At 35.2% G+C, this 144,179-nt stretch overlaps 4 protein-coding genes across 9 annotated transcripts; 1 reads left to right on the top strand and 3 right to left on the bottom strand.

Moving 5' to 3' along the window:
- Positions 1 to 835: 835 nt before the first annotated feature.
- On the bottom strand, positions 836 to 12,424 carry holn1 (CD2 antigen cytoplasmic tail-binding protein 2 homolog holn1). The gene is made up of 6 exons (XM_071592667.1): positions 12,132 to 12,424; positions 11,854 to 12,020; positions 11,549 to 11,699; positions 10,879 to 11,084; positions 7,389 to 7,545; positions 836 to 2,892 (listed from the first exon to the last, which is right to left on the bottom strand). Exons 1-6 carry the CDS (start codon positions 12,283 to 12,285, stop codon positions 2,693 to 2,695), a joined length of 1,035 nt encoding a protein of 344 aa, XP_071448768.1. The 5' UTR covers positions 12,286 to 12,424; the 3' UTR covers positions 836 to 2,692.
- Positions 12,425 to 17,669: 5,245 nt separating this feature from the next.
- Rilpl (Rab interacting lysosomal protein like) lies at positions 17,670 to 52,843 on the bottom strand. 3 transcript variants are annotated; one of them, XM_071591733.1, is made up of 8 exons: positions 52,149 to 52,843; positions 51,277 to 51,421; positions 48,930 to 49,072; positions 45,530 to 45,733; positions 41,162 to 41,328; positions 40,943 to 41,065; positions 31,635 to 31,699; positions 22,770 to 22,883 (listed from the first exon to the last, which is right to left on the bottom strand). In XM_071591733.1, the coding sequence occupies exons 1-7, from the start codon at positions 52,446 to 52,448 to the stop codon at positions 31,636 to 31,638; spliced, it is 1,146 nt and encodes a 381-aa protein (XP_071447834.1). In that variant the 5' UTR covers positions 52,449 to 52,843; the 3' UTR covers positions 22,770 to 22,883; position 31,635. The 3 variants fall into 3 exon arrangements, with proteins under 3 accessions (XP_071447833.1, XP_071447832.1, XP_071447834.1); XM_071591732.1 differs by lacking the exon at positions 31,635 to 31,699 and having other exon boundaries at positions 17,670 to 22,883; positions 51,307 to 51,421; XM_071591731.1 differs by lacking the exon at positions 31,635 to 31,699 and having other exon boundaries at positions 17,670 to 22,883.
- A 3,603-nt stretch (positions 52,844 to 56,446) lies between these two features.
- LOC139694202 (uncharacterized) lies at positions 56,447 to 80,511 on the bottom strand. 3 transcript variants are annotated; one of them, XM_071592640.1, is made up of 13 exons: positions 78,952 to 80,022; positions 77,296 to 77,430; positions 76,997 to 77,182; positions 76,751 to 76,909; positions 76,476 to 76,646; positions 76,174 to 76,359; positions 68,185 to 68,364; positions 66,578 to 66,754; positions 66,308 to 66,496; positions 66,046 to 66,222; positions 65,769 to 65,925; positions 63,097 to 63,189; positions 56,447 to 56,935 (listed from the first exon to the last, which is right to left on the bottom strand). In XM_071592640.1, the coding sequence occupies exons 1-13, from the start codon at positions 79,783 to 79,785 to the stop codon at positions 56,796 to 56,798; spliced, it is 2,784 nt and encodes a 927-aa protein (XP_071448741.1). In that variant the 5' UTR covers positions 79,786 to 80,022; the 3' UTR covers positions 56,447 to 56,795. The 3 variants fall into 3 exon arrangements, with proteins under 3 accessions (XP_071448741.1, XP_071448740.1, XP_071448742.1); XM_071592639.1 differs by having other exon boundaries at positions 66,578 to 66,757; XM_071592641.1 differs by lacking the exon at positions 78,952 to 80,022 and adding an exon at positions 80,467 to 80,511 and having other exon boundaries at positions 56,449 to 56,935; positions 66,578 to 66,757.
- A 234-nt stretch (positions 80,512 to 80,745) lies between these two features.
- On the top strand, positions 80,746 to 117,158 carry retm (real-time). Of its 2 annotated transcripts, none has more exons than XM_071591899.1 (16): positions 80,746 to 80,931; positions 81,374 to 81,523; positions 83,442 to 83,573; positions 85,480 to 85,739; positions 86,068 to 86,183; positions 91,743 to 91,942; positions 95,036 to 95,225; positions 99,148 to 99,236; positions 102,861 to 102,998; positions 104,774 to 104,894; positions 105,349 to 105,467; positions 106,575 to 106,709; positions 108,033 to 108,180; positions 108,323 to 108,454; positions 111,466 to 111,640; positions 112,879 to 117,158. In XM_071591899.1, the coding sequence occupies exons 1-16, from the start codon at positions 80,869 to 80,871 to the stop codon at positions 113,015 to 113,017; spliced, it is 2,307 nt and encodes a 768-aa protein (XP_071448000.1). In that variant the 5' UTR covers positions 80,746 to 80,868; the 3' UTR covers positions 113,018 to 117,158. The 2 variants fall into 2 exon arrangements, with proteins under 2 accessions (XP_071448000.1, XP_071448001.1); XM_071591900.1 differs by having other exon boundaries at positions 108,323 to 108,448.
- The last annotated feature ends 27,021 nt before the right edge of the window (positions 117,159 to 144,179 follow it).

A 144,179-nucleotide genomic window follows, 5' to 3' on the forward strand; every position in this document is an offset into this window, starting at 1 on the left:
ACAGTGGAATACCAATAATATGTGTGTACATACACAGATACACATACACCACACACATACATATCCAAAACCTCCAATCTGTGCTTATCACATTGCTTCAATGACCATGTTCCAGCAGTGTACAAAACCATTCTCCATAATAATGTTTCAACGAGCCTTTTCTTAACATCCTTACTCGATATCCCAGTCCTCAATCCCTCCAACCTATTAAATCCTCTTTTCTTGACAAAATTCTTCTTAGATCCCTACTAATTTCACTATTTAGGTCCACAACACTGCCAAGATACACAAATGCATAGTTGCATCTGCTCTAATTTTCCCAGCTCATACAACGCACCTTGATTTTTCAGGTAAGAATTTACGAAAGATATTTGGGTGGCAGAAAAGGATCAAAATATTTTAATGTTATAACAATACAAAGAAAATGGTAATGCTAAATTGAAAAATTAGAAGCTATATCAACATTTCTTCAGTATAGTGCAAGGAATTCATCACTGCTGCTAAATCATTTCCACAGCTCTTTCAATTTCCTCACACAAAGTCATCTTCACTTCCATAAATCACATTGCTAATGCCACAATTTTAAAGAGACATTACGACAGTCACAATTCTAACTTTCAGACTGGAAATTTTCAACTACAATAATTGACGAATCGATGGCTGTTTTATTCTTTCCATCAGTGTGACATCAAGAGTTGGTGCCTTATAACCTATCTTTCATATCAAGTAGCAGTTTTTATAATAATGTAATTTTTATGTAACGTTTCGGTTCAAAATTAATAATAATGAAATTCTGAACATCACTATCTGTTATGTTGACCAAATTATTAACATAACAACTAAAATCATATTGCTTCACATAAGTTCATTGTAAGAATTTTTATTTTATGAAATAAATTCAGTGGGATGGAGCTTGGCTGAATAAAGTTATTAAGTAGGCATTATTAACATATACTAAATATACTATAGAGACTAGATGATCAACAAAAACTTTTACTAAAATTTTCCTACATAGGTTTAAATGTGTGAACAGTAAAGCCCAGTTGGTCTAGGTCATACATTTGTGCATATTATGATTTCTGATTTATTATTATGTGTAAGTTAACAGTTTCTACACAGAGAAAACTCCAATGTTCATAACATCATCAAATGCATAAATATTTAGGCACATTAATATACTATTTGTACATGGAATACAATAAAAGTGGGATTAATCTTGGGAAGAGAAACTGTCCATTTAAATTAAATACTTTCACTCAGGAAGTTGATCCAAAAAGGTAGCGCACTAGATTCCAAAATAGCTCTCGTAAAACCTTGCTTCAAAGAGTACATATATGTATAAATACATCCATTGTGATCCATGTTACAACTATGGACCATCAATTAATCCAAAATGTAATCAAATGACAAATATTAATATAAACCAAACAATTTCAGATATCACTAGCAATGAGAGTTCAAGTGTTCCAGCTCCTTTGCATCTAAATATCAAACCCCTGAAAACCCATTGCACAACATTCACGTCCAAGGTGGAGCCCATAGCACTGGGATATTCCATCATTTATGAAGCACAAAGAACCATATACTCTTTAATTACCAATATTTAAGTTGAAACTAATAGACAAAACTTAATATTTCATAGATAAAGTTGATATACAAAGAAAATACTGGCTGAATTGGAATGCTATGCAAAGGAATTTCATCCAGTTACATGAAGATATTACTTTTTGCTACCTAATTGCTTTTATACCAAATCAAAAAATGCATAGGCCATCAAATGATGGTGATTAATTGCCTGAAAATCTTTTAAATAAACAGCGGTTGAATATCACCTCCATCTTGCCAAATCTAATCCTAATTAGTAATACCATCCTCCTACCTCCTTCCAGCATTTCCTATAGCATGATCATGGTTCTCTTCCTCTTCAGTAATTTCATTCATCTTCCTATTACCAAATCTCAAAATTATGCACCAGCCTAATTCTAGTCGGCCCAAACTTCTTCCACGTAGAGCACATTTCACCATAAGCCTGAGTGGTCCCATTCCAACATAATTGTCCCAATTTAGATTTTGATTGAATTTGTAAAAGATAGCATCTGAATCTGCAACACCTAATGCTTACAACAATAAGAACAAATCTCATTCCCATAGGTCATGAATTAGCATCCAATATCTTGTAAATTAATTGTAGTCATCTATTAAAACTCACCTCCTAATCTCCTTAGGGAAGACCAATAATGCATCATTCTAGGTCATTCTTCAATATTCACACTTCTTTACCAAAATGCATAATTTCTTAATCATTATATTCATCTATTGGGAGTAATTATTCAGCCAAGGAACGATTCCAATTATTATTATGAATTTTCTTCATCCCCGGGCCACTTTAAGTGAAATTCCAAGATGAACAAACATTTTTTCCAAATGATTTTCTCTTCACTGGGATACAAAATTTCCATGTAAAAATAAAATTCATTACGTATTCAAGAAAACTATTTGAAGGTAGGCACTTGAACTGAAAATAAGATCCATTTTGCACATGTTGCTCAGTCATCCGTATGTTTTGAGAGGTCAAGTGATATATGTACATGTAAGATTGGCCAAAGATATTGATTCACCTTGCAGAAAAATCAACAATGGTCACTGTAGAGTAGATAAATATGAACAAATGGCCTTCAAGGAGTCTTGCACTTCAAAGATATAATTCAAAATCTACACGGCAGGAGGAATAAAATGGGCCTTCCTGTCCACACTTGCGGACCCAAACTTCTCCACTGCTTGAATCACGTTTGAAGTGTCCACTATCAACCCACTTCTGCATCTGTTCGGTAGTGTGAGGTCCATGCACTTCATCAGCATTTTTATCCCATTTGAATTCCCAGGCCAGCTCAACTGAAAACAGCAACATGAAAATTAATTATTCATTAAACACTAAAAGAATTACAACAATACCTACAGAGCCTTAATTTCCTATCCTGAATTATTTATACGTCAACTTTAAACAAAGAATATGTTGAAATGAATGAAAGAGTAACATTTTTATATTTCCAAATTTAGTAAGTTTTTTCTGGATTTTTACTTCTGGAACCTCTTAACAGCTGTACTTGCATAAAATCAAATCACTTGTAAACTAAAACTTAATTTTGTACTTTTTTAAAGTACAAATGTCAATTATAACAATCTTTCTAACTTGAATAAAAAAATTCTGCACTGCAAAAGCGATGGTTAAGTTTTTATTTTCCTATAATTATACTAAAGCATCATCTAACAACGTAAATTTTAACAGAGAAAGATCAAAGTACAGGTTCTGAATGTAAAATATCCAGGACTCCAAAAAACAATAGCCCATTCAGCAGTATTAATGAATTTGAAAAACAGATATATGTATGCAACATTGTAAAAACCATTGGCACACATGTTAGAGTCTATATCATTATTTACATATTTTAATACTTACTTCCATTGTTTTGTCATCATTGTAGCTATGAGGGTAATCCCAGAAGTAGCCACCCAACAAAAACAAAAACATTTTAGAAAAAATGTATTTATTTTTCCACGTAACCTCCTTCCAGCTCTACACACTTTTCCCAGCGATGTTCAATTAGTTCGATACTCTTTTCATAATAAAAACGGTCTCGCTCCTCAAAATAGCCATTGACTGCCCACATCACTCCTTCATGGTTGGAAAATCTTTGACCACCGAGCCATTTTTTCAAGTTTACGAACAGAAATAATTCAAGGGGGCTAAATCTGGCAAATAGGCTGCATGAGGTCGCAATTCAAACTTGAATTCATGAATTTTGGACATTGCAATAATGGATTTGTGAACTGGTGCAAGGTTTTGATGAAACAACACTTTCATCTAAGCCAAATGTGGCCAATTTTGCTTGATTTCTTCGCTCGAACATTGCAATAAGTTCACATAATACTCGCCGTTGATGGTTTTTCCTTTTTCAATAGTCAATGAAGACAGTAGTCAATGAAAATTATCCCACGCACATCCCAAAAAACCAACGCCATGACCTTGCCTGCGGATGAAACCGTCATCGCCTTCTTTGGAGGCGGTTCTCCCTTTTGAATCCACTGCTTTGATTGTTCTTTTGCCTGGGGCGTGAAGCAATGGACCCATGTATCATCCATGGTTATGAAATGGTGCAAAAATTCTGCTTTGTTGCTGTGAAACTTTGCTAAACACTCAATTAAAGCATCTTCACAACACTGGTTTTGCCCCAGTGTGAGCAAACGTGGATCCCATCTGGCACACAGCTTTCTCATGCCCAAATTTTCAGTTAATATGCGATGTACCGCACTTTTTGAAATGCCTACTATGTCTGCTAGCTCACAAACTTTTGGTCAACAATCATCCATGTCACTTTGTGGATTTTCTCCACTGTTTCTAGAGTCGTCACACCTCATTTGGTCAAGCAATGCGATGCTCATCTTGACAGCTCATACGGACTCATTTAAACTTAGCTACCCAATATTTTACCATTGTAAAAGAAGGAGCAGACTCACCCAGACTAGAATCCAGTTCAGCTTTTATATTAGTTGGGCTGAGGCCTTTCATATAAAAGTATTGTATCACAAAAGATGGTCAATTTTATCCATTTTCACAAATTCACTGAAAACGTTCACTATTGATGGCTGCCAAAGAAATACTAAACAACGTAGCCTCTACAACCTTGAAACATATACTTTCTAGATTGCATACTTTCCAATACAGTGATCTTTTTCAAACAACTACAGCCATCTCCAGGCCAGGCCGGGTACTTCTAGGACAACCGGCATCTTCCCTGCTTCAACAGTACTGGTAAATAATGGATTATAACAGGATATTTGGTTTATTGTTGAATTTATAAGTAATGTTAATAATAATGTGTTCAGCCAACTGATTTTGCACAAAGTGCGTAGGAATAGCCAAAATGAAGTTTAAATGTTATTGAATTTATTCCACGCCTTCCTGAAACCTAAATATTCACTGGCACTACAAAAATCATTTACGTTCCAACTAATCTGCACAAGAGCAATTAAAAAAAACAAAAACAATTACAACTCAATGGATGACAAAGTATTAGTGCATTATGATACATCATATTTTACTGCATTATGTAAACAAACATAAAACATTTGAATGTTATTACTAAGATCTTACAACATTAAAAATGTCGTTTCAGATGAATCGAAAACATTCCTCAATGAAAAATCAACAAGTACTACCTTGATCAAAAATTTCCCGGAATTTATTCAGAAAATTAAAAATACAAGTTTATTCATCTAAATCTATATTGTCCCCTTCAAAGTAATCCCCATCGACTGCAACACACTTATGCCAGCGCTTGATCCAATCCTCGAAACATTTTTTATATTCGGTTTTCGGTATGTCCATCAGTGCTTCCTGCGATTTTTCCATTACTTCCTCTCGGCTGCTAAAACGCGTTCCCCGTAATGGTTTTTTAACTCGATTGAACAGAAAGAAGTCACAGGGAGCCAAATCAGGTGAATTCGGTGGCTGTTGGATGGTATTTGTTGCATTTTTCGTCAAAAAATTACGAATAATGATAGCACTGTGCGACGGTGCGTTATCATGGTGCAAAATCCACGAGTTTTCTGCCCACATTTCTGGTCTCTTTCGGCGAATTGCTTCACGCAAACGTCTCATAACGCCCAAATAATACTCTTTGTTTACTGTCTGGCCTTCTGGCAAAAATTCATGATGCACTACACCGTTGTAATCCATGAAAACCGTCAGCATTGCCTTCTTTTTTGACTGAAAACGACGTGGTTTTTTTGGTCTCGGCTCATTTGGTGAACGCCATTCACTTGCCTGATGTCTGGATTGCGTGTCGTACTCATAAACCCACGTCTCGTCTCCAGTAATGATCCTTTTGATGAATGTGGGATCGGATTCAGCCTCGCAAATCATGTCTTTTGCGACGTCAACACGGTCTCTTTTTTGCATGAAATTGAGGTACTTTGCTGCTACACGACGGAAACCCAAATCATTAACCACAATGTCTTGGGCGGATCCATAGGCAATGTTCAAGTCCTCCGCTATTTCTCTGATGGTTAATTTGCGGTTATTGACCAACATTTCTTTTACTTTATCAATTTTTTCACCGACTTTCGATGTTGATGGTCTGCCACTGCGTTCATCATCTTCGATTGACTCACGACCACTTCTGAACCGCTCGTGCCACTGGTAAACGACCGTTCTTTTTAGAGAATCGTTGCCGAAACACTTTTCCAACATTTCCAACGTCCGTGCGCCACTAAATCCGTTTTTTACGCAAAATTTAATACAAGTTCGTTGTTGCAAATTTAAATCCATTTCAGAAATTTTAAAAAATCGCCAACACATACAGAGATAGATGTACTCTTGGCTACGTAACTTTTGCAAATGTCAAGTTATGACACTAAGATTTAAAGGGAATATCAACAACAGATGTACCAATTTAACAAAAAAAACAGAACTCAAATCGGAACGATGGGAGCGCCACACGGTGGTTATTCCGGGAACTTTTTGATCAAGGTAGTATGTCCACATTAACATATCTCAGATTAATAATGTAAACACAAGCTTGGGATCTGGATTCTCCTTGGCTGGAGTTGTTATTAGAATGATTGGGACTAAACCCTCCAACACTTATAGGCTCAACTTGACTTGATGCCAAGTTCCCTAAACTCCATACCGCTATAAATGCACTTTTAGCTCCATATGCTTTCTCTCTGCCGTAATTCCATCCAAAGTGCCTTATCTTCCCCTCCCTTGACCTCACCCACAAAACATTCTCCCCTCCATATCAGTCTTCAATTTCCCATCAAAGTTAGATATCTTCAGCATCCACTTTTCCTGTGTTCTTCAAATTTCTCTCCACAGCAATCCCTTTGCCTACTGTGACTAGCGCTTCCTTACTTGCTTTCCCTTTCATCCACTTATTTTTTTTTTCTTATCCACATTCACATTTTAAAATCCCAACATAAACTCATCCTCTTGCCTCTCCAACCAAGTCTAGGAGCCATACAACTCCATGGCCCATATCAAATTTCTCATTTACCTTTCTTTACATCTTTACTCATAGTCCTAGTCATCAACTCCCTCTACTTGAATAGGGTTTTTTACTGGATGGAATATTTCTATTGATGTCCATACTACTATGTCCATTTTCATCTAAAACTAAATAAGTAAAATATTCCACCTGCTCACCATCCAACTTTAAACTTTGTCTTTTTATTTCCTCCTAGCTCTCCCGTATTCCACCTTTTTCATTGATTAGATCATGGTAAACATTAAAAAGACATGCATTAATTTATAACCCTAGTACCCATGACTGCACATAACATTTACTTTGAACATTAAAAATGCTGCCCAGTCATAGAAGTTGTGTTACCTGGGTTATCCTTTGGAGTTGAGCTGTCATTTGTACTGCTAGTTTCTGCTTTCCCCCCTGAGTTTGCCAAACGAGCCTTCTCCTTTTCATCAAAATCATCAGCATACATATCAAGAGGGTCTGAAACGACTGCTGGCTTTTCCTGACTCCGATCAATCTATGAAAATAATTGGGAAAAATCATTGTTCAAGTAAAACATGTAAATTTTTTAAATCTGCATCATTAATTAATTACAAGGGCGATTCGAAAAGTAAGGTCTCCTATTTTTTTCATGAAATATCAAATTTATTCTCAACTTTGTGTACATCGCAGGAAAGGCTGAGCATTTAGCTATTTTTCTACATAGTTGCCTTGACGATCTGCACTTTTGCCTTGACGATCAATCACTTTTTGCATCCTTGTAACCAGCTTTTGAATACCGGTGTCCTACCTATCTCCCACCACGTCACGAAGCCAACTGACGACTGCTTCTGGTACTTCCTCTTCTGACTTGAATTTCTGTCCTCCAAGGGGTTTTTGAGAGCGGGAAACAAGTGGTAGTCGCTGGGGGCAACATCCGGGCTGTAAGGAGAGTGGTCCATGATATCCCAGCCGAATTCATTGAGTAGGGTGGTCGTTTGATGTGATACGTGCAAGTTGGTGTGGACGTGCATCGTCATGATGCAAACACACTCCTTTGGTGAGACACCATGTTGTAACAGAGGACCTCTGACACAATATTCTGCATGGAGAAGTAGCCACTCTCCTCATTAAGGCCTTCCTTTATCTCATGAAGGGTAATTCTCCGGTTATTGCACACCATCTCGTCAATTGGAGCCACCATTGATTCAGGCAAACTCGGCCGCCCTGACCGCTGCTCATCGTGGACGTTTTTCCGGCCATCAAAAAACTCCCTGCACCACTCCCGCACGTTTTTGATGCCCATTAACTTCTCACCGTACACTTCCACTAAATGGCAATGAATTTATATCGGAGAAGCAGTCGTCAGTTGGCTTTGCAATGTGGCAGGAGAAAGAAACGACGCCGGTTTTAAAAAGCTGCTTACAAGGATGCAAAAAGTGATTGATTGTCAAGGCGACAACATAGAAAAATAGCTAAATGCTCAACCTTTCCAACAATGTACGCAAAGTTGAGAATAAATTTGATTTTTCATGAAAAACAATAGGAGACCTTACTTTTCGAATCACCCTCGTACAAGGATAATCATTAACAAAACTTTTCAAATGTAATTTGAAATTTTTCTCAAATCAGCATCAACCGTAGAAAACAAGTTAGTTAAGCACTTTTCCATTAATACTATGCATCAAATGAATATGTATAACTATTGATGTACTTAAGTAGGCATTTCCTATCTACAAGGAAACGTTTCTCAAAACCACAAGTCTAAATATAAGTTCTCTGAAAGAATTTCTAAAGCCAATATCAAATATTCTAGCTCATTCTGTCTAAAAAAACACACATAAAGGCTGGGACATACATTTCAGTTCTATCAGAAGGTTTTGCACAAATAAACTACAAATACTATTAGTTTCGAAAAAGAGGTTCCAAATACAATTCACTGCTTTTGCGACACATTTGGATCACTTTTCCACACCCTTGCACTTAACTGATGGACTATGAACAACCCACTTTTCAACTACCATTTGGTTAACTTCAACAAATATAACCATATGTAGCATCAATGCTTCTCTGATGAGATGTCATTTGAGCCTAATAAAATGCAACACGTGGTGAATAGGAGATGAAATGATCCATCCATTTGCATTCTGACCTTTATCGATACGTGGGTAATACCCAAGTAGGTAATGCGCACTCACATATGTTCCAAGGATAGAAAAAAAGAACAGTCAAAGCAATACACAAAATTTTTTTCAGAATATATGTATGTGCATGAGTAAATACTAAATTGAAAAATAAAATCACAAAGAAAGTAAATTTAAATATTACCGGAAACAATAGAATTGGGATATGAATGCTTAAAAAATCAATCAAAAAATAAAATTTGGAAAAGACATGAAATCTGCTCTCAAAATGAAGAAACTGCAAACAAATCTTAAAATATAACAAGAATTTTAAACTTAAAAATATTTCACAACACATAATGGAATTATAGTCGTAAGAGCAAATATTGAATTATGTTGAATAATCATTGGAGTACTAAAAATAGCGATATATAGAAATCAAAGATTCAGTGCTGGGAAAAAATCTTTAAAAATAATGAAGAAATGAACTGATTTTAACTATATCCATACATTCCCATCAAAGGTGTTTTAAGTTAAAAAATTACTGCCGCTCAACAAGCAACTGAAGAGCATCTGCCTAAAATGTTTAAGGCCAACAGTTCATTTGGACATAATTCATTATTTTTCTTTTAAGAAAGGCCTGTCAATGAAGAATCCAACCATTATTCTTTCCAATGCACAGTAGTAATGCTAGTATGGCACCACTGTACTCAGAAAAAGGAGACAGCTTCGTTTGCATACTTGAATTCTTTTCTCCACCTTTGGGTAAGCCAATCACTGCCTGCAGGCTGCCAAGTGAGGTGCTGTCATACGTGTTCATCACTTCTTGATTTCCAACCTAACATCACTACTGTGCACAGAAGGCTGAATCTATTTTTGACAGACAATGTGTACAAGTATATATAGCTAACGGAAAAAAGATTCCGCCTACCTCTCTTCCCCAGCAGGAGAATAATAAAAAACACCATCTTTTCAACTCCTTTCCCCAGAATGGTGTACTTCCAATCCACTCCTACATTCATCATTAAAACCACAAACAAAGCCCTCAAAGGTCAACTATGTGGTTTAAACTGGTCTGAGATCAGTGGGATAAATAGTGCTAGCACTTCCACATGTGACCAAGGGACCACAAGGAATGGCTGAAGCTGAGGTCGTATTTTGCTCACATAAGGCTATCTCCTTCTAAATTCTTCTTGGAACCAACCAATTAGCTACCTGCTTCTACATACAAAATTAAAAATGGTGGCAAATGAACAGAGGCCAGTTTTAGGAGGATGATCAAAAGCCAACAAATGGGTGAAATGATGGCTAGTCCTGGAAAGGTTTTCTTTGTGGCCACCTTGTAATTACACTTGATCTCAATTTGGCTATATGGAGGTGACAGGTAGGGCTGAGAACCCCTGATGTGAGAAATGGATGGCCCAATAAGGTGATCTGGGATTTATCTCGTTTAAGCCTCTACTGACTTGTCCTCTATCCAATTTTTTTCTCCCCTCATGTACCTCAGTGTTAAGAGCTTTAAAGTTGTCAATACATTTTGCTTTTTAACCCCTGATCTGGTGTGTCACCAGATAATGGCATTACCATAAAAGGTCCATTGAGAAAATTACAAATTCTAATTATCCATGAGAAAGAGATTTATCCCTTTCATTTCCCATGAAAAAGAACTAACAGCATAGAATGAGATTATAGGTTACAGTAAAATACTTTTTAAAATACCATAAGAATTCATTAATAGCCACACTAACCTTAGCCTTTATAAACTCGAAACTTTCTTGATAAACGTCCATGTTTCCAGTTTCCGTCAGAAGTTCATCAGCCAACTCCGTCAATTTTATAACGTTCTCCCTTCCCGAGCTATCCGGTGATTCGCCAGTTGATTTTCCCGAGCCACCAGTTTTATTCCCACGTTTGCACCACCTCTGAGATGCAGATCCACTTTTGCCATGCCCGCCTAAAATTCAGAATGGCTTTATGAAACTCAATTACTCTGGTGAATTAATGTGTTTCAGATTTCAGCCGACTGTATCTGGCCGGGATGAAATCCCGAAAAATAATTTTTTTTTGTTTCAAAACAATTCCGCGGAGGTTTTCACAATTAATTGTAACGGTCTGAGTTGCATACTAGCTTACAGAATTCCACTGGAGTACTGAACATTATGTTAACAGTGGCGTTCTCAGATTCATAAATTTTCATTTCAAAGTCAATCGTAATACCAGTGAACCGAATCGGAAAAATTAGATATTGATAACCGTTAAAAATTAATCAATCAAATGTTTAGCTCCGGGAGCAAACTCACATTCCCAAAACAACGAAGACAAAGATTAAGAAGATTAGAGAAAGTAAGATACATACTAATAATTGCACAAAAGTCGCAGACATGCGAGCACACACATGAAAGATAATAACATTCCTACCATGCCTTCTCAACGACTGCGCAACAGTTTCTCCCGGCTTCATATACTCAATCATTTTCTTGTAAACAGATATATGGTCGAACGGCACGCTGCTACTGTCATCACCATCTGATTCTTTCATAGATTCACTTTGTTTACTCGTTTGTTTAACCTGAAAATGTGATTCCATTGAAAGAACCTTTTTAGTGGATTGAGTTTTTAGCCTCAATGATTTAGTGCGGATACCAATTGCAATTTCTTTGATTTTTTTGCTCTATTATCCGAAGTCATTACTTCGAAACTTATTCTACCACTACATACGTTACCTTCACCCAATCAATATTATCAAGCCAATTATCTCTAATTAGTTTTGCTTCCTTTTTCCAGTGATAATTTCCATCGGTATCAAAATGGCCTTCTTCCATTTCTTCCTTCATATTAAATGGTGTAATACGGACATTGCCATCAAAGTCAGCCGTTGCATCTTCTTGTCCTACGGAAGTTAGATACAAGAATAGGTATACATATAAATGTGAAACATCACTTTTAATGCATAATAACAACGAATGCCATATACTATCACGGAAAACCCCTAACCTTTTACCTTCTATTTCATCCTCCGGCAGAATGTCATAGTTTTTTTCATTACCATCATCTTCCTCATCGGAGTCCAGCGAGTTTAATTTCACGCCAGTTTTCGCAACTTTAGTCTCAGCCCAATCATCTTCTAGCTCTTCCTCGAGTTTCCTCTTAGACATCGTGTAAGTTGATTAAAAAGATCGTATGTAAAATATTATACATATACCCTTTAATTATATCCCACAATTATTTCTTTGCGAGTGTTATATCTTGTAAAAACGATAATTCAAACTAAATAATATTGCCTTCGTACGAATGATTTACACTGCAACCACTTTTGTTATCGTCGCTCATTTGTTTGGGACACCGCGAAAAATTAAGTGAAATCATCCAATCATAATCAAGGGCGGGAAATAACGTTTGTAATTTATTTATATCTTAGTTAATTAGACGTTTTAAAATGTTTTATCACATGGCATTCGACATAAATAATATATTCATAGAAATTTTAGTTCACTCATTACAATTTATTCCCTCATTCACTTACCAAGTTAATTATTTTCTTCTAATTAAAATATGCCAACTTGCTCAAAATTAGAATTTTAAGGTTATTTCCTCATTATAGGGGCGTGGTAGAGCGTTGGACTACTGACCGGAGGGCCCGGGTCCATTGCTTAGTTCACTTCAAGACCAGAGAAGGTCACCCTTTGCTTTATCCAGGCCATGTAATTTTTCGGGTACCAGATCTTGACTTCTCACAAATTCAAGTACATAATTTGCATTGAACTCCAGAAAGCAATGTATATATCCTCCCTTTTTTAGTCAAACTGAAAAATAAGGTAAGGCTACCAATTGAAGGACTTAATAGAGAACTACGGTTGGACCAATGAGTTTTTGAAGCTGATTTTAAGAATGTTTTTGCTCAACTGGGGACATGGAAGTCCAGGAGGTAGTGAATGGGGTGATTGATTTGATTCTTTAAATGCCTCTGGGTACCCTTAGCTTCACCCGAGCTGCATGTTTTTCCAGGTACCAGATCTTGCTGGGAAACCATATGCAGCACAGGGAAAATAACTGTCCCCCCTACCCTGATGAGGGAACTTCACACTATTCAGCTTAGTATTAGGTGAGATCCATCCTCACAGACCAAACCAACCTTCTGGTGGATAACCGAGGTGGTTCCTTGGTTACCCAAACAGAGCATCTCTCATAATGACTGTATTAGCAATATCATCGTTAGGGGCCTCCTCATTCAATAGTTATACAATAAATGTTATCTCATGTATTGCTAGCTTACCATACGCATAGTGTGACTGCAATAAGAATGTCTTAGGTGCATGGGGGCCTCCGTATATTCTATGCTCTCCCAGTTTGTCTTAAAAATATCCGAAGAATTGCCAATTGGGACCGACACCGATGAAAAAATAATTTTTAAAATGATCCAACAAAATATTAAGACTACCTTCATTTGAGTAATTTTCACTTAGTTAGTTTTTACATATATATCATTCCTATGATCTTATGTTCAGTAAGTAATTACCTTATGGTATGCAGTAACTCTATTATGTTCGCTCAAGCTACTCTTGGAAATCCAATTAATTTTTTGGTACAATTTTAAAAATTATCTAGTTGATAATATTTATTCCAAACTCATCTCCATTATAAAAAATATTTTTGGCACATATATATAAATTAATGAAAAGGATATCGCCATTTATCAAAAACTGATACCAGAAATTAGGATATGTTCAGTGCATAATCTTCTTTCTTTTTATTAAACAAATATTTCCTTTCCCTAATTTAATTTTTCAGTATGCATCTCTTTAAAAATGTCAAAATGGAGTTTTAAAAAAAGTATAGATATGCATAAAAGTGTGCTGAGAAGACACGAATTTCACCAGAAACTTGATGCTTCTGAAAAAGTTCAGCAAGACAATTGAGGACACACTAAAAACAATTTTCAAGCTGTAAGACTATCAGTACATTTTTGCCTTAATCATATTTTACAATAACATAAATTTAAAATGGCATATTTTTGACAAGGATAATAATGCATCGGCATTATTGCAGTTCATCTCACATATACCAACTATGAACACCTACCTTGAATGAGATTGGAGCATAAAAACTAAGTTCATCTAATGTTACTCCCATAAACCATTCTACACATCAAGTGTAGCCATATCTTCAGCACTTTTATATCTTCTCAAATATTGCTGGAAAATTAAACCACCAAAATCATATAACAGACAACATTTTTTAATTGCAGATTTTGAAAAAATACAAAGGCACAATTAAGTTTTATAAGGTTTTTTTAACACAAGCTGATTTGAAGAAAACATGTTGGTTTTGGAATAATTGTTGTTGCTTTTTGGTTTGGTCCCTTCATAACATGAGCCCAGATTCTATTGAAATAGATGTATATGATGGTGACTATATTTTTGATGTGGTAGCTTATTGAGTGGTGTGTTCAGCTATAGAGAGGAAGGCTCCTAGTTCAAGCCTGGGTGATACCAATTGACATCCTCAGCTAAATCCAAACTGTAATTTTCAGGGAAGCAGATCTTTATGAAAAACTATAGGAGGTACAGCCAAGGAAAGTAACTGTTCTCCCTAACCTGTTTTTTTAATGTCAAAAATAACAGAACTAAGGTAGTAGTTAGTGAGTTCTTCCCTAACATATTTTTCCAACCTTTACTGGTGGCTACTGTAGTCTGCTAGTCTCATCATATAGTGACAAAATGTCACTTTTGATGAATGGTGGGCCATATGCCTGGTATTAAATTTTCAGTAGGAATAAAGATTATCAACACAAATAAAGCATGTTGAGAAATTTGCCGGGAAAAATATATATGCCTCAATTGTGAATTTAACCTCTAAACCATCACTTAAGACATTCAGTATTATTAAACCAAATATAAGAGATTAAAAATATTTCTCAGCAGCCTGGTTGAGTAACTTTTCAACAAAATTAAACTATTTTCAGATTTAAACTTTCTATTGCACATATTGATGAGAAAGTCTTGAAAAAATAGATTATATGGCTGAAGTATTTTATCTCAAAATAAACTTATTCATCAGCTTTAAGTGATGTGTTAGCATTGAATTTCTGAAAAGAACAAGCACAAAATCTGTTGGTGCCAAGTACAAGGTCCATACAAAAAAAGGAGAGATTTATTTGATTAAGATTTCTACAAGCGAACTACTCGATGGATAACAATCAGCAAGGTGTCACCTTATAGCATCATCAGTGAGAAGTAAAGCACATCCTTCTTTGTGGCCCTATCTTGACTTGTCTCTGCACAACCGCGATTCTTGTTTGAGCTTGCACACACTTGCCGTACAACTTCTTGTGCCGATGAGAATGAAGGTATTAGAGAAGTAGTGCGGAATTGAATTTTGTTTTAATTTTGGGAAAAGTGCAACTGAAACTTCTGCAATGATTCAAGAGGCATTCAGCCATGAATCTATGAGTCAGGCACAATGTTTTCATCGGTACCAATCAATTCCAGTCTGGACAAACCTCGACTGATGAAGAACCAAGAAGTGGACGACCATTGATGTCAACAAACGATGCCCACATTAACAGTGCAAATGATTTATTGTAAACCGTAGGTTGTCAGAGAGATTGCCAATGAAGTTGACATTAGTGTTGGATTATGTTCCACAATTTTGATAGAAATTTTGGGCATGGAGTGCATTACAATTTGTGCCACAAGTGTTAACAGATGAACAGAGGCAAAAACATCTTGACATTAGCCTGTAACAGCTTGATCATACAAATGACAACTGAAACTTCTTAAAAACAATCATCACAGGGGACAAAACCTGGGTTCATGATTATGATATATAAACCAAAGCCGTCTTCACAGTGGAAGGAGGCCATCTTCCCCATGGCCCAAAAAAGCTCAATATTGTGATTAAACATGAAAGTGATGCCGATCGTTTCCTTCGATTGGGAAGGGATTATTTATTAGGATTAGAATATGTCCCAAAATGACCAACAGTGAATAGGCAGCACTATATAAATGTTATGAGATGGTTAAGACACACCTTGTTGCAGAAGAGACCACAAATGTGGAAAAGAAAGTCTTAGTGCTTCCATCACAATGCACTGGTGCACACATTATTGATTGCTACAGAGTTTTTGGCCAAAAACAGCACACCAGTGCTACCCCAGCCACCCTACTCTCTGGATCTTGCTCCAGCTGACCTTTCCTATATCCTAAGTTGAAACCCACCTTGAAATGATGTCGAATTGAAATTACTGAAGACATCCAACAAAATTGCACTGTAGACTATCCTAAAGGCTATCCTAAAAGAAGCATTTCAGGTGGCATTCAAAAAATGGAAAAAATATTCGGAGAATTGCATTGGCATCTGTATTTTGAAGGAGATAAGCATGATTAAAGGGTAACTAATAAAATCAAGTATTCAAATTCAAACAGTCTCATCTTTTTTTGAGCAGACCTTGTACATACTAGAAAAGACAAAGTAGGAAAACAAAATTAAAGTTAATTGTAAGGACAAAATTAATAAGTTAACTTGTAAGGACTGTAGTGCTATATACATAGGCCAAACAGGGAGATCATTAAAAACATGGGTGGCAGAGCATAAACCCTGTTTTAGAAATTGTGACCTCAAGTAATCTCGCTTTGCCAAGCATCTATGGAGAGAAAATCATGGGAGTGATTTCAACCTGAAACTCATACACCAGATGGACAAAGGAATGAGGATGGACAAGTGGGAGGGGCTAGAAAACAGAAAGAATTTAAAAATGGGTCATTTGGTTAACGATTTATTATTTGAATACTTCTCCCCAATCCTGTAAGTATCCCTTTCCTTCACGGAAAGACCCTGATGCTTAACACGCCTCTCCCCCTTCCCATCTATGCCGAATGCAACCCCACTTTTTTCCCCTCCCATCTCTCACCCAACCCCCCTCTCCCTCATGAATGGTATATAAATGGACCGCAACTTGATTTATTTGTACCTGATGATGACACCTAAGTGTTGAAACTAGCCATATGAAAATAAGGAATGGTCGAAATATACAGTGTTCTTCATTTAATGAACATGGCCTTCCACAAAGTTGAGCCTGAAAAAATTTAATACATCTAAGACAATCTTCTGATCTGCCAAGAACTTCTCGACAGTGCCCCACCAGACTTCTTCCTCTTCTCCCGCCTCAAATCCCTACTAAAAGGGGGTCACCATGGCTCGGTGGAAGCATTACAACAGGATGTGATGCCGGAGCTTAGCAGCATTCCAGGCACCGACTTCTAGAAGGCATACGAAGCGTGGAAAACCCACTGGAAGCGGTGTGTGAACACACAAGGGTGCTACTTCAAAGATTTTTGAGTGAATCTATCAACTCTGGCAATAAATATTTTTTAATCGGTTCAGCCCAACTACTTTTGGGACAGACCTTGTATATCCAGCATATGAACAACAGTTCATATTACCTCAGTATATGAAATGCAGTACATTCAATGGTATTCATTTAATGCTGAGGTCATTGAAAAATCATTCCTCTACTTGAAGGAGTTCAATTTATTTCAATAGCATATAAATTTATTAGGCAACATTATCAAATTTTAGTGTGACAATGTATTATTCCCCAAAATCAATCTTAGGATACATCATACTATAAATAATATAGCATAGGTAACCATTTAAGTGAATGTTATCATTGGTCATCGTGCAAAAAAACAACACTTGAGCCACTTTAATGGATTATTTTGCAACATAGTTTAGCTTTCCCACTGGGCAATTTGAAATAAAACCCTAAGATATTGAATATGCACATACAAAAATACACATATGTACACAATATTGTCAGTTAAACAAGGATCTCATCAACACCTTAACTTCTTTTGGAAATGGAAATTTCCCTGAAATCAAGCATATTATCCAGTATAATCAACTAAATTTTCCTGATTGCATCCACCCAATTTTCTGAAAAACCATCAGTGATTATTTAAAGTCTTTTCTGAGTTGAAAATCCTATTTTTTGATGAAGTGATGCTTTTCAGGGAGGTACAGTTCAAGAATGCTGATTATTAAAAAAGAAAATATCAGACCAAATTTTCAACATAACCTATTATATTAAAATAAGAACATAACGAGAAAAATCAATTGAATGGCATGTGGCTTCGCAGATGTGATAAATGCGGCATTGAGTTTACCTAATATTTTCAAATTCCAGCAAAATTAAAATTATATATTAAGGTTAAAGATTATACCAATTACAACTGCCCTTACCATGAAATTTTTTCATGTTAGATTGATGGTGAGTATTACAGGATTGTTAGACACTCCATTTATAGTCAACGAAATTTTCAGCAATTCAGAAACTGCAGTCCTTCACAAATCTTACTCAAGTCACTTCCAAGTGGTGGGAATATTTTATATCATTGTGGATTAAATACCCACCGATAAAAATTGGAAGGAAAAGAAAAATATTTAAAAATTACATTTTGTCTCCATGGAGCGTCATAGCACTGCATTTCAGACACCCACAGTTTGAAGCCACACCATAACAAAGAAAAACTGTTCAATAAACAGTGATCATATTTTTAAACAATTTAGTTTGCAAAAATTAGTTTGTTATAATGTTAGCTTAATCCATTAAGTATATGTTGTACAACTTTCAATGATTTGGCTCCAGTATTATAGTAGATGCAGCCAGTGCTAATAGAAACCTGTTCTCTTTACCTAAGGTAATTCCATTGTTACCTTGCATTAGTAGATCATTGAAATTTTGCTATCACCTAAAAAAAACCATGTAATGCTATCAGAGGCTAATGGAGAGTCTGTTCTTCCCAATTGGTTAGATATATGGTTTCGAATGTTTACAGATGGGAAACAATCAATTTCCAAGGAAGGTGGATGCGGAGTTACAATCACTGCTCTTATGGAAGTAAATAAACAACACTGCTGCCATTGTGAGAAAAGATTGTTAAATAATGTTAATAGAACTATAGAAATATCGAGAATTACATTTGATGAATCCACGGAACCGATAAAAAAATCACATTTATCTCAAATAATGTGAAGTGTGTTCTTCGTACTCATAGTTCAAACCTAATCCCATGAGACAGAAATTTTCTTGCTCTCCAAAGCAAAGAATCATCTTGGAAAGTGTTTTTCATGATCAAAATCAGGCATAGGCAAACTGAAAATGTTTCAACTAGCAATGGCTTCAACTGATGCAATAATTAAGTCAAACCAATGATGCTTGTACTACATATGTGTACATTATGCATTACACTAACAATATAGCACAAAACACATTTTTGCATAGTACTCTCAAGATATGTTGTTACTTAAATCTGATTTTTGAGACAATTTTTTGGGGCAGGCATCAGACAAATAAAGTAAAATAAGGGCATATCAAGGAAGACGTGATCTTTGAGTTTTCTGCTGACTATGATAGTATACAGGGTACGATAGTTAAATCCGGACAAATGAAACTTTTCATTTGAAAACATATGTATTAAAAAAAATAACAATGAAAATGAAAATCCTTTTACATACAAGCAGTGGTATCTGTCAAGAGCAACATTACCCCATGTAATACCCTTCAGCTGCAATGACTGCAGCCAATCTTGTCCTGCATCAATCACATGCACTCTTTAAAACAGTGCGATCCATATTTGCGAATGATGCTACGATAACATTGCATAGAGATGCGACATTAGGGTGCCTCGTCTTATCTTATCTTAACTCTTTCGACTACGCTGCAAACGTAACTGTCGAGGGGGTTCAAGTCCGGGCTATTCGGGGGCCACAACTCCTTGGACCAGAACATGTCAGTGTTATCTGAGAGCCAGTTTTGGACTAAATGACACACAGGAGCAAGTGCACCCTTCTATTGAAAGGCATATTGACTCCCCGAGGCCACAGTACCCATCCACAGTTTCACGAAATTCTTCAAAATTGGCAAAATTCCTCTGAAATCAGCACCTGAGCATTTCCTTGAATGAGGTTTCCTCGCCGGGTTAGCGAAACCTTCTCCAGACTTTTCCGAAGCATTATACTCCGCCATAATATTGCAAACAGTTGATCTGGGGTACCCGAGGAATCAAACCACATATTTCACTGGGCGAATACCCAGCGCGAACACTTACGATAATAGTGGCTCTTCAATTGTATTCCGCACTTGTATGTAACATGCCGACCATTCTGAGGTCATGACTGTTTACTAGATGCCTATAGATTTCACGACCGCCAATCGCGATCTCCAGTAGAACTACGATATGGCAGGAAATTCAAATTGAAATTTGTCTGGAGATAACCGCCGCACTCTGTAAAAGGTGACCTACGAATAATCATAGGGTGAAACCTGGAAAGGGTTAAAAAGCTAAGCACTGGTACTGTATTATCAATGCTTAACGTTTAAATGCTAGGCCCTGGTACTAAACTATAAGGTGAACTAATCTGATTTTTCTAAATTGTAAATTTTAATGACTTTTTAAGGTAAATCATTGAAATCACAGTTTAAAAAATATATATACACATAATGTAATTCAAAATTGAGATAATTTATGGCCACCAGATTCCATGTAAATTCAGGTTACATAACTAGATCCAAGAATAATATCCTAGTCCCCTGTTTGCATGAATTCCTTTTCTCAGCTTCCTCATCAAAAAGATGTAATTATTTTATTACAGAAAATAGTTTAATTTTGAAAAATTCCTTACCCTAAGTAGTACATTCATATATATTATATAACATGTTTAAAAATATATTGTGAACAGCAAAAATATTTGTCATTACCAATATGAAATGTGAATTGGAAAATATCTTAACTTAATAATCTCAAGTGTTTCTCACTCCAACAGATCTACATGCCCTGGGTATTGTAAGAGATGATGGGTAAATTGTAAATTATTCACAGGCATGTTACCAAAAAATGCAGTATAGAATTCAAATTTACGATAAGTCTAACTACCAACTTGCTACAAAATTCTTGAAAGTACAATCCCATTAAGTAAATCATTTATATTTAGAGTAAATCATATAGATTATGGCAATCTAAGAGCTTAACGGGGATTCAATACCTTAAACAATTTACAAAATAGTTCCTCTCATAATCAGATTACAAGTCCTTTGGAAACTCTCTCAAGGCATGATTTTGGATAAAAATGCAGTAGTTCTTACTAAATATTTTCAATTCTTGAAAAGTATGCATTCTGCAACATGGATAGCCCATATTTTCATAACAGATCTATGTGTACACTAATACTATGCATATACATATGTAGGTAAGGAATTTGAGAAATTACCACTTACAAAAAAATGTACTAGGGGGATCCAGTACATGAATATACATTATTAATGGAGAGTATATCCAAATACTAAGGGTGACCTATGGTGCTTATTACTGGCCATGCAGTCACTAGTGGATGGGATTGATAAGATAAAAGAGTTGTATTTAACATAGGCATAAAGCAATGTATTTCGATTAAAATTACAGAGGCTATCACAGATTTTCCACTTCTCACTTTACAAAAGTTTGAAACAATTGGAGGCATACCTACCAACGAATTTTAACATCATCCACATTCCAAACAATTACAAATAAAATGACAAGAGGATTGCCTTAAAAGAGAGCTAAAAAAATAATATATAAAAATCTAAAAAAATTTACATTTATACTGGAACGTATTCATAAATATATAAGTATAATAATAATTTGAAGCAAAATAGGGCACATACAGAATATACATTTGGCACATTTTGCTTGCTCTGAAATACTAATTAAATACCAATGATAACTAAATATATACACATTCAAGTAGTCATCAACACTCAAGGATAAAAGATTTTTCAGAAAAGCTACTTTCTGGGAAGCTAATTATTACAAGAATGTAAAAATTTACTTAACACTACTTGAAAGTTCCAACAACAAATAGGTTTCCGATAATTTTTATTTAAACCTGAGCTATTTGAAATTTCTATATACATACATATATAGAAAAGAAAAAGTATACTTCCTCCTGGTTTGAAATAAAATAAAACAATTTACATACTAAAATGAAGACAAGAAGACCTCTCTAAACGTATCCTGGGACAATGATTACAGAGGTGGAAGACCAACAGCTAGGCCAATGATGACAAGCACAATGAAAGATTTAGAAAGCCATTAATTAGCACAATAATAAATTATTCTGCATCTACAAGAACCCTCAATACTTCAAAATGGTCTTCTTTTAATTATTAGAATAATTTTTCAACTGCACATAAAAGGCCACACACAACTATGACATGGGCCACAGACTATCACATTAAACTGAACAAATAAGCTACCAAATACTTAACTGTTCAGGAAATTGACACACGAACTACAAATTTCTCACGCTCAGGGTGCCATGGTTGGAACACACAGAATAAAGTTTATTGCTCAATTAAAAACAACAGGCTATGTTATTTTACAACAACACTCACCATGGCAAACAAAAGAGAGGCAATGCAGAATGTACCAGGATGCCTACTTAACACAGTACCAGTACAGGGTAAGTCACATCATTAGGTCCACATTTCCGATGCTGTCTATGAAGAAGGTGAAGAGCGGAGAAGCGCTGACGGAATGCTGTGCAGGAGCAGTTGCAGTGAGTGAGATCCATTCATTGTCACAATTACACCGTATTCTCCTCTGGTAAACTGCTGCCGCCTGAGAGGGCCAACTTGGAGAGTGAGGAGAGACTTCTCTTAGGGCTGCTGCCTCCACCCAAGAATGTGACACCATTCTCGCCCAACAGCTTGCGAAAACTGCGACACGAGAGGGTATAAAAGGGGGGAGGGGGTATTTTGGTGAGAGGAGGAGGAAAGAAAAGAACCGGGAAGGGTAGGAGGAGAAAGAAAGAGAGACAGATAGAAAGAGAGATAGATGGGAGAGGTGAGTGTGCCATGCAGAAGGGAGCACAGAGGGGTGAACATTAGGGTGCAGCATACACCCCATACCACCGTTTAGCATTAAATGGCCAAAGAACTTCCTCTAAAATTTTACACATGCATTAATCAACATGCTCAAATTAGCCACGCCAACACAAGAGGTTAGGCAAACAACCTGACCACATCATATTTGCCAATAAAATTGACTGTTGAGTGTTGGGGGTAGATGTTCAAAAAAGTAAACATCCACATAGTAATTAATTTCTACTTTAACTTGTGGATAAGATTGAAGCCTTCATCATGGATGCAAGTACCACTTAAAAAGTCAATATCAGTATCACTCAAAAGTGAGGTACTTCCGGAGATAATTACACCATTTAGGAATAATAAAAATTAACAATTCCATTAAAAACATTTGTCTAAATAAATGAGGAAAAAATTGAGCATCCATCAGTGCATAACATTAGAAACCCCAACAAAATATTGGAATGTACATGATCAATTTTAAGTCTTTGTATGTACTGTTGTTCTATTTACATCCCCATATGTGTATATGACTAGTTTTTCCACAAAGATTGTCATACAAATACATGCAGAACAAGCCATATGACGATTAAGACTTTAATAAAGCACAAAGATTTTAAAATGTTGCAGTTGTAAACACTAAAAATAATTGTATAAATGATAACCATAAAAGTTTTCTCAAAGGAATCTACTTTGTTTCAATGGTTTTATTTAATGCCTCACGTTTACTGCTCTAGAGCTGATGTAGAATTTCATATAGTTATAATTCCTGTCAATGGATTCAACTAAGTGACTGAAATCCTCACAGTTTCTCAATTAGTAAGAGGAATCTTGGATAATATTTCAGAGTTATTGATATCTGAGTGAATATTATAAGCATTTTATTCTATAGCGCATACAGGTATGCAAACAATAGCTACTATGCTTGCCAAAGAGTTTTATCTTGCCTTCTAAAATATGTAGGTATGTATTCTAAAATATGTATTCTAATAATACTGACATTTATATGGTCCACATATCAGTGGAAATTAATATTTCTGTTGATTGGCAGATAAGAAGGAAGCCACAATTTTCTTAATTTTACTAGCAATTTTAGATATTGGTATCAGTAAGGTACCAGTAGTCACAAGCAGCAGTTGGAGTAAAGGTGAGATCGGCAACACTGGGACAATTGACTCATTGCTCAAGATAAACCTTTGGATTGCTCATGTTTACTTTCCTCTGCCATTTGGCCTAGACAAAGTCTAGACTTCAGAATTAGACAACAGGATTAGGATGGACTGAATTTTACTACCTTGTGCAGAGAATATTTCCCTCTCGTATGAACAGGAAAAGGATGTACTTTGAGATGGATAACACTCGTCATCCATGGAGATTTTTATCTATATCTAGTAAGTTTGACAAGTAAATTTTTCATTTAGACTGAGATTAATCCAAGAAAATAAATTTTTCAGTAGAAAAAGGCCAATAAATTCCAAAGTTATACATATTTATCGCACATTTGAAAAATTCAGGTCAATGAGTGTCAATCTCCTTCTTTTACATTTACCCAGGCATCAATATTCATCAAAATGAACATACATATGAACATATAAAACTACCCTATTATGATAGTACACCCTAAAATCAATTCAAACTGTGGACTGGAATTATTTTAAAGCTATGAGTAAAATTGTGGTTTTTTGCTTGGCGATGAGTAATCCTGAGGGAGGCCATTTACGGCTGCCTCTCCCCTTGATTAATCCACGAGAAAGACATACTAGATTATCAAGTTTACTTCTCTTACAAATAATGATGTGAATTAACCTCTTTAACTACCATATATACACTGTCTACATCCTTTATTAAGCAGCCATGCGTAGATTAAATCATGGCTCATGGTTGTTACATTTTCTTAACAAGTTTGCTGTTGCATTGTGATAAGGTCATTGCAAGTGACTGACAAAGAGCCTTGGTATGTAAGGCAAGGTAATCTAGAATTTTAACATTCCTTACTAGTTAAATGTACCATAAGTAAAGACAATTGGCATAATATGCTGTTGTATTTCATTTCAGCTTGCAGACATGCACCATAAGCTCACGAGATTCAAAGCATTGAATATTTATCAAGTTTAAAACCAGAATTAAATTTTGATTTTTACATTACATATTCAATGTTTTTCAACTTACTAACCAATCTATTAAAAAAAGATGAATTTTTCAGTTGCCAGGTAAAAACAACTAAAATTAAATTTCGTTTTTGAAAATACAGGAGTCATATGTGAGGCAGACTATATTAACTATTTGTTTCCAAACCCAATTATGCATTAAATCCAAAAAGACATTGTTCAAATAAATTTTCCTAACATCATACATCATTATCGTGTCATAAAGCCTAAACAGCTATTGCTGATTTGGAGATTGAACTTGATGTTCTTAATACTTACTTTGTTATTAATTTACATAACATGCAGTCAAAGCAACAATTAAAGCAAAACAATAGTTACTACAATAACTATATCTGTACACTATGTGCCACAATTGCAAGAAACAATTAGCAATAGGTATGAGACAATTTATTCTGCATACATCACAACACATATGTACATGAGGAATTGTTTATTTTAACTATAAATTCTGTGAAGTCTATGGCATGAGCAGTAGGAATGATTTCGCGGTGCAATTAATGTTCTTCACAGTTAATGAAAAATCTGAAAACCTCTATACTTAGTAAAGTCTGTAAGCTGGAACCAAAATATCCAAGAGTGAGGACAAGCTTCAACTTGAAAATTTAGTACTAAGTCATTGGCAACACATGGGTTCATGGTAGCTTGAATAGGATTTGTGTCCTCTGAATGGCTGGAGAGGCATGTGGTATATCAGGGAAAGCCAAAAACATAGTCCTTCAAAACTTGAAGACTTTTCTCAGGGCATTTGTCATCCTTTTCTCAACCTATGATGCCCTCCTAAGGTCTAAAAGTTTGCCCAAACTATTGTAATGCTGGTATAGTGATATGATTGGCATAGTATTAGATCCCAAAAGTATTTAGTTCTAGTCTCACTTTCATCCATTTACATTCATCAATACTTTGAAACACTATTATGAATTGACACAGAATCTCAACAACTGTAATTGATCTACCAACATTTATTGGCATTGGAACTTTCCCTGAAAGAATGTATTAAAGAGTATGAAACATGATAAGGTGATGCACAGATGCCAAACATCTATGAGTTGCAAAGAAGCATATAAATGCCATATTCTTCAAAAAATGTGCGTGGGTTTTTCATTCTTTGCATTTAATTACTTTTTATCCAGTTGCACTACACATAATTCTTCTTCAGCCATTCAGGGAAAGAAACTGAAAGATACACCACCACAACCACAGTTTCAACCAATATGATACAAGTTTCTACTTTTTCCCAGATTGCAAAACATTGTTACCTGCCTGAATACTTCTGTTATGTAAAGCATATGTACATATTTAGAATCATGAAATTTGTTATCACCAAAATTATAGAGCAATAAATTATTGACATGAAAAGGAATGTATTATTATAAGTCTTGACTACTAAATAATAACAATTTTTTGTGTAGTACATGACGAATAAATTGATAATGAAGGTAAATCAATAGATAACATTAAAAGATACTCAATAGAAAGAGTATAGGTGTTAATTTAAAATGTATAACCAAGTGAATGTGTGTTGTGATTAAACAAAAATAAATTAATGATGTTTACAGATGAAGAACTAAATAAGACAGCATGTCAAAAGAGTAATTGAGGTTCAAGAGAGGCAAATGAGTGCATGTGACTGTACATTACGTTTTTCACGGTAATTTAAGCTAAGTAAAGGATTTTACTTAATTTTCTTACTATACAAAAAGTTAACTAAAGAGAAAAGGATATCTGAAAAAGGTGTGGCTGCTATACTATACACGACAAGTCATAACTTCAAATATTTGAAAAACAACCTAAATTACTAACACAGAGAGAAAATTTGATTTCAATGCATCTTTTTGCTGAGAGTTTCAGAATATTATGTCAACAGTAACAATTATGCAAAAGTACACTTTGAAAAGATAAAAACATTCTTTATGCCAATACTCACTCAACTGATACCAATAATTATGTAAAAAAATCAATATTTAGGCAAATGTAGCTATACTGCTGCAATGTAATCGTAATGTCACTGCCAAGTGAAAGAAACAAAATCCCCTGTCATACACCTTTTTGGTGGATCGCGGGGTATTTATGTAGATGTACTGTCATAATGTAACTGCAATATCACAATGTAAATACAAAACAAATTTGCCACGAGAGAGTAGCATACCCATTAATCCATACGTGAAAAATGACAGTGAAACCATTGGAAGGTAATCACTTGTGTGACTGCCATCACTTACATAATATATTCAATCAGTTAGCGTGCAATAAAAATCATTTTCATCCATAAGAATAGCACACAAAATTACAATTTTTAAATGTAATAGCCTAATTGTGAGAGGTATGGAAATTCCATAAATACAATCTCTCGTAAATTAGTTTTTGCACGGATCTGTATCATGTAGAGGTATCTACAGAAAATGGAGCATACAAGTACTGAGGCCTAGCAATATGAGAAAGAGTAGACCAAACACGCAAAGTCAGCAGCCAAAAAAGTACTCTACAACTAAGATCAATGATTTGTTTACAAGAATTTACTTGTAGTCCATACATTAAATGCACATGTCGAATAAATGTTTGGATATTTCATTCACAAATTATCACTGATTTCTATCATTATGGGAGCTAGATTGTACCTACTTCTCAGTTTCAGACAACATTTTCTAATTTATAAATAATTTTTACTTTCATGTTGTCCCATTTGCCCAATCCATGACTCCTAGTCACCTACCCAACCCCTCCAATTACTATCACAAGGGGAGGACCAAGTCCTTGGATGATAGATTTCATGGACACACTGAATACAAAAATAATCCCTTCTTGGGTGTAGATGGCCAAAATATTACATAGTGATTATTCTCAAATGCTACAAAAATTGTCTACCCTATGCCACCATGGTAGCTTTCTTGGGTATAAGCCCTGAGGTCACCAGGTCAATCCCAATTTGTGACCAAATTTTTCAGCGTTATGTTTTCATTTTTGCTAATTTTGTCATGATTTTTTTCATTTGAATCAATTTGCAAAACTCTCCTCCCCACAGTTACTTGTGCTTTTTACTTCTCTATTCAGTGAAAAGCCTAAAGCAAACCAGTCATAGTAAAGCATTAGCTGGAATACCTATGCAGACAACTGATTCTGTAAGAACTCATGAATTTTAATCATACCCCTTTGGCTGGTGATATTATGTTGGCAGTATAATAATACAGTTGTATTTTGAAGATGCAAAACAAATATGCTCTACTTTGTGGAGCCAGGAACATTACCACTCCATCAACGGCTCAATTCATTTCAATGGGGTGACATGACTAATCAGTAATCTGCACAACTTTTGCTACATTTAAACAAGATCATTTCAAACCATATTGGCTGCCTACACCCACAAGAGAACCTTGACTATCAAATTCCAAGGTAATCGATTGTCCACGAGCCTGGTCCTCTCCTTGTAAGACAACCACTGCATGACTCAGTTTATATCAAATGATTACAATTACTAAAGCAGCTAAATATATTGATACAAAAATATTTTAATTCTAACATTGACATATGGAAATCGATTCAGTTAAATTATTGTACATTCCTCCTAAAGCATATCAAGTTTGTCTTTAGACTGAGTACACTGCAGTTTGTTTCTCATAATATACCACAAACTTCATTTCCCTGACAAACAGAACCCTACATGTGAATAATATAGGTCTAACTCATTAGTTATAATGATTTATAGCATGCACAGACTAACACTTTGCTGGTCAAGCAGTGCTCTTGGCTAGGCTTACGTGGATCTTCCCGAGTTTGAGATACGGCACTAACAACCTCTTGCTCAATTGCTTCTCTACCAAGCATAATGTCTCTGATCACATCCTTGACAATCAGTCATGAAAGAACACTTTCATGGTATTTGCCCACTTCTATGGATGGTCTTCACTCATTCCCCAATGATTACATGTTGGTAGTTAATATGCTAATGCTATGGCTTTATATTCTTTTTATTATGATGCTGAAGCTATTCTGGAGAAAAAATATGATAATGATGGAAACATCAAGTGGAAAATGAAAGCCAAGGCACCAAAAAACAAAATGACTGATGTAAATAAAATTATCATGGAACATTTGGACCACATAGTGTGATAATGAGTTCAAAATGGTTGTTTCTAATACATGTAGTACTGTAAACTTTTTTCTGTACAATTGTGCCTGAGCAGTGAGTATGACAGGACCATCAGAACCTCTGTCTGCCATGAAACCGATGATGCTATGGGGCACAACCTGAACAGCCAACAAGTACATAACTGTCTATGTAAACTAACTGCTGTTCTCTGAAAAACTCATTTGACTTGACAGGGCATTTCATCATAAGATGCATTTCTTATGTATATTAACATTTTTTTATTGGCAACAATATTAAAGAACTAGGGTGGCATGAGTCCTGATAAGTCATTATAAGGCAGTGATCACTAGTCTCTTGTGAAAGAAGATGAGGCAGTAAGCTTTCTGTGTTCTGTCTGACCGTAATGAGTTGGATACTTTGAAAATAAAAAGAATTTAGCCTGGGAAATGGAATATATGCAACTAATTTGAGAACATCACGACTAGCTTTCACTAACTGAACACTGAATTATTAAAAATTTACAAAAATGTAAGCAAAGGCATGCATGTATATAAAAATGCCTATTAATCTTATAATCTTCATTCTCAGTTTAGACGTGCCACTGATTTTCCAGGATAATGTCAACTCAATTCTGGTCACTCACATATTCACAAACACCATATAATACTATAGTTTTTGTCCAATGTTAAAACTATTAGAAGTCAAGAGAAACTTGCCATAAATATTATAGAAATAATAATACTTCAAGAATATAGATGGCACAAAGAAGATAAATGATTAAGCACAAAGATTTAACCTAGCAATTAGAAGAATTATCCACTACTTTTTTTAACAAATCATGGAACAAAGTTCGAAAATGAGTGTTGTCTACAAGAAGCTATTGATGAGATATTAAGAAGAATATGTAAAAATATACTCTGCATTTGTGTTAGTAAGCAAAATATTGTGAGTCTAGAATGCCAAAAAAAACTCACTGTAAAATCATTTCTAATGAAATGGATTTAAAGTAGAACACAAAATCTCCCATGCATTGGGACAATAGCCATGACCAAAAGTTTACGCATCCTAAACACTAAATAACCAAAGCAGGTTAATTCATTCTGACAATTCAATTGGTGCATAGGGGCAAGGTTTTGGCAAAAGATGCTTGAAGTTTTAAGCATGAAGAGAAAACTATATTGCAACAACTTCAGAGGGTAAAAATCATTCGCCTTGACTGGGATTCGAACCCATATCCCTCAATATCCAGTCGAGTGCTTTAGCCACTTAAGCTACCGAGGCGTCCTCTTAAACTCTGAAATTTAATGGCGGATGACTCAGTTAAAAGTTACTGTTGCGGCATCTCCCGCAGTTTCTTTGGAATTTAGAAAACTATACTTTTTCTGAGTAACTCTGTTTTCCGTGGTTAATGAATTTCATGTTACTGCTCCTATTACTCTCTTAAAATATTGAGTATGAATTTTTGTTTTAGTTCTCTAATTTTCAGTCATACTTGTACCTTGAATCAAATCTTACTATCAACAGTAGGGAGGTGAATATTTCTGGACGACCAGAAGAAATAAAATGATTGCGAAAGATCTTGTCCATTTATTCTGATCTTTTTTCAGCTGCTGAGTAGCAAATTATTTTTGAATGAAGTTGCTACTGGTTACTATGAAATTGAAATGGTATTTAAATAGTTTCTTCCCAATTAATAATACTAAAACCAATTACATTTAATTTTTTCAAAGATGGCATTTTAATACAATCATGTGTGAATTATATTCTCACAAAACAGAAACAAAATAAAATGCCCTCTCTGCTTAAATGGTGATCAGAATATTCGAAGTAGAAATAACTGATACTGAACTCCTCTGAATATTATTTTATCATGACATACATTTTACAACGAGAGACAAATCACTTAATCAGGGGTATTTATAAGATTTAATTATCATTTGTGAGCGGAAATCTATTTTACACCTATTTTCATTCATTTCCTATCCACTTCCTATGTATGTAATTCATCCATTTACTTAGAACTTCAAGGCTATAACTAAACCCATAATGAAAGATTAAAATTAATATTTTTTTGCAATCTGCTGCATTTTTACTTCCAATGATAATGGATAATTGAATTTCATTTTTAATACCTATCACTTCATCTGATTTCGAAGGATAAATCTGAAAAATGGCAACATTCTGCAGTATTTCAACACATTTTCATCAGCTTGAAAACTACAAGCATCTTTTTCTTTCAAAAAGTGACACGGGCAAATGTATTATGTATCAGCAGGCACATGAGGGCAGATGATGAAGCCACACTGATACCAAAGAGCCCACAAGAGGCATGCACAAGGATATATTTCAAACCTTAGTTGGCATTCTGCTCTGAAGAACTGAGCAAGGTTTGTGACAGTGTTGTTAGATAAGAAAATCTGTGAAAAAAGTGAGAGAGGGAATGGGGAAAAAATTAAAAAAATCTACTACAAAACCTTCCAATAAATGGCAAACCATAGCCACTACTAATGCACCCCCTCTAGCCTATGAATTAAACAGCAAATTCCCTGAATAACATATCCCAAAAGTCAAACCAAAACATATATACATTACAAAATATCCAGAATAACATATTGAGATGATTCCATCCAGAAAAATGAAAAAGGTCAGGAGAAATCGAAAAAAATGTCATTTAAAACTAACAGGAACAAAATAAAGACAATAACATTTATTGCCGTGTGAATACAAGAATAAAACTTGAGTAGTTACTTAAAAAAAAAACAAACCCATTCAAAATTAATGAACCACAAAACATTAAATTAACAAAAACTAAATTTAAATACTGCACAATTCATAATATAAAACAATAATTGTCACAAGCATTATGCCAGGACCTAAAAAGTATGACAATGGATATGCTCTTATTTATTCATGTAATTAGGGGAGCATTCCAATGAAAAAATATCGTTTGATAAATATTGATTCGCTTAAATAATTTACACAGTTCTCTATTTCTTTAGGTGAAGAAATAATTAATTAATATCAGCCCTAGAACCTGATGATGGGAGTTAGTTTTGTCACTGAAAAAGGGATAGATACACTGGTGGCTAAGGCCAATTCACACAACTCATAAATCAACAAAAAAATCATAAAATATTTTTTCAAACAACATATCAATAAACAAATAGAGATTCCTGGGCTAGATTTTTGGAACTACGGCAGCATTTCTTTTCGAAGTAATAATTTTTAACTCGCATGGTATTTCTATTATACTTGTCCCTTTGATTACCAAATTCACAGGGCAGAGGGTAGCACCCACGATGTCACTAAATTCTGACAGGATTAAATTTCTTGAGTCGGTATTTTCAATTTACCATTGGGTATTTATGTACTCAATTTTCTCAAGCAGGAAACATCATAAGCTCTAATTTCAAGACTTCCATTCTTAATGATTTTATAACAATTAAATTTAAGTTCCAATTTAGAAGGTCTACCCGTCAAAATAGTAAATTATCATAACAAAAAAGTAAAACATAAAAACCAAATCAATGTGTTTGGCAATACTTCATTTCCCTAGTGATGAAGTAATATGCACTACCACACCACATGCTTATAATTAATAAAAGACAAGTTCCCGTTTTATCTTCTCCTGTCTCATAAACAAAATGGACTGATTGAGTGATTTGGCTGCACAATGACTTATTGGAGACTTTATAACTACCAATCATGAAATGCTTTGAGTATGAGTGGATAGTGGGGTCAGATAATAAGGGACTTTTACAATAATAACCAGATACATTTTTATATAAGCTGACTAAAGCACAAGTATGATATGCACTTCTCATCCCAAAATCTACATAAAATCTCTTGAAATGAAAATGAGTAAAATATAAGAAAAGGAGAGGCATATTATGGAATTAAAAATGCTAATAAATGAATTTATTGAGACAAAATTTTAAGACAAATGCAAGTAGTAACCCAACCTCATGTCGGTACATATATATAGAAGTTTAATATTTGCTATTAATATAGTATGTTGAATCATTATATCATAAATGACCCTAATTAAGTTATTGGGCAGTAAATTGAAGTAAGGCTTTCACCAAGCTGAAAAAGCAATAAATTTCTCAGGTAATGAATGGCATATGGTACAATCTGTATCCTGAAAATGGCTGTAGACGAGTTTTTTAACGACTGTATTAGTCAGGAAATTATTATGCACAGTGTTTATGGTGGCATGTTGGTAAGGTATGTTTAATTTACATGATGATGCCCAAACAAAAAACAGATGCTTGCCCCTCAAGGATATATCTAGCAGTATGCAAAATTGTTCTTACCCTAGTAAATCACAAATTGAAAAGGAAATGATTTCTTGATCAACAAACTGAATCAGTTAATTTTTTCCAATTAAGTATATTTTATTTTAGTTAATAATTGACAACTTGTGATAACATTAGATTCAGTGAAGAGCAGGAGTAAATACAAAAAAGGTTATTTAAATTGCACAGTACTAAACATGTCCTTATTCTCTTTCAAAAATAAAATTATGTTTATCAAAAAATACAGGCCTTTGTCAGAAATGAAAATTGCACAATAATTCTTCTGAGTTGTACATAATGAAGTATTTTTGGGTAACTTCTGATGCATACATAATTTCCTATTGTAATCTATTACATATATTTGGATGCTTATGCTAATCAGATTTTGTTTATATCTATTAGTAGTACTAACTAAAGTGAAATGATAGCAATAACAACTGGGTCTAAAGGTATAAAAAATCCACTAATATTCAATCATCACTTTAAATAAAGGTTCTGACATTTGAAAAACCTAGTGTCAATGATATATGTAATCTGTAGGAGCAAACATGAGACAATTGGTGCTGAAATTTCTTTTGAAGTAGGGAGACTTTATTTTTAAAGTTGATAGTGATATTAGTGGAACAACAAGGGTATAAAAATGTGCTCGTGGGCGCACAATAGAGAGCAAAAGTACAACCATACAAAGGCATTATTATAAGATTATACATGAAAACTCTGCAATTTATACTACATTTTTCCGAAGTCTTCATAGAATTAAACAAATTCCAAACTCCTACATATTCTTTTTTGCAGATGAAAGGGATAAAAGTAAAATCCACCACCAAACCACCCAACATGAGGATATATTACACATGTGAAACAACATTTTAAGGCAGAATTCATTGGAGTAATATTTTTATTAACTAGCTATTTAATTAATATTTATTTGAGACCCTACATAGTGCAGAGAGATGACCTAATAATGGGATTATGGCATCAAGATTAATTAAAAATTTTTGGTATGGCCACTGCAGGGTAGCTCACCAAGATGGCTAACTATCAGGCCACCTGACCATTTTCTTCTGTAAGCTGAGCCCTTATTTTTCATAACTGCTTCCTAATAATGGCGATAATTTTCATCATATTCTTTTGCAATTAAATGGTACTTCAAATCACATATTTCAAACGAACGATACCCTCATCCCATTTGTAATGAAATTTAGAGGTTGCTACAGCGGAATATTCTCGGGGTTTCCACTGATTTGAATCACAACTTTCTCCCAAACACGCATATGAAAATATAAAAAGAATGGATATGAATTTAATTTATAGCAATTTTTCATTCAATATTCATGCAAGGGTCTTCATAAAGAGCCTGCTACTTTTTTAAATTACTTTATAAATGTTAAACTGCTTATGGGCTCCATTACCACCTCACAATGTCTCATAAATGGTATTTGCAATTTCACTGAATTATCTCAATTTGCTTTAATTGTCTCATATACAGAATGCAACAGAAGACTTTACCTAAAAAATATAATACTATGTTTTTTTACAAACCTCTAGGTTAATTTTTACTATAAGCACATGTTTTTAAGTGCCTATACAGTGAATATTATTTATCAGTCATTGCCAGAGTTTGCACAATCACTGAAGTACCATGTTTTAAATTAGGTAATATCTTCCAAGTATTTGTAATTACAAATCTTCCTGAAAACCCTTGTAATCATGCATCACACACTACCACGTAAGAAATAATACGCAAACACTAAAAACATTGCCAATTTTAGCTGCTGGAAGAATTCAGCATTTAAGAATAGTTCAAGGTATGCATCCTGTTGTTCAATTTCAGTTAGCAAATCTCCTTTGGCATAATTTAAAATGCTAAAACTTTGACTGATTGGCATTAAAATTGACGATAGCGAAACTTCATACACCACTAGATAAATCCCATGAGATATGACATCTGAAATTATGAACCATGAATGAACACACGAGCACCAAATGAAATAGGTGGGAAAATATATCTGTTTATTTTGTATAGAAATTAATTCCTTACCTTGGGGAGATGGCCAGTTAATGAACACAAATTGTATCAGATCGCTTCAAGGCTATTTCAAAATTGAATTTTCCACCACCTTCCCTCACCCACTCACCCAATTTTTAAAATGCTATGGAGAAATCCAAAACAATTTATTATGTCATATTATAAGTACAAAATTGTACAGAGATAAAATGCATCAAGCAAGTTCTGAGGAGTAGATGTAAAGGTTGCCATATATGTAGCACTGTAAACTTTCCCTTGGCACCTGTTTTTCTTGGTATTTTATACATGCAATAATCTAATTCCTGACAATTTTCCTCACTTCCTATTGATTTTTTCCCACCAACACAAGGTATTAGGGTTTTCTCACTTTTTATACATAATCACGACCTCGATTGGTACACATTCTTCAATGATACTTGGATAACTATCGAAATCAAAACCCTATGAATTTGAAAACTTAACATCATATTCCTGTTTGAAATTCTGAAACTTTAGGTATGGTCATAGAGGCATAATATGTAAAGCCTTTAAAATATATAAGTTGAGCACCTTGAATGTACATGCCATAATTGAATCAATGGCAACTGGTGGTGCAAACTTGACAAAAGTGGACTGATTTGCGGATGAGGAAATACTGAGGCTCTGAATTAATTTACATGACCAAATTTCCTAATCAGACATTACGTCTATGCATGAAGGCAGAAATGATCACTGAGTGAGCTTATGTAGAAGAAATTGAGTGAGCTTATGTAGAAGAAATGGATGAGAATGTGATTACCTAACACTTCAGCAGCTGAAAATATTCTTTAAATGTGTAAAGAACAACAGAAATAATGGAAAAATTAATGTCAGATATACTTAATTCCCAGGCAAGCAGGACTTTATGCTGATGTAATGGGAGGTTAAGATATTCTTTAACTACATATGTTCCAATATACAACAAAAACCATAATAATCAGGGGTCCCATTTTTCACTTGCAGCCTCAATCATTATCGATGTTCTACAGTAGGTTTGAAGATACTTATTATGTAAGCAAAACCACAGGGGGAGGGCAATATCACAGGTAAATTCCATTACATTTTAGCTTTCAAAAATGTATGATTCTAAAAAAAATGAGTAAAAGTAAATTCAAATTATTTCCTCTCTAAGGAACAGACAGCATAGAAAAATTAGAATGAATGCTAATATAAGATAAATCAAAGTTTCAAACAAAATAAAAATTTAGATTTGGATTACAACTTTAGAGCAGTTCTGGTAACCCTCGTGCTAAATAAGAAAATAATGTCAATTCAATGAAAATGCTGGATATGCAATAACAGTAACTTAATTGCTCACACTGTAAACCTCCATGGATTTGAAAGGATTTACACAGTAAGTTTCTAAAGATTTTAAAGAATCTCTTCACTAATCCGTAAAAATTCACAGGAATGCTGACCCCTCAGTAGCTGGCCTGAATAAAGCAATTGGCCAGAAATGGATGGATCTGGTTTGAATCCTAGTTGAGGCAAATTATTTTTGCACAGTGAAATTTCTAGCATTTTTGCGAGGAAAAGTAAAAGAGTTTTATTTATTTGTTTCAAAGGTAATTTTTGTAAATGATAATGCACCCAAAACTCCTTCAGAATCAATTATTTTTCTTCACCAATTCTGAGTTCACAACTAAAATATAATTACTGGAGCAACATAATAGCTCAAAACCATCAGATATAGGATTCTAAGGATTCTGCTCTAAGTGCTGGTGAAATATCATGAAGCAAGGCAACTATTTCCTACCAAGCATTATTATTCCTAAATTGAAACTAACATCAGATTATAAGCATCATAACTCTCAGCACAGGAATGGTTTGCTGTTTCAAATTATCCTAACTGGTGTTATTGATTATTATTCTAGCATATTCACCAACTAACTAAAGTAAAGTATATATGTACAAAAAAAGGCTGATATGAGGTATATGCACCTTGATCTACCACATATACTTCCCTTTGTACAAATTATTATTAATTAATTATCTTGCACAAATTTGCACTTAATCTAAAATTTTTACAAAACTGCAGATACGTAGGTACCAATTCGGAAATTATACGGACAGCTCAAAATGAGAGACTGTTTAGGAAGCAATTTTTTCATAGCATTAAGAGTAGTAACACCAAACTAAATGTTCACACACTAACAGACAAGGATGAAATGGAATGAATGTAACAAAATATTTTTAACCAAGCCTAACTTCACATGGGGGAAGTATCTATAAAGCAAATACATGGCAATTAAAGTGAATATTAATAATTTTATCCTAAAAATGGAAAGAAATTAATATTACTAGACATGGAACCACCAGTAGAAATGCGGTGAAGATAAAATGCCCAATTTACTAACTGCCATGCAACTCAACAGTCGCATTCGGTGATAATGAGATGCTTTATGCAAAAGAAAATTCATTCACAGTCACCTTTGGAAAGAACTAATTGTATAAATACATTTAACTCTTAGTGACTGTGCCATGTATATAGTAGCAACCTAACAAACATATTACATAAAACTATTTTAAGGGGATCAATTGCCACTCTTCTGCTGCAGAACTACTGTAGCTCTGATGAAGGCTGTCACAGGTTTGATCTGCTGAAAGTGCCTTAAGCTCTTCAAAGGAAAGTTTATCAACAGTTATCACTTTTTAATTTTTTTTAAATTTAAAATGTTTAGTGGACAATTACATATTTATATACTTAAGAGAGCTATCTTGGAAATGATAACTATTATTATTAGTGCTTTTTATAGATAAAAAATAGCAATAATAATGTTACTGATAATTACAACATCTCCAACGCAAAATGTGATGAGTTCATGGAAACTGGAACAGCTGCTGGCTTTGACTAACTAGTAGTAGTAGTTTTGAGGGGAGGCGACCGACAGCTGAGGTCATTTGCGCCATAGGGGATGGATAGGAAAGGATGAAGGGTGGAGAGAAACCCGGCGTCGGCATTAGCCTACTCTTTACGAAAGGCGCCAAGGGGTCCGCAGCTTAACGTCCCATCCGACGGACGGCGTACTCACTCAAAGTGCCCTCCACAAAGCACCTCAAGCAGGGATCGAGATACCTCTGAAAAATATTCAACACCGCCGGGATTTGAACCCGGGCCCTCTGGGTGGGAAGCCAGTACGCTAGCCCCCGCACCATCTCGATCCCCCTTTGACTAACTATTTACAGTGAGGTTAGATAGGTGAATGCACATAGGCTATCGGTGAGAGTTACAGATGACTGGGCAGAAGTCTATCAAATGCTTCTGGGAAATAAAGCAGGCATGACACATCAATTGATCCAAGCTCCTTATGCTCTTCTGATTACACAAGATTAATGAAAGAATGAATCAAAACTAAAAGTATAGCCTATGATTTAATTTCAAAACTTTTGAGCTTGTTGAGTTGGTGTTTTACATGTGGATTTTTTCATGAATAATTTTGATTCCAAATTTTGACCTTCATATATTGAGCCAGCCTTTTTCATGTTTGCAAGGATAAAACAACTACTCAGTAACTAGAACTAGGTTTTCCATCAAGGTAGCTATTTTTACTGTTTACGTTAACCTAATCTATGCACCATTCAATTATGAACTGAATTTATCCATAGAGAATGGTAATTTCTATTCTTGATAAAAAAAATGGGTCGAAGAAATGCACATAACTTATTTTTGTGAATAACTACACAGATATTCAAAAACATTTCTTTTTAGCCAATTGCAAAACCGGATTGTACAGCCAAAATTCTAGATAATAACAACTTAGCAGCTACAATTTGTTGGGACAATGTAAATTTTACTGAGCCATGAATTCATGCTGACAAAAATTTCTGAAATAGTATTTCAGAGTAACTAAGGCCTATTTCAGTCAGAAGAATCTCCTTATTTTACATGATTTCTCACATACACAATTTGCACTGAAGCCATATAAGCAATGTATGCCGTATCCCCTAGTCAGTCAAACTGAAAAAGGTGATGCTACCAATTAAGGGCTCAATATTAAACTATCAACCCCTAACAGTTTTTTAAGCTGATTTCAAAACTAATTTTACCGCTATACTGGGGACATGGCAGTCCATGGGAGAGAGCACTGAGCTACTGACTGGAGAGGCTGAGTTTCATTCTGTGTGATGCCTCTGGGCAATGTCAGCTTTACCAAAGCTGTTCGATTTTTCCATTGCCAGACCTTCCTAGGAAACCATAGCCAGCTCAGGGAAAGGAACTGGATCCCTCCTTAACGTGTGATTTTCAATTACCATTGGGCTTAGTACTAGGTGAGCTCTACACTGGCCCATCAAACCAACCTTTGTCTTGATAACTGAAGATTGTAGTGCTGGATCTTATCATTTAATTCCAAAGCAATAAGATGTATTTCTACAAGGTGATGGATAAGATTGTACATTTAATGAAGCCTACCAATATTAAAAATAGCAGAGAAATTCATCACCATAAAACCATAAAAAAGTTCTTCTTAAAGGAAACCTAATTTAACAAATATCAGATAAATTTTAATGATGAAATGGCAGTAAACGGTCAAAGTATTTCAAAAATAAATGCTCCACGAGAAGAAATTCTGCACTAAGATTGTAATCACTTCTGCATTTTAATCAAGAGTATGATACAAATTAGCTACCTTTTGAAAGCTTTCAAAGATAAACTAGGCGAAAATCACCACAAAATACAAGTTTCTCTTTGGGGTGACATAGGACGGGCATTACAAAAACTGATCAATATTCCCAGATGGAATTACTATATACTAATCAGTTGTACAAATAATAAAATTCTTGTGTTATTCTGAACTGTAAAATCATAGATCTGAAGAGTATACATTAGCGGCAAAATGGAATTCATATTGAGTTTCTGTTGATTCTCAGTGTCAATGGTTTGTGTGTCTCCATGCATTGTCTTGGTGTAACAGATTAGGAAAGCCAAAATAAAATTATTCTAATTTAATAAGAACTATAAAAACAGAAGTTAAATGAAATATTTAAAAATGTGTGATTAAAAATCTGTTGTGAATACTCATGGCATATAACTCTGAAAATAAATAATGGGGAGTAGAAAATTTAATTAATAAAACAACACTTCAATGTCAAACATTCAGAAGAAACTATGCACATAAAATTTTTTATATCATTTCCAATGAAGCCTAATGATTATACACCTCAAAATATGATCTAGATTTCTGTCTGCCTAAATTCTGGAGAAAATGTTGCTTGTTAGGTACACATAATGAGAAAGTAATTCTTATTCATTTACTATCATCCTCTATTTATTTTTTATTCATTTATTTCATCCTCTAACACTACTAATAACTCACAATTTACGAATTCCAGAATCTGACTTCTTCCAAGGAGCATCATCTGGCTCAAATGGTAGAGGACCTTGAACTGGGGCGTCTTCCTCTGCCTTGTCGTCTGCCTTATCTTCTGAAGTTTCCTCTCTGACACGAAATTGAAAAAATTGACAAAATGAAAAAACAACTGTGTATGAGCCTCAACTTGTCTGCCTATGAGAGGGTTACAAAGTTACAACTTACTCAGGTTTTGGCTTTGGGCGATATGTTTCCAACTCATCTTCCAAGTCACTTACTCGAGCTTTAAGCTCATTGCGCTCATGCAATATTTCCTTCAGCTCAGCTGTGGTAAACCTGGGCCTCTCGGGATCATCCGGATGGTACCTCTCCACATATGAGGGCTGTTGGTCCTAAAAGTATTTTTAAACTCTTGCAAAATCATTTCACACACAGTGGAACCCAAGAGAGGCATAATTATTAAGGATTCATACCAAAAGTAATAGTTTAACCAAAAGAATGCAAGTTTAATTTTATTACCTCCTAATATAAAGTGACACCATGAATTTTTTAGGAGAGCAGGAAAAAAATATTTCATATTGTAGTAGGCAAATAAATGATGATGTAAGTGTATTTTCATGTTTAATATCTCTTATGTACTTTAAGTGCCTCATATGTATAAGAAGTACTACAGACATCAAGCAAAGAATAGCCCAAGCTAAGAGAGCATTCACAATGCAAAGACAACTGATGTGTTCAAAGGAGATGGAACTACAGATGAGGGAACAATACGTGAAAAAATTCGTGTGCAGCATGGCACTCTATGGACCAGAAGCATGGAGCATTGGAAAAGTAGACCAGAAAAGACCAGAGGCCTTTAAAACCTGGTGCTGGAGGAAGATGCTTAAGATAAAATGGATGGATAAAATAAGAAATGAAGAAGCATACAGAAGAATAGACGAAGAACAGACCTTATTGAACACCATAGAGAAAAGAAGAACCAGATCAATTGGCCACACCCAGAGGCACAACTCGTATCATTGAAGGAAAAATAGAGGGAAAAATCTGAAAAGGAAGGCTAAGGGACATATACATGGGACAAATAAAGAAGGAAGTACATTGCAAAAAATACAAGGAAGTAAGCCAATTAGTACCAGATAGGGTAAGATGGAGGGCTGCAGTCTGGTTGAATCTTATGATAGAATGACCAATGATGATCTCATATAATTAAAATAAAAGATATAATTTAAACATAACTTGAAAATGTAAGAGGGTGCAGTAAACATTAAATGAAAAAGTCCTCTCACAGGAAATTTTTAAGTACAACATCCCTCATAAAAATAAGAGACCTATATTAAATTTAGATGAAACTGGATACTATAAATACAGGTACACCGTGTTATGTTTTTTACCACCAAAAATACAAACTATCCATTGATACATTCCAATCTCATTGAATCCTAAAAGAAAGAACAAAGATGAGTTACTTATTCATTGTTGCCTTCAATGCAATACATTATGAGGACCTACTCGTACGAGATCACAATCACTATTTAAAGACTAACTGCCTACTTACTTAGTAAGCCTGAGGAAACAGCAACATAATGTGAGAAATGGTGTTCCTAGTGACTGCTTGGAGAATAATATTCTATGGTGCTAATTTAAAGTGTGAATATTTAACTACCTAGCAAGTTTCCTATACACTAGTCTACTTCTTACAGAAGCTCTTGCTTCAGCAAAATTGCTAGATTTTTTTATGTTTTCTGGCCCCAGTGGTGGCGGGGTAACGTCCTTGTCTGCAACCCAGAGGTTGTGGGTTCGATTCCCACCTAGGTGGTTTTTCCTCCACCTAGGGCTTGGGTGTAAGTAATTGTCAAATTGTTACATCAATGTTCAAAGTCCGATGTAAAGGTCGAAGTGCTGTTTTGGACTAATGCAAAATAAAAATTTTTAAAAATAAATAAATTTCATTTTGACTTTTTCAAAGCAATATGAATCAATATCAATGTGCTGACTAACATGAGTCAACTGCCATAGTGTACCTTAATTCATTTTTTTATAAATACTCATGTTGGAGAAACAAAATCACAACATTCTGTATAGCTCACATCATTACATTGTCATAGAAATTCTCTTAAGATCAGTTGTGATTTTTGTACAAATTATCAGAAAATTTAATGTCAAAAATAAGTTTGAATGAACACATAGGGATAGCAAAAATATAAATACTTACAGTTACATATGGGCATAGTTACATATGTGCAGTTAAATCTAGGAAAAAAATCAATAAAAAGTGGCTCATATATCTGTGAGGTAGTTGGATTTCATTACAATTCTGGGTTCAGAAACATTAATATGAATTTCCTCAAAATTATATTTATCTATATAAAGACCAGCCCATACTATAAAAAAATTAGCTAAACTTGAACATAATGCAAATTTTGGGTAAGTGAATTTGAGTGTTCACTGTACATAACAGCCAATTATATGCAACAGTAGTCCAGAAGTTCAGGAATTACAGCAGAGAAATTAATTGATCAACCACTAATTACCCCAACAGGCTTTAGACTAGTTCCCTGGCACATAATTTGCTGCCATTTCCATAAAACTCTGATCGCTTTCCATCCTTGATCTGCTGGTCTTTCTCGCAAAATCTGATTCATGCTGAGAATTTGAATAAAATAATTATCCCACCCATCTATTTCTATATTCTGAAATATTATAATCGGCATTTCCACTGAACTCTGACAAATGCTCTCCATAATTCACTATGCATACAAAGGTATCTGGACTGTGTTCAATGGGCTTATTTTGTTAACTTGCCCTGTAGTTTCTTCACATATCTTCTCAATCCTAAATCTAAAACTTATTTCAAACTGAATAACCGCTCAGGTGGTCCAATTTTCTTTTGATAACCTATAATGTTACCATAGCCACATGGTCTGCATAGTTCGCATAAATCCTATTTTTGGGATGGATTAAAAAATTGAGTGTGCAACATCTACTGACTCAATCCCCATAAATTATATAAATGAGTCAAGATACTCCATTTTTTCTAACCTTAATATACTTCTGCAGGTATGTCATACACTTCAACTGCCTTTTTCACCTTCAATCTAAATATTTTTTCTACCTCAATTCCTAGCTATCTTGAACCTTAGTCATCTCAACCTTTAATCAACCCCAGTTTATATCCAACTACATTGGCCTATTAATGTCAAAAATTTTTCCTATGTACTGCTTTGAGTGCCTTTCTTTTTCTCATTTTCTTCAATTAATAAATTTATATATATATAAACAAAGTGGGTCGTGGTAGTCCAGGGGGTAGAGCGTAGGACTACTGATCGGAGGGTCCCGGGTTCGATTCCAGGGCAAGTCTCTGGGTGCTTACAGCTCCACCCAAGCTATGTGATTTTTCAGGTACTAAATCTTCCTGGGAAACCATAACGGGCACAGGGAAAGGAACTGGCCCCCCTACCCTGATGTGTGAATTTCAAACACCGTATAGGGCTTAATACTGGGTGAACTCTACTATCACCTACTAAACCAACCTTCGGGTTGATTACTGTGTTCATGGTTTATGGTTATATAAACAAAGTTAGTCTCCACCAAACTTGTACAAACATTTGAATGTTACCCAGGAGAAATATGAGATATATATACAAACAAAGTATTTAAAATATTGAAAAATATTAAAAATCTTATAAGGTTTACACTGGAAACAGGACTTAGTTCTGCTGACAGTTCAAGGCCCACTTTAATCATGTCATCATGGAATTTGGGTGCTACATGAGGTTACGTATCAGCCACTCAGGGTGTACCCTAACCAAATGGTACCTTAACCAATTAATTACAAGACACCCATCCCCCAGTGGCCAATTTCCCCACTTGGCACTAAGATATCTCATGAATGTTGATGAAAGGATTAGATATCAAGTCGGAGTACCATTTAGCACGATAAAATAAACTGAGATACAAAACTTCAATGTTGAATAGAATAATAGATAAAAAAAAGACAATTTCATGTGTAACTTAACTTTTTGCAGTCTATCTGATCCGCCATTTTGCATAATCATTTATTTATATACCTAAATCCCAATTGGTTAGACTTACTGATAACCAGCAAAACTACATATGAAGTCGAGTTCACATCAATAAAAGTAAAGACAATAGTTTGAGCCAAACTCAGATTTTGATGTGTGGCATCATCTTCAGGATTAACATAAATTGTTTCCAAGATAGTACTAAAGACTACATTTCACTTTGGAAGAAGGGAAATTTGGAATTTTTTTCTCCTGGCATCTTCTGATAGTGATGTTTCAGAGAAATCCTGATATCCACTCTTTCAATCTAAAACACCACTAAAAAATTTGTATGAAATCACATCTTTATATTGCCTTAACATTTTAACATATATTATCAAATTAAACTGAGTTTCCTTCAATGATGGTGATTTTTCACTTCATTGAAATGCTAAATGTATCAAGTGCTTCCTTAGGATGACAATATTTCAATGTACTTGAACCCACCTGTAAGTTTATGCCATACATAATTCTTATTTCAGCCAATAACAAAATCAATATCTGTGCAATTACCACAAAAATGACAACTCACCAATGACTCTGAGAGATCTTCATTTTCCTTCTGGGCTATGCCAAGACGTTGCCGAAGCCTTCCAATCTCCCTCTGTTGATCTTGCAGCTGCGCCAAGAAGTCGGCTCTCTCATCTACTAGACCCCTTACTTGTGCCTGTGCCCCATGGTGCTTGCGCCTCAACTCTCTACCAACCATGCTCAACCTCTCTACTTGCTCCTGAATCTGCAGGCAATTGTGCCAAGAGTGAATAACATGGTTCTTAACATGGCCATTTAAAAAACCTTCAATCTTTTTAACACATCATTACCAGGGGAATAAGATTTTCCAAACAAATTTAATGATTAATAATTGACCAATGAACTAATCAAATCAGACACTTTGTCCTTATAGTTCTTCATTCTTAGTCATCTAATTACTGGCTTAACCATGAAAATATGAATTTTGAAGAAAAGTTATTGCAATACAATGGCTTCAATTATTCATTGAGAAAATTACTTCTGCAATAAAAATGAACAAAACTGCAAAAACACACTTTTACTCCCACAATCTAAATTTGTTCAGTAACATTTCCAGTGATGATTGTCATATCTGCATGCATATGAGTTTGATCTCAGTTTCTGTCTCATAAATAATAGAAATAGCCCATCGATAAATAATGTTGGATGCAGCATGTCAAGTGCACACTCGTTTTGCATTCTTCTGTGTCAGCAGGATGAACAAGCAAGTGTAGCATGAAACTATTGTTCTCATGCCTCCAAAGCATCCCATTTCAACACAGCTTTTTTCTACATTTTTTTTAATTCTGCAATTGCCTCCTTAATAAGCAACATGTATGTATCATGGGTTATGGTGGCCTTGAAATCTACATAATGCAAAAACATTTATTCCATATCGGTCTCATATTAAGTGTTCATATGTGCTCAATGTGATGTATGTACGCAGTGAATTGATTCTACACCATGCAAAATGTTTACACATCTAGATGTTTGGTACACTGAAATGAGATTATCTGGCAGTAATCAGCATTAATCCTCTTTTGACAGTGGAACAGGCACCTCTATCTACAGATGGTACAGGAAATTGAAGCTCAATTATGCAAATGTTCTACCCTGGAATTCAGCATGCATGCAAGTTTAGCAGATGCCAATTAACTTTAGTAAATGAATCTGTTTGTTTTAATTCATTTAAAGCTTTATTGATTTATTCAAAAATCAACGACAACAAAGCTTCACTCCACCCATATAACAAAGCTTAATCTAAACTCGGGACTATAACAGGTCCATACATATTCAATGATAGATTTAAAAATATTATTCCCCATGCCTGAAAACTCAAATTTCCAGTTTACTCAAGTCATGGGCCCATTACCCATAATTTCTTAGTTCTTCTTCCTTCATTGTTTTGGTGAATTGTAAATTTTCATGCATTTCTTCCTTATGCTTATGGTAGACCAACATCATGGTGAATGTAAGCATGTTTTAATTGATGGAGTTAAAAACAGCCTGACAAACTATGGGCAAGTCCTTGAGTTAACCAATAATGTGAAGCAAGCCTTAATCAGAACTTCTATAAAGTGCCCACCCTTCTTAACATTCAGTTTCTTTGCTGGTCCAACAGTGATTTCCATATAATCTATGAATATAATACCCCTACTCAACAACTGCATGCTTCATGGGATTTTACTCTCTTTGGTAATGGAAAAGGCTTTCAATATTTTTTCTGAACTTCTTAGACCAAGACCATTTCACAAGGGGCATATCCTTAGCAAATATTTAGCATATTTTTATGACAGCAAGTTATTTAAAATTCCCATCAGGGCTTTGACATCAGAGATATTGAAACAGTATTTCTATTATTTTCATAATTCAAATTTGAAAACATGGGCATGATATTTTGAAGGAATGGCAAGATGACCTGAACCATTGAATGATGATGACAAGATCATGGCAAAAATTATAAGGAAATCAATTTTGCAAATTTTGAGTGGTCTCATTGCAGTTTAAAAATTTCTCATAATTTAAGATTTAATTTAATTATGAGGGATAATTATCTTTTCCATGCTTCCAATTTTGTAAAAGGCATACTTTGTCAGCCTTCCTCTAATTGTGCAGCGACTTTGGCAATGAAAGTGACATACTGAGCTGTGACTGGATGGAGTGATTTCTGCTAATTATCAAAAACCACAAACAACATGTTTTCAATACAGAAAATTTGTTAACTCTTCTCCCATACTTTGCCATTTCTATCCATGACACAAAAAGCGGGAGTGGATTGGCAGAAAACTGACAGAAGAAGGTTTTATTCTAAGTTTTTGTTTCAGTGCTTATGGAGAAAAAGAGGTACCTCATGTGATTGGAAAATCTCTTCGGCTGAAGTGTTTCAAAGTTGATAAGACAATGTGGGAGTGCCTTGACATGCAAATAAGAAGGCATGAATGACTTCTACATTTATTCAATTGCAATTGTAGTTATTTGAAACCATCTATCCAATCACGTCTCCCTCCACCAAATGGCTACATCTGTTAACAACCATTTTTCAGTGGAACCTTTGGCAGTCGATTGATACAGGTTTCAGAATAGGACATTGCACACTTTTTACAAATTGTGAATGCTATATCTCTAGTGTACATCCTATGTCTAAAGAAAATAAAGGGATGTATTGTTTTTGCCATAAGAATAGCAATTTTTTGGGACCTATCATGGCAACAGAGAAAAATCCTTGAAGTCAACAAATTGCATAGTTACAATTGTGATATGGTGAACCTCAAACCATAATGACTAAATTATAACAATTTTCCACTAGACATTAATTTATTACACAAGACAGTTTCAACAAGCCAAATCATTTTCAAGTTTGAACCTGAAGATGGTGTAGTGCAGATAGAGAGAGATGTAGAACCTGCACATAATGAACCATCATGACCTGAAAATTAAGCACTATATCGAAACTGGTTGTGTAATAAATCAATATTTAGCAGCCAAGTGTTTTCATTCAGTCATCATTACCAGACAAGTTGCCATAATGATATTAGTAACAACTATAAGTTTGTCACTAGTCTATGTAATCCTCAAATGAGTTCTTTAATCAGGAGCAAATATAAATAATTTTGTCACAGAATTATAAACAAAACATTTGTCACAACATGAATAAATTGAAGTTTTGACTCAATTTCAACCAGAAAAAAAGCCATTTATTTATTTAAAACCGAATAAAATCTAACTTTCCAAAATTGGGAAGGAGTCAATGTGTAAGCCCCATGGCCCAAAATATCCAATTTGAAAATGAATTTCCAAACAATAATAAGATGGTATATTCTAAGCCACAAACTACAATCTAAAATACTTCAATAAAACAGAAACTCATTCATTGAATATCAGGAACATATTCGAATCCTACCACTGAAAAGAGTAGTACTTACAGCTTCAAGTTCAGAATTCTTGGCCAGTATCTCATTATCTCTTGCACGTATGGCCTCTCTCTGCCTCTCTACCGTCTGGCGAAGACGGCATAACATCTCCCAATCACTGGATGCACCTCCTCCTTCAACACCATCCCCACCACCTGAGTATAGGTAGTATTAAAAAATAGATCAGAGAAAAATACAAAGGCATCAACTTCTAACACTTAATAACTTCCTAATAAGAAAGCAACCATTCTATATCACGTGAACTGCTTGCATAAAAAATTCAACATTGAATGAAAAGTATATACATTAAGGGCATCTGGAATATGATCTCTTGCCCCAACTGAACATTGAAATATCCTATACCTTAATCAAGTCTATCTCAAAAGACTCAATTTCGAATGGAGCCATTCTCAAATCATGTTGTCAGAATGGATAACAAGATGTCTGAGAACCTTTTCTGCACGAAAGGGCTTAAAATGACTCTTAATATGATAACAGAGCAAGAAGTTTTTCTGCCCACTCAAATAAACTTCTTTCACTCAAAAGCCTAAGCATGCATTATAACAATATTTGAGCTGAAGGTTTAAAAATAAAAGAGCCAGAAGGGCACTCAAGGTTGCGAAGCATCTACATTTAAAAAAATGAGGGCCAAATAATAAAATCACTAGTGCCTTAATAACTGGAGTGAAAGGAAGTGAGAAAACTCAAATCTTCCCTTCTGTCTTGGGCACTCATAGTACCCTACAGAAATCTGGAGATCATCAAAAAAATATGCCGCTAATGATTTCTAAATAGCTTTTGACAAAGCCCAGGTAATATTCCAATGATATGTCTTATATATCACTTGAGGATAGCATTGCATTAGGCAAACAAGAATGATGAGAAGTAAACTTCGTATATATTAGTTTTTTTTATATTTAGGGTCACAGACGTAAATTGTCAGTTGAATTAGAACAGCAGCGAAGGAGTTAAATCTACAAATTAATTTTGTCCCCCACATACTGGTCAAGGGATAACTAAAAGAGCATCACACATTTACCATAACTCTACTAATCATACTAACTTATAAATATCTCCGACCACCACAAAAACATTCCAAATTGATTTATGCCAAGGAATCATGCATTGCACTAGTCTGGTAAGATTTAAAATTGCCTATCTTTGGAGGATTTAGGGAAATTATGTAGATACACGTCACCAAAATTTTTTAAGCTCTCTGTGCATCAGGCAAATTTATTAAAAAATATTTCAAAAAATTATATTGGAAAGTGAACTATTTAATTACAATCTATGGCAGAGCCTTTTTGCATTTTTGGATACTTTTAATTCTGAGCCACAACTTGCATGAGGAACTGGGGCTTCTCTTTTCATCATCCTTCACCAAAATTTATTTGGAATCTTAAGCAAATTCTACTGATTTTTGAGCACTGACTCTCCAAATATGCAAGTTAGTTTGAATATTTCTACCCCTTAACAATATTCCTATCTATAGATATCAGTTACTAGCTGTATAAAATTTCAGGAATCAAGTATCATCTATATTGGGAACTCTTTTCATCGAAACCTGAAATGTGGGCAGTTCAATGGTAGGACTTCTGCGCGATTAGAATACATTTTCATAGGATCCTCACATATACCATGCAAAACATGAAAATTTACCAGACAATCATTCACCATCTGGTTAGGTTTATGGTTTAACTCCAGAACCTTTAATCATTCAGTAAGAGCAGACTGTGAAAAGGCTAGTTTTGTATTGAGATTTTAGTTTTGACATATTTTTGTTCTTTGCATTAAAACTTTTTTTTACAATTGACTAATTTTTTTCTCAATTCCCATGGTAATTACTATTCTTGATCTGTGATACTGATCACTTAACTCAAACAGTGGAATCAAGTTCAATAAAATCATTTACAGAAAAGCCCCCAAGCTTTCATTAACCTTCCATTCAATAATTGGATTTATGATCATTTACAGAAGTGCTAAAAAAATGGCCATGTCTTATGAATAAATAATTTCCAAAAGAATTGCAAAGGTATTCAGGCACTCTAGAGCAGCGACACGAGCATTATTTTCTCACTGCTCACTGGCTACTTAACTGCCACTTTCAGTATGATTATTGACCGCTCGTCATTCCTAACAAACCAAAATATCAGCTAAATTTCCTCACTACTACATTCCATGACTAAATTCCTAATTTCCCCAAGCTTTGTATGGTTTTTTTGAGCTGTGGTTACCTAATCAATCAGTTTAATCCTCTTTGTAGACTAAAGCTGCTGCTCATGCTAAATACTTAAGTATTTAGGCACCACAGAAAATAACTTTCGATTATAAAAAAATAATGAGCAGTGAATACACACACCTCCTGGACCAGAACCATCACCCGCCATACCATTCTTTTCTGCAAGGATAGAAGAAAGACGTCGATTTTCATCTTGAAGACGAGATACCATGGCCAGTAGATCCCTTGATTCTTGCCTCCAGTGCTCTTCTATCTGCTCCAGTTCCTGCTCAAAAAAATTGGCCACTTCATTGTTGGATAATCAAGCATAATTCATTTTTTTAAAACATAATGGTTCCCACTCCCTAGCACTTTCCTCACGTAGACAGCAGTAGTATCGAATAATCAAAAAAACAAAAACTTTTTCTTTAACAAGGGAACTTAGGATAGAGTGGATACCATAGGGCTATCGAAACTCTATTATGATAGCACGATGAAGCTGAATTAAGATGTTATATTTGCTATAACAATTGAACGCCCATCCTGCAATTTTGGATGCACCCTTCGTTCTAGAAGTTAGATTTAAGCTAATAAGTCAATCGGAATAAATAAATTCCATAATTAAAACAGCTGTTTTTAAGTGACAAGGTATATTTATACCATAAAGTTACAGCAATTAACACACCAAAATCTGAAATCAAGGGCAGGAACACCTAGTAAAATATGCTAATTGCAAATTCAATTGTGTTTCATGTTATGAAATTTAATTGGAACAACAAATTAATCAATCTATAAATTCAACTATGATGAGGCTAACTTCAACCCATTTCAGACAACGATAAAATCGAATAATTAGGCTAATAAGGCCTAAATCATGAGTAAAAAGAGCTATAATCTAGTTCTCATGAGTAAATGATTTGGTATCTTTATATTTAAACTATGGTCGGTACTCATTTCTTAAGATATAACATAGCATATTGCTATGACTACATAATAACAATGCCACCGCCCACCTTTTCGAATCTCAGCCGCCCTTCAGCTTTCTCAATCTTGTCATGTTCCAGGTGAGAGATTCTCGCACGAAGTTCTTGAACAGTAGTATTTTCCCTGTCATTCTTGGTAGCCAGTCTTTCCAAATGCTCAAGGGCGTTGATTACTTTCGGCATGAGACTTGTGACGGCCTCTGTTCCATGGGTATCGATGATTTTTTCGAATTCTTTACCAATCTCTGAGGCTATGTCATAAACATCCACGACTGATACATCCTGATCACATTCTTCCATTTCAGAATAGTAATCCAATTGGAACGGCATTAAGAATTCGTAAAAAAATCCCCTTAATGACTTCCTATACACCAGCAGCACGTACGAATGAGTCAGGGCAGAATGGCAGATAGAGTTATTCAAGAAGCCAGGACCACCTACGTTCTTCCCAGACCTATGAACATATTTACCAATGTTTACTCCCACAATTTAGACGCAACAACCGATGGCGAAGATTGTCAATAAATTCATTCAATCAATTACACTGGTAAAAGAGAAACGCCCATAGACTGTATTATATGCTTATTACATCAGTATAAACGCATTCCAATATTTGACGTATCTTAAATCACTATTGCCCAATAATTTCCCTAATGTTTCAGTCTTTCACAACATTCTTGAGATAGTAGGCTTTCCCTATGAACTTGTCATCAGCTCTGGTTCTAGCGTTGGTGCTGCCAAGTGTGGGTATAATGATAACTATTTTCGCTACAAGAAGCGGTAACCCCTCCCATTTCGTTAATTCTAGATTCCATTCCTTCGTAAAATATGATTAATGACGCGTATCTATTACCCTTGCATAGCTTTAAAACCATATTCATTTAGAATATTAATTTAAAATTAAGTTCAAATCACTATTGTCCATCTAAAATGCAATAAATTATATTTATAAATTACTAAACATTGTTGAAAAGAAGGCACCTTATGCTTGCATATCAGTACCACAAAAAACCGATGCATAATAAATTAACGGCGGCTATGCACTTACGCCAATAAAATGGTTCTCTTGGTTACAAAAAGTAGTATCTTATAGACAATATATTTAGTTGGTAGTTGTGTCCATCGATAACCTACCTTAACCGGTTGATCCCTATAAAAAATAATGATGGGATGTAACTGAACAGCAGTGTGTGAAAAGATGTAGGTACTTTTAGGAACCTTACCTTTTAAGGAAATAATTATTATCCAAAGACCATATATGGTCTAAATGTAGGTGTAGAATTCTCCTGGGAAAGATACGAACATAATAAAATATTAGACTAGTTACACAACTTAATCATTGTCCATCAACAGTAAAATTTCTTGCTTCATCAAGAAATATTTCACTTTTATCATTTATGTATTCTGTGGATGATTTAGATTTTGGAAGGGAGTAATACATTTTTGTTTCCACTGAAGTGCTGTTGCACCAGATCTTGATCCAAGTGACATGTATATTGTTGTTATTTACTGTACCATACCTACCAACTTATTCCATATATAAAGAAGTTCCTTTTCCATTGCATAAAGTAATTAAGTTCCAAACATAGCCACAAATTGTAATCTCTTCAAGTGAGAGGAATAATCATTGATAATAATCAATGATTCATAGTGACGTCAAAAACCATGTAAGAAAGAGCATTGGCTGCTCAGCTGCCTTTGGCAAGGCAATTGTTTATGTAATCCTGAATTAGACAATTCAGGATACTATCTATATTAATTGTATTCTAGTTCATGACCAACAGCTGAACAAATGAGTGTATCAATCACGTTGACTGTTCAAGAGCAAGAGAGGTCACCAAGCAAACAACCTCTATAACAGCCATCAGCAACCAATCGTGTTTTGCAATAGCTACAGCAAATTATTCACAATTGCCCAGGGGCCGGCACTCATGAGTGACACTCATGGAGCGCATATGTTGTGGTTGTCTATTGCTTTGGTGCCTCTACCGATTCATTAGCTACTCATTTCCAGCACCCTGTTGTGGAATTCTGTCGGGTTGATGAACTTGGAAGTGTCGGAAAGAAAGGAATATTGGAAGTGTCCATGAATTGACAGTCAATAATTTTAGGTCACCAGATATATTCTACTCTCATGTTGAAAATATATTATAATATGTAATATCATAATTTTTATGCAATGCATGTAATTCAACAAAGTCTATTTTTCATCAGCTGAATATGCAAATGATAAAAATGTTTTAAAATGACAAAAATTATCTCAGTGTTTTATGCAAATTATTAATTAATTCCCCCAAATACTTTGTGATACTTAATTTCAATGGTTTATCCTGTAAAATGGAATATTAATCAAATTATCATAGTAATCCCTCGCAGCCATGTTTATTAGTACTAGGTATCATGTAATACCAACAAGGATAGGAATAAATATATGTGATTAGTGAGGTCAAGTGGGAAAATTCCTTGTGCTAAAAGGATATCCAGTGGAGGGCATTCTGTATGATTAAATGAAGCACAAAGACTTCCAAACCAATACTGTCACACATCAAGTCATCTCAATCTTATGCAATACAATTAAAAACACCCGAACAAGCTTGAGACCATCACTTATTCAGACCTAGACTATGCTTTTCAATATAGCCCTTGACCTTAATGGGCACTCTAGATTGGGGCACTCAATTAGTGCCCATTCAAGTTATACTTGAGTAGGCCACACACACAGCTGATTAGATGCAAGGGAGAGCTGTGTTCAAGTCGAACAGAGTGCTTCCAAACCAGCAGTCAATACCATAGGGGCTAAAGCCTAGTGAAGCCAAGAGAGGAAAAACCTTGGGAGAGGATAGCTGAACCTGCGTTTTTTCTAAAACAGCCAAACCCAGTGCTAAACATATCAACATATCAAAAGGGGAAATCCTTCCACAGCCACATTGAAGACAGCAGAAAACAGCACAACAGAGGACCAAAACTGTTATCATAGGGATGTGGAATTTTAGCATGCTGAAGACAGAAAACATTGATCAGAAGATGAAGAGAGCAAATATAGATCTTTAAGGACTATGTGAGTTTAGATGAACAAATATTAACTGTGATCATTAAAATGACAGAAATAGACTATTATAAAACAGAGGGTAAAAAGCCAGTGACAAGGAAGTGGTAGAAATAAACAAGTATAAAACATAAAGCATTTAAATGATAGAATATGATTAATAGCGTTATGAGCTAAAAAATGAACTTGAGTCATATTTAGGCCGGAACGTCGCTAGGAACAAGTAAGCCTAGGGAGGAAGATGTTAAAGTGCACACAATTAACTAGAGTAAGTGTTAGGGGATGTTCCTGGAAGGAAACATTTAATAGTGATGGGAGATAGGAAGTGGTGGGCATCGGAAATGATGGGAGCAGACACCGTTTATAAACAAGAAATTACTATTGGGAGAAAATAGTTGGGCAGGAGAAATGGTTTAATAAAAAACAAAGTTATGGTTTAACCCGGTTTAAACAAAAAAGAAATACGGGCACATCTGGAAAATAATTTAGGTTTTAAGTTAGATTATACAGAAGCAACAGGGGAAAATATATTCACACTAGGACTTACAGGTATCCTACCAATTGTAGCTGTACTTGACGGTTCATAAAAACCATTATGCAAAATCATGAACTTTTAAAGTAATTCCACACCAACTTAGCTTTTAAATTCCTTATTTCAGCTCATCTTTAGATTTCCATTAATGCGCAATCGCCTAATCTTCTCCGTCTTCCACATTTACCTAACATTATCCCATTGATTTAACCCTTCAAAATTCTAGATCCAAGTACCTTCTCCATTCAGTTCTTCTACCTTCTTTGACTTTTCACAACAGCTCATTCACCTCATATGTATACCTTCCTCAATTCAGATCACTTATTTCCACCATGTCTAAATTCCTCTTATTAAATCCTATTTTCTTTAAAGGCTAGGTTGTGGAGTAATATAATGTCAGACTCCATTTAATAACCTTATCTCAAAATTACATCTAGTTTCCTATCCAAATCACTGCCTAAACACAAACTGTTCCAACTCCTATCATTTTATGACTTATTGATGTTGTAATTTTTGAGAATCATATTATTTATTTACCTTCTAAACATAAAGGCGCCATTTTTAATTCTGCTGGTTAAAGTGGCTAGATAGATTTGCCCCATTGACAACTAGCTCCATTGCAACATTTTTCATTTCTTATACTTTTTAACTAGAGGTTTAATAAAGGAAGTCCATTGAACAAACATTTTATTACATCCAATCATATGACAAAATGTGAAAACTTTTCACATGGCAAAATTTACAATATTCTTCTTGAACTCTTCATTTAAAAAAAATACCAGTTGACTAATAAAAGGTTTATTTTGACCTATGTTAAATTTTACAATGAGTACAATTTTTTAAAAAACTGCTATACTTATATATATATATATGGACTGCCAATCCTTAAAAATTTGTACTTTGTTTTATGGCATATATCTTTCTTGAATAATGGCATTGATGTCATCTTTATATGGTTATAAAAATGAAATGACACTTAAAAATGACTTGAGAAAGTGAAATATGTTTTAAAAAAATGCTTATCAAAAGTCAAACGGTATCATCTTGCACATTTGACTCATAACTTAATAAATGCTGGGTGAGAAATAAAAAAAATGAGCTAGTCTGATTCACTACTGACAATATCTTTAATTCTAGAGAAGCGCTTTTTGAAGTCCACAGCTGTATCCTCAGGGTCCTTCTTAAATACTGTTGGCTCATGACTGTGTTGACTTGCTCCTCTTCTTGATCGCGTTCCACCTAGGATAAAAAACTGCACTTAAATCTTGAACATTCATAGGAATAATAATGTACACGAACTATGAAAATGTATGAAGAAATATTTACCTATTTTATGAGTCCATTACAAAATATATTATATACATACTGAAAACATAAAATTCAACTGACTTTTAGTGCTCCCATATTTCTAATTATACACGTAACAAATTATACAAAGTTTATGTTCAATAATTGAGGAATAGAATATTGTAAAAATTAAAATATATTAACCCGATTCATTAATAATTGTTCAACAAAAAACGGATGATGGTTACAGAGCTTAAGGAGCAACTGTTCCAATATGGTGATTGTTGCTATTGAATGGAAAGTGCAACCAATATCACCTACTTATAATTATCCAAATAGAATATGAATGCACTGGTAATACATAAAGTAAGTAAGAGAGAATTTGAAATAAGAGAGTAATAGGGTCAGAATACTCTTAATTCCCCATTAGCATTGATGTAAATATTGAGAAGTAATAAGTAACGACTAGGTAAGGAACAAATTGAAAAGATAGAAAAGATGAAAAACAGAGACTGCAAAGGATATGATAGGTAAAAAAGAACATTACCAAAAGTATTCATACCAAGGCAAACAATTTAAGATACCAAAAGAAAAATAATATTATCATGGACATCATGAAATGGCGCATAAAGATGCATTTGCCAGTACTACCACATTTCCATCGCCATCCTAGTTTTCTTTTTCCTGCTGCTCCTATTATCAGTCTCACATTTGCAGTATAATAGACTCCCTGTATAACACTCAACAAATCACTAACTTTCTTAGGCCTATGATATTACTACTAGTAATAGTGCTTGCTTCCTATAAAGTCACATATCAATGCTACCTTGACAGTGTTATGAATTATGAATAGGAAATAATTCACATAAAAAGTAGTCAGTTGTAATTTGAAATAGCAATGGCAGTGAATTTACCAGAAAGAACTATCAGCAGAGCCAGAAGCTTTGGTAAATAGTTCTACTCTTTCAAATATAAATAAGACAGCAAGGTTTAATTTCAGCATCTACCTGTAGGAAAGGCTTGATTTAATGCCTTGAAAACACTTCTATTTCCACTGAAAGTCAGCTACATAAACCATGGGCACAGCCATTTGTCTTTTATTCTCAGAGAGAGCATTCATATTTTAAACTCAACATCATTTTTATATCTAATACCAGTCCTGATAAAAAATTGGGCTAACTCAGTACTTAAACAGAATGAGGAATCAGACTGGTACTCCTACATGGAACAGATGCTGGCTGGCAAAAACTAGCCCCAAAAAACTACAGCATGCCAATTAAATTCATGTTTTGATAGATTAGCAGAGTTAGTAGACAGGATAGAATACATATTTCAATATACTTATTAGGAAAAGCCTTAATACTGCCCCATAACGAAGAAAGTCAACAAAAGTAGGCTTCATGCTGATATGGCCACATGCTGAGATGAAAGGATAATTACGTTGGTAACAGAGTACATACTTAGTGCTTGAGAAGAAAGTTGACAAATTAAAGGAAGGCCATGAATAAACCTGGATAGATTGTGAAATATATGATATGAGAAAAGGTGGAATAAATGAAGAAATGGCCAAAGAAAGGAATGAATGTACACAGAAAATACCATAATAAAACAAGAAAATAATGTCTCCACATGGCAGATACCTCTTTACACAAACTAAGCTTAGTTTGAGAGCTTAATTCTATTCACGTGGGCTCTGTTTGGCAATTCGTTCTTTGGTAAATACTTTGATTCTTTTGGTACTCCCCAAAATATTACTATGGGAGAATGAGTGACTCTTTCCGACGAGTACGGGCATTTGCAGTTGCTTCATACCATACTCATGACATGATCTAAAAATTAAAAGACATAAGAAAGATGCACAATTTTAAGAGATAGTTTTGATGATAATGTAAAATCAGTGTTTTGGTGTGTACTTTCAGCGTAAAAATCAATTAAGATTTTAGTTATCTTAAACAGATTAGGCTTCCTAATGTTTTCAGTCCAATTTTCTCTTCTTCCATGTATCAAAGAGTTTATACGAGGTTTGTCTGGAAACTATCTAGCCATGCAATATTTTGATAAAAACAGCCTATCTAGAACAATGAGGATTTAATCCCCTTCGAGGTACCCCCCTTAGGACCTCACACACCCAGTCTCCCTTCCACTTTTCAAAACAATCAGCAAAGTCCTTTTTTGGAATGATCATCAGCTGCCTCATCGTATTCTCCCTTTTTCCATCAATCAACTGACCTCGTATGTTTCAGGTAGGCTATTTTTCTCAAAATATCGCATATATGGATCCTTTATGGACAGACCTCATACACCATATTTTCACGTACATCGTCCACTTATATACCTATTTATCATATTCTATATTTTGCTTCCCCGAGGTTAAACTTGAGCAATGTGATCATATTTAATTTTAAATTTAATTACTCTGAATCCAACTTTTCATGAAATAATAATAAAGACTCAATTTATACAATTTTCCTCAAATAATGAGTTCAGTAGTTCTCCCATTTTTCAAAGTACATGCCAGCAAATTTTCAATCATATTTCTAGAAATAAATTATCCAAGTTCCTGTCTCCCTATTATATAATAATGTGTATGTGAAAAATTGTGATATCCACAAATATTCTACAAGGCAGAATGAGCAGCTGCACGTTTTATATGTGTGTACAAAAAATGCAGGTGCTGGCCCAAATTTTATGGGCCTTCAACTTTATCATTAACTCCCAGCTGAGATTAAGGCCCATATAAGTGTGGCTGCATTTAAAGTCAATCTACTTATATATTCTATTGTTTCAGGCTTCACTTCGTGGAAGTAATTGATATCCATTGTTGAAATAGAAAGAAAGACTCGTACTTTTCCACAGATTTTATTATACGGCACGACGCGTTTCACCGACTTGCGGCATCATCAGGTACAAATTTGCAAAACAGACAGAGCAAGCATATATAACCACTCTGTCCTGAGGGTATATATGCTTGCTCTGTCTGTTTTGCAAATTTGTACCTGATGATGCCGCAAGTCGGTGAAACGCGTCGTGCCATATAATAAAATCTGTGGAAAAGTACGAGTCTTTCTTTCTATTTCAACAATGGATATCAATTACTTCCACGAAGTGAAGCCTGAAACAATAGAATATATTCGCAAAGCTAGTATGGCATTACAGGCAAAACTTTACTTAAAACTTTCGGTGAAATACAGCAGTGCATCTCTGAATATTCTCTTCAATAGCAGTTGCCTCAAAAACGGAGTGTTCCCAGCGTACGTCCAGGTTCGTGCCACTTCGTCGTCCACAACGGCCATCAGAGCGATACGCAAGGCGAAAATCCAGTGGTTAAGGGAGGAACTGAAACTGTGGTATGCAAGAAGGGATTCCTTTGCACATTATTTGTTCTGTCTGCACGTAGAACTTTGCTCTAAGTTACATTTTGCGGAATGGATTACATTTGTGGATGGTGTAAAAGAACTAGTGAGTAAAATCTCTTCTCGCAAATATGTAACCCAGGGGAAAAAACTGAGTAACCTTATTAATAGTCCACCTCAAAATTACCAGTGCACTACTAAAGAAAACAGTCCCCGCACAGTATCGAAATTTGTTCCGGCCGCAAGAGTTGTCAACCTTAGTCATCATACGTTCACTGAGGAGGAGAGTAATATCTTAAAGAAAGGGTTGAAGTTTGCTCCCTCTAAGAAAGTTTCCGAAGCCGACATTAAAAATCTAGCCGCAGATTGCGAGGTTGCCCTTCGGAACCAATCTCTGGCTACCAAACACCAAGTTGCTGAAATCATCATGTCCTCATTGAAGGAAGCAGTGCCAACAATAACCCGCTTTTCCAGCCTTCAGCAACATACGTCCACCCTCCGACGCCTGAAGAAGACTATTGGCAAGGAAGAACTCATCATCCAGAAAGCTGACAAGGGATCTAGTGTCGTAGTGTTGGATAAACGAGTGTATGTGGAAAAGTGCCTTGAGTTCATCAACAACAATCCTATTACTCCGTTATCCAAAGACCCAACCGCGAGTTTCCAAAGTGAAGTGAAACGTGCCATGTTCAAGTGTAAGTTTTTAAATGCTAGGGAAAAATTTAGTTTAATCCAAATGAACCCCTCCGCCCCCAGGTTGTACGGACTCCCCAAATTACACAAAAAAGCCATACCTCTTCGGCCTGTCATCTCAGCTGTGTCCGCCCCTTCACACCTTCTGGCACGAAAATTAGACGCTTTGCTCCGAGATCTCACAGGTTTTAAACCTAAATATGGAGTTAAAAACTCTATAGAGCTAGCCCGAAAATTGAAAGATATTGATGTCCCGGAAAAAGCGAGGCTAGTCTCCTTCGACATTAGCAATTTATTTACTTGCGTACCAATATCGGAAACTTTGCTTAGGGTGGAAGAACTACTCAAGGATTCCACCATTGCTCAAAATATCTCAGACGAATTGGTCCCCCTCATCAAAATGACAGTTAACCAGAATTATTTTAGTTTCAACCACACCCTTTACAGCCAAACGGATGGGTTAGCTATGGGTTCCCCACTGTCCCCCTTCCTAGCCGAAGTCTTCCTCAATTCTGTAGAAGAACATCTTTTTAATGCTGACAATCAGCATAACAAAAACGTGGGCTATTGGTTTCGCTACGTGGACGATATACTATGCCTATGGACCGGAACCAACCGACAGTTAGACTCCTTCCTTAATTTCCTAAACACTCTTCATCGGAATATCTCCTTCTCCATGGAAAAAGACGTCAACGGCACCATCAAGTTCCTCGACTTGACAATCACAATTAGGGATAATAGACACGAATTTGCAATTTATAGGAAACCCACATATACAGACCATATAATTTCTAATGATTCCGCACACCACTTTTCTCACAAACACGCAGCCCTCCACTCCATGATCCACCGCCTCCTACACATCCCCCTTTCCCCCAAAAACTTCAAAATTGAACTCGTGAATATCACTAATATAGCTACCAACAATGGTTTCAACCCCAAACTAGTTGACACATTACTACGGAAAAAACAAAAAGCAATGGCCATAAAAAGCATTTTCGTATCTCAGCCCGCAGTATCTAAAGATTTTAAGTCGTGCTCGATCCCGTTTCTGGGAGATCTTTCATATAGGATTTCCAACTGCCTACCCACCTCACTCAAAGCAGCCTTCTACCCACCCATAACCCTCTCCAAACTTCTAGCCAATGGAAAAGACACCCAGGATAGCCTTCTCAAATCAGGCATTTATAAACTGAAATGCGAGGATTGCAACAGCGTTTATGTCGGTCAGACCGGCAGGAATATCAAGTTACAAGTCAAGGAACACGCTAGGTGTCACAAAAATCAGAATAACAACTCTCTCTTCGCCAAGCATTTACTAGAATTCAACCACAGCAGTGACTTTGTCCCAGAGATATTACACACACTCCCAAAACGATTAAAAATGGACGCTCTCGAGCAATTAGAGATTAGAAGGCACTTGGTGAACCCCAACACGACACTTTGTAATGAGCAATTATTCCCATACCCCTCCCCACTCCTCTCCGAGAAATTAGCCTGGAAATGGTCAAAACAATCCATCAACGCACCTGCGAGCCCCCACCCCCCTCAAATCCTTCCAACCCCCCCCCCACCCCCACTCTGTCCTGAGGGTATATATGCTTGCTCTGTCTGTTTTGCAAATTTGTACCTGATGATGCCGCAAGTCGGTGAAACGCGTCGTGCCGTATAATAAAATCTGTGGAAAAGTACGAGTCTTTCTTTCTATTTCAACTATGGATATCAATCTACTTAGGTTCTTAAAATTAAAAATGTTTTATTCAATTGCTGAATTTCTTGATAATGCCTGATATGTCTTGTATCCACAAATGTATTTTGTCACTTTCCCCTGACGTGTCTTATATCAAGTGTAACATTTGTAGCTACTTGATCGCTGGACAAATAAAATGTATTATTATTATTATATAACCATGACTCTAAATTATCATTTTTTATGGAACCATTAGTGGTTGCTTAATTTAGGTTTCACTGTGCCAGGAAAATAATTCTCAATGTATTTATTGGTTGATTATGATATCTTAGGAGACATCCAGAACGAATGAAGCAGAAAAAAATTGAATTACTCACCGCCAATAATATTTCCCAGATCTAGTTCAGCTATTTCACGCTGAGTTTCAAGCTTTGCCTTTAGCTTTTTGCATTTCTCAATTGTTGGTCGGCCTGTCGATAAATATGAAAACAATGATGGATCAATAAAATGATGACATGACAAAAATTAAACTATTAAAATAGTAAAAACTGTCTTGAATAGTGTCACTGGTCAATGTGACTGACTGCATTTTATTTTTAAAGCCTTCTTTTAGCCCAAATGTTTGAAATCATCTGAAAATGAAATACAATTAGTACATGTACATGTAATTGACATGCATATAATTAAAAAATATGAGGCATATGTATCTACAAAGATATCAGAATCCAATCATAGGATACTGGTAACACATAATGAAACAACTTTCTGCATTCAAAAAGCATAGAATACCAAGGTTTTTCTATTGATCATAAATTCTAATGCTTTAATGAGCAAGAATAAATGAGAAAAAAATACTACCTCTGACCTATTTCATATTGTCAACTCCTGGACCTGGACATATATTAGAGCACATGAGTCCAAATGATAATTCACAAAATGAACAGCAGCCCTTGAAAAGTATCTTAATTTGTTGAGTACCTCCACACAATAAACTAATTAAATTTAATATACATTTGAACCCTATATTAGTTTTGCTGAGTTTGTGAGAGAGACAAATTATCCTCTCAGTAATCAAAGAGCCACAAGGTATTTGAACCTGAGATACAACATTAGCTTCATGGTTTCCAGCATATTCTTTGTGATGCAATCAAAATACATACAAATATGCTGTACAGTATTCTTATGTAGTTATCATTATTGTGTCATTCAGATTCATTGAGAGCTTTCTTTCCACAAAAAATGTTCAAATGCAAGTAATCATAAAATATTCAAGATAAGTTAAGAGTTTATCTCTTTGCAATTAAAGAACCATCGTTTATTTGATCCTGAGATATATTGCAGTTTCTTGTTTTCCTCACCTTTGGTAAAAAAAATTGAAACTAAGCTTAAGTTTGACCTGGGAATTGAAATTTAATTGGTGTCTTATATGTAATGCGAAACAATACAACAATTTCAGAGCATAAAAATCATTTGCCTTGATCGGGATCCCAGTCAAAGCAATTTATTTTTACACTGAAATGGTAACAATGTACAGCACACTTAGCGGATGATTCCATTTGAAGTTACTCTCAAGGCTTATACCGCAGTTTCTTAGAATTTACCTAATGCAATCTTCAATTCCACAACAGTAAAGATGACTCAAGAGACTGACCAAGATGCAGATTTAGATTATAATAGTGAACACCAAATGGCATGTTTTCAGAAAGACAAGACCTTTTTTTTATTTGATGATATTCTCATGAATCACGTACCATAACTTCAACATTAATTCAGTTATTTAAAAGTGAATATTAGTAGAAACACTGCAAAAAAATAATGAAACCTAATTCTCAACTCAGCCAGACTTATGTTTTGATAACACAGAAAAATAGACACATGCACCAAATAGAATAGCATTGGTATCCTGCAGAAAAAAGAATATTAAATACCTTACAGCTACAGGACAATTTATCTTTCACGTCATGAAAACGTATGAGAGGTTACAAATTTTTTTAAATGGCTTTTGCTTTTAAAGTTTAATTACAATAAGAAATGAACATGGGAAGAGTTGAATATTGCACTAATTTTTCATGATTTTAACCCCAAAGTTGTCTAGTTGAGTGTCTAGTTCCTTGCATGTTAATTAGCCTAGGGACATCTGGAGTCTGTTTCTCAAAACTAGAAGTCAATTAAAATTTCTTGTAGCTTGCTCATGCATCAACTTCTACTGATATCAATGTTTAATGGTACTGATTATATCTACTTTTCTCAGTGAATCTAAATGAGGATGTTTAAGTTTTTTTAATTACTGTTTTTAGGAGATAATTTGTACTCGGAAGGTACAAAAGAACAGATAGTGTCACGGATATGTTAAATGTACTGAAATGGGAGAGTTTGAAAAATAGAAGAAAAAGGAGTAGGTTAGGCGCGATGTATAGAATTGTTAAAAAGGACGAAGCGTGGGAAGATTTATGGCAAGGGATAGAAAAGCCTAACTTTAAGGGAAAAAACGACCATAGCCACAAAATAAAAATAAGGACTCAAAAAACCAATAAGAAAAAATACTCTTTTTTAAATAGAACTATTATTGATTGGAACCAGCTACCTGGAGGTTTGTTTGAGCCCTTTCCATCCAATTTTAGAAGTTTTAAGTTGAAATGTAAAGTAGCCACTGGGTAATACACTTCATTGTAGTTTTGAAAATATTGTTTGTATGTGATGTGGACGGCATTTTGTATGTGATGTGGAAGTTTTGTTTGTATGTGATGGGGAAGTGTCATTTTATGTAAAAATATTTTGTCTCTTATCTGTTTTTATGTGTTCGTATGTAATTTTCGTTGTTAGTAGTTATCTTTGACCTAACCTGACCGTTGCCACCAGGAAATTTGTCTAATTGCAACATAACTGTGTAAATAAATAAATAAATTTGTCTTTCGTATTGAGGAACAAGCCTCAGGTGGAAGCTTATCACTGGATAGCTAGGAGCAATAAACTCCTTTATGTCCAGGATTAAGTGAATAAGATTTGTATTGACCTTTGTCAACTCTTATACATGTACTACCATAGTTACCATTGAGTCCCTTCTCTTCCAATAGATCTTGCATTTTCTTCACTTTCTGAGTGACAGACTTACAGCCCAGCCAAAAATTGTTGTAGTTATTTATTCTAATACCAGCCAATAGCAGAAATTTCTTCATCCTATTAATCTTATTCTCTCCTGGACTTGTCTATTTTATAAGCAAAGTAAAAGAGGCAATGTTAGCATAGGTTTTTACTGTTTGGCAACATTATTTGTAATCAGTGACAATGACAGAATTTTTTATAACATATTTGATAATTTTTTTTACTTTTTTCATCTTGGGATCAGCTGTTGCATCCTTTGACCTCGATCCACTGTCATCATCATCATCATCATCATCATCACTCCCTGAAGATGAACTGCTACTTCCCTTCTTATCAGGCTTTTTACTTATGCTTTTAGAATTTTTGTCAGCGTTGGCAGAAGTTTTATTACCTTTATCACCCTTTCAAAGACATTATTATACATTTTTATATAATTTCTTATCATAATATGAATACACAAAAATGCACACACTGGTAAAAACTTACCACTTTGTTTTTTTTCCCATCTGACCTTTTCTTCCTTTCATCAAAGTTACCACTCTCATCTTCATCACTGGTCACTTGCTCAGACTTAACCTTCCTTTCTGAATGTGAACTTGATTTCTTCTTTTTGTTTGAGCTCAGGGATGAATCTTTGGAATTTCCACTCGCAACAGACTTATTGGATTTCTCATCCTTTCAGAAATATAATTGGAAAATTTATTGGCAGGTTTGATAACACAAGACAATTACATTAAAGACAAAAGTGAAGCTTACCTTTCTATTTTTCAATTGCTTTGACTTTTTCCTTCCCTCTTCAGAACTATTACTCTCATTATCTCTGTCATCTACCTCATCATCACTTCCTGATGAAGATATGGTTTCTTTTTTCACTGGCTTCTTATTTATATCTTGAGTACTTGTTTTAACATTAGCTGCTTTTGTTTGTCCAGTCTTCTACAAAAAAAATTATCAAACTGATAACATCCATTCGATCCTTGGCCCACCAAGTATCATGGCAATTACCAATTGCCAAAAGCATATGACACCCTTACCACAGCAGTAAACATTTGGCTGAAGCCATTTTATTAGTTATCAGCATGAGCATAGAAACTCAGCAGCAGATGACATAAACAATGAGTTTATGGAAAGGTAGAACATAATTTTACAACTATGGTGTGTGCATATTGGCTATAATTTAATGCACAATTTTTGAGCATAGGGGAAATCTGTACTTTAAACTAAATAATCCTATCCTGCAAAGGAGTCTCTGTGAATGCCCAAAAAACCATGCCAGAACATGGAATCCTTTTACTATAGCTGATTGGAAACCAGTAATGAATAAGTGGAAACATGTTACATACATAGAAATATATGATGCAATAATTTCAAACAGGTAAAAGGAGTTCCCCCCAGAGACTATGATTTAAATAACCTAAGCATTTAGTGGGACATAATATTACTCCTTATGGTACAAGATGATGAAAACTTAAAAAATAATGTGAAATTTTGGCAACTGTCACCATTAGACAGCACATGACCTCTAACCACCTTTAATCACTGTGATAACCCAACATATTAACAGTAATAAAAAAAGGTAGTTATGTCCCCACACCCTGTATAATCATTCTTCCCACACTCTGCGTTACTTTCTAAAACCCTGTGAAGATTTCCCCAACATCACACACATTGTCTGCCATGCAATTGTTAATTTAAATTGTCATTTAACTGCCAATAAGTACCAAGGGATCTAGTTTGTGCTCAAGTATTCTGCTGTTATGTAAATCAGTCCTAGATAACCAGATGATGAAGAGACCATCTTTGTGTAATCTAATTCAAGCAGGACAGGTAAAAACACTCAAGGTGGTACGTACTGAAAACCTCTGCAAATGGAAAAATGATCATATCTTTCTAAAGTGTCTCAAGTTACTCTTAATGCATTCGCTGATTTTCACAGCCCTTAAAATATGCTGTGTTTAATTACTTAACAATACATCCCCTATCTTAAACTCTTGATTTCCCATTTGTTATAATAACTACACATGCCATTATATGAACAAAAATTATGCACAAAAACATGATATACTCATGAAAATAATATTTGTAAACATACCCTGTTTCAAACCAGAGGAGGCAAAATATCAATTTCCTATTTATGCAGTATTAATACAAACATTCAACGTGAGAGTTTAGTTTAATGAATAATAGTCAAAAAATGATATAGGTACACTAAATGTGCATGCAAATATTTATTACAGAATAATTCCTCAGACCTAAATAGCTGACCATAGTTTACACATCAAAATGGTAGCCACTGGGACCATTGGGTTAAAAACCCTTACTCTACATGCAAGGAAACTTTACCAGTAAATTATATAGCCTACCATTTTACTTTTTGGTTTACTCTTTTTCCCATCAGAATCACTATCTGATCCGCTCTCATTGCTGCTTTCTTCAGATTTAACATCACTTTCTGATAAACTCATACTTTCCTTTTTAATAATATCCTTCTTTTCTTTGAGGTTTTTGTGAGAATTTGATGGAGCTTTTTTGGAACTGCTACCCTGCAAGAAACAATAAATTCCAATACAAGGCGCTCATATTTTTTGCAATTGCAATACAATTCAATTTTTAAGGTCACCCATTTTTTTCAGGACTAGGAGTACATAGAAATACATGATTAAGCTAAAAATATGTGGGCACTTTTCATGAACGTAAAGATAAATGGATGAACTGAACATTTCACAGAGATGGCATAGCTGCCGTTACAGTGTGACATGTTTTTAATACTTAAAATAGCATCGTTAGGATTCAAGAGCAGTATGTCAACATTCTGGTGTACATTGGCTGGCAGAAAAGAGTTATGAGGCTTTGAATATACCTTGCATTAGTATTAGTTATTAGACTATAGTTTTGCATTAGAAATACGTTAACTACGACTAACACATTGCTTCAACACATCTGAAGAAAGAGGCACACTTGGAAAATACTGGGAGGTTTAGAGAGATTTCAAACAGCTGGTATGAAAAGGAAGTAGTATCTGGTGGAAATTGATGACACTGAGTAAGGATAAGGGGATGAGTAAAATAGAAGAAATGGAAATCTCAAAAAGGAATGAAGAAAGCAGCAAATAAAACAATAGCAACATATAAATGGGAACAAGTTAATAGTAAGTCGTGGATTACAGAAGATAAGATTAGGAAGATGCATTAAGAAGAAAATGGAAGAATGTAAAGATAGAATATAGGAGAAGAAAGAACAAAGACCTACACAATCAACGAGAGGCAAGTAAATAACAGTGGGAAAGAAACAGGGCGGAAAGAGGAGTCCAAGGACATGGAAAATGTAAAAAGACAGCAAAATCGGCTAGCTGTATAGAAAGGTGAAAGAAATGTCAGGAGGTATGAATGAAAATCCTATTTACACTACCACATATGCCATGGGCAAATTATTAATGAAGAATAGGTTCTGACAAAATGGATAGATTTTACAGAGGAACTATACGACAAAGATAATAGGCCAGAGAGTATTGACATAGAAAGGGAAATTGAAATTTATAGGGACCTAGGGACTAGGAATCTTTGCCTATAGATTGAGAAAAACACGTTAAAGGGAATGAAATAAAAGAAGACTGGTATTAAATAGCATCCCTACAGAACGTATTATTTAACACAAATCTTTACATCAAATTATTCATTAATATGGCATTTATTATAGTCAGCACACACATTCATCAACAATGCATGATTCAACATTTGGTCATCAAATTTTGCAAAAGATATGAGTAGTTCAGAAGACTGAAGCAATGCATTCCTTATCACTCTCCCGGAGTGCAAAAGTTTGGAGGCTTGGAAATGCATGGCACATAACAGGTAAGATTGTTCTAAATTCCAGGGCATAGCCTCAAGAAATTCGCCCAGCATTCAAAATAATCTGCTGATCTGGCAAAGAAGAAGGGATTGAGGGAAGAATGAGCGGGTCAACAGTGCTGAAGAGAGATGAACTTGAAAACCACTAGTTCAGTGACCTCAAGGAATATGCTGCATGGCAATGCAGCACTTTCAAAGAGTACAAATCTTTTGCCTAGACTGGGATTCAAACCCGGAACTCTCGATGTCCGGCTGAGTGTTTTAGCCAGTTAATCTATCAAGGCATCCTCTTCCACTGACAAGGAGAATGATTTTTACATTCTGAAATTGTTGCATTGTAACATATATTAACGGATGACTCATTCAAAAATTACTGTTGTGGCATCTCCCATAGATTCTTGGAATGCTGCATGGTTTTTAAATTATTTTTATACATGGATACAAATGTATGTTGCATTACATGAATGAAAAATTCCAACTTGTTGCCATCTAATCGCAGGGTGGTACAATGCGTCTGCATGTGGTAGGACAAATGAGCCACCAACAAGGACAGGACTCCCTTCATCTGAGGCACAAGCATCGGGAGTTCATCTTGTAAAGCTTGAGCAACTTCATGCAATCGTGCAAGACTGTGAGAGTGATGTCTATTTTTTGGGATGTCACAGAGAAAATATAATCAGCACCAACATAAGCAGATGCGTAGATATACATAACCTTTACATGTTTATAGAATGAGTACAATGGGATGGAAATACATACCAAAACAATAGCATCTAGACCCAACTACTACCATGCAACTTAATGAATGACCCTCTTTCTTGCACACAAAAAAAGAATCAGGGCTTTTCTTAAAGACAATTCCTTTTCACATACCGACAATTAGGTAAATTACAGCATTGTGCACCTCTGCCAGTACCTAGGCAATACGAAGTACCTTCATAGATGAACTTGCCTATTTTCTTAGGCTAACAAGATGCTGCAAATGACCACCAATGACTCAGTAGAGTTTTTCCAGCATGACTGAATCAATACAGAATCTCTCTTAATGGGATTCCATTATATGAAACTTAAATAAAATTTTTGAGCATACCTGCATCTCATTACCTAGCTCACGCTACCTTTTTCACTGTATCTAGTGTGAAGAATTTTGCAATTGATATTTTGATGCACCCATAATTGAGGCAACACAACTAGTCTTCATCATAGGTCATAATCCTAAAATTGATTTGATGCAGCCATCCACTCTACTCTTCATGCTTCTTCCCTTTGACAACAGTGAGCCCCTGTTCCAATGTTTCACGCAGGGTCTTCCCTTGGCAGTTATTTTCTGAATCATCTATAATATTAAGCTTCTAAAAACCTATACAGGGGTAAGAATTGTCTTTTTGGGAGAATGTTTAAATAATGATTAAGAGAATGTTTCTTTGAAAATGCATGCAGTAGAAAACAATTGGTAACCTATTTCAGGTAGAGCCTGGTTAAGAGAAATACCAGTTGACTGGAATAGGGTACAAATGCCAAAATAGGCAAAGAAAGTTGAAAAGTGTTGGCATTGGCTTCCATGATGAGTTGCTGCAAGGCTTTCAATGTGCCACTGCATTGGTTGCCTTCAGATGACGACAGTTTTGTCAGCCCCAGAGGACATCTTTATGTCGATGCATTAGTAATCACCTGAAGACAACCAATACTGCCGTACACCGAAAGTCTTCCACTGATTCAAAGTCGAAATGGCTGAAAATGAATATGCATCCTTTTTTAAAAAACATGAAGGGTCGTTCACTAATAAACCAAGAGTTCAGAAAGGAAACAAAGGGAAACACAGGGTAAAAGACGATGCTAAACCAAGAGCAATGAAATATAGGTATCTACTATTTGCTTACAAACCCAATTATAGAATTAGAAATAGATTTGATGGTAAAACAAAAGATTTTAATTAAATTCGACTACCCCCATAGTCCAAACACCTAAAGGAACTGATAGAGTTGGAGTATGTGGAGATTTTAAAGTAACAGTAAACACAAATTTAGTGATTCCTCAATATCTATAGGGGATCGAGATGGTGCGGGGGCTAATGTACTGGCTTCCCACCCAGAGGGCCTGGGTTCAAATCCTGGCGGTGTTGAATATTTTTTAGAGGTATCTCGATCCCTACTTGAGGTGCTTTGTGGAGGGCACTTTAAGTGAGTACGTCGTCCGACGGAGGGGACGTTAAGCTGTGGACCCCTTGGTGGCTTTCGTAAAGAGTAGGCTAATGCCGATGCCAGGTTTCTCTCCACCCTTCATCCTATCCTGTCCATCCCCTATTACGCAAATGTCCTCAGCTGTCGGTTGCCTCCCCTAAATCCCTAAATACTACTACTCAATATCTTTCACCTTGAATAAAGGACCTTTTTGCTCGACCCAGGTTTCACATCACTTCGTGTCATTTTTAGGTGAAAATTACATGCATGTTGGTAAATATACATTCTTGTTGATGAGAAGAGGAGGGGAGGTTTGAGGAAAAGAGGGTTTTTTGGAGGGTGAGAAGTGGAGACATTGGCTAAGTAAGTGAAAGAGCCAAAAGGGTGGTTCACAGGAGCCGAGTGAGGGAAAAGTAAAGCACTGCATACGATTATCTACATTGTGGCAATGCATGATCACTGAAACCTCGCGCCACCTCACAAAACCGCCACTATATCACCACCTGTCTTGACACAATGTTGATGGTCGAGTGATCTAAGAGTATGATTAAATTGTAGCTTGCGACATAAGATAACTGATGATGCTGCTCATGGGCCAAAACCACGACAAACATTCATGCACAGCTCACGCATTCAGTGAAAATGAAACACTATTAACACTTGCTCTTCCTTCAATCCTTGCTTTCACAGCGGGAGGGTGGTCTTTGCAGGTCCAAGGGCTGGGATGAGAGGTAGGAATGGGGAAGAAGAGGGGGACTTGGAATCTTCAATTATCTACACTGGAACCAGTAGGTTCCTCCTTCCCCATACCCACCTCTCACCCCAGCTCTTGGAACCACAAAGACCAACCACCCGCTGAGAAAGCAAGGATTGAAGGAAGAACGAGTGTAAAGTGTTTATGTATAATATTCAGTTGTGGCAGCACTGAACAGAGAAAAAGTCAACAATGAATGTATGTAAGCCAGACATAATGGCCGAATGTAATAACTCCTTTTAGTGACAATAAAAGTACACGTGTCCAAATACAACACTCCCACTTGCTTTTCATTTAATGCTGTCTTCATCAGTCCACTGTCCCAAAATGTGGCTCATAAAATTATACTTTTCAAGAGGTTTTCATTTAAATTCTTTCTTCTCCTTAATGGACATGTTCTGTAGTAATATGGCCAGGCCATTTAATATTCATCATTCATCAAAATCAGTGGCTATGTAGCTGCAGATTTTTTCTGTCGAACTAACAAGAAAAATGGTGGAGTAGGCATCCTTGTTAGAGAATCACTAGGAACTGAAGACCTTAGCCTATCCTATAAAAGTCTGAATGCAGAGTGTGACTTCGAATGCTCTGTATGTAAGATCAACACCAACAGTGGTCCAGTGTGTATTGTTACTGTGTACAGATCGCCAACTGGCTGTTTTACTTCTTTTCTGCACAAACTTGAATGTCTGATAGATATTATTCACAAAAACTCACCTAACGTTAACCTCGCCATTACTGGTGACTTTAACTGTGACTTTTTAACTAACTCAAAGAACAAGAGTGATTTACTTAATTTATTTATGTCCTATAATCTCCAGGTGATCAATAAGGAAGCAACTCGGGTAACTAACCACTCAGCATCCCTATTGGATGTAATTGCTACCAACATCAACTGTGCCAAATCAGAAGTGATTCTGTCGGATATTTCAGACCACTACCCCATACTAACAAGCCTAGAAATAGGCCTCTCTTTTCCATGTTATACAGTTACTCGCCGCTCCTTCTCAGAGATGAATAATATTAATTTCTCACAAATGTTAGATACAGAAACCTGGGATGCAGTTTTTTCTGCAAAAACTGTAGAAACCAAGTTTGATGCATTCTACAGCAAATTTCTATTTTACTTTGATATAGCCTATCCTAATCTGCAAATTAAAGTCAAGCCAAAGCCGATGCGTAAAAAATGGATCACTGATGAAATTCGTCTGATGTCGATTCATCTTAAAGAAATGGCTGTGGTCTGTAAATCCTCGATGTGCAAGGAAACTGTAGTTCAATTTAAAATCTTGAAAAAATTATACCGCAAAATGCTTAATGATGCTAAAAAGTCGTGTAACAACTATAGACTTGATCAGGCAGAAAATAAGACTAAGGCCATATGGGAAATAATTAATGAAGCCAAGGGAGCAGGAAAACAAAGAGTCAAACTCAATATCAATGACCCCAAAGGCCATCCTATCTCCAACTACAGCATCCTAGCAAATAGTTTCAATGAATTTTTCTCCAAAACAAGTGCCCCCCTAAATCCAGCTCACCCATTGGAGCCAAGCTTTACCAGCTCTTGCAAATCCTTATTTCTTTACCCCTGCACAGACATAGAATTGAAAAATATTTTTCAGAATCTACGAAATAAATTTAGTTCAGGATTGGATGAGATTCCCAGCCCAGTTCTTAAACGCTCATTTCATCTGATCAGGACACCTCTATTACATATTATAAATGAATCCCTGCTGCAAGGAATATTCCCACCTCCTTTGAAAGTTGCAAAAGTTATCCCGCTCTATAAAAAGAAAAGTAGCCCCCACGAAATGAATTCTTATCGCCCAATATCTCTCCTAAATCAGTTTAGCAAAATATTTGAGAAAGTGTTTCTCAATCACCTCATCCCATATGTTGAATCTGAGAAGATTCTGTCAAAATTTCAGCATGGTTTTCGGCAGAATAGGTCCACCAAATCTGCTACTTATCAGGCAATTGATAATATATTGACAGCTCTTGATTGCAAGTTAGAATCTGTAGGAATGTTCTTTGATTTTTCTGACGCATTTGGCTCAGTAAATCACAATTTACTATTGCAAAAAATGCATAAATATGGCATTAGGGGCAATGCACATGACTGGTTAGTCTCATATCTTCAGGGCCGTCAGCAGCACGTGATTTTGCTCAATGATGGAAAAAAATTCATCTCTCCTGGTAAAGTTGTATGCCAAGGTGTCCCACAGGGTTCAGTTCTGGGTCCTATCCTGTTTCTCCTCTACATTAATGACTTACCTGAGAATATAAGAACCAACGAAAGGGATGATCTACTCCTATTTGCAGACGATACCAGTATCATACTCACTGCCTCTACAGTCCAAAGTTTAACAAACAATGCTAAACAAACCGTTCAACATCTGAACTCATGGTGTAGCAGGAATCAGCTGAATTTAAATGTGGAAAAGTCCCAACTACTTTACTTTGCTAATGAAAACAAAAACATGGCCACTTTTGCAATTGAATCAAGTGGAATACTAATTCCCCAAGCGCCCCATGCAAAATTCCTAGGAATAGTTCTAGACGGGCGGTTGTCCTGGTGGGAGCATATATGTCACCTGGGCAAAAAACTGAATACCATTTGCTTCCTTATTAGAAGCATCAGGTTTACCGTAACAATGGATGTCCTCATGTCAATATATTATGCAAATATCTACTCCTGTATAGTATATAGTATCCTTTTCTGGGGTTCTTCTCCGCTTGCAGACACAATATTTAAAATTCAAAAGCGAGCCGTACGGCTAATTGTCAAAGCAGAGCATAATGCTCCTTGTCGTCCATTATTCCATAAATTGAACATTCTACCTTTGCCATGTATTTATATCTATGTATTACTGGTGTACACCTTTGTAAACCTTTCAATGTATGACACAAATTGTGGTATTCACCACTGTGGGACCAGGTCTAAAAATGATCTGCACCGAACTTACGTAAGAACTAGAACCACCGCACTAGGCCCTAAATCTATGGGTCTCCTTATGTTTAATAAGCTAAACGAGGACCTGAAATCCAGCACAAACATTTATCTATTTAAAAGAAAATTGAGAGCTTTTCTTCAAAGGAATTTGTTCTATTCTATTAGGAATTTCATGGAACATGAAACTTAGAATAGGCATATGTATTTACATTGTGTATTATTGTATATATTGACGTGTCCTATACTATGTGTACAATTTTTTTTGTATGATGCAGTCTCTGGACAAATAAAAATTATTATTATTATTATTATTATCATTCTCCAGCAATATCTCAGGGTCATTGTTTATTTTTTACTAATTAATGCTAATGTTGTTTCCTATATACATTAACTTTATAAAATGTTAATGTACTTCTAACATTCATGTGGAATGAAAAAATCTTACTAAAAAGGAATTTGTTCCGATAATGCTGAAGTGACAACAAAAGACATTGTTAAATGCAGCAATTTTACCATAAAATGTCTAAAACATAATGCTATTATGCAAAGAATGGTAACTTGCTGCCGATACTGGCCCTTTGTAATGTTCCAAAATAATGGCTCAATAAAATGCTTACCATTTTACTATTTGATTTCCTGGATTTCAATTTTTCATTTGCACTAAAATCCATATCTTCTTCACTGACTACTTCCTCTGATTCATCATCACTTTCTGATGAGCTTCCCTCGTTTTTGACTTGCTTATTTCGGCCTTTTTCAGGTTTCTTACCTGACTTAACAGGTGGACTTCGGGTTTCCTTGCCCTTAATAAATCATTAAAAATACAGATTCAACTATAAAATTAGTCTTAGGATATAAAATTCAGCTAAAGTTTTTGATTAACTAATCTGATGTTGATCATGATACCAAAAGAACTTACCTTTTTATTTTTTGAATTTGTGTACTTGTTTCTTTCATTTGTGTTAAAGTTGCTTTCTTTCTCCGAATCTTCATCACTTCCTGATAAAACTGAATCTGTCTTTTTTACAGATTTCTTGCCACTATTCGGAGTGCTTTCTCCAGACCCTACCTTTTTTAATTCCTTGACTTTCTAAAAATAAAAATGTTTACGCTCATTCACCAATATCAAACCCGAAGACAGTTTGCACATTTCAATAAGGTGAACCATCAATTATTGCGTTTAACATCTCTTACCTTTTCCTTGTTTTCATTAGAACTGCTATCTGCAGCTTCACTATTGTCATCTTCCTCCGATTTGTCATCACACCCAGATGAATTTGATTCAGTGTTTTTCTCAGATTTCATGTTGGTACTTTTCTTTGAATTAACTGCCTTTTTACTGGATTTTTCATCCTTTTTAAAAAAATAATTCCAACCAATGAATGTTGATTCAACTCTACATTATGCGCAAATATTTCAAACTTCCATCGCATAACTTACAGTTATTTTTGATTCTTTTGACTTTTTCTTTGGGCTGTCGGAACATTCACTTTTATCAACATCACCCTCACTTTCAGTTTTGTCATCTATTTCTGAAGATGTATCCGCATGTTTATTTTTCATTGATGCCTCACTCTTAACTCCAGTTTTGGGCATTTTAGCAGGTACTTTCTTTTCTTTAAGGGCCTGAAACAAGTAAAAAATTCATAAAATGTTAGAGGATAGTCAACCAGACACAATTATTGATTTTTTTGATGCTCTAAGGTGAATACCAATATATGATTAGGGTCTGAAGTTACCTTATTTTTTTTGGTCTTGGTCTTCTCATCTGTGCTATTACTTTCATTCAGACTCTCATCACTTTCTGATGACTCTGAGACCTTCTTGCCCCCTAACTTCTTTCCTTTCTTTTGTGAGCTTCTATCCATTGAATCCTAGGGAGATTTACCAAACCAATATTCACAAGGGCATCAGGTTTTTGAAAATTCATATTTTCAGCAAAAATTAAACACTAATATTTCCACTTCAAGTTTTGAATAACAGTTATAAATACACAGAGCATAATATTATTTAAGTTGATTACTGAAATTTTAATTCCTGATTTAACAGATACTGCCTCCTCCACATCCTTAAAACCAATGCAAACAACAGATCCAGTTTAAACTTCAGTGTTCAGCACAACAAATTATATCCAATAAATAAATAATAGCACTGAGTATACAGGCATTCTATTATCAGTCATCCTGCCCTGGCAACAATGAAAGTGTCATGTGAAACATGTCATGAAAAGGACATTGATAAAATCTCTGAAAAACAATGCTTATATAATTGCCATAACTTATTTTAACGAATTTTGATAATGTTCATATTGACGGAAGTTGATAATTTGATTCATATTCCATTTCTTCTGATAATTGTTCTTATGCTAACAATAAATATGGAGCATAAAGCCTCGTGGGTAATGGGTAGCTTCTGGGCAGAGGGTCCTGTGTTCAAATCCCCAGTGATGGGATAACTTATCTAAAAATCTAAGCTGCATAGTTATCTGGATACCAGAACTTGCTAGGAAAGCCACCAATAGAAAAGACACTGAACTCATGAATTTCATATGCCATATTAATTAGATTAAGGTGATTTTATCAAAAGCATACATAGGAATAATTTCTATGCTAATACTATTAGCTTGAAATCGTGAGGCATATGATGATTTGATTTAGCTTGTTAGGATTGATTGAACTTGCCATTATTTGAGCATCTTTGGCTATTTAAGGTGGGAGATAAATTTTTCCCTGGGATATACCAGGAAAAAAGACAATCTGAGTCTTTCTTGCAGCTCTGATAGGAATCACCCACAGAAGATTCCATGAGGCCTAGGAATTCTTAGATAATGCCAATATGTGTGACAGAGTAGCCGTTATAGCCCTTATGCTTTTCAGAAAGAGAACTAATAATACAAAGATACAAATATCCAGACACGGGTGGCCGTTGTAAAATATGAAGTACTCAATGAGGTGAACTGGGGCAGATTAATTCCAAGCTTGAAACCCCTGGAAGTTTTTATGGTAAAAAAATGTGATATAGTGACATCACTTATTGAAAATAGTGACTAAGCAGTGACATTTTCACCTCTACAAATATTTGTGGATAACTTCCATGTTGATGTTTAGGATAGGTACGAAAATTATTGCAGTTATAGCAATGCAAGGGATTTATCGCGTACATTATTCAACCACTGGCCAGAGAGCCCCACGTTTAAATTTTAGTAATCCTCATTTCAACTTCCATTTAAGCTTAAACGTACAACAGTCAAGGGGTATTAAGAAACTGATCATATGTTTTTCGGGACGTCGCCACAAACCTACTAATAAAGTATCTCACCATAATTCGGCCTTCCATTTACGATTATTTTTCAGTCAAAAATTAAGGTTTGCAATAAAAAAAGAAAACATTATCACCTTTCCAACATCAGTAGAAGCTTTTCTCTTTGATTCAGGAACCATATCCTTTCTTCGTTTATTCGAGGCCCTTTCATTTTCTGATGAGGAACTTACAGATGCTTTCGTTTTATCATATTTGCAGCTACCACCATCACTGGAGGAGTCAGTGTCTGATTGCCTCTCTTTTTTTATGGCCAACTTTGCTGGCGATTTCGTTGCCGAAGGTGAACTTCCCTCTGCTTTGGATACAATCTTTCTCAGAGGAACATCGTCATCTGAATCACTGTCACTGGATGATGCCGGAGGACTCTTAACTTTAATTAAAGTAGGTTTCTTTCTGTCTTTCACTTTAAGGCTGCCGAGGGGAATATTTTCGCGCTCCGAGTCCGAATTCGAAGATGCCTCTTTCTTAATTTGAATGCCTCCCTTTTTCTCCTTGATACGGGATTCCTCTGGTGCAGATTTCTCGGCAGGTATGTTTCCCGATTTTTCGGAAGTGTCTGAGCCAGATTCATGAGAGGAAATATCAGAGTTTTTTACAGCCACATCTTTTGCCTTCGATGGAGCACCTGCCACTTCTTCATTTTCTTCGCTTTCGTAGAGTACTTTTTCTACGTCTTCTTGCTTAACTCTTTGATTATCTTTCTGGAATTCAGAAGAAGAATCATTCTCTTCGCCGTCAGACCCACTTGAACTTCGACTAGGTTTTGCTCTTTTCCTTTCATGAACACGGGAGACTTTCAAGCGTCTTTTGTCACTCTTACTGTCTTTAAAATCTTCTTCACTACTCTTCTCAGAGGAGGCAGAGATAGATCCTCCTTCAGATTCACTTCTTGATCGTTTGTGGCTCATTGTGTTCCGTTTTCAAGTTACGCACTCAACTGCATATTCGATGCGTGATAAGGTACGATAACTAAAGTAACACTAAAGAAGTTTAAGATTTCCCGTAATCACATCCAACGAACATTAAGGATTAGAACTGGGGCTGGCAAGAGAACATACAAACAACCACACCGCGTAATAAACCATTCACAATACGTTCTTACAATATCTCACAAAACCGAACAAATTACTCGGCATCTTGGCGCGAATTCGCCCTGTAAGATGCAATGTATTTTGGAAAGGGGCGCCACTTGCTATTCAACTAATGCGCACTTCGGTTCACAGAGAATTGTATCGTTTTTGAGAAAATACATTCCGCGAACATAATCTATGATCTGTTTTAATGCAGGTATTTTATGGATTGTATTCGATTAATTACGTTGTTCATAATGTTACTCAACTAAATTCCCGTGGTAATGTTTAAAAGAGGAACGTCCATAACGAACAAACTGACAGCTTGTCTCGCGGGACGATAATAATAATGATTTCCTTCTTTATAACGTTTTAAATCAATTCACGTGAATCAAAAGAAGCCATTCTTAAGTTTAAAAATTTTAACTTAGGCTCGAGGAGAGAAATCGTTCGGTAATCTCCGAAAGTGAATGTATAGCTTTAGCTATTCAAATTTTTACCTTTACAATTATTATTCACCTTTCAAAAATTCACTCATCGTAATTCTGCTTCCGGAGACTTCAGCTTGTTCCAAAAAAAATTTCCCAAAATAAAGAAAAAAGCAGTTTCCCCTCTGTTGATACAATGACGCTGTCTGGAGAATTCTGACTTTCATTCAAATATACATAGCTCTATTTTTGCCGATGATTAGAAAACCTGCTCATGAAGTTGATATAAAAATTATCATAGTTTTTCGTCAGACCCAGTGAGGACAGAACCTTACGCTTCATGGTCATACCTTTACACCAATGTTTTCACTTAAATTTAGCGGGTTTCACTTGATGTTCCGCAGAAACGCCATGTTTGTCAAAATTTTGCAGTAATCGCCGTAATGTCTGTTACTTGTGGGATCACTGCCAGCTGACGAAAGTAAACATAAACATGGTACAGGAATATCAATCCCCTGTGAGGGTATACAAATACCCCTTCGAGTTGGTGATGGCTGTAAGTTTTTGTATTAGAGTTAATTTTATTACGAAGTTTTTTGAAAAAGTGGTAGGTGTCCTTACTTGATTGCGTTAGTGGCTCGTAGAAGCTGGATATTAAAAATAAGACCTTGTATTTTTATTTCTACACGATTGTAAAAAATTCTTGTCTATAAAATTATGTTGTATTCGGATTTCCTACCATGACCTAGTAGAAATATCAATGTCGATTTCAAGGTTTCGCTACTAAGGTAAAATTAATAACCTTGATCATTTCTGTCATGATTTCATAGCCATATATTTTTTATACCCCATAAATACAATGGCTGTATCTGGAAATTATTTTTCACTGAAGTGTTGTGACTAAAGTAAGAAGGGGCAGTATTTGTCCTTAAACTACAACACTCGATCCTCATTTCATGTCAAGAATGGTGTATTTAATGTTGGTGGTAATATTTCAGGCTTATCTGCGGAGGTTTCCAACCTGTTCACTCATTCCAGTGTTTGTGGGAAGTGAAATTCTCGCAGATTGCACATCTAATGATGGAGCTGAAACAGTAACTGAACGTCGTTGCAAGCTAAACGTTGAGGCTCCATATTTGTTGAAAAAAGTAGGTACCAGGTTTCATTTGTATTGGTAATGGCGGCTATCAACCCATGCAATAAAGATGCTGTCAGTGCCTCGTATAAGCAATGTATAAAGTCTTAAAGAAAAAGTTGGGTGTATGAAATATCAATATATTTGTAAAAAAAATTGCTTTTGGCTAATCAGTTAGGCAGACATCTCATTCATAAGATGCCCTCTTAGGATATGTCAATGGTGCTCAATATATTATTGTTTAATGTATCCAATGCTATTCTTTTATACTTATCTAATTTTTGCTAGGTGCCACCAATAATTCTCTCTGTCCTTGAACTAGCAAGTTACCACTTTTTTGAGTCATTGTTGTCAATATTGACTGTTATCAACCTAAAATTTACAAAAAGGTAAAATTCACTCAGCAGATATGAGGCACTCATATAACCCATCATTGTAAAAATTTTGGTTTTCCAAAATGAAAATATTATATTAGTTGGGTTTAACTGGGTGTGTCCATGTGCATCGACTAAATTTGAAACCATGATCGGGTTAGCATAAGAAAAGTGATCTACTCACTGGGCACCTCTCTGTGTCTGCCATATAATAATTTCATTTTCTCGGCATAGTTACAAGTTTGCCACCTGTAATAATAGGTAATTGAGTTATTTCCCCTTTTTCTCACAAGGCCTCTAAATTAAATTTCCAAAAGAGGTATCGGAAAGTGAGAAATGTTTTTATATGTTCCTGATCCATTCTTTGGGAAATGCATGATACCCCCAAGGTCATTAAAAAGTCAGTTTAATTAATTTAATAAAAAGCTGCATTAAGGCACCAAACTATGTTCCAAATTGTGTTCCTATCCTTGTGCAATCATCAAGGAATGCCAGAAGGGTTTTGAATCTGCAATTGGATTGTGTTGAATCAGTCAATGTGGTATAAAGTGTGGGACTGCATATCAAGGTCTTAAGGTTCAAGGCTGACATTTTCAGGATGTGGGCCTATTGGCTGTTAACTGGCGAGCCTGTAAACTTAACCTGGGGGAGAAGCCAGAGTATAAATTTGTTTTTTCTTGAAGATCTTCTGTAAAAATATAGAAAGGTTTTTAATTTTTGAATTGTGCTAAAATATAACGTGCAGAATGCAGGCATGAAATCTCTGTACTCACAGTGGGAATATCTAGGTTAACAAGTATATTCATGGTTTGAAAAATGTTGTGCTTGGCTAATCAGTCAGTTAGACATCTCATTCATAAGATACCCTCCTAGGTTTTACCAATGGTTCTCAAAATAAGTGTAATTATTTTTGTTTGTATACTTATCTAATTTTTATATGGTGCTACTGAAAATTCTCTCTACTCTTGAACAAGCAGGTTATCATTTTTTCCAGCCATGATTGTCAGCAATAAAAAATAAACTTTTTTATGAAAATATAAGAAAATTCTCAATTTCTAAATACTACTCAATGAAAACTACTACCTCTTGTAATATTAATTTATTTCATCTGCATAATAATTCTGTATACCATTGTGGGAATCACTCTGGCATACCATTTTTGTTCATGAAAGGCATGAGCATGTTTATACATGTGTTTTCTTGACGGAGATAATCAATGAAGCAGTAGATTTTGTCATGGATAAATTTGGAAGTTTAAAAATTGTGGAAGCGACACTTCAAATTTATTTTAAGCTGAAACCTGTGAAAATATATTAATAATAGAAACTTCTGTAAAGTGAAATTTTCTATGAAAATATATTTTTTGTACAATTTAGCCTACCTGAAATGCTGCAATTTTCATAAAAATGTTCACATGTGTATTCCAATTTTAAGACAACGAATTGGAAATTGATTTGTTTTACCTAAATAAATACATATGTACCCATTTAATACATGTTGCATGAGAGTTTTCAATATTGTTAATTATTAATGTGTATTTATTTTATCTTGCAACAGATGATAGGTGTGGACTTTGTGTATTTTATCCAGAAAAATGTGCTTGACCGCCGGAAACGTGCCCTTAATATAGAAGCGTGGAATGAATCTTTTTCTTCTCGTGTTCATGTGCTTGAAAAGTGTCACTATTTTGTAAGTATGGTTTTCCTTAATTTTTGCTTAGCTTTGTTTCCAATGAACTGGTGAAAGGCCCAAATATGTCCATGGAATGATAACAAAATGATTGATGAATATAATTCATGCTTGGCATAAATTACATTGTAGATATGTGTTTCAAATGCATAGTGATTTTGGCTTTGATTTGTTATTGATTATTTTTATTAATCACTTTTTCGTTAGCTAAATAAATGTCAAATACCTTTTCTTTTAAAGTGTTGGAAAAAATCTTGTGCTATCTTGATATCTATTATGAGTTTGTTGGAACTTTAAAAATCTGTTTTTCAAAACTTTAAATGGTATATGTATCATGTTAAAATTTTAATATTCATAATTGGCAGTAGTTATGGAGTCAAGTCTCCAACCCCGCACTGGGAGTTCTTAGAATAAGAAAAAGTTGCTTGGGGAGAGATCAGGTGGCAAAATTCCAAAGCCATATCACTTTGATTGCCAGTTACAATTGCAGGTCATACAGTGTTTGCCTCTGAAAAAAGTCAGTAGTTGTTGAACATAGCGTGCTGACACCTTTGGCATGTGCAGTTCTTCTTGAATAGTTTTTCACACTCTGCCAATACTAAGAATCATCTCATTCATGATCATTTGGATCTCATTTCTCATTTGGTTGCTCTATGGTCTTGTAGAATCACTTCCTTCACTGTGGCAGCATCTTCCATGAGTGATCTTTCACTTCTTGGATTGTCTGTGGGGGACATGTGGCCAGTTTGATCGAAAAATTACTTAAAAATGATACCCCCACGTATATAAGATATGGGTAAAAGATTACCTTAGGCATTCTTAAGTACATAATTTTATGATTTCTGTGTAATTATCAAGTTTTGCTTATAAATATATGCAAGTACATTGAGAACAATGGTTTCATGCATGCAACTACTATTATTATAATTACTTGGTTAGAACTAAAAGTTGTGATGCAAGCTTATGCTAATTTAATTGCTCAATTAATATTTAAATGGTAATTGTCAAATATGCTGAAAATTATACTAAGTTTGCTATGGGAGGAATTTTTTTTCTTATACAATTTATACTTTTTGTTGAGATACAAGTTTGAAATACCTTGACTTTCTAAAAAGTTTTAATTTTTCAAAATGCAAAGTTGTCAGTGATACATTTTACATTTAACGTTTTATGCTGAACATTTTTGTACTATCCGTACCGTCTCGCCATTTCCCTCCCATTAGCCTTGAGAATTCCACATTCTCATTTAAGGTGAACAAAGCTTTAATATGAAACTACATAGCTTTAGTATGCAACAAATAAGTCACTATCTACCTACAGTGCTTAATTTTAATTGGTATCAAATGAGGAATATGAATCCATATCAGCAATTCTTTGTCAATATTCATCCTTTTCGATTCATTTGGTTTTTCCTGGCTTCCTTGGTTTAGCTTTCTGAGGAAAATACATTCTGCTATTCACTTGATGATTGTTCTGTGTTCTTGTAAAACTATAATTCCACCCTTATAAATGGCTGAAAAATGGGAAAAATGTACTTTTTCATCCCTCAAAAACACGAATTAATCATAAGAAATGAATAAGGAAATTGTATATATATCTGTTTATATCAAGACCATATTTTCTGCATAGTTACATGTCCTATACACCTGTCATATATTCTCAATACTGAACACTGTATCTACTGGACAAATAAATATTATTAATATTTTGGTTATTTGTGTTTTTCAATTATCCGTGCTTGATCATGGATCCATTAGCATGATAATTGAGAGTTAATTGTACATCGTTGTAAATGCCCTCATTTGTATTTTAATAGTTATCTTGCATTATTTCAATGGTTGTACATCATTTTTGTGTAAGAGTATGCCCACCAAGGAAGTCTCAAAATCTACCTTCCTATTTGCAGGTTCACCCTGAAAATTCTGATTGGACGTGTTTTGAGCAGTCTGCTATACTTGATGTAAAGTCTTTCTTTGGTTTGGAAAGTACCATTGAAAAGTTGGCGATGAAGCAGTATTCCCAGAACATAGCTAAAGGCAAAGAGATTATTGAACATTTCATAGCTGAGTTGAAGAAAGAGGGAATTACTTCAATGCCTCTTTGGTCGGAAGGGGCCACTAATGAGAAAGAGGGGGAGTCGTTGAGTGAGCTATCACCATCATCCAGGTATGTCTTATAATGCCGAACATTATGTTAGAATTGCGGAATGATTCCTATTATTTAAAGTAATGCCAGAGATAAATATTGAAAACATCTGAGCTGAGATTCCAGTCCTACTCAACTTGGCAAAGCACAATCATTACTAGTTCTAACCTACCCATAGTAAAAGTGCCTACCCAAGGTGTGCCAATTTATCGCACAGCCTGTGTAGCCCCCTACAACTATGTAGGCAACTCCTCTTGAATCATTGCTTTTAAGTGTTTGAAAAATTTAAGAATTACATAATTTGTGTTGATTTTGAATGTCTAATGATTAATATACATTGTTTTAAAAGGGATGATGTGGTCACTGTGTTCGAATATGATGAGACTACAATATCCTCGCCAGCTTTAACGTCACCTACCCATTCTTCGCCACAGCTTTCACCAACCTCTAAGTTCTTGGATTGTGGTGAGTATATGCACTAAGATAGCAGACTTTCACTGAGACAAAATTCTTCATACTTGAACAAGAGATTTTTTTTCAATCTTCTAAAAATTTTATGGTCTATGTTTTGTATTCTCTCAGTTTTCTTAATTTACTACCATAGGCATTAAGTAAAGGTCAGTGGTATCAACATTTAACCTTTTGTAAACAAATGGGGCCCTCAAAAGTTGACCAGTTTGATGCTCGGATAACTTGAATTGAGACCAAACAAATTGAGGAAATTCCAGTTTGAAGTTTGAATAAAATTTCAAAATTTGGTTTGCAAATGTGACGGTCTGAGTCATATAAAGAAAATTTAGATTTTCGCCCCCGAGGAATCACATCCCAACATATTGATATGGCATTGGGCAAAATTGGAATGGGAAGCCTATTGTACAAATTAACCTCTTGGTTAAAACAAATATTTTGTCAAATGTAATATGCACCAAAATTAAGTCTGTTAATGCCCAATGCTTTTGTGAGGTTTTTGTTTTTTCATTTCTCTTTTAATGAAACTCATTTATAATGGCACCCAAAAAGTTTCCAGTCATGAGAAAAGCCATAGAAGAAGATGGTGATGGTGTTGCTGAAAAAGGAACTTTTCATTAAATGGTAGTGGTATATGTGTATTGGACCTGGTTTTTAAATATGAGATGGTGATGTTAACCATGTTTACTGTACTGAGCAGATCAAAAGAACGAGGGAGCTATAAAAATAGCTGATGTGGTGAATGGGATAAAAACCCTTATTTAGTAAAAGAGTGTCAGTAAAAAGGCATGTGGGAATGCTGCCAGCAAGATTTCTCTAGCACTCTTGATAAGCCACTTTGGATGATAAGAACATTTTAGGATTGGTTTAAGTGCAACAATAACTGCATGTGTATGCAATTGTGCAAACCCCATTGATTCTGTGTGCCAGCCACAGATTGAATTAGCTGGCAACCAGATTTTGAGTGGTGCTAAGAAGTAATGAAATTGAAAACGAAGGATGAAGGCATTCCATATATTCAATTACCTTGCCTGTATCATTGCCAAACTATTTTAATTTATGATTATATGATGTAGATATTGCTGGAAATTTCAAGTTATGATCAATATATATTTGTTAACAGTTCATAGTTACTGCTCACGTAATGAAATGAATTTTGTGCATATGAAAGCTCTGTATTTTTTGCTTTTAGTCATAAAATGGAGAACTTAATAACTGTGCACTGAGACTGTTACCACATAGTGTTTTTACTTACACATATTTCTTAATTAATTATTACATCATGGTATCATTTTATTTTTGGTCCATTGCGGGAGATATTTCTACCTGGAATCAATATTTTAGCTATATTAGCATAGAATTTTATGAGGAAAATTTTAGCTAGAGCAAGTGACAGCTTTAGTTTTTTTTATTGTATCATGGCGGCCAGTAATATCGTACGAGCCTGTAGTGGCTGTAATAATTCCTTGAATCTAGGCGAAAAGTTTATTACTTGTGAACTCTGTCCACTTCTTTTTCATTATAAATGCTCCGGCTTAGACGAGATAGCATGTAAAGCGCTAGCAAGCTGCCGGGATATTTTCTGGAGATGTTTTTCATGCCGTACTAACAAGTTCTCGATCGCTAAGATGGCGGCCGACCTAGAAGCTATCAAGCACGACGTAAACAACCTTAAAAGTGTCCGTGAATTGACTCAGGTCAAACAGAAGGAAAACCCTTTGTTCGCAAATGTTGTGAAAGCAGCTGTGGAACCAGTTCAACCAAAAATTCTTACTCCCAAGTACGAGAAACCAGTCACGCGTCAATCTAAGACTGCGATCTCTAAAGAAGGAGCCCCAGAGCAAATATGTACCGTTTCCGAGAAATGTGATACATTCACTGCTGCCACTTTGAGCAAATCTGCCCAAAGTGCCCGCAATGTCGAATTGTGTGACTCCTCTGAACCTGAATCTGTTATGACTCTTAAACCTCGTCATCCTCTTAATGCATCTGATGATGGATTCATCCCTGCGACCAATAAACGAAGACGCCGTACTCCTCTGGCGATAGGATCGTCGGAGAAGATGTGCTCCCTCGCAGGTATTCCACGACGATCGCATCTTCATGTATGGAATCTCAACTCCAGCACAACTGTGGAAGCTATTCAGGAATATGTTCGAGAGGAAATTCCTGATCTGGATACTTCATCGGTCATGGAAGTTGTCAAGCTCGAAGTGACCCGCGGCAACCATGCCTCCTTCCGCATTTCAGTGAATAGTGAGCTACGGGAAACCCTCATAAAGCCTTCATTTTGGCCCAAATATGTGCACGTCGGAAATTATTCTTTTTGGAAGACACGCCCGACAACATCGACAGGGTAGCGAAGTACCTCAAGGTCCTGCACATTAACATTCAATGTCTTAGTAACAAGTTGCTGGATCTTGAGGTCCTGATGAGTGAATATAAACCTCATGTCCTTTGTATTAATGAACACTGGTTGAAATTAAGTGATTTGAAATTTTTAAATCTACCTGGATATTCCATCGCCGATGTATTTTGCCGTTCAAAGCATAGAAATGGAGGTGTATTGGTTCTAGTTTCACAGTGTGTGCGCCTTTTCCCAACCTGTTTCTCACAGGATTTTCTCAATGAAGAGTTGTCCTTCGAGTCCTGTGTCATGGGTCTCAGTGTAAATAATGTCGCATATCATTTATTATCTATCTATCGTTCTCCCTCGAGTGATTTTAGTGTATTTCTTAACAAACTTGCCAAACTATTAGAGCTAATTCATGATGCTATACCAAAACCTAATTTAATTATAACTGGGGACTTTAATTGTGATTTCGCAAGTAATTCCAAAGCCAAACAGGAATTCTTAGATATCCTTACCTCTTTCAACATTTGTGTTACTAATACCGAACCCACTAAGGTAAACGGCCTTTCCTCTACTATTATAAACAATATCTTAACAAACATTGATTTGGGAAAAGTAAATACTGAAGTAATCAAATCCCACATATCAGATCACTATCCTCTTCTATGCAAGATTTTAATTTCTTCTCCTAGTCACTGCAAAAAAATTTATAAAAGGCAGTTTACAGAGCAAAACTTTATTATCTTCAATTATATGTTGAAGTCCCATGATTGGTCTGATTTATACCAACTCAGATCCTACAATGACTCATTTGAGTATTTTTATTCTTCATATCAATATTACTTTGACATTTGTTTTCCATTGGTCTCCCACAAAACTAGAAACTTGTCCTTAAATACTAGAAACCATTGGGTCACCGATGAAATACGATGCCTCTCGAAAAAAATGAAGGAGTTAGCTATCTCTTATAAAAATAAATGTAACTCGATAGACTGCTTGGAGTATAGAACACTGAAAAAAACGTACCGTCAAAAGTTACAACTGGCTAAAAAAACATTTAACAACTGTAGAATTCTCAATGCCGATAACAAATCTAAAGAAATTTGGAAGATTATAAAGGAAGCTAAGTGTTCTATCAATAATCATCATGATTTCAAATTACAGGACTCCACCGGTAATGTTATTTCTGATTACTCTCAAATGGCATCCAACTTAAATGACTTCTACTTGTCCCACCAGACTACTACAAATACTCCAATTCCTGTTAATTATCCTCTAATCCCAAGCCTGTCTAATTCATTGTACCTGCTTCCTTGTACTGAACTGGAACTGATGAACATCATTAAAAAATTCCCTAACAAAAGTAGTCCTGGTACAGATGGTATCCCAGGGATTGTGATAAAAAAATCAATTAATTCTATCAAGGAACAGATACTCTTCCTAATTAATAAATCCCTACAACTTGGTGTTTTTCCTGATGCCATTAAAATTGCCAAAGTTGTACCACTTTATAAAGGGAAAGGTAGTGAGCAGGATATGAATTCTTACCGTCCAATATCTTTATTAAACCAGATAGGGAAACTATTTGAAAAGGTCTTCCATAATCGACTTACATCATTTCTTGAATCTTTTAATCTCTTGTCTGGCTCACAGAATGGTTTTAGGAAATGCAGATCTACATCTACAGCTACCTATCACCTCGTAAACCTAATACTTTCAAATCTTGATAATAGAATTGAAACCTTGGGACTATTCTTCGATTTTTCCAAGGCTTTTGACCTAGTTAATCATCAGTTACTCTTGTCCAAATTAGGACACTATGGCATCAGAGGTATCCCTTATAACTGGATCAAATCTTACCTCAGCGCAAGGCACCAACAGGTTATTTTGTCAAAGAACGGTACTAATTTTACTTCTAGTAAAGAAGTTACATTAGGTGTACCCCAAGGCTCAGTCTTGGGCCCTATCCTATTTTTACTTTACATTAATGACTTACCAAAAGTTCTGCAGTCAGTTCCAGGAGCCGAGCCAATTTTATATGCTGATGACACTAACGTAATTGTATCAGCACCATCGTTAAACAACTTGACCTTGACAGCAGCTAGAGTTTCCGAACTTCTTTGTGAATGGTGTTCACAAAATTCTCTGAAACTCAACCCTGACAAGTCTGGACTCATATACTTCTCTAATAAAAATAAAGCCCCTGCTTCATTGGCCATTGACCTAGGGGGAACGTGTATACCTCAAATTTCTAGATCCAAGTTTTTGGGAGTTGTTATAAATAAAAATTTATCATGGGATGAACACATATGCAATCTTCGTAGCAGGTTAAATTCCATTTGCTTTCTTATTAGAAGTATTAGGAAATCTGTAAGCCTTGATATCTTACTTTCAATTTATTACGGAGAATTTTATTCTTTAATTATCTATAGTATTCTGTTCTGGGGTTCTTCCCCTCATTCTGATTCAATTTTTAAAGCTCAAAAATGTTTAATACGATTAATATGCAATGCTCCCTACAATACACCTTGTCTTTCCTTCTTCAAAAGGTTAAATATTCTGACTGTTCCATGTATTTACATTTATGTCGTATGCATTTTCGCTAAAAGTAATATATCCAATTATATGACAAATGACAACGTTCATTGCCACCAAACCAGAGCCTGCAGAGACCTGCATCAAACTTATTGCAGGACTTTAAATACATCCCTGGGGCCTAAATCAATGGGCCTCCTTGCACTGAACAGGCTCCCTTACGATTTTAAGTACGTAAAGGATCCAGTCCTGTTCAAAAAGAAATTAATATCATTTTTAAGGAAAGAACAGTTTTATTCTGTTATGGAATTCATGGAGAAAAAATAACCATACTGAATATGGAATATATTTTATGCAAAAAATTTATTATTGTGTCATGCTTTTCTGAATTTCATCATTGTTTAACATCTATATGTACATATGACGTGTCCTATACACTTATCTGATGTATCTATTACACTGTGTCAGTGTCTTCTGGGCAAATAAAGATTATTATTATTATTATTATTTATTCTGATTCCTCCCTAATCTATTGAATTCATTTATTTGGTTAATTCTAGTTGGAAATTTCTCCCTTGTGTGTTTGCAACCATAATTGAACATTTTACTACAACTTAATTACTATTTATCAAAGTTTCAATTATTTCATGTATATTTCTTTTTTTTAGAAGTGACACATGAGTATAAGGAATCTTGTGTTGTGGTTTCAAGAAATTGCGCTGGGTCAACTCTGAATAATCATGGTCATGCATCTTGCTTGGGCTTGGAATCTGACTACATCAAACGGTGTCTTGGCAACCTGACTCCACTACAAGAGTCGAGACTTATTCAGTTGAGAGCGTCCGTTGTTCATTTTTGCCATGGAAAGGTATGTTATTGTACAGTGAAGAAGCTATGAATGTCATCAATGTTTCCTTAAAAATATAAGATATTAAATTAAATCTCTCTATAGTGCACTGTATATTTTTTAAGTGTTGTAGGAACTCGTTAGTTATATTTATTATCCCTGAATATTATTCTTTTGATTACGCTCTTCTTACTTTGAGAGTAAATATTAACCAACTTTTCTTTTTGCCTTAATTATAGCTAAATCTTCATATTACTCAACTCACCAGATATTACTTCCAAAACTCACATTTATGAAGTATCTCTTGATTGTGAAGATGTTTCCAATCCTTTGATCTCTTCGTTCTCAATAACTCGTCACCCTCCAATTACTTACACGTAATAATCTGCAATAATCTGAAATTTACTTCCCTTATTTCTATTGTTTAATGGACAGTACTTCATGAGTGATCATGAAATAGGGATCCAAGCTTTCTCATGCGATAACTAATATGTATAGGTGTAAGTAAATTAGGTCATAAATTTCACTATGTAGAATATTTTTGCCTTTTCAATGAGCCTTTGCATTAAATTGTGGGTGGTGAATGAAGGTCATTGTCATCAAGACGTACTGGAATGAAGTGTTTATAACATGTCAACAAACTTTGGACCCATGAGGTGCTATTCTCAAAAAGAGCTTAAAAATCACAAACTCTTCAAATGCAAAATATAATCAATGATAAAACCTATTATACTTGTGTATGTATGCATTCAAGTTCATCACTTATGATGAGGCAATGAATACTTAAATTGATTGGCTGTCAATTGAGAGTGAAAGAAAAGTGGAGATTCCAAATACTGTTTATGATAATAAAATCCCCAGCTCCTCTTGAAGCCAGATCTCCCATCGCAGACACACTTCCCCAAAGTGATGTACAAGATCTGTACAAAAAAAATGAGACTGGTCTTTCTATGCGGAAACTGCTTGATGGATCGCAATCAGTGAGGTGTCGCCTAATAGCGGCATCTGTGAGAAATAAAATACCACCTGGATCGTGACCAAATCTAAAGTTGTCTCCGCATTACAGCGATTCTTATCTGAGCTTGCCCATGTTTGCTGTACAAATCCTTGTGTAGTTGAGAATGAAGGGGCTACAGAAGCAGCACTTGTGCATTGACTTTTGTTTTAATCTCAGGGAAAGTGCAAACGAAACTTTTGCAATGACTCAAGAGACATTTGGCAATGAATCTATGAGTTGGGCACAGTGTTTTTGTTGGCACATACCCCTTCCAGTCTGGACAAACCTTGGCCGTGCAAGATCCAAGAAATAGATGGCCATCGACAGCAATAAACGACGCCCACGACAACAGTGTGAATTATTTAGTGCGTGCAAACCATAAGTCAAATGGCAGGGAGATTGCCAATGAAGTTGACAATAGTGTTAGATTATGTTTCACCATTTTGGCAGAAATTTAGGGTGTATTGGGGAAAACAAGTCTTGGTGCTTTCATCATAACAATGCACTGGTGCACACATCATTGATTGTTACCGAGTTTTTGGCCAGAAACAGCACACTGGCGATCCCTCAGTCACATTAATCTCGGGATCTTGCTCCAGTAGAATTTTCCTATTTCGTAAGCTTAAATACATCTTGAAAGGATGCCAATTTGAAACTATTGAAGACATCCAACAAAATTGTACTCCAGGCTTGAAGGCTATTTTGAAAGAAGAGGTCCAGGCAGCATTCAAAAGCTCTAAAAAATGGTTGGGAGCATTGTATTGGCAGCCAAGGGTTATATTTTGAAGGCGATAAGCATGGTTAAAGGGTAGCTAATAAAATTAAGTATTCGTTCAAACTCATCTTTTTTTTTACAGGCCTTGTATTCTATTTAGAGGTCATAAGTTTAAGATGATTTTGGTGACAGGAACTTGGGTAAATTTTGAGATAGTGGTTATTTGTAATAAGCATTCATTTTGCCTGTAACTATTGAAGTTTTAAGTGCAAAATATGTAGGTATTAAACCAGGATAAGGGAATATAATGAAGAAATTTTACTTTAATTAAATGAAGAATACAATGTATCTTTCCACTGTCCTTTATTTCTTTATTTACGTACAACTGGTTTCAATGCTCAAGCATCATCATCAGGTACAAATCAAACAAGTCGCAGTCCATTTATATACCATTCATGAGGGAGAGGAGGGGTGGGTGAGAGGGTGATATATAAATGGACTGCGACTTGTTTAATTTGTACCTGATGATGACGCTTGAGCGTTGAAACCGGCTGTACGTAAATAAAGGACATTGGAAAGATATATTGTATTCTTCATTTCATTAAAATGAATTTCCACAAGGTTGAGCCGGGAACAATTGAAAATTTTACTTTGCTAAATTTGAACATAAACTCATTTTTATCTGTTGAAAATGTGTCTATTCATTGATTTAAAGTTTTTAATTTTTTTGCAAATACATTTATAATATTATAGTGCATGAAAGTAGCATGAATGTAAGGAACTCATTTTTATTGCTAATATTTTAACTTGAGCAAATTTGAAAAGTACATGTAATTGCAGACAAAGCTCCAGCTTTGATGTTCACATGAAGTAGTATGCTTTTACATACTGCTGATTCAACAGAGTGGTCCTTCCTCTGAATGCTAGAAAAAGTGAGTTACCTGCAGCTGAAGGTGTACTTGATATCTGTCTGATGTACTTCAGCCATGTTAATTTCTGATGTACTTGAGCCATTTAAATGAAAACAGTCAATCAACTCAGGGCAAAAATAATACTTTGTTGCAATTGATCCTCAGTCCTAAAACACTGGCTGCAAACTAATAAATGACAGGCCAATTTCTTTAATTTGTTGAAGTAGGAGTATAAACCATGGTTTTATGTATTCTTTGTCATAATTTATATAATCTGTGTAATTTAAAACTTTCCTGTTATTATAATCTTGCTGTTGGTTTTATGATTGTTAAATGGGGTAGTTGAGTAATTTTTACCTAAGTTCACATCTACATTCATTCTTGGATCATGGCTATTATGCAAGAATAGACTTTTACTGGCAATATCTATAAAACCTTGCAAATCTTAAGTACTGCTCCTGCCATTATCACTGTAATAATTTTTTTCTCAGGTACCCAGTGATGCTGTATTGTTGAGATTTTTACGTGCCAGGGATTTTAATGTGGAGAGGGCTTTGGAAATGGTTTCATCATCATTAGCATGGAGGAGAAAGGTGAATGCGGATGCCATTTTATCTACATATATAGAACCCAAAGCTGTTAAAGAATTTTTCCCCGGTGGATGGCATCATTCAGATAAAGGTAAATGTTATGATTTTCCTGGATTTCTAATAAATGCATTTACACATTTATTCATACAAAAACCCACTAATCAGTGAAAAGATATTCTTGCAATTAATGGACGTATAAAAATATTTTGGCAAAAAATGGATATATATTGGAACCTTGCATGACGAGGAAAATATTGATCCTAAAAATGACTCACTTAACATAAAGGAAAAATCCATAAGAGAATAAAAATAACAGAAATGAAAAGTAAAATCATTGAAAATCAGGAACAAGGTGTGAGCATGGCTGATCTAGTATGCACATCAACAATTGGTCGACATCAACAATTGGCCTTTTTTTCAAGGACGTGGACAAGATTTAAGGGATATGCTGCAAGTAGAGTGACAAGGGTATCTACACAATGGTTACGTATTCTCAATGATGTTGAAAGGTTACTTCTCATATGCATAAACGAAAAGCAATTGCAAGGTGACACCATTAACGAGAATATAATTTGTGAGAAGGGGAAATGATCTTCTTTGAGAGCATTTATGGCCCAATTGTGGTGTCCTTTGAGAGAGGATTACACTTTTGGAACTAGGAAATAGTCTGCTGCTGCCAAATTAGGACTGTAAGGGGGTTGGGGATTTGTCATGTTGTGTTGCAGGTCTTCGCAAACAGACTCGACTCTGCTCTTGATTGTCTGTCAAGACCTTCAGGATGAGTTAACTGCAAATCTTTTACATCGCCAAATTTTCAGTGATAATGGTGTACACTGATATCTTGTCATTGCCAGCACAATCTGAAATCATGTGCACACTTAATGGACGGTCTGAATTCAGCCCTTCACACACATGTCTGGAAAAAATTGTTACCGATACTTTTTATACAAATCTTGTATGAGGGACTGAGTCTTCTTCGCATCACTCAGCCTTAAATCTAAAGGTAATGTTTATTATGTAAGGAAAAGGAATTGTGGGCTAGGAAAAGGTGGGAGAGAATCAGAAGAAACTGTGCTGGGAATATGTCGAGTGAGGCATTTGGATTGAAAGTGGCAGAGAGATAAGAGACCCTCAGAGTTAGGGATTGAGGTGTAAAGGGATGCAAATAGGGTAACTGTCTATTGTAGCCATGGTAATTTGGGTGTTGTGAGGGAGAGAGATTGAGCGGAGGATGGGGAAATGGTGTCTTGAACATAGGGCGGTGTAGAGTGGAGCAGTGGTCGGAGGTAGTGGTCAACAAAGGCAGAGATTCTCTCTGTTGGCATGTTGCAGGAAGAAACAAGTGATCAGCCTGGGATGTTGGTTTTATGTATCTTTGGCAGGGTATAAAAGCGAGGAGTACATGGATGAGGTGGGGTGAAAATGTAAAATGAAGTGACACATGGGTTGGTTATAATTTTCAGTGATATGACCGCCTTATTCAGCAGAAGGAAAGAGAAGACTGAGGTGAGATGGAGGCAGATGGAAGAGGATGTGGATGAGTGGGAAAGGGAAGGATTTGATTGGGCTGTTAAAAGAGGGGAAGGAGAAGGAAAAAAGGTGTGGAGAAAAAAAGGCTTAGTGTATAACATTGAGTCAGTATGCTTCTAGAAGTGTAAGCTTTCTCTTGAACCATGGCCCATCAGAAAATTTTTCACCCATGGACATTTCCACTCTTACATTACCCTACCCCGGTACCCCTCACTTTTACATCTTTCACAGCATTTTTAAAACAAATGTTCTTGTTCTTCCCATTGTCTCCTGCTGTAACTCACCTACTGAGTAAATCTCCATATTTGTAAATCACTACCTTGAACAAGGAGTCTATTATTGCCTCCCTTCCTGTATCAGAGATACTTAACATTTCCTGGAACTCCTGAACCTAACCTTTGTACACCTCCATAACACATGCAGAAAGTCTCTCCTACCTCAACCATTTCCTGTCAGAGCAATTGATCCCACAAGTCCCTTGCACATAACTTCTCATTCATCTTTTCTATCTCCTCCTTTCTCACAATTCCTCACCAGAGGGCCCAATTCATGTCTGGGTGATGCTTCTGGGCACCCTCAGCTTCACCTAAGCTGTGTGGTTTTTTGGGTCCCAGACCTTCCTGGGAAATCATAAACAACATAAGGAAAGGGACTGACCCCCTTATGTGATATGTGAATTTCAAGAACCATTGGGCTTAGTAATAGGTGAGCTCTGCCCTCACTCACCTAAACATGCCTGCACATATGTACATGCATTGCAAACATGCATAAATATATTTTTCCCATCCGTTTCCTTTGATCAATATCAATCTTTGCATAACTCTTTATGATTTAGTGTGTATAATGAATGTATGGGCGATGAATGTACGTATTCTGCAAGTTTGATAGAACTGTAAGCTCTTAAAACCAAAAAAAATTCCTTCTATTAATATTTCACAAGAAGCATTTAAAGAAGCTTCAAAATATTGGTAAAATTTTATCTAGTGCTGGTGTATTAGGAGGCTGATACGAGTGAAATGTAAATTTAATCCCACAGTTCTATTCCAAGCTATTGCATCATCAGAGCTTCTTGAACCACTTTTTGGTGAATAGGGTTGTGTCCTACATCACCTTAAAGTTTAAGCACTGGTGGATAGATGACAAAGCCTTGGAAAACCAAGGAAAGAGAAGGGTAAGGATTGCTTTTGAGTCCTGAAGGCTTTGATGCTTTATTGAATGAGACACGAAACTATTATGCATTCATGCACAGTTAATCACACCAATAAAGAGAACAATTGTATTTAAATATTTTATTTGTGTTCTAAAATCTAATATTTAAATATATTTTTTATAATTCATGCAGTCCTGGGAATTATTCTGACCACAATATACCTCATATGGGTCAGTTACTAAACTGGAGATTTCAAGCATTTTATTGCATGCAGCACAGAACTTACAATTGTAGTCTTTGACTTATTTGATACACCTAATTTTACATTATACACTTGATACAAAAAAAGTGTCAATTCAGAACTAGAGGGCACAGTGTGAAGCACAATCCATTTGGTGAATTGGCAATTGCTTTTTCCTGTCATTGCATCTAAAATATACTTTGTAAGCTACATTTAAGAGAAAAGTTTTGGATTTACCTTTTGAAATAATATCATTCTAGCCATTTTTGGGTGTGAATGTGATTTCATTTCGTAGAAGTGAGGAAAAATTTCCAAAGGCATTTTAGTGCACATTCTGGTTTTTGCTGTGCATTTATCGAGTGTATGCATGGCATGAAGAGAAAAATGATTAATTTTCTCATGCTGATAAAATACTTATACCCTACCATTTGCCAATGTACCTAAATTAAGGTATCATTTGTAATCCATTACTCATGAGGCTATCACAGATTAAGTAATTAACGCTAAACCTTTGTTGATAATTATGTTAAATCTCATATGTGATTTTTTGATGCTATGTGCATGCCCCCTTGATTCACATAAATTCTTAGGACAAATACTCTGATTTATGCTGACTTCATTCCTGTCATTATTTTTTGGAATGCAAATTTGCTATACATCAAGTGAGACATATTGGTACAATCAAATTATCAGATTTCACTATGGCAACTGTTAGCACCATATGTATTTATTTAAAGCGGCACATTTTATTAATATTAATTAAAAGTGAAGTCATATTAATGAAATGCGACTTCACATTAATTAAATGTCAAGTATAAGCTTATCCAATAATCAACAGTTTAGAGCAACGTCATCAGTCATGTTGCATGAATTCATCAAGATTTTCTGCTGTCAAATGCGTGATTCATTCTTTTTGGTCATATCTCTAATGTGAGCCATAGTTTCTTTAAATATTCTCTCAGAAAAATGAGTTCAAAGAAAGTCATATCCTATTGAGAAAATTGGTCATTTGTGAGTATTGAACAGAAATCCCTTACTTTGATAGAGAATACTTTTAATGAATCTGTTCCATAATCAATTTTTTTCGATCAGAGGGACGTCCACTGTATTTGCTCCGGCTGGGTCAAATGGATGTGAAAGGACTAATACGAGCAATTGGAGAAAATGGTTTGTTTAGTCTTGTAAGTATCATCCACTGTAATATCCTAAGGCTCTTTTAAAATAACTTTATGACTTGCTAATTTTTTGGATGCATTACAGTTCAATTTTAAATCAAAGTAAGAGTATGCTCTAAGTATTGGTATGCATAACACTATTGTAAATTGCTCACAACATCAGAGATACAGGTGGAAATAAAGTAATAGAAAATGAAAGCATGAGGAACTGGTGGAATCAGTGTATCTAAGAATTTTGTCAAGGACCAGAACCTCTAAAACATGCCATGATGAAAGATGACAGCTAGCTGAGTGATAACAATTGCTGCTCAGATATGAATCCAAGAGAGTAGAGTCCAGAATAGACCAAATTGTAGGGCAAATAATGAAAGAATCCAAAAGCGAATCCAGATAAAACTGATTTGGAATAATCAAAAATGGCCATTTAAAATGCTAGGTTGACAAAGGACTTTGATGAGTATGTAATGATTGCAATACCAAAGAAATAAAAGCCCTAGAGATGTGCAGAACATGGAACAAAGAGGGCAGAGTCTTATGTATTTGATACTGGTACAAATAGTAATTCAGAGAACCAAGAGGAAAATTGGAGACAATCTGTTAAATAACAATTTTAATTCAATAAAAAGAGAAGGTTTAGGTATATATCCCAAGGATTACTGTTATTAGAAATTCTTTGTGTCAACTTGTCTTTCGGTATGCATACCAGAAATAGAAGAAGGCCTCCAAGAATATTATGTGAGACTACATTTCAAAATTACTGGAAACAGTATGGTTTACAACAAGGCAAAAATAATCTACCAATTGTACAATGTTAGACTCAATATTCAGCATGAAAGACAGGAAGAAACTAGAAGCAAAAATAAATAAAGACGTTTGACAAGGATGTTACCTTTCACCAATACCGTTCAACATATATTCAGTAGAGGCTATAAAAGAAACACAAAGAATGGGTATACTCTTTTGTAACAATTTCTTGTGAAAACACTTTTCACATGACAGATTTAACCGAAAAGACCTGTGGAAAAAATTTTAAGAAATAAATAATTACTTTTTAGTTGCATTACTTTCTGTCTACTTCCGCAAAGTTACAATTTGTAGAAAAGTCTGTTCTTACACGTGTTGTCAGATTCATCTAACATATATGGCTAACCAAAAAAAAATGCTATACAAACCTTTTTAATATGTATGCACACTGTTCCAGACCTTTTTCTCTCCTGGCCATGTATTCCGCTACAAACTACACAATTCTTTTCTTTTTTACCTGGAAGTTGCTCCAGTCTGGCATTTGATATACCTATACGTGGAGATATGTAACACTCCATCTCCCCAAGGCATTCCATCTCAAGAGACTCAATGATGCTTATAGTGTATTGATTTCTTGTCATCATTGTCATTGGACTATTTTCTTCACAAATAATGAAAGAAAAAATAAAAACGTTCATATTTCCTTGAAATCATGCTTGATTCAACTGCACACGCGTAAGGGAAAAACGGCAATGAAACTCAAAGCCAAAAGAGAATGGTGTTCTTTGCATACTATCTTTCCATTTCAAGGCAGTAAAAGTAGCAAGCCCTATCATAAAGAGAAACACTTATAATGTCATTTCATTACAAAGAGCCTAAATGATTACCTAGGATGGAAGGTAAGGGAAAGCAATAGGTTTGCATAGTACGAGGTTAAGGTGAAAATTTATCGGCCTGACACAGAGATGGCATTCCAATTAGCAAAAATTTATGATTCTGCCTGGGTGCATGTATCATAAGTTCAGGAGACTGGTTTCAACTTGTTCCTTCAAGTAGTTGGTTTACGCTTATTGTTGCAGTAGATGTCTTTAGTGTTTTTCATTAAAATGGAAAAACTCGAATTTCGGTCATAAATTCTTCGTTTTGGATGGATTAACCTCGAAGGATATTCATCTGAAGTTGACAAAAGTGACAGGTACTCTGCTCCTTCAATGTCAACCGTTAATAAGTGGGCAGCTGAATTTAAACATTGTCGTACATCCTACAAAGATGACCCACATGAAGGACAGCCAAAAACCGCAACAACACCGGAAACCATTGAGAAGGTGCACAATATCGTTTTGGATGATAGGCAAGTAAAGATGAGTGAGATAGCTAAGGCCGTGGAGATATCAGAAGGAAGGGTGCGAAACATCTTGCCCATAGATTTATGGACCCAAAAGCTCTGCACAAGGTGGGTGCTGCATTTATTGAATGACATTCAAAAGCAAATGTGCAAGCAATTTTTGCAACAATGTTTGAACCAATTCAAGAGAGAACCAACTGATTTTGTGCGGTAATTTGTCACCATAGATGAGACATGGGTCCACCAACACATCCCAGGAATGAAACAGCTGGCGAAGCAGTGGGTGGAAGCCAGTGGTTCAGTGCCAAAGAAAGTGAAGTCGATCGCATCTGCCAGAAAGATCATAGCGAGTGTGTTTTGGGATGCGAAAAGGATTTTGCTGATTGATTACCTTGAGAAAGGCAGAACAATTACAGGCGAATATTACTCCAACGTTCTTGACCAACTGGATGCCAAAATTCACGAGAAGAGGCCTGGCTTGAAGAATCATCTTTCACCAGGACATAGTTCCAACTCACAAAGGTGTGTTGGCGATGGGAAAACTATGGGATTTGGGATTTGATTTGCTCGACAATATCCCCCCTATTCTCCTGATTTAAAACCCTTGGACTTCCATCTGTTCCCAAGCTTGAAAAAATTTGATTCTGGGAAGCGCTTCGTGTCCAATGGAGTAGTTGAGAGGTCCGTAGATGGATATTTTCACAGCCTTCCAGACTCTAACCTCGGGGGAGGAATACTGATGCTGGAGAAATGCTGGACCAAGTGTGTTGAAGTCAAGGGAGATTTTGTAGAAAAATGAAATCATTTTTTAACTGACATTGCACTCTTTCATTGTCAGGCTGACAGCTTTTCACCTTACCTTTGTAATGCTTTCACTAGCACCGTATCGCCCAAGTCTTAGCAGTTTTTATCAAGACTATTCATTATAAAGCATTCAAAAGTGTGCAGAGTTGAATAGATTCATCCATCAGTAGGATTTCAGAATGAAAAGACCACTCAGCAAAAGAAACGAGCAGACCAGCTCATATAGAATGAGCTTCCCTGCATGTAAACAATTCAATAAAAAATACAGTAATATTTATACCATACAAGAAGAATTTAAAATAGAAAATGAAAATTTTAAAAAAGATTATGCAAAGTATAGATGTCATAGTTATGATAGAAACAGTACCTAAGTTGCAATGAAATTTCAATAAATTATAACAATTTAAACAATAGCTTACGTTTGAGCCAATATATCAGCCGGCTGCATTTTTCGCCTGAGATGCAAAAGCTAATATATTGGCCCACCACACTAAGAGGATTCAGACCAAAAAGTTTCAATGAAATTCCCATTTTTCTATTTATCTACCAACAAATGTATCATCTGTGGTGAAGTTTATTTTAAGATTTGTTCAGAGAAAATGACTGGATATGTCATCAAAGTTGACATCTCCTTGTTGGATGCTGATGTTATTAATAGAAAATATTTCTTGCACTTAATAAGCATGCTTAGGTTAATTATTATAAGCCACACCAACTAAGTGAAATAATTTTTACAGACTCTTCATATATGTGAAGAAGGATTACGTCTTACTGAGAAAGCAACTTTATCACTGGGTCGACCTGTTTCAACTTGGGCATTATTGGTGGACCTAGATGGGCTTAACATGAGGCATCTCTGGAGACCTGGTGTCAGGGTGAGTGCTCCCATTTCATCATGATGCTCCATTCCTCATCCGTGGACTTTCAATTGCAACTTTAATGGGTTTCCATTTTAGATTACATGTTTGTTTCAAAGTAAGTAGTGAATAAATGAAAATAATAAAAATGTAATTCATTTTTCCCAGTAATGGCATAGGTAAGTATTTAGTAGTGAGTAAGGCACAAGGTATTTCAAACATTTTAAGACGTAATAACAAAGGGAAAGAAATTATTCAGCTTATATGCAATAATTAATGCATTCATGCCACCAAATGAATGGTCAAATCATGATTTTGCCTTAAATTCTCACCTTTTAGAAACTTACCATAACTTTACTCTTTTAAAATAGTACTGCTGTTTATAGAATCTTAATACTCCAAACTGTAATTTAATGCCATCATTGCAGACATTTGAAAAAGGGGCCAAAGCCCTAATTCAAGTGAATTTGAAAATTTCTATCATAACACTGTTAATTCTTATGTTATTTTAAGTTAAATTAAGCAATTTTTGTAGCCTTATTAGGTCACAGGTACAAAATTAAATTTTATTCATGGTGGAAAATATGCTGTGGCCAGCTTTGGCTGTGTAGAAGGGAAGGTGTAAAATATATATACACTCCTAGAGCCTATGAATTACATAAAACCCCTTTAACAATGTGTTTTAAGTCTATTAATGTTTCTTAAAATTTTCTGACACCAAATTATTCAATAACCTAGCACATCCTCTGATTTTGGGCAACCTTGATAGTATATGATTTCCTTCGGCCTTCCTGAAATTTTAACTTGAACCTCACCACTGTATGTATTATCCACAAAAAATTACACTTTTAAATATTTTATAACTTAGTGAATCAGTACTAAAATGAAATATATGTTTCCAAATGCTTAATCATATGAATGTTGTCTGATTCCTTTCAAAACCGACAAACCATATTACGGGAATGAAATTATAGTTCATTGTTGTAACATGCTGTTGTTACCAAGATGCAGTAGATAGGCAACTCGCACAACTTGGATTTATAATATGTGCATTGATTTTGTGAAAGGATCTAATTTTAATAATTCAAATTAGTTTAAGTATATCAGATATTTGACTAGGAGACAGCTGGCTATTTACAACTTTTCTTATGAAGTTATATTCTTTATTATCTATTATGCCTCATTTTATGAAAGTATTAACACAAATTCATACAAAATGATGAGTTTTAATCTGAAAAATGTACTGTCTAGATTCTTTAGCCAGAGTTATTAACTTTAACCTTGGAGATATGAGAGTTAAAATTTAAAGCATCAATATTTCTCTACATGATATGAGGGTAAGTCAATAAATCAGTAACAAACTTCAGTAAGACACATGCAGGAGCTGTTGTGTATATTTTATTGGGTATGCTGAAACATTCACTGTACAGTCCGGACTTAGTCCTCCAATGATTTTCATCTTTTCGAGCCCCTAAAAATTCATTTGGATGGCCGATATTTTGAAAATGATGATGCTGTAGTCCAAGAAGTTACTTGTTGGCTGTGACGGCAAACAAAAGACTTCTTTACTGCTAGCTATCAAGGACTTGTGAAGAGATGGGATAAGTGTCTGAATGTACCGGATGAATACCTAGAAAAGTGAAATAAATTTGAGGAAGTTACTTTGATTATTATAGCCTATATCCAGTTTAGTCAATTATTTATTGACGTATCCTTGTATATTTGATTTTGTTTCTAGTTGTAATTAAGGTTCTGAACTTGTAAATATATAGTCGAATTCTTTACATTCATAGGCTCTCCTTCGTATAATTGAGGTTGTTGAAAGTAACTACCCAGAAACCCTGGGAAGGCTACTCTTTGTGCGAGCTCCTCGTGTCTTTCCAATAATATGGACAGTTGTAGGAACCTTCATTCGTAAGTACCTTTTCTTTTGAGTATTATGTGAAATTGTTTCCAAGTGTTACATTTATGCATTAAACATTAGTTCAATCTGGGATTATAAGATTCTAACAAGTTTCAATAAATTGCACTATACTCTGTTTAATCTATCAAAACGCCAAAAAATTACAGGATGTATTATTTGCCATTATATTTTTCACAGTCAGTTGTAATTAAATGTTCAAAAATGCAAATTTAAGCTTTTAATCTTATCTGAAGTGCTAATCAGTGTGGTAGTAGTGTAATCTTAGATGACTGCAATGGTTGATGAAACCGAAACATGAAAGAAACCATGCAGCAGGGCAATGCTATCGATTGTGTATCCACGAAACACAATGTGCCTATCAAATCTTCTTTAGCTGACTTCAATGAGTTAGATTTTGAAAATGTTGGTAAATAAGAATTGGTGTTTTTTATTTTGAATCCACAGATGAAGCCACCCGGGCTAAATTTTTAATTTATGGCGGTAATGATTACCAGGCTGTTGGTGGACTTGTTGACTACATTCCAGAAAAATATGTTCCTGACTTCCTTGGAGGTCCTTGCCGTGTATGTAATATATTCCACATTTGAATGTGATGATTTATCCAATTAATTGATTATATTTATTTAATGAATATTGAAAAATGGTTAAACCATGAGATTATGTAATGAAAATTGTTTCATATGATGAGGAAATGCTGGTTAAATTTCTGACCTTGTCGTAGTAGGGACCTTAAAAATATATTTGATAAAGTCCCATGTTTCAATTTTAAAATGATACTAAAGTTTCATCAACTTCTGGCATTTGCTGTTGATTCCATTCTGTATTTCTGAAAAAAATTGCAAACTTCATTAATTTACATTTTTACATTTGGCAATGAACAGAGAATGAAATAAATTTTGGCATTACCCTTTGACAAAAGAATTTGGATGTAATTTAGAAATGAAACAAAAGAGATATTGTCTGTAGAACACCTTTATGACTGAATGTAAGGAGGAGTCTTTTTTTTTACTGAAAACTAATCTTAATCACTTGTATCATGGTACTGGATGTAATGCAAATGAGTAACAACTGCCCATACTCAGTTTGAGAACTTAGCTTGTTACTAGGAGTGTCTCTCTGACATATGTTAACTGCAATATCTAACAATTTAGAGGGGTCACATCACTGGTGCAGTTAAAAAAACTATTATTTATTGGAAAACTGCAGGATGATGTTGTAAGTCGTTATGCCACATTGCTAATAGAATATATGTATAAAATAGGATGAAGTATAGCAATAGTTTAATGGTGAAAAATTGTAACAAAAAGAAGAATGTGATATGACTTGCGGAAGGCCATAATGTTTCTTAGTATAAAAGCAAGTCTTCCCTTCTTTAATCCCAGCCACTTCTCCCTGTTAGTTCCACATAAGATAAGCTGAAAATTTGGCATTCTTTACATCTTAGCAACATTCATTCTTTCATTATTCTTCATAAAAAACAGCTGATTATTCATTTCTGTTAATTTTCTGTTGGTGAGTTGCTTCTTTCTTTTTTGCTGATTGGGAATATGTAATAATTTACCCTATTTACCTTTAATTTTTCTAAAAATTTTTCCTTGTGATGGGTAAGAATGACTTGTAATTTGTATTTCAATGTCCACTTGAATTAAAATACTTTTTTTCTTGATCAGACAAAGGTACCTGAGGGTGGTTCAGTGCCGAAGTGGCTGCAGGATGAATCTGAGGAAGGGAGGAAAGGGCAAATAGGGAGTGGAACATCTGAGGAGGATGGGATGTACACCTCTGTCCAATTATCTGATGGAGAGGTAAGACTCCAGCATTATGTTATAATTTGGTAGTTCACTAAATAAGGTAGGTTTTGGATGGACACACTGAACGTGGCTACATTTCATAGCTTAAACTAACGAGACACGACCTGACTCTCCACTCTATAGTAAACCCTTATTCAATTCTGTAAAAATTCCACCTCCCTTCATACCATCCAATAGGGCCATCCTTTTCCTTCTCCTAACTCACTTGTTTCATATTCTTTATTAGTCATCAATATTATGTCACCAATCAAATTGCTCTTCATCCACATTTCCTGCCTTTTTGGATTTCTCTCAAGAACTCTCTCTCTCCTACCCCTGCATGCCCAGTACTTCTTCCTTTGTTTTTCTTCCCATCCATTTAACCTTTTCCATCCTTCTGTGCACCCACATTTCAAAAGCCTCCAATTTATGCCTGTCATCTTTTTTTAATGAGTCTCTAAGCTATGAAAAACCATAATCTTTGCCAAAGTTTTAATGACCTTTTTTTAACATTCTTGCTCAGTGTTCCTATCATCCATTCCCCTCTCCGTGTGTAGGTTCTTTGCAGTTCCTCTTCTGATGTCTGTGCTGTTTTGACTATCTTGGTCCAAAACATTTCTAAAATGGGTAAAATGTTCGGCCTGCTCTAGTTTTTTCCCTCCTATTTTAACGTTTAAATTATCTTTCCTCTTCCTTGAAAATCTCTTAACATTTGTCTTGTTTAACTTGATTCTCATTCCATATCTATCATGCTGATTTTCTAATGTGCTCAGCAGTGATTGTAACCAGTATTATCTTCTCAGAAAATTTTAACAAGATGCCCATTGGAGTAAAGTGAGAGAGTATTGTTATTTCTTATTGTATGTGTAATCTTCTTCCTCATATCTAGACAGTTTTGGTACAATTTTTCTTTCACATTCTTGGCTAAAATTTTATTCATGCAGTGAAACCTTGAATTCACATATCCCAAATTTGCATAATTTATTATGATCCTGACTAGTGCGCATTTAAATCAATTAATTAGGAACCTCATATTTACATTCCTGAATCCAGTATTTTTTTAAGATCTCATCGCCCCATACCATCGATGGTGTAATTTTCTTCATATTTTTTCTTAGTTTACATTCATAACCCTTTGAAGAAATGTTTTAAGTATTTATTTTGAGATCATTATAAGTATCTTAGAATGTTGAATTTTTAATTTGGCTCTTCCTCATTTTTGGTTAAAATTCTCATTGATCACTTTTAAAATACTGCTCATGGATCTTGGAAGTACCTAATTTTTTCGTAAATATTGATATATTATGCTAATTGAGCTGTATGTTGTTTATCTTGCAGGCACATGAGGTTACAATAATGTCTGAGGAATTGGGCACTGTTCTTACGTGGGATTTTGATGTGATGCACAGTGATATTGTTTTCTCAGTCAAGCGACATAAGAAGCATCCCAAAGATGGTGAATCCTGGGAATCAGTTGTACATTCAGGTTAGTTCATGAAAATTATCATGCCTTTTTTCTTCATTGAAATTTATTAAGTAAACTAGTTGGAATTTGTAGATTCAACTTTGAGTTTATAGAGAATAATGTCATTAATAACTGTTAATTTGCTTCAAAATTGTGTTTGCAGAGGAAGAATTCCGGCAGTTGTGTAAAGAAGGGGAATCGGTTCAAGGCTCACATGTTACAAGGGCAGATGGCAGATGGGAATATGTATTGTGCTGGAAGGAAGCCACTGAAGGGCAGAAGCCACAGGGTAAAGGTAATTAACTTTTTTGAGGAGTCATAAATTAAAAACCGCAGTGTATGTGTCACAGATAAATTATCAAAGTACATAGTTTTTGTAAAACATTGCAAGAGTCACGCACAGATATGCACAGTATTTTATTATTAAACATATGTTTCTAAGTAAAATATTATTTATTCTCTGAGATGTGGCCTTTCCTTGTGACATTTTGAGAATTCATTCGAAGGGATCTGCTGGCTTCCGTGATAACTGCTAGTATTGGCCTCCTGTGGGAGGAGGTGTGAATGAATCTCCCAGCCCCCAACCCTTTGCCCTAACTTGTTTTTATTAAGTGATTGCATAGCGCCGTGACTGGCCAACAAATTCAACTTTTCTTCCCGTAATCCTATGGAGCTAAGGGAACACTTGTTTCCCAGGTATCTCCAGTGAGAGCCATGTAGGCAGCAGGAGGGGTTTAAATTAATTTTTTCCCTTCATTCCTTTTTCTTCTTCCATTCTTAATAATGTAGCCTTTGGGATATCTCCGGGGGGAGCCAAATAAGTCAAAAAAGGAGGAAAAGTTTGAGGACTGATGCAAGGAACCCTTAGCAAATTATTCGAATTGAATTTGGCACTGATGAGAAATGTTGAGGAGGGGGAGGAGGTTTGTGGAGGGCTTTTCTGTTTCTCTTTCAATCCTGTCTGCTCATTTATTAATTGAAAAAAGTATTTGTTCTGCACAGCAAATGCTTTTTTCTTTGATTTCCCCCAGTTTGTGCACAAATGCTTCGTTAGTGTCAAAAAGTACATATGGCTTTACCACAAGATATTTGAACATCACAGAACAAGTATACTCTTAGTGTTGTAGAGATTTTAAGATATTTTGTTTTACTCATATGTATAGGCTTTTGTAATTTTATTGAAATTAACAAAATTTACATTTTTTAATGGTCACATTGTGATTTACTCTAAATTATCATTCATTGATCACTTTGTTTTGATGGACTTCATGTTTGTACTCTTAATGGTTAATCATGTTTTTTCTCTTCTGAGTTTTCTCATTTATTTCCTTTTCCAATACATCTGAGACTTATCTTCATATACTATATTGAAATAACTCAAAATTTCCAATTGGAAAAATTTTCACTGACTCACCATATGCCAAATAATTGTCATGCTTTCCTTTTTCTATGTATTTTGAAATTCATTTTTAATTCCTTATTTTGATTCTTCTACTTACTTTATTTTTTCTCTTCCTTGTTACATTCTTGGGTTCATAAACTTTTTTAAAATCCTTTATTCCAGCAATAAGTTCAGTGGAATTTTTTTATCATCAATGAGCAGTAACAGTTCCTTTATCATAGTAATTATATGTATTAAAGTTTCTAACACATATAACCTCCAACTCTGTGCCTTTAAGTCAGCATACATACAAAGGTGAATTAAAATGTGAATGGCCAGGTGCTCATAAGCGCCAAGATAATCACCATTTTATCAATTATTGTGTGAATGTTTTATTGTTAAAGGGAGGTTTGATGTTTGCTTTATGAATACTGTAAGACTTCATTTTTGTTTTAAGAAATTATGATTTCCTACTATTTACAACACTATTTTGGATCCTATCATTCTTCCTAGCATTCCAATGTTAGTAAAACCCAATATTCACCTCAATAATTTTCAATTTTCCATGTATTTACATAATTTCCTGTGAGATATCCAAAACTTTACACTTACGTGAAAGCTCCAATGAAGCTTGTGATTTTTTGGGTACCAGATCTTCCTGGGAAACAATAACCAGCACAAGGGAAGGAACTGGCATCCTACCCTGATGAGGGAATTTCAAGCACCATACTTAAGGCTTAGTACTGGGTGAACTCTATCATCACCTACCCAACAACCTTTGAGTTGATTACTATGTTTCTGTTTTTTTTTATTTAGATACGTGCATACTTAGACACACACACACAAACAAATATGAGAATCCTTTATTCTAGAATCACTTTCCCCAATTTAAATGCCATTGTCTCAAAAATTATATATCTTATAGGAATAACCTATTATATTATCTTAAAGGAAATCCAAGTGCAGTCTGAGCTTATACTTATCCCAGTGATGGTCTTAGTTGTTTCTCATGCTCTGTGAAGTTAGTTTACCCCATTTATTACTTTATGTGAGATGTATTCCTTATTGCAATGGAAAAGCAAGATGAAAAAAAATTTAGAATTTATATTGAGGAGCTGGTGAAGAAATAGAGCAACAGATTTTGCCATATTTAGTTGTTCTCTGTTAGTTGATTCTTACTTTTACTCTTACTTGGTTTCCTTTCCTACAGTGATAACTATTTTTCCAAGAGAAATTGAAAAATATAAGTAAGGGACTTAACTGTACATAACTCTGTTTTGGAGTGTACATGGTTTGTATAAAAAGTATCGGAAAAATTTCAGGAAAAATAATTTATTTCAGATAATAGCTCCCTGATAGGTGGATTCCAGAGGGTCTTTAAGAGTATGCATGTAAGCTTCTTTGACAGCACTTAGGATCCCATTGTGGTCTTTTGCAGGAGGATTTCACTTTTGGAAATAGTTAATAGTGTGCTGGTGCCATTATATGGGGACTGTAAGGGGGTTGGGGAATCGTCGTGATGCCATTGCAGAAGGTCTTCGCAAGCAGACACTCAACTGCTCTTGGTCGTCCATCATGACCTTCAGGACGAGCTTGGCGTAGATCTTTTGCATCGACAACTTTGATGATAATGGTGTTCACTGTCATCTAATCAATACCATTATGATCTGCTATCGTGTGCACATTTAACGAACAGTCTGAATTCAGCAATTCACGCAAACGTCAGGAAAAATTGTTACCAATACTTTTCTGACTAACCTTGTAGGAAGGCAAATATCCTCTGATTAGAGCCATGTTTTTTCTTGTGTTTAAAGTTAATTTTGTGTGTTTAGGTGGCTGATTTATATATTTACTTGTAAATAGTAGTGAAGACAGCTTATATCACTGTAGTATTACTTGTTATTAATTACTTTTTTCCATATCAGGGTTTTCAGGTGCTGTAAACACTGGAACCTCCAATCAGTCTTCAGTCCTTCATTCGGAGAACCAGAAGTCTACTGATAAAGTTGATGGGTATACTTATGATTCCACTGTGAAGGAGAACTATTCCAAAGTCCACATTAAATATTATGTTGAAACCCTGGCATCAGCTGATTACAGGTAATAAAATCCTTTTTTGTCTCAAGTACATGAATAGAGGGTAACATATTGGCATGTCACAAACTATTAATGGGAAACTCCTGTAACAATCTCAAGGGGATCGGGATTGGTGCGGTGGCTATCATACTGGCTTCCCACCCAGAGGGCTCGGGGTCAAATCCCAGCAGTGTTATATTTTTCAGAGGTATCTCAATCCTTAGTTGAGGTGCTTTGTGGAGGGCAATTTGAGTGAGCACGCTGTCCGTTGGATGGGACGTTAAGCTGCGGACCCCTTGGCGCCTTTCGTAAAGAGTAGGCTAATGCCAATGTCAGGTTTCTCTCCACCCTTCATCCGTTCCTGTCCATCCCCTATGGTGCAAATGACCTCAGCAGTCGGTTGCCTCCCCTAAAAACTACTACTACTTCAAATCTCAAGAATTCCAAAAAAAATTGCCCTTGCTATATCAATAATTGGTCGGCCATAACTAGATCAAGGACTTAGTTGATTAAATGGAACATAATAAAAAAATATCTGAAAGAAGTGTTTTGCCCTTTTCATTTGCATGTGTTATAAATGGTGTCTGCTGTGATTGTTTATGAGATTGAAGTACCTGCATTTCAGCATGTCTAGCATGTTTTCAAAATTGATTTAAATTAATGTAAACAAAGATTAAGTTCTAGAGAAAATTGTGCAAACTTCTTTGACATAGATAATTCTTCATTTTTGTTGTGTTGATGAGGGAGTTTAAATCATTTGTAATTCCTAGTCATCACAATAGCATGAGGAATACAGGAACTTTAACCAGCAAGTATAAAGATATTATTTTAAAGGCAAATTAAATGGAAAGTAATTGAGGAAATGAATTTGTCAAGTGTAAAGAAACTTCAATATCGTTATTCTCAAACCTGAAAATACTATTCTAGTCACAAATAAGACATAAGCTTTTTAATTTTTAATGAGTTTATTATTAAATAGATGATCATTTTAACCATTCTTTGTACAAACATCATTTTTACAGAAATCCATTCAAATTTTTATGAATGCTGACAATGTCGTAGAATATTAATTTTGCATAACTAATTGGCACCTAAGATGGCAATGTCATGTGAAAACAAGATACTTTTCCAAGCATCTTAATTAATTTGTGGTTTTCACGTTTATGAATGTATTTGTTGTCATACCCCTCATGAAGGCTTTTTCAAGTGAAGGTTAATTTTGAAAAAAACAATTATCATCGAATTTTCTTCCTCTTTTTCAGGGGATCACGCAGCAGTCTGTTGTCCGGATTGAGTCAGTTTTCATCCCTGAGTAATTTGGCAGTGGCTCCATCATCCTCATTCCGATCCACATCTTCAACGTCCGTGTCCGTTTCTGGCTCCATTTGCCCATCACGGTAGAATGTATTTTGCAAATGAATGCCAGAGATGCTGATTCAGGGATGTACTTTGCGTGGTCATTATATAATTATGTGCAAGTCCACAGGCTAGTAGTGTTTTACTAGGTATGAGTATGAGCAGCATACGAAGCAAGAATGAAATATGATTGCTGGGTTCACAGAATTCAAATACTCGAGGCTGGGATTTTGTAGTGGAATGCCTTAGTCAGATGGCAGGGAACTCACAAATTCAATGTCCATGAAGCCTTACTGTGCCTAATTTGTTGGCCTATGCTGTTTTTGTAATGATAAAAATTCTATTTTTACAAAATATGTAATTTTAAATTCAACTTCGGTTATTTTTTCAAACGATTGTATGAAAAAAAAAATTGGATGGGCATTTTAATAAATGTAGACTAAAGGTTGCAAAAATGTGTATTCAAGAAGTTGCTCAAATGATCAAATAATTTTATCGGGTATTTCAGAGTTTTAGTATGAAATGCTCAGACATATTAATTTATGTTGACTCATGGCAATATTTTAATATTCTAAATGATAATTGTACTGAGGAATGCATTTATCACACTCAGAAATATAATTTTGGCCATCAAAAATTCCAATTTATCCCTCCCAGGGAAAAAACAGGCATCTGACTGAGGGTCTTAGGGTATTCAGCGTCCATTTCCTTCCCATTTAAATAATATGTGCTGTGCATCTTATCTGCTCTCACATTAGAGGTCACATTATGTGCCATTGCAATCATTTCAATATTATTACTTCCATTAATGCCATTCTTCATAATTTACTGATTCCACCAGGTTTCATTGTTCTTCCATGCATGAACTGTTGCATATATTGTCATATTCTTCCATCAATTTTTAATCAGAGATATAGATAAATGAACGGGAACCCCCATGGCAATGTTAGCATGAAGACCCATAGTGATTGCCATACATTTGTTAATGCAAGTTGTTTGTTTTTCAGTTCAATATTTGCTGACAGAATAGGGGTTTATATTTTATTATTTCCATGCATTCTTTAAATTGTCTATTTTTTGTAAGCATTCCTTCTAATGCAATTGTAATGCCAACAATTTGATACATTTTGCGTGCATAAATAAGTAAGGATAATTACTCAGATAAAGAGATAGAATATTTATAAAATAAATATATCTTTTCTATATTATTCTATTATAGACTCAGGTGCTTTATTTTGATGTTAGCACTGTCAGAGAATGTGATTCAAGCAAAAGTTAATTAACTGCTCCAGAATGCCATTGTCATTCAGCTAATGGATGAGGATATTTATTTTACATCACATGTTTTAAAATATAAGTTTTCTTGTTTTTGCACATCAGTGATTTAAGTGAAACTTTTAATAATATTTTTGATGATATTTTCCTATCTTTTATGTCAATCACATAATCTAATTTTGATTACTCCTTTAAATCATGATTATTCATTTTTGCCATAAGTGGTGTCTTTGTGTAATTTTTGTTACATGCATTTTATGATGGTTATGTCATCACTATAGTGATAATAATATATATGTGGCACCAATTTACATTCGATATTATGATTCTATTTATATATATTTATTTGTGTAGCAAGAATTCTTGATTATAAGATAAATTAACTGTCAAATTTATTAATGATTGATGTTATGTGTCAATTTTTTGTTGCTAAAAATTTTACAAACATAACTTGAATAACTGATTTCATTTTAATATGTGTATAAGCTCTGCTGATATTCTACTGTGTGCTCCAGGGGCTTTCACACTATCTATAATTATAGATACTTTAAAACATGCATATTATGTTCTCTGTCACATGTATATTTTCAAGATCTCAAAACAGTGACTTCGACTATAAATATAAATGATATTTACTATGTGTTGGCCCCTGGTATGTAGCAGTGATTTCTTGAATGGTTATGAGGTGTACACATTCTTTTTGGAAACAAGTTGTACAATTTCAGACTCAAAAAATTCATATATGTAACCCCTTAGGAAATCAATTTTTTTATCATTATCTTGGTACCATTGCTGCAATTTGTTCATATTACATCACATTTTTCGTGAGATCTCTTCGGTTGCGATCCTTGAAATTTAACCTCGTGTGTTAGTCTTCTATGGTAGCATATTATTGTTAGTTTGGATGTAGAATCTCTTGTAGTTGTTGCATATGTAACTTGGCATTACATGGTCAAATGGAAGCAGGAAATCTGAATCGGGGTAATTATTTAGCTGAGATTAAAATTTTCGTGTACATGAAGGTTGACAATGGTAAATTACCTAATTATCTTTCAAATTTGGTTTCCATTGTTCGACTAACATTATTGAACATTTGCTTTTTAATATCCCCAGTTATGTTTTGTATTGCTTAAATTTGTGTATATTTTGTTTTCCTGATGAAAACACATTTCTTTGCATCAGGAAAATTCTCAGCAGCATTTACATTCTCTATTAATGTATGTATAGTAATATTATTCCTGCTCATCAATTGATCTTCTGCTTTTTATTCTCTGTCATGTGTTGTGTTTCTTAAAGTTTGTGAATGTTTTGTTTATCTTTCATGAAAACAAACTAATATTTCTGTGAAGCAGAACAATTTCTCAAGAGCTTTTAATCATCTCTAATTAATTGTGTAGCCATTATATCATTCCTACTGCTGCAAAATATGTGATTAACTGATGTTTTTAAAGTCTTACTCTTTAGTGCTCTAATCCATATTGTATACATTAATTTTGAAAAATTGTATACGACTAGTAATTACATGATATTACATTTTGTTATTATGTGTTGTTAAAAAGATTTAACCATTGAATGGATAATAATTTCCTTTAAATGCAGTGAAGGACCCTTAATGTTTTTTAAGGTTATAAAATGTTATAGTAATTCAAGAGAATGTGTTATTTTTTGCTATTAACTGGGTTATACTGTAAATAATTGATAAATGGTGGTGGTATTTTCTTTAAAAGTTTGGATCTTTGAGAAATGCCTGTGTGTATTTCACATTTCCAAAAACCAAATGTTGGTGGGAATAATTCATTCACACAAAAAATGAAATGGATATGCAGGGGTGGAAAAAACCTTCCCCTTGATGAGTACATTTATAAAATATATTGGTAATGTGACAGGATGATCAGAAATCAATTAATGTAATGATGTGTGTAGTTTATAGTATGGAGGAACAAATTTAGAGGGAAAATAATAAATGGTATTATTAGCAATATCAGTTTACAGGTATGCTAGCACTTTTAGACTAAATTAAGGTAGTTTTTTTGTGAATCAGATTATTTAAACTTTTTCCTGGTTTTCATATATTCAGCCTGTTTCATTAGTGGGGACCAATTTTTTATCCATCAACATAATTTGAAGAAAGATAATTTTTTATTGGAGCTAATCTTGAAACCAGTTACATTATATACCAGCCTGATTACTTTTAGTTATATTTATCATGTAAAAAGTGGGCACCTTACATCATTACTAAGATTTTGAGGTCTTGTTATTATTGCAAAGTTAAACCAATGATGAAAGACTGGGTCAAGAAATTAAACATCCAGGAAATCAAATTTACATGCATGGTGGTTAATTGGCTTATTCATAATCTGTAATAATTATCATTATATTCATGAAATCATTGAGCAATATGCTTTGATGCCTTAATTGCTCACGTCATAGTTTTTATTTTGAGCAAATCTGAAATCTTAATGCAAAGCAATATTGAAGGTAACTATAGCCATCTAAATGGTTGATATTTTAAGAATATCTTAGTCTCTTTGGGAAAACTTGTGAAAAACAACATGGTAAGTGAAACTTTTTAGATCAAAAGGTAATAATTGAATGATAGATATTTGGTCAGATATAAATGTAGTCAAATCAAAAGAATATTTGATGTTTTTAGATATTTGAATGCTAAAGAAAGTGCTGAATTATGTAGTATGAGTATCTACCAAGAAAATTTTGGATACAGATTACATAAAGTGTTATTTTGTGCATCAAGAAAAACTGAATTAATTAATTGTGATTTATTAAACAGTGGTAAACTTGACTTGTGACTACAATACGATCTGGTTCACAGTTGGTATCTCTAAATCCAATTTCCCATTTATGTTATGAGAAATCAATCCATTCCGATATTAGAACATTTGGAAAAAATAAAAAATGCATTTGTATACAATTACTACTTATTTTTATTTGTGAAACATTTCATTTTTTGCTCATTATATAAAAATTATCTAATATAAATTTTAAATAATCAGTTTTCTTTTAAATGTTTTCGTTGTTTGGATTTTGATGTCATTATTAATTGCTTCTTTTTGTTTTTTAGGTGAGGTAGTTAAAAACCTATCCAATGAATATTTGTATCATTTTCTTAACACCTTCCTGAAGTAATTAAAAAACATAAACACAGTATTCAACCCGAAGGTCGGTTTGGTAGGTTATGGTTGAGTTCACCGAGTACTAAGCCCAACGGCATGTGGAATTCACACATTAGGGTAGGGGGGCCAGATCCTTTCCCAGTGCCAGTTATGGTTTCCCAGGAAGTCTGGTACCCAAAAAATCACAAAGCTTGGGTGGAGCTGCAGGTGCCCAGAGACTTGCCTAGGAATCAAACCCGGTACCCTCTGGTCAGCAGTCCAACGCCCTACCCCTTGGACTACTGCGACCATGACGCTTAAATTGAGATGTTGGTGGCTACAGATACAATGGCTCGGTTTGGATACAACTTGTTGATCAATTATTCTGATTCTCCCAAGTGCTGTAAAACCTTTTTTGCTGCATACTTTAATATCTCCCTTATATTTTGTGTCTTCCTCATTTTCTCAATACATTTGCTTTTACTCCTAACCCCATTCTTTTTCCTGTTCTCTTTTTGAGTTGAGTAGCTCTTCAGTGGTTAGGTCAATATTGTGTTCCTCCACCAACTCCAAGTATTTCATCAACTCCCAAATGTATGGTCTTGCCCAGGAAAATAGCTGTATTTGCTTTATCAGAGTCACTTCCAGGTCCTCCCAAAGTCCTAATGCTCTCTCTTACAGTTATGCAGACTTTTGACATACTGCTGCATTAATTCAGGAGTCATCAGATTGGATATTGATGGTTTTCTTCTTTGATCACTTGCTCTTGGAAATAAATTTTTCTAGTGCAATTGACTTATCTTACTGCTTTAATTCTCTGCTTGTGGAATATTTTGGAATGAATTTCAACTTTTTTTTTCTCAGATGAATTAGTTTTGCAGAATGACCTCAATTTGATACATAAATCCCAAACAATTTACCCTTTATTATGCACTGACTACTACCGATAAAATTATTATTTATATCTATAAAGCAAATTGATTCTTTCAAAATGGGTATATATAAACTAAAATTTTCAGTTGCACTTGGGGAAGTTAATGTGCCAAAAGGAAAATAATCAAAGCTAATAAAAAACATTTTAAAGATGAATGGAGATAAGCATTCATATTAATAATGAGTTAAGATGTTTTTCCAATGTGTATGTTTAAATTATATTGAAAAACTTGCTGACAATAAAAAAATTCTGATAGAATTTCTAACACAGCACTCTTCTAAAAAATATATCCAATTTGGAAGGATAATTTGGATGATATTACGAAAAACCTAAACAAAATTCAGGAGTGGATTGTTTATTTAACAAAAACTGCAAATATCTTACTCATGAAATACCTAGAAAGTAACAACTGTCATTACAATAAGAGGTTTAGCTGTAAATGTGTGTGGTACAGTAACTACAGTACAAGAGTTTTACAGTAACAAGTATGTAATGTGCACAATGGCATTGCTGAATGTGTGCACCTTCAAGCAAATTTTACTTAGTTTTTGCATAGGAAAGCATTAGAGGTCATGGAAAGTGTGTGTACACATATTGAGAGGTACATAATTTGACATACGCTTTTATAATTGCTCAAGGTTGATTCAGGAAAGAATGGTGAAAGAAAAAGAAGTCCAGCGGAGTAGAGCATTAGAATAATGACCAGAGGGCTCAGGTTTATTCCTGGGGGTGCCTCTGGACACCCTCTGCTTTACCCAAGCTGTGTGATTTTTCTGATACCAGAACTTCCTGGGAAACCAATGGGTGGATTAAAAGAAAGGAATTGGCCCCCCTACCCTGATGCGTGAATTTCACATGCTTTTCAGCTTTGTAATAGGTGAATTCCTCACTTGTCAAACTGATCTTCGAGTTGATAAATTTGTTAATTGAGAGAAGTATTTGGTAGAATGAACTGAAGTATATTGTTGAAAATGCAAAAAGACCAGGATTAACTGGAAAGAATGAAGATTAATAAAAGTTGATGAGAAAACCAAAGGAGGTGAATATTGGGAGAGGTATTAGACAAGATTATTGTATGTCATCAGTAATTTTTCATGTGTGTGCCAAAAGGTTTTAGGAGAGTCATTAGACAAAATGTACCTACTGCTTCAAAACAAGCTGAGGTAGGTAAATTGATGTGTCTATGAATACATGAGAGTACTTGCTATCATGTAGTCGTTATCACTTATATTTTTGCAATTGTAGATAGTCACTATCTGAGACCAGTAGCATATAAAATTCATGTAATGACCTTTCTTCTTGGCAACAAAATTGCACCTTCCGTCTTACACCTAAATCTTTCTTGAAAGAATGATTATCCCTTTCTTTCAGTGTAGACTACCATGTAACATATTGCTAAAATCCATGGCTGTCCAGAAATGAATATAGTATACATAATATGATAAAATGGCCATAAAAATAAGGAAATATATTGTGAATAATTCATTCAAGAAATTTAATTGTTTTTGTTTTAATATGAAGAGAGTGGGTAAATATTCTTCATATTCTGTTTGAATGCATCCTATTATGCTTCTAAGTTATGTGGTCACAGGATACCCACCATACATTTTGGAAATAAGTTATGACAGCGATGCAAAAGTAATGAATGCAGCTTTTAACACGTTACTTTCTCAAAATTTGTGGTGGCCCTCTCTTTTCATTGCATCACCAGGATTTTCCCTCCCGAGTTAACAACAGATCAGAGACATTTGCATTAACAAGCTTACACATTTCCTAGCTTTCAGTAATAGATGCTTATGGCAGATTGTTAGAGACATTGGAGGAGGACAACAGAAGATGACAATGGCAAGTTGTTTGTTTCTTAACATGGTGCCTTGCTCATTACAACATGAACATGCTGTACACTGGTGGAACTGTTTCAGGTCTGTCAAAAATATTTTGTGGATTATAGTTAACTTGTAGACAAAACCATTTGCAAAGGGGATGAGACATTGGAATGGGGAATAATGAGACAGGTTTCATTTACTCGAGTAACCCTAAGCTATTTTCAAACCATTAGCAAGACTAGAAACATGTAATAACTAGAATATATGTTTGAAATACTCCACAAGTGGAAAGTATTTGTTCTCAGCTAATTTTGCTCCTATGCTATCATCTGATCAACGAAAAATGTTTGTCGATAATATTTATACAATATTACAGGTCAATAGTTGGCTTAGATGGAAGTATTTAAAACACTGTGATGTTCACTGTTGCAGTGCTTATTCATAAAAGTTGATTTGGATGGGTGAATGATTTGATCAATATGCATATCCTCTGAGGTATTATGCCAGGCAGGAATAAAATGATATGTATTTAAACTTGAAACAGTTAAATTGATTGGGTTTTTAAACAAGAAAAAATGAACAACTCTGAGCTCCAATGGCCTTGGTGTGAATGGAGCTAGCTTTCTCTGCATTAGCTAGAGAGGTTACCCCTATTCCTCTAATACAAGATTAATTGCAAATTAAACCTCAGGTTACTCAAAGGTAAAACCATAAAACTAGAATGGTTCACAGTTTACTCTTTTAACTTTGTCCTAATTTTCAGGAATAGGATGTAACGTTATGCTAGCAATATTTTACTTTTGGTACACGAGCCGAACCATTGAACATACATTCCTTTCACCTACATAGTAAACCCATAAATCATAATACCTCTCCTAACAGCAGTCGTTAATGGAATCGCGAACCTAGTAGCAATTACTTGAAGGCCAAATAAATATGATATAGCAAATTTATATGAACTTAGAAACTTATCTATCTTTAAAATTTTTCAAATTTTTAGCATCGCGTTCATTTCGTTTGACATTTATTTAACAAATGAACGATGAAATAATTTGAAAGAAGGCGCTGAGTGGTTCATTAAGAAGATGCGTTGATCAGATTTATCAATTTTCTGAAATATCGCCCATTAATGAAATAGGTAAGATTAAACTTTCATCTATTTCTCATATTCTATTTCCAAAAATATACCGGGAACAAAATTAGAACGATACAGAATATCCTGGCTGGTTTTGGCACTAACGGTACAGGGAATTTTGTATCATGATACAGAGATATTGTGTGATACAGGGCTTTGTGTATCATGAATCAGAGACATGGGTATCAAGATTAGAGATCGATCAGTCTGAAAATAAACACAGTAATGAATGTTACTGTAATTTCAAGAAAATTCTTCTCCATGTGAGATTGTCTCTTTTTTTCCAAAAATATCTCTGAAATCTATTTTCAGGATACATATCTTATGTCAACTCGTTACATAAGATTGAGGCATATAAATTTTATTTTAGTAACTAATTATCCCGAATTAGGCAAAATAACACCCGTGATCGGCGTCTTTTTGACGAAGGTACGCTCTCGTATGTATGTATTAGCATAAATATGAACTAGACATAGAGAAACAGTTGAGTTATGAACTACTTTTTTGCGGCGTAGAATAATTTGAACAAATTTATTGATTATATTCATCGAATTAAAAACAAAAATATACCGAAGATAGGCGAATTTTGAAAACTCTTGCTTGGGGAAAATGTACGTAGCATTTCAAAATGTAAATTTTGCTCTAATTCGACTGACTAAATATTGCGAGTAATATGGAATCAATGGTGCCGCAGCATGATTACGACTGTGGTACTGAATAAAACAAACTCAACTTTGTGTGCCGAGAAAGGTTTACCTTGTTAAAATTTCTGAATAGTTAATTGTATTGTTTTTATTTGTTTAATTTTGTAACTGAACTTTGATAGTATTATATTTATTTACGAAGAGATTAACTTGTGAAGGATGATTGCCGTGATTATAAATTTCTCATATGGTAATCGAAAGGCTGGCTTACGTCCTACTTCCTCATTCATCTTTTGCGTTTCATTTTAAATAATTACGGGTGTATACCTAGGGGTTGAGATACCACTGCGTCCTTCCTTTCTATTACCACTACCTTTTCCATTTTCTCCTTCATTGGCTATTAAACGCTAAAAGTTATAAAAATCGAAGAAAAATCTCGAATTTTACCCTAAATTAGCTTAAATGAAAGTAGCGGCAACCTCTTTACCAAACTAATTAGAACATTGGGCTGTGTCTCATGAATTTTTCGGAGCCAACTTAGTTTTGTCGACAGACCCTGGATTTTAAAGTTGTCACTTCTTATTCTATTCACTACATTTTTTCAACGGCTGAACTTGATTATCATCTGTTGACTTCGTTTTTTTGTATCAATTTTTATTGTTGACAGCCCTCCTGTACAATAGGCGAATGCGAGGGAGCCTCATTGTACTAATGGTTTCCGGGGTACAGACACAATATTTACTCAGGGCTGTAGCTACAGAGCACGTACCGATGATACCCTCTGCTCCGTATTTCGTACAATCTTACTTGCTTATATTTAGAACTAACCCGGATACTATAGATCTGTCTGGTAATAAAATGGAGATTTTTATTATAAGATGCATACCATATACTATTTCGAGATTCAGAGATGCATAACTCTAACCAATAATGCAGAAATCCTGTATCCATATCAGACTCCTGAGTGTGTTAAGATAGAGGATTTCGTGGATGTATTGGATACAGGATTCTGTGCCATGGCGAAGATATTTTTTCGGTAATCTCTCTATCCATTGTCTCCTGTGTCATCCAAGTTTGTAACTTATTTCTCCGAAAAGAAGAAATTCACGTATCTCCTAAAAGAGCTGAAGCCCCCGACTCAACTCTGTATATCAGTTCTCCCGAGAAATAAGAAAGACGAACCTTCCGCAGATTCCGAATCTGCCAACTCAATTCTGTAACTGACGAACCAACTCTCCAGCCGAAAGATTCAATCATACCAATCTAGTAATCCTGGTGTCCATTCTCTGTCAAGGAGACTTTGTTCGACGTAACAGTAACATGTCGATTCTTTAAAGCGAGGGTCTTGTGATGGTCCAGTGCAGGTATTTATCACATTTTAGAAGTATTCACATGGAATAAGATATAACTCAGGCTTCAGAGAAAGAGTTTAAGATTTCTAAAATATTTATTTCTAGACTACCGAGTCCCTAGCTTGCGCGTCGAAGGACTTAAGTGTTTTGTTGTCTCAATTAAATTCATCCTATTTGTTTACAAGATGTAATCTTGGTAAATTCAATCAATGGTTGTAGAGTTTCTATTTCTTTTTGGACTAACTTAACTCCCAATAAACCCTTAAATTTATAATTTCACCAGTTCGGCCTATTCGAGCAGGCTGTGGGAGATGGTAATTGATAGTTTCTTCAAATGAGGTAGGAGATTACAGCTAATTTTGCAGAATTAGGAAGCATGCACTATAAAAATTGTTATTCGTGTACTAGGAGTCCAAGGCAGAGGTCGTTTTATGAAAAATAAATACATATTTGTGCATGCAATATACAATAAACTATTTGAACGAGTAGATTTAGTATAGGTTAAGGTATATCGATGGACATCAACCAAATTATATCCACATGAAGGCAAAAAATAAATGAAGAATAATTTTTAATTGAGAGGCGTAAGAGCTTGCAGTTCTTAATATCCCAGGTATTGCAGGTACACATCGTTTTATTCGATTCATGAAGGATTTCATCCATAAGGTAAAAATAGTCTAACTTCTTGGAAGTTTAATTGAATCTTTATACTGTTTCAAGTGAGTTAATAGGAAATACGACGATACAGGTCACAAGGGTTTCTTAAGCAGACATGCTTTTATGGTAGGTATATTATGCAAACTCTGTGTAATCATTTGTAGCCAATAGCTACGTTTTAGGATTACATAATAATGTGTCTAGTAAAGTTGCAATAATGTGTGTAGTAATTTTCTATACTTCCCTTTTAGTATGGCGAAATAATGTACCGGTCATGTATTTTTTAATATAAGGAACGTGCTAGGGAGAGATCATGGACTCTGCGATCTAGAAAAAAATGATTAATGGTGGCTTCATGAATCGTTGGGCTTTCTACGTGAAATTTAGGCGAACGTTGGCAATGTTTTCGTCATGAATAAACTATAGAACGCCTTAGATAAAAAGCTTGATGCATCATCGCGCGAGATACGAGACATGCGAGTTACATTTAACCTGAATGAATCAAGAGAGTATAGCGTTAAACAAATCGAAGGCAGTCAATTAAACCGCTGGAAGGGAATCAGTTGGATGAGAATTGAATAAAAAACAAAATTATCCCATGAAATCAAGGGCTCAAGGTGCTATTTGGACTGGTCTGTGGCAAATGAAACATGATTAACTCCTATAAGCCATGGAACAACGCATTTCACGTCGGTATCGGCTTAGTTGCGTAAACAAACATCTAACAATAGAATGTTTATCTTTTACGTCTATGTCCTTGTTAAGTTCTGTATTTCGTGTTAGTGATACACAAAATACTTCATTGCGTCTTATTTTCTAATCATTAATTCTAGGAAGGCACCTTTAAGAAAGATTATGCTCATTTCCGTGAACTTACTCCATTGATTGATTTTTAAGGACATGCTAACTTTGGGAATTTCGTAAGACACCAAATGATTCTTGCGTGAATTCAAAGTGGATAACGATGGAAAATACATTACCGAATGACATAACCGATGTAAGTCAATATGATTATACAAAATGGTGTTTTCGTTCTAACTTTTTAATTCCAGCATAAATGATTAAAAAATATAATAGAACTCCTCGCGTGCCAGCGAAGCGAGTATCCTGGAAGGCATCCGCAAGTTTTATACGTTCGAAGATCAAGACTGCAATTCCTTGCCTCCTGAAATAGACCTACTATCGGAGGAGTTTAGTGTTGCCGTAGGCCATTGTAAGATCGGAGATAAATTCCACAAGCCAAAACCCTGTATATGTAATCCCGCAGACAAAGAATTCGCACGAAAGATTCGAGAGATAAATACTCGGGAGGACTTGAGCGTAGTAATTGGTAATATAACCACCTTTCACTGCAATGAAAAATTTCGAAAGTAAAAATCATTCACCTTGACCTGGATACGAACCCGGATCCCTTGATTTCCGACCGAGTGCTTTAGCCAATTAAGCTACCGAGACATCCTATTACAATCTGAGATTATATCCTGGAAATGAATCCCGGTCAAGGCGAATGATTTGTACACTCACGGTATATCCCGCAGTTTATTTAAATTTACCTTCACCATTAGCTATTGAGGATATTCAATCTACAATTGCCCATTAAAATGTAATATTTTGTTTCAGGAGAGCGCCTTGGTCTCTTCCAGAGTGACTGGAAACGTAATTCCGACATCTTACTAATGGAACGCCTTAATGACGTAGTTCAGCTCTGCCAGTGAGTATAACATGCTGAAACAAGTTATTTTAATTCGTAGTATGTTCGCAGAAGAAGGTGTTCTACCTTTAAACGTTTTAATCAACTAAGATGAAAAATGTGCCTAAATTAGAGGATGGCGGCTCTGAATGGCGTCCAAAGTGTTTACTTTCTTAGGTGTCTCTATGCACTGTGCTATACGGCTGTGCTGCATTAGGGACTGTGCTACAGGGGATGGCATAGTCTTCAATTTTATTATTTTTCTATAAATACCACAGGTAATATCAGTCTGTCCTTTTCGTCAATAATTTTGAAAGCCCTTAGATTTTCCCTCCGCGATTTTTCACGCTCATCGTTTGTTAATTCAAATGAATACATCTAACTTTTATCTTCCCCCATCACAAATAAATTTATAGAGCTGATGAAATAAGTTGAATAAAAATGTCTTTACTTAAAAATTTAAAATGTTGCTTACCATTAATTTCTGTTCTGTCGTATCGCCGTATGAGGTGTACTAAGTTTGAGCGATATGTGTGCCATTACCAATTTGCTAATCACGAAAGAGACAAGTCTCGTTTGTCCACTTTAAACACGGATTACTCCCCATTGGAAAATGCAAATGTATCTCTGACCTCTGGGCGGACTATCCACCCACCTGTGGCTTTCGGGAACTCCTAGTGAAAACTGGCGAAAATCCTTTGGATTGTGTCAGCAGAGTTGATTTTAGTTATGATCATGTTTTTTTCATTTACCTTCTTCCCGTAATTTATTGAGAATTACGTTTCCGTTAGTGCATTTTGACTGCAGATCATAATGCACGCTGCAATTTTATGTTTTCATAATTGAGGTTCCGATATGGCTCTCTTTACGATTTCTACCTCACCCAATAGTTCAATACCCCTCCTTGGTAAATAGTTTTATAGAGCTCACCTAATACCATATACTTTACGGCGTGTAAAATTCATGCGTCTGGTTAGGTCAATTCCCTTTCCTGTGGTTTCCCAGGTACCCGAAAAAATAACGCAGCTTGGGCGAAGCTAAACGTGACCAGAGTCGTCACCCGGGATTGAACTGTTAGCACAGGGCTTTCTGCTTAATGGACTACCTCGCCAACTTCATTAAATATGGAGTAAGATAAAGTAATCTGGTTTATAGTGATTTAGTGTGAGATGGAGAAAGCATTTTTAATCGTATGTTAAGTTTGATTCAGCGTAATTTAAATTGGGAAAAATGTCATTTAAATAAATAAAATATCTTAAGACTATGATTCTCTTTGGACATACCAACTTTTATTACTAGTAAGTAGTTCTAGTTTTTCTAGTACAAACGTTTTGTGGATACTCCTATTTGATATGGATCATTTGCCCAAGGACTAATATTATAATTAATTAATATTACTAAGTGAGGAGTGCTTAAAAAACTGCTTTAACTAGCTTCTTTTCGAGTTATTGGATAAAAGGAAATTTGGGACGGAAATTTCGAACATTTGAAAACGCTGCCATTCATTGAACATTAGCCTAAGAGGTGCAATACTGCATCCATTTACTTCTTCGATTCTCGTAGAAACAAGTGAAATTGCCATGAGATCATTCATGCCAAAACGCTGGAGTGGTAGATATGTTAACTTTAAAAATACATTCTTATGATTATATCCTTTTACAGGAGGAAAGGGTACGACGATAGTAAACTATACTGCGCTATCATGATCAACTATAGGACTCATGAATTCTTTTTGTCTTCACTGAAGAGGAGAGCAATGGAAACATACGCGTTTTTTCGAGAGCTGGTTTTGTGTCACTCGGATGAGGTAAGGAAGTCGAAAGGCTTTGTACAGAATATGTCGTCATGATTGAGTGGTAGTGTAGTGTGTAGCGCGCTCGTCTTCTGACCCTAACGTCCCAGGTTTTGGGTTGTGTCTCTGGTCAATAAGCAGCAGAACTTAGGCCATGTTTCTGGGTGTTGAGCGCTAAGGACACAGGTAAAGGAGCCCGCTACCCTAGGATACATACATTTCAATCGTCCTAGGGTGGTGAACCCTGACCTAGAAAATTGACTTTTAAATCACTGTGGTGCTGTAGGATCGTTGTTTATTTTCTTTAATGCGTTCCACTGGGCTAACGGTATGAGACGGTGTTTCTTTCATCAACACTTCTTCAACGTTAAAATTATTAGTGGAAATTTATGGTGATTATGGTTGCTTTTGTTTAATTGGAACTTTTATTATTAATCTTACAGTGATTAAGAGTCTGGGAGAAGGATTTTGGATTCGGATTGCAATATGTTATTAAATAATTAAATGATTTGACGCTCTATTTCGCAATAAATCTTGAGGGTTATTCTAGACAACATTAATATTGATCGGAGCGAAGTATGGTCTTGCCTTAAATCTTGCCAGTAGTCACGGATGCAATTTCTTCTTCGGCAGGAACCACCCTACAGTTACGAGGTGTTTTCGCCCGAGGAAGCCTCCGATCTGCTATCAGACTTTTGTAAGTCGTACTTACGCAATCTTCCCCTCATTCGTCACCTATGCCTGCCATCCTTTGCTCTACGGATCACCTCGCTTGAAACGACCCGAGACAGGAATCTCGAAGAGGATTCGACCACCAACCGGACTGCATATTCCATTTCTCAGGTGCGTACGCATGTACTAAATTATATTTATTATCAAATCCAGGGAAAACATTGATCCATTCTTCAGTGTAATTTTTGCCACGTTGGGGATGTGACCATACCTAGCCTTTGCCAATATTTTGCACATGAAGTTGGTTGAAATTAGCTCGAGAAAATATAAATTGATCGTTTTACCTTTTAAAACTGAAGTAGTGGTGTTGAAAATGAAGCAAAATCAAAAGTAAAAGGGTCTCTATTCATGAGTCTGAACTCGATTCAAGGAAGAGTTGACATCAGAATGACACTAAACAAAACTAATTTTAGGAACCCCTGAACTCGTGACCATTTTTTCAAATTTATGGCTATCTGTGGTGAAGGCGATAACTTCAGGCGTCACTTTGTGGAAACGATACATATTGAAAAAGAAAACTTGGTTTTTCCACATAAAATATTTATTCACGACCTAGGTTTCGACGCTCAGCGTCATCTTCAGGTTCACCTGAAGATGACGCTGAGCGTCGAAACCTAGGTCGTGAATAAATATTTTATGTGGAAAAACCAAGTTTTCTTTTTCAATATCTGTGGTGAGATTACAATTTTGTGGTCACAATGCCTAAAAACAAATTCATCTTTTCTCGTATAAATAAAGTTATAAGTATTATATTTTTGTTAAAAGCAGAATAATTGATTAGATTTTGACTCTGGTCTCTAATAATTATTATAACTGTATATTTTTTGTTTTAGTTATTCCTACATGGGTAGTATTTATGAGTTTGTAAAAATTGTAGAATTTATTTAGTCTTTAGATCTAAAATTATCAGGAACTTGGAATATGCTTATAATTCTTTTGATGTTAGTAATAATAAACGCCTCTTTATTACAATCAGCGAACTCTTATAAGCAAGGAAGATATTCCTAATAACATACGTTTGGAGTGTTATTCTATATTGTAGTGAAATCTGGGCGACAGGGACGGAGGAGGAAAGGAGACTTTGTCCTTTGGACATTGGTACTGCAGGAGAATGCTTTAGATCAGGGGGGGGGCAACATGCGGCTCTTTAAAGGATTATTTGTGGCTCTCGATAAATTTACCCGAGTTCTCATTTCATTTTTGCGTAATTATATTTTAAAATATTATTATCGTCCCGCATGTGTTTCAAATGTTTTTTAAGTTACTGACAACAAACACGAAAGACTAAGTGCAACGTTGTGACAAATTTCATTTCCATCCAAGTTAAGAATAAATATGACTCATCGAAAACTGCGTGAACGAACATATACAGTGGCGTAATCGATCGACTCCAGACCGATTTTGAATTTGTCAACTTTCATTGCAACGGACAGTTAACATTATGCTCTGGAGGAAACAATTTGTATCACTCGGATATGATTTGTCATCTGGAATTTTTGAGAAGTTAACTATAATTTGTTTCGCAGTGTTGTTATTGCTTCAATAACACAAAACTTGTATTTTCTAAATTTCTTTATTTATTTCCAGTTCTTTTAAAAATATGATGACAGAGAACGAAAATAAAAAAAGAAAATACGAGCAAGAAAATAGAAGTTTTAGTAATGATTGGGGGATAATGTCTTTTTTATTATCAATAACGGAATAGCATAATGTGTTGTTTGTGATTCTACGGTCAAAAATCATAAAGCTAGCTATATAAGTCGACATTATGAAACCAATCATCCTCAGTTTTCTGGTCAGTATCCACCAAATTCCAAATTGAGATCAAATAAACTTGCTTCTTTAAAATCAAATTTAAATAAACAACAGTCAATTTTGACGACCTTTAGCAATAAACTAATAATGTAGCTGAAGCCAGTTTTGTTATTCCCTGGAATATTGCTCGTGCAAAACGACCGAATGAAGGAGGAGTGTTTATTAAAAAACTTGAAAGATGTACTTAAAGTGTTAGATCCCAATGCTGCAGCATTACACAAAGTTATTTCGCAAATTCCTATCTCGAGAGACACAACCGAACGACGCATAGCAGCAATTAATATATCCATTGAATATTATTTAAAAAATGATTTGAAGAACTGTATTGCATTCAGCTTAGCCCTTGACGAATCGACAGGTATCACAGATCTTCCGCAATTGGCTTTTTTCATCCATTGTGTTTCACCTGACTTCGCTGTTAAAGAAGAATTATTAGATTTAATAGCACTTTAAGAGTCAACCCGTGGTGTTGATATCAAAAATGCCTTATATTGCATGATGAAAACTTTTGATGCGCCTCTTAATAAACTTAAAGCATTGCAATTGATGGAGCTCCGGCAATACTGGGTCAAAAAATCGGTCTTATTGGGCTTGTAAGAGATGATTCACAAATTCTACAATTCATTCGGATTCACTGCAAAATTCACCGAGAACATCTCGTCACAAAATATTTAAAATATCTTGATGTTAGGAAACAGTGTTACACATTGTAAATTACATTCGCACCAATGCAAAAAATCATCGACAATTCAAAAATTTCCTTGAAGAATTAAAGGACGGAGAACTTCCAAATGACATTAATTTATTTTGCATTGTTAGATGGTTATCTAGCTACAACGTATTAAATCGATTTGTACATTTGTTTGATCCGATAACTGTATTTCTAAAAGATAAGGAAATAACCTCTTGAGAATTAGACAATGACGAGTGGTTGCAAGACTTAATGTTTTTGACTGATGTCATGAAACATTTGCAAACACTGAATTTACAATTGCAGGGGAAAGATGAAATAATATCTGACCTCTCACAGTGTATATTTCGTTTTCAAACTAAATTACAACTCTCTCAAAAGGATATTAAAAATAAATCATTTTGTCATTTTCTTCGAATTAAAAAAATTTGTTTCAATATTAAACAAGAAAAACTCAACGACTATATGAAAAAGCTGGAAGAAATATTGATGGACTAGATTTCAAGATTTAAATATTTTAAATCGTCTGTTGATTTTTTTCTGAATCCATTTGAAATTAAAATAACTCAAGGTGAGTTTTCCATTTCCAATATAATTATGACCCAAAAAGCATCTGGAGAATTAGAATCAATATAGATGAAAGAAGATCAAGCACCATAATTAAAATATAAGTCGACGCCGATTACTGAATTTTGGAAATTTGTACCAGAATCGTAGTATCCTGAAATTAAAAAGGCTGCTTGTCGAATTATTTCAATGTTCGGAACAACGTACTTATGTGGATCATTTTATTCCACTTCAAAATTCGTGAAATCTAAACAGATCAGTATTAACTAACCAGCATCAGAATCAGATTGAAAGAATTACTGAGAAGTGCTGTCACCAATTATTCACCAAATTTTAAAGACTTATTAAGAGAAGTAAAATAAATGTGTTTAATCTTTAATATTTAAAATAAATACACATAATTTGTACTTTTGAAATTTGTTTGTTTGAAATATTTCAAGAAGTATTAAAAGGAAAGATTCAATGAATTATTGAAATGGCCAATTCAGTTTTAATTTGTGTGAAGTTAACGATAGGTTCGATGACATATACAAGTACAATATATATTAATGTCATACCGCTCTGCCCTCTCCAAATCCCAAAATTGGTGCAAGTATGATATAGTTATGGGCAATCATTATACGTATTCTTCTGTAATCCTTGACCATTGCCATACACTTTCTTTTTGCTTCAAATATCCCAAAACTCAATGAGATGACAAAAAACACTAACTATAATATTTATCTGTCTTTCCTTTAGAAAGCCGGCTCGATGCTGACACCTCGAAGCTTGTTATCTTAGAAGTCTGTTTGAATATCATGCTAGATGTATAACTCCCATATAAGGATTTACCTGGGCCGTAACTTTAATCAAGCTTTAGGAAATGAATTATTGTCTTTCCTGTGAAAAATTATTTTAATTGCCTTAGTTACTCGTCTTGTACATTTTTTTATAATTGTGGTAAATCTTACTTGAGATCTTATTCTTGGTAAAATTTTTCTTTAAAAATAAATGTCTTCGTTACCGGATAATGTGATTTTTAATAGAGGTAGGCCATGTACATTTTTGGTTTCCGAAAATATCACTAGCCATAAAATTTGTTGTCTCAGGCGTAACTTTGTGGAATTTGCATAACATATTGAAATGTAATGAAATAATTGACTTTGTAATTCCACACACTTTATTTAAAAACACACGACCCAGGTTTCGACGTTGAACGTCATCATCAGCTGATGATGACGTTCAACGTCGAAACCTGGGTCGTGTGTTTTTAAATAAAGTGTGTGGAATTACAAAGTCAATTATTTCATTACATTTCAATATCACTAGCCATTTTTATATTGTTCTACTCGAGTCACTAAAATGCAATTTTTATAGATGGAAGCTTTTACGAACGGGAAAATACATTAATTAAATGAAGGCGATGAGTATGAGTCTTTTAGTCAACAAAGGAAGTCACGGGGTCATAAGTATACGACGGCTTTATCCAGGAGTGAAGTTCCACGGGTCAAGAAAATTTGGAGTAATATCCATTTTCGGATGATCAACCATCAGTCAAATCAATTTTGAGTGAATTTTCGCAATGCTCAAAATCTGTGCTTAAATGATGCATCATATTTATTTCGCGAATTCGCACGTGCCAAATGCTAGCCCCTGCATTCACACAAGATGCATCAGTGATAGCTTTTATGTCATGCGGGCTGCGTGAATTCACGGCGCGCCGTCACTGTCTGCGGTAGCTCTTACGAGAGCGGAAGGAATCTGGCCAGCTGGCCTTGAGATGGATTTGTAGGTTCTGAGCAGAGATTAAATGAAACAGAATAATGCAACGACGTAACATTTTCCTCATGTGATAACTAACTTGAAGTTCTGAAACAAATTCTTCATCCAGAGGTTTTTTAGGTGCAATTTCATCTCTCTACTTAAGGCGCAGCGCGTTTGCCATGACCATTACTTACAAGAGAGCTTAGAAATTGCCCTGATATCTTAAATTGAATTTAATCAAGCATCAGCATAACCATTAATGCATCAGCAAGCAAATTTAATTTATGCTATTAAACCGTCAATGAAATTATTTTATAAAAATCAAAATAACAATCTTATTTATCTTTTACGTGAAGGTTACATGAAACAATTATTGTAAAGTCGTTGGATTGGAATGAAATTCGCCATGATCAAACAAGGGTATTCGAAATTATGTAAATATTATGAAAAATATTTGCACTTCTTGACACCTAGATAGGAAAATCAGGTAAAGTGTTTTGTGCAACGGAAGTTGTGAAAACAAATTCGTTCGGATCCTATAATTATCGATGTCATCTAATGTTACCGAAGCCCCAAATCTAGAACTTAGACAAAATATACCAATGTGCGTAAAGGAACGTTCTTTCTAGTCTGGCTTCTTAGTCTAATCAACATCAGGTTGGAAGGGAATCTTGGGAAATCTTAACTTTAAATCATGTTGGAGACGATGACTTGATAGTGTTTGTTGACAGATCTCCGGAATTATTATTATCTGCGAAAGTTGAAATTTTTATTTTGATAATAAAACTGTTTCATCATGATTTTTAAATATATTTATTTGAATTATTCAAAATAAGAAAAATTATAAAAATTATTTTCTTGAAAGCATTTACAGTACTGTAAACCATACACTATTAAACCTGTGCGTGTGCGCGTTTTTACTTAATATTTAACTTACATGTGAAAAGATTCGACTTAGGGGTCAAAGTGAGACGCTGAAGTAGTGAATTTCAGAAACTTCTGATTAACGCAATGAAAATATGAATGAAGAGTTAATTAAAATGAAATTATTTTAAAAATTAATCACCATCATCAAGCGATAACATTTGTGAAGTCCTTCTATTTATATCCTCCATAAATTTGTTCTTGCCGTAGCTCTTCAAATCCTCTGTAATATTCATTATGCGTATTATATCGTTTAAACGTGTAGGTTATGTCTTTTTCATTATATATTTCTAGGTTTTTTGAAATTATAAAAGTAAAGATAATATTTTGAAAATTTAATTAACAACCATCTGAATATAATTTTAAAATATTTTATTTTCAAAAGTTACATTTTTTTAAATTTTTGCTAATAGGCCCCCTTTCTCAGATAGGGCAGCCAATGACAACACATTAAATCTGTGAAAATGTAAGAAGATGATATATGAGTTGAAACGAAATCTACAGTTATTTTGTTAGAATTTAGTTTCGCCGAGAAATTAATTATAAAATTTGAAATTGTAAGTTATTTTCATGATAAATACCATTGAGTTAGGCAGTCGTCATTAAATAAAACTATCAAGGGAATATACACCAGAGAACTGAAGTTATAACTAAACACAATAAATCACTTCCTAAGTCTTTCATAGTCATAATAGAATTCTACCCCCTTCATCCATTTAGAGTGCAAATTACGTATTTGGTTACAGAAAGTCCATTTTAACTACGAGGGTCATCCGGAAAGTAGTACCCGTTCGTGCCGCATGAAGTGCTGACGACGCGAGTAGCCGCTGGACGAGGTCAGATAGCTTCAGTGGCTTGTCTGCCTTCTCTGAGCCAAGTTGCGTGACGCTAGCATTGCCTGTGTTGTTTCTGTGATTGTTTACAATGTTTAAAAAAATTGAGAACGCCGCCAGTTGTGAAGTGAGGGCAGTGATTAAATTCCTCAATGCAAGAAACGTTCGCCCATGTGATATTCATCGCCAATTAAAGGAGGTGTATGGAGACAATGTAATGGACGAGTCGTCTGTTCGGCGGTGGTGTCGCAACTTCAACATGGGGAGGGGGAACACACACGACGATGAGCGTTCGGAGAGACCGTCTGTCATTACAGACCAACTGGTGAGCTCAGTTGACGAATTCGTGAGGAACGATCGGCGCGTCACAATTGATGACATCTGTGAGCATTTTCCCAATGTTTCTCGAACAATTGTTCATGAAATTGTTAAACACCATCTGCATTATGCAAAAATTTGTGCAAGATGGGTCCCTCGCGTATCTCAATGAGCTGGCGGCGAAGGACTATGCAGCAGGAATACAGAAACTTGTCACACGTTATGACAAATGCCTTAATTTGCTTGGAGATTATGTTGAGAAGTAGTTTAAAGTATCCTCTTTCAAATAAAATTTTTTATGTTTGTTAATATTTACTTTTGTGTCTTTATTTCACGAACGGGTACTACTTTCCGGATGACCCTCGTATTATCATCCTTCTTTAGAAACAGCTTTTAATCACTTTTATATTTCTTCTGACTGCTGATCATAGCCATCTAAGCCTCAACCTTTAGAAAACAAAACACGGTATAAATTTATAAGAATATAATATATTAAACAATGTTTTCGTCTTAACAAATTTTAGCTTTCGCATTGCGTTTTGATACGTAATCATAGCTACGTGTAGAAAGTTCCTAAATGAGGTAAAATGGCAACGCATTGAAAAATTAAAATTATTAAAAATTATTATAAAACTTAATAAAATCATATTATACGTATATTGCGGAAGGCTAAAATGTGTGAACATTCTTCCATGAATATTGAAATTTTATACTTCCATAACCATCCATCAGGTGCAGCTAGGTTCAATTATCTTCATATATACTATATATATATATATATATATATATATAACCATAACCACAGTAATCAACCCGAAGGTCGGTTTAGTATGTGATGTTAGAGTTCACCCAGTACGAAGCCCTATACGACCTGTGAAATTCACACATCAGGATAGGGGGGCCAGTTCCTTTCCCTGTGCCGGTTATGGTTTCCCAGGAAGATCTGGTACCCGGAAAATCACTTAAGCTTGGGTGGAGCTGCAGGTGCCGTGCCCGGGAATCGAACCCGGACCCCCCCGGTCAGCAGTCCAACGCTCTACCCCCTGGACTACCGCGGAGGGAGGGATGGGGAAGGGAGAGATTGAAGGTCAAGATATTGCGAGGCGGAAGGGTCGGGAATGTTCCACTGGTAAGACAATTATGGGAAGAACACGGTAGGGAACAAAGTCTTTTACCGTGTAGGAAAGTTAGGATCTTGGATTGGGGCTGCTTTGTCAAACAATATCCCATCATCAAATGCTCATTTTCCAAATCACTTATTATCTTCATCGTTTCCCACTTGTCCGCCTTCCGCAGTAGTAGTAGTAGTAGTAGTTTTGAGGGGAGGCGACCGACAGCTAAGGTCATTTGCGCCATAGGGGAAGGACAGGAAAGGATGAAGGGTGGAGAGAAACCCGGCATCGGCATTAGCCTACTCTTTACGAAAGGCGCCAAGGGGTCCGCGGCTTAACGTCCCATCCGACGGACGGCGTACTCACTCAAAGTGCCCTCCACAAAGCACCGCAAGTAGGGATCGAGATACCTCTGAAAAATATTCAACACCGCCGGGATTTGAACCCCGCCTTCCGCCCTTTTTTCATCGTTCGTAGTAACTTCAAGATGAAATCACATCAGTGGTTTCCCTCCCTTTAGAATTGAACAAAATAGAATTTCGTGGCGTCACTCTTTAGGAATCTGCGATTGCGTCTGTTTCGTGTTCTCGTTTGTAATTACGTATCGTTAGTCCAGTGTAGATCGCAACTAATTATTTAGAACTTACCTAGAATACGCCATTGTTCTTTAGTTGTCCTATGTTATCTTTAGTTTTGTTGAGGAAGGATGTAAGGTTGTTGTTATTTAAGTAGGATATCATGAATTGGTCCATTGAGAAGAGACTATGTTTGCCATGAAATATTACTCTAATATGGGAGTTTACAACAGTGATAAGGTTTTTCCTACCCTTCGACAGGTTCAAATAGTAGATTCTTTGTTATGACGGGACGCATTTTATAAAGCATGCGTTTTAGTTAATTTGACGTCGATTTCATTTGTTATGCTATTGCTTGGATTTCACCCAGTTCTTGGCTTGAATTGTTCTTTTGACAGGACATGGATATTTCCTTACATATATCATAGCGGTAGCAAAAGGGTGACGATATATGTTCGGTGGTACTCTCACAAAAGGTCTTGAATTGATATCTCTGCGTTGTTTTGTAAATTTTTGACACAGATATGTTGTTCCTAAAGATAAAGTGTATTCATTGACTATTTGCATCATATGCATCGTCACCAGTCGCACCTGAATAATAATATTAGTTTAAGAATAAATAAATTGTGTTACTCATTAATTGAGGGTTCACAAAAACTAAAACATGTACTGGACGTAAGAATGACGTATTGAAAGCTGATACACGTGTACCATATCATTAAAAGGAATAGCTGAAAATACAATATGTATTTTTTAAACCTTTGGAATCACATTTCTTTAATAATGACAATAGATCATCAATTGATGTGTCCTCGTTTGTCCTTGAATGGAAAGTCCTTATAATCGAGAAATTCTCAGGAATAAGCAGATAAATAATTCTTTCCTAGAGTTTTAATTTAAAACAGTAGACACAAAACTTGCTTATCCGTTTATATCTATGGAGTTCATTACGTCTTTTTGCTGGCTAATTTTTTTATGACTGTCAAAATTTCGAACTCTACTGAAATAAATTCATATACTCGTAATGGAATTGATTGACCGTCATTAACATTGGTGGATACATATCTTACTTACAGGATATAATTCTCATTTGATAAACCAAGTAGGTGGATGTAAGTCGCCTAATAATCGGAAGGTCACTTATTAGAAACCATTTTTGGACAATTACCTGCATTTTAATTTCTTTATTGTATTTTAGGGTATGAAAGTGACCTTAGTTGTCTGAATACTAAGAACGTATTGTTTTTACTATCTGTGTATATATTTCCATATTTTTGCATTTTTACTGATAAAGTCTAGAAACAGATGATATAACATGATGATTATGATAAAATGTAGATTAATTCAATTAGCGCCTTTTAGCAAATGATCACTTCAATTAAAAAAGTAACACACAAGAATATTTTACTAGTAAGTTAAGGCTAATAGATATTCATCATTTAAAGGTCTAATTTTATTTTTTTCGAAGCAAATAGGCTATACAAAAAGTCGTTTCCTCTTCTGAGTAGACGAAGGAATCTCTAGAACTATATCTGGGACTTGATATTGTTGCGAATACTGAAGTATAATTCTTTATAGAATATATACTAATATACAGAAGTAAATGCGTTAGCTCGTCTATCAATGGCGTAATTTTAGTGGTATGCGAATAAAAGAAGTGGCAAACATTTTCTTACTGCTAATCAGTTTCAATTGAAATTCGATACCATGACATTTCTCCTCTGTTTTGAGAATCTTGAAGCAGTAGATTATTTAAGGAATGAAATTTCAAAAGGTCCATGAATGGAAGTATGATTTTTAAGTGCCCGGTTCACAAAAGTATGGAAAATCGTCAGGTTTAAATGAAGATAACAACCTAATCGAGAAAATATTTACCAAATCGAACGGGCGTGACTTAGGAATGCAGATTCTTGTTAAATATTTTGATGGATGTAGCAATACAACCTATCAGCTGGTGAAAGTCAGTTAAACAGAAATATTCTACTGTTAATTTAAGGCTAATATTATGTCGAAAGTTACAGGTCTGTGCACATTTATGGCAACTATTTATGTAACGTATTGTGCTTCAGATGGTGAAAATTTGCGAGCTATTTTAGTCTATCAGCGCTATCATATGTTTACATTTCCGTTTGCATGACACAACAATTAATCGGGAGAAAAACTAGAGAAAATTATAGATTAATAAATTCAGCAGTAAGTACCTTAGGCTATACCTAGTATTTGTTTTCCTTAAGGTCAACTCATCTGGCTCATCCGTAGAGGGAAAATTACAAGTATATTAAGTACTTTTCACTCTCAATACGACTAGCACGTATCAAGCAGTACCGGCGATCCCATATCCAAAATTGCTTGAAAAACTGATAAAGCATTGTCATGGTTTTGCTCCTTGTCCGATCGTCTCTACATTCTGTGTTTGGTATCGTGCACCAGTACACGCATGTTTTCGTGATTCTCGTTACTTTATTAACTTATGTTGAATTCAAAGGCTAATAATGGCAGCTTGAAGTTGCTGAAGAATAAAGGCGATCGGTCTGGAATCTGTTCATGCGATTATCATGAGCAGTTGAAGGTATTGGAAAACTTTAATATTGAGTACCATTTCATTAAAAAAAGATCAGAAATATTAGGTAGAAGTAAATTATATTAATAAGCATTAACAAATAGCAATATACTACTAATAAGACCTTCAAATAAAATTTCATTGAAACATCCCGGGAAGATTTTTAGCATTTAATTTTGAATGCTGGGCGAAAGAATGTTTAATCATATTTGTTTTTAACTTTAGGGATTTTAAGTAACTATAATCATATTTGCGAATGTATTACGAAAATATTGATTGACCAGGTGTTATAACTATGCAAGCAACATTTCTCTTCACGTTTATGATTAAAGACAATTTCAGTATTTTCGGGACGAGTATCGTAAAGCCATAAGTTCTATCGAAGTATATAAGCCATAAGTTCTATCTATATGAATACAAGAAAATGCTTATTTACAATTTTTATCGAAGAGCATTGCTCCTTTCTGCAACTATTCTTTCGTTTCATCACTCATCTGACCTCGCCTCAGCGTCCTCTGCAACCCAAATCATTCCCATTATTCCAGCTCTCACGCATTTGATCTCTTTTATTTCTCCCGCGAGTCAGACCCCTCCGTACGAGTGATCTAGATAGAGAAAAATATTTGCACCCGGACCATGGCCATGGTGGAGCGGTCCTTGCTGTAACCGCACCGGATTGCGTGCTCACCTCACCTCTTCAACCTTCTCCCGCAAGCCAAATCAAGAAAAGAACCTTCCCCTCATCTCTCTCCATCGCCTCCGCCGGCACGTGTAACCACTCTCCGCCCGCGAGAGACCTTCGCGGGGATTGCGCCCGCCGCGGTGCTATGGCACACTTTCGGCAATCACGCGAAAGACAGACGGAGCGCGTTGGCGCCGGTATGTCACGGCGTGTTCGCACTCTGAACCGTATCGCAGAGTAGTCCTCGGTCTCGCCAGATGATGTGCGACAGCGTGTCTCGACGTGACGTGGCGTTACAACACGGAACGTAACACAACAGCACAGAACATCATGACGTAACATTTCTCAACATATCATAGGTCAGCGCAACAAAATTTAGCATGGCAAAGTAATGCCGTTTATGAAAACTAGTGAAACGTAGATGATCTTAGTCTACTTTACTGTGGTCAATCGAGGGTCTGCTGAATCTAATTTTATTAGAACCTCGTTGGAAAGTTTGATTTACACCCGCAGGCGCGATCACGATTTTTTTTATTTCGCGTCCCATTTTCGCTACCAGCTGTGCGACTCATCTCAATAAAACGGCCTTGGTTAGAAAATTTGCGGCTAAGTGTCAGTGATTTGTGAAACCACCAGAAATTGCGAGACTTCGGATTCCGCTGCGTAATACTGGATTGTATGCGCTGTATGTTCATAGGATTTCGTAGAAAAGGAATAAGTTTCTTTCTTCATCGAGTTCATTACGATAAACGCGGGAGCGCGATGAATAAAATTGACAATAATACCCCAATATTACCGAAATCGATTAGCTTTTGCCTGATTCATAATCAATTTATCATTTAATGTCCGTGAACAAATTATTTCAAAGCTTTCTTGTTTATTTTCCCGGAAGATTATGCTAATCCGGAGCGTTTGGTAAGAAGGTAACACTGTAGGTCGTCGACATAGCTGTTCTGTGCCTGAAGTGTTTTAAAGGCGATAATTGGCGGCGATTAAGGTGATAAGAAGGCGTTTACAGGAAATTCTATTTTGAATAACAAAGAAATCAAAGAAGGTAGCCCTTGAGTCTTACGGGAGGCTGGATTTAATTGATCTACCAGAGGAAGCCTTTTTTTAAACCTCCTGTTTGACTGCCGGAGAGGTATATTCGACACCATTAATAAATCACTTACTTATTTTTATAGGAAAATGTTTTGACCAACAACTTCGAATTTTATGCTGAATTATAGTCACGCTGTGCCTTTCAATGCCGGTTGTAATGCTTTCATTGATTTTATGACGATTGTTTGGGTGCTTGATCCACCCATTGAGACTGGTACAGGTCGATGAGATAGTTTTCACGTGGTCAGCCATTAAATTTATTACGACATTAAATTTTAAACAATGGATTTATTTGAGATTAATGTTGTACCTTTATGTTTATTCCTATTTAAATATTCATTCTTTAATTACTCAAATTTGAAACTACATTACTTGTGGTTCTGAAACTACTTCATTTGCGGTTCATTTATTTTGATTTCATTTTTTCGTCTCGTAAAGTAAGCCATATTAGTACGATGATTATCGATATTAAATTACTTGCATGTAAAGTTAGCTTTTATGTTCACATTGTATTCTCTAAGATCTCCATATGAGCTCATTATGATTGACACTTGTGATATGGGTATCGTAGTTCACATGTAAAATGTGACATTTTAAGAAGCTCTCTTTCATTGCTCCTTCAGCTGCTGACTTATTATTGTGTCGTGTGAGGAGGCACGATTAAAAATTCAGCATTGTTTTGGTCGATCGTTCAATCGGATAGCTTTGTTCAGTTACTCGCAAATTCAATCGATTGGTGCCATCAAGTATATCCTTGGCCCACGACTCCATGGCTATTCAAACCTTCAGCTTCAGGTTTGACGAGTTGCGCCCCTGAACGTTGGTAATTGTTCGCTAACCAAATCCTCTGCATTTAACTTCTCAGAGGAAGGTGACTGTGAAAGACATCGTTACGGACGTCAAATTATCATGATATTGAATTACCTCAGAAGTGAACGGTAAAACGAAGACATAATTTCAAAACGTAAATCTATTAACAAAAACTAAGGGCTCGCGACAAAAACGTCACTTCTTCCCGGTTTTCGTTCATTTTTCTCTCTCAAGTACGTTCTCTCGTCCTCGGATTATCTGTGGCAAGATGAATCTATGAATTCCAAGTGGATGGGTCACACTCGCTGGCTACGTGCCTAATTCCCTCTCTCCGTTCACTCTCTTTCATTCCACACCCACCCCTGCATTCACTCTTGGATCCTTAGTTTCCCGTCTTTGCTGCTCCTTTCGCCTCCCATCCTCTCACCCCCCCCCCCTCTGGACCCGCCCCCGCCTCTAACTCCGTCGCCCCTTCCGAATCCCCACGCCCTGTTTACACTGAGACGAAACAGGGAAAGTTCCGCGGAGACCCCCAAAAATGAGGGGTGCCGAAAATAATGTGCCCCTCAATCACATAAATATGGAATGATGTGAGTGCAAAGGGGAGACGGAGCAAGCCGAGGAGCCCGTTCCTCCGGTATCCCTCGTTTCAACTCTGCAGGCTGACTGAATGTTCAAATATGAACAGAATATGCACAATGAGCTGTTGAGTCGTGACGAAATATTTAGGGAATTGGTATGAGATGAGTCACTGTGCCTCCTCCCTCTATTGCTTCGATATATATTAGGGAATTCCAAGGACAGCGAATCCTTAGGAGGGGAAGCATTCTCCTTTCCAATTTAAATGCGTCCATTCGTAGTTCGTAACTTCAGGGATAACAACCTGATATAATTTGAGCATTAACCACTTGACAGGAAGAAGTACTCTTTAGAAATGTAATAAACCGCTATTTCCACCTCGATCTTAGAAAATTTTAGCCCTCGGCGTGTTGGATATGAGCTCATCACATTTCTGTCAATTTCTCCTTATTACTTATTCAAAGTGGATGTGACAATTTATTTCTTAAATGAGCATAAATAATAACATTAACCGTATTATTATCGCCAACATGTTTTATTACCAAACACACCTCTCGCTTCCATCTATATAAAATGGAGATTCCAAGAGGACCCAATTCCCTTCTCTTTTGTTGCGGAGCATTTTAATAATGTATTTCTAATGTACATTTAGCCATCCTTATTTCCATTCCAGATCTAACAATTCATTAGGATTAAGAAAGACTACTATCGTCATATTCATATAATCTTTTTATACCATTTAACTGCTGACTTTTATGATTTCTTCCGAGTTTTGCGGAGGTGTGTCAGATTTAACTGCTGTGCAAATCCTACATTGCCGTCTTCAACGCGAAGATCGGTTCGATTTATGAGTAAAGAACTTAAATAGCATTTGAGGTGAATGGATGTCATGAATTTAGGATGGCAGGGCCACTTCCTTTTATAGTACCCCTGCAACTGCTATCTTTCCGAAGGTTCTACTACTCAGAAAAATCTTACAGCCTTGATGTAGTAGGCAGTTTTTGAGTGCACTATATCTACCAAACTGGAGCACGGTATCCTCAGATAATCAGCAAAAACCCCTATCCAATAAATTAACACGACATCTTAGGATATACAAGTATAGCATATGAAAAATATCACGCATATCTTGAAGGTTTACAAATGATCCTTGCGAACCAATTATTTTATGTGTTTCAAAATTTTAGCCGTCACTTATGAGAGTGAAAACTCCACAATATTTATTTTCTCAGCCTGTAAGAATACGCTCGATCTTTCAAGTTTCAAGTTCTTTCTTACGAGTGATATCGGTACTCCAACAAATTGCAATATTCGGAGTAATTATAGGTCCTTGCGAAAAATCTTTTATCGCGGAGAATTTACGAAGTTATCATATTTCATCAGAGTAAATGGGTCCCAAAACGTTTTGGCCATTCTAGTGGTCTCCCCTACGAAAATGAACTTTTATACATATACATCCTTTTCCTTCCCAGCTCCCCTTTCATTCGTCTCCCTGTTCCGCATTCCCACCCCAATCCTATATAATCCCACCCTTTCCTTCCCTTCACCACCCCCTTCTTCTCATTATGTGCCATCTTCATTCTTTCCCTCTCTTCTCTTTATCTACCGAATACTCCTCCATCCCCGCCTTCAATTTCCCCCCTCCCTCGCAACACAATAGCACCAAGAGTCCCAGAACAATAAATATCATTTTCTCTTGCCTTCCTCCCCCTTGCTTTTACCTCTCTACAGCTTGGCTCCTTTTTTACGC

This window comes from Hetaerina americana, unplaced genomic scaffold (genome assembly GCF_022747635.1).
Source record: "Hetaerina americana unplaced genomic scaffold, ioHetAmer1.1.p SCAF_5, whole genome shotgun sequence".
Classification (NCBI taxonomy): Eukaryota; Metazoa; Arthropoda; class Insecta; order Odonata; family Calopterygidae; genus Hetaerina; species Hetaerina americana.

Bases quoted from the DNA above. Each gene is read 5' to 3' on its own strand.
- holn1 (XM_071592667.1), bottom strand. From the start codon at position 12,285: ATGTCTAAGAGGAAACTCGAGGAAGAGCTAGAAGATGATTGGGCTGAG. The intron at 11,700-11,853 runs GTAACGTATGTA...TCACATTTTCAG, and splicing joins ATAATATTGATTGGGTGAAG to GTTAAACAAACGAGTAAACA. The intron at 11,085-11,548 runs GTAGGAATGTTA...TCTGAATTTTAG, and splicing joins GCAGTCGTTGAGAAGGCATG to GCGGGCATGGCAAAAGTGGA.
- Rilpl (XM_071591731.1), bottom strand. From the start codon at position 52,448: ATGCCGTTCCAATTGGATTACTATTCTGAAATGGAAGAATGTGATCAG. The intron at 49,073-51,276 runs GTGTGTGTATTC...ACCTATACTCAG, and splicing joins TGATGGTTCTGGTCCAGGAG to GTGGTGGGGATGGTGTTGAA. The intron at 22,884-40,942 runs GTGAGTTATTAG...CTCGTGTCGCAG, and splicing joins GATTCTGGAATTCGTAAATT to TTTTCGCAAGCTGTTGGGCG.
- LOC139694202 (XM_071592639.1), bottom strand. From the start codon at position 79,785: ATGAGCCACAAACGATCAAGAAGTGAATCTGAAGGAGGATCTATCTCT. The intron at 76,910-76,996 runs GTAAGTTATGCG...TTTTTTAAAAAG, and splicing joins CAAAAGAATCAAAAATAACT to GATGAAAAATCCAGTAAAAA. The intron at 66,497-66,577 runs GTAAGCTTCACT...TATTTCTGAAAG, and splicing joins AGCAATTGAAAAATAGAAAG to GATGAGAAATCCAATAAGTC.
- retm (XM_071591899.1), top strand. From the start codon at position 80,869: ATGGTACAGGAATATCAATCCCCTGTGAGGGTATACAAATACCCCTTC. The intron at 91,943-95,035 runs GTATGTTATTGT...TTTTTTTCTCAG, and splicing joins TTCATTTTTGCCATGGAAAG to GTACCCAGTGATGCTGTATT. The intron at 108,455-111,465 runs GTAATTAACTTT...TTTCCATATCAG, and splicing joins GCAGAAGCCACAGGGTAAAG to GGTTTTCAGGTGCTGTAAAC.